Below are 144,179 nucleotides of genomic sequence, written 5' to 3' on the forward strand. Positions count from 1 at the left end.
GTATCAAAGGTTTTTATTTATACATTTGTGCACCAATAGGCCAGCTCCCTAATGGAAATGGCGGTGAGCATGGGACTCTGGAGCCCTTTTATCTCAACCGGCTGGCCCCTCCCTTCTTCCTCAGTTAGACACTGGCACCAAATGCTTTATTTATTTTTTTATTTTTATTTTTTTTCCAAATAATTGTTAATTATCATCAGTTTAAATAATTGATTAAATAATGCCAATCAGCTGAACATTCTCCAGTTCTCTTGTGCACAACAACCCTTTTCAGAGGTTTCCGAGCTAAGCTTTTGGACGGTGCTCCTCCTGTCTGGAAGCAGTTTGCCATGAGTCCTTCTCAGTTTGTTCCTATTCAGGACTGGGTAGCTGTGCTTCTGAAATTTGAATGTCAGGTGGACTTCCTTGATGTGATACAGACCCCAAAGTGCTGCCCTCTTGTACCGCTCTGAAAGAACAGAGAAACTCATAAGCGTGTACAGACAAAACATGAAATAGTAACCCATCACTCCTGGAAGGTAGGAAAGACTCCCATGGACACACGTGGGATGACAGCACAGATTTCATTTTCAACTCAGTCTGCATTGTCTCAGTAACTTGTGGTGGGGTCTATACTTACAGCTGACAGGGATTATTCACAGCTCTTCCTTCTATCAGTGTTCAAGACTAGACACATAATGTCAGGATCACTATTCGGTCACTTGTGCTCGGATAAGGAAACACAAAGCAGAAGAGGCTGCCGGGAGATCAGAGCAGATTTGCTGCCATGTTTATAGCAAATGGCCTTGTTCCTTCTTTGCTTCTTGCTAGCTGAGACCCGAGCACCAAGTTCAATGAGAGGGAAAGAGTCGATTCTCCTTTTAAACCCTCCAAGTGGATCATTTCCCTCAGTTTTCTCTCACCCAGCCCCTAGTGATAAAATTATGGGTAACAACCAGGAGCTTTTGCCCTTTAGCAAGAGGGCACAGAAGATGGCAGAGGAAAGGCAGTGAGCTCCCGAACTCATGACACGATCGCTCCAAAAAACATCCAAATAAGGTCATAGGAAAATGCCCGGAGCAGCAAAACTCACAGAAGAATGTGCTGAAATCATCTTCTAACTGAGAATGGCTTGGAAGGTCAGAAGGAGGGAGCTGCTGTGCTGATACAGGAGTCAGGCCCAACCCCACAGTCACCCTGACACAGATCCAGTCTCAGGAAGTCCTTACCAGAGAAGGAGACCCCCAGAGCCTCTGAATCAGCTGAAGCACCAGTGGAACTAAGCTCACAGTCTGGTGAGTGGGACGAGCCCTGGGCAGGGGAGAGACTACAGGGATCTATGCTGGTGCTAAGGCAGAACTTGGATTTTACACCCCTACTGAGAACCAGGAGGTAGGCTCGAGTAGAAGTGACCCAGGTGGGGGAGGGGCACAGGCTCATCAGAGCTAACAACAACACACAAAGCTGGTTTCCTCTTTCCCCCCTTTTCCGCTTCCTTTGGTGTGTTGTCTTCCCCGATTAGACTGAAAGCTCCTTGAGACCCTGGTGCTCTATCTACTGTGTCACCTAGCTACCTATTACCTAGTAAGAGCTTAATAAATGCTTTCTGGTTCATTCATTGAACTTGATGCTTACTATATGCCTGGCATATAGTAAGTGCTTAATAAATATTTTTTGCCTGATGTAATAAGGGCAATGTGCTGTACTGTAGAACATCAGTGCTGAGGGGAATTAAGTAATAATTAAGATAATTATTATATAATATATAAATAATGACATAAAATAACATAATAATTAATTAAGAAGGGAGATATTGAAGTTAAGGCTGGGAAAACCATAAGGACGGGCATTTGCTACAACAGGTAATATTGACATGCTGGTGGGGAGGGATAAAGGCCCTTCTTTCCCGTGAAGAATGGGAAGAAGCTGAATGCTTGAGCTGAATGCATTTTATTCTGTGTCTAAAAATACTGTGAAAAGGGAAGACACACACTCAAGAAAAGGGGCAACGTGACTATGGAAACAGCTGAGAAATATGAGACCAGAATTTCAGAAACTGGGATAACTCAAGTGACCTGGCTTAGGAAATTCCACACAATGACCTAGTCCTTGGAAGTAGCAGCTTCTGATAAAGACCTAGAGTACTTTCTAGAAGCTTTGGGGCAGGGTTGTGGGGGTGGTGGGAGGAGGGAAAGGCAAAAGGAGAGGGCAGGGATCCAAGACAAAGATTTGGAAGTCTGGGTGGGGAGGGGAGTGGGCAGCTTAGTCACTGAGTATGTTGGTTTGGGCCAGAAGAAAGTGGGAGGTCTGAAAGAACTGAGATCTCTGATTTTCTCTTCTCCATCCCCCAACCTAGTTTGACACAATGGAATGACTCCATGGGCCCAGAACAGGATATCTTATCCCCTGCCCCTTTGTTTCTACCACAGGAGTCTATATATGACTAATGGGCCAGATAGGTAAAAAAGAGCAGCAATCGCTTGCCTTCCCCACACCCTGAGGAAGGTATTGCTGTGAAATCTTCAAGTTTGCCAGGACTCCTCTGGGAAGGTAATTCCAGCTCGGTCTGAGGACCAGAAGATGGGTAAGAATGGGAGACCAGAATTCCAAAGAGGGGCCCATGGTAGCAGTGCTCTTTACCCCCACCCATCTTTTAAGAGGTGGTGGAAGGGAGGGGTTAGTTAGAATGGCCCTGGGAAGCCTAGGCCAGGAAAAGGCCGAGTTCTCCAGTAATTAAATAACCAGTGGTTTCCATGGCAACAGGACCTTCCAAATCCTGACCAGAGACAATGGGGAGAGGAAGCATCCATCCAAAAGAAGAGAAACCCCATTGGGCCCCAACCCAGAAACCCCAAAGCAATTGGGGGGGGGGATAGGAGGTATGTGTGTGTGTGTGTGTGTGTGTGTGTGTGTGTGTGTGTGTTTGTGTGTATGTAGGAAGAAGGATATGGGTTACTGGAAGAAGGTGGCTCAACTTTCCACCTCTCTAGTTTGGGGCAAGAGTGGCCCCTTAAGGTCTGAGGCATTCTAGGCTGGGGCAATTTTATCAGAAATCATAGGGGAGTGTAGACAACGAGCCACTGTGAAGAACCCTACTCTGCCCTGCCCCCCTCCCCCCACAACCCATTAACACATACACCTTTGTTCTCGGAAGAGAAAGCTGGGCTGGTAAGACTAGAGGGCAGACAGCTAGAGATAAAGTCCTGGGGTAGACAAGGCCTGAGTAATGGGGACAGGAGGGAGAAAGGGAGGGTGAATTCTAAAAAGTCCCTGATAAACAGGAGCGTGTTTACATGCACTGGCAACCACAGGCCCCATGATCTCCCACTCAGGCTTCCACAGAACCCCTAGGCCACAATTTTTCTGCCCTGTTTCTTTTTTCTACACTTCACCATGACTTCTCGATTACTTTCAGGAAAACAGAAATCCGGCTTCCTTTTATCTGGGGAGAATCGCTCATAAATCAGGAGCTCCCGGCCTCTATCTGACTCTGTGGGCTTTCAGGAGCTCAGCACCCTCTTTACTATCCAGAGGGTCACTGACCTTGGCCTAATCTCATTTTCCTGGGTTTTCACAAGGCTTAGTAAGAATTCATTCCAAGGCTGGTCTTTTTGAGATTGTTGAATGCATAAAGATAAGGAGATAGAAAATGAACCTTTGGCTATATGGAGGAAGCTCCTCCTGGGTCTGTGAGTCCTGTACTTTCTTTTAACTTTACCAATTCATGATCTCTTCCTATTTTAAAAACCAAACCAAACCAAACCAAATACCCAAAGCCTCCCTCCCTCAGCAAGCTTTCTGAATCAAGCCCTCTAAGTTCCTGTCAATCCTATTGTCCTTCATTCCCTAAACATTTAGCAAACAGACCCTACCTTAAAAGCAAGTTGAGGTCCTAAAAGTATATTTAGATATGGCAATTACCCTGAATTTCAAAGTACTATGTGGCTCTGTACTTCTAAAATCATATACCATGGGTGCATTTACCTTTTTTTAAAAAAAAAAAAACAATTTTTTATTGACAGTTTTTCTTTTTCTGTTCCCTAAATTGTCAGTCAACAAGCATTTATGAAGCTCCTATTACTGCCAGGCCCAGTGCTAAGCTCTGTCTGCATTCACCTTCTTCCTCTCTTCTTTCCCCCTCCCTCCCAGAGAGCCTTCCCAAAGAACAAAGAATTACACCTTTACTAGCCAATGGCTCCAATTAGCTTAAAGCAAAGGCATATACTGAGATGGTATCATGAGGCACTGCCACTCCCACCTCCATATACCTGGGAGTGTATCACTGATACAGAGGATAAGAACAGTGGGCAGGAGGTCATGCACCCCCACACCGTATACTAAAGAGGCCCACACTTGGGGAACCCATGAATTAGGCCGAGGCGATTCCAACCCTTTGGCACTGTGGGGCTTGATGTCATTTCCCTTCTTGTGGTGTCTTTAAGCTGCTCTTCCTGGGCATGAGGTCTCACTGGGCAGGACCCTCAGCTGGGCCCCCTTGGCCTGTCTAGACTCACCAAGGTCAGATTCTTTAGAGTTTAGCTTTGAACGCTGGGCATGGAATTTCCAATTGGGCAAGATGTTGTGACTTGTAAAGTTGGGGGTGAGGAGACAGAAATTCTTCTTGCTGAGAGGTGAAGAACTATTTTTTTCTCAAGTGCTGGGTTCTTTTTCAAGTTGCTTTTCTGCTTTTGGAGGGTCATGCTCCTAAAAGCTATCTCCTGCCCCTAACAGCCTCTTTAGATGGCAAATTCTCAAACTTTTTGGTCTCAGGATCTTTTTTACACTATTAAAAATTATTGAAGACCCCCAATGAACTTTGTATGTCTTAATATTATTATGAAAATAGTTTTGACTCTCTCCCTGTCTCCCTCAAACCCCATCGCCCACCACAGGGTCCTACGACATCATGTTGATGTCCTTAGAGAATGTCTTTTTTTTTTTTTTTTAGTGAGGCAATGGGGGTTAAGTGACTTGCCCAGGGTCACACAGCTAGTAAGTGTTAAGTTTCTGAGGCCGGATTTGAACTCAGGTACTCCTGACTCCAGGGCCGGTGCTTTATCCACTGTGCCACCTAGCTGCCCGAGAATGTCTTAAGGGCAACCAGAGGCTGCCCTTCTTGCCACTGAGTTAAAGTACATCAACGTTCTCAAGGGCGATCTGTCTCATAACCATCTCCTTATTTTCTGTGATTTCATCACCTGGGTTGGGGAGAAATCAATTGATCAGGGGTGTCCTGATAAACTAATCCCAAATATGTTATAATTTGGTTCTTTGGAACCCTTAACCTTTCAAGGAAACAATATTACAAATGAAGAGTTAGGCTCCCCAGCCAGGTCACAAATTTCCTTTTTTGTTATTGTTGTTCAGTCAAGTGCAACTCTTTGGGACCCTGTTTGGGGTTTTCTTGGCAGAGATACTGGAACGGTTTGCCATTTCCTTGTCTAGCTCATTTTACAGATGAGAAAACTGAGGCAAACAGGGTTAAGTGATTTGTCCAGGGTCATACAGCTAGTAAGTGTGGGAGGCAGGATTTCAACTTAGGTCTTCCTGACTCCAGGACCCTGTGTTCTGTCCAAAGTTCTATCTAGCTGTCCCAAGTGGTAAGATGGCTAATTGGCAAGAGTTGTCATAATTTTTTATCCTTCATTCTTTTTTTTTCTTTGGTGAGGCAATTGGGGTTAAGTGACTTGCCCAGGGTCACACAGCTAGTAAGTGTTAAGTTTTTGAGGCCGAATTTGAACTCAGGTCCTCCTGAATCCAGGGCCAGTGCTCTATCCACTGCGCCACCCAGCTGCCCCTATCCTTCATTCTTCTTCTTCTTCTTTTTTTGAATAGAATTTTATTTTCCAAAATATATGTAAAAACAAAATTTTAACATCAATTTTAAAAAAAACTTTGTGTTCCGACTTCTCTTCCCCCCCCCCCATTCGCACCCCCCACCCACAAGAACTCAAGCAATTCTTGAAGGGGACCAGTGACATCAGGAGGGTGATGCCTTGGCTTACAAATAAAATGGATTTAAGTGAGAAAGGACTGTGCAAGTCATCCTCCTCATTCTTTCCTCCAGAGTCATCAGAGTCCATAGGCAAGAAATAGGTCAGGATGACTAGAGATGGCCCTGGATGCAGTGGGAGGCCTTAGCCTTTTTAAGCCAAGGTCTTTTCCAGGTCCCAGTTTGTCTGAGGCAATGCCTATTCAGTAGTTAAAGACTAGGTAAGAAATAGCCTATGAATCAGGGAAGATTTGGGTTCAAGTCTTACCTTCCATTCACAATGGCTGCAGTTCCTAGGCAAGATTCTTGACATCTCAATGTTCCACCCAAGTTAAGACTTAGAAGTTACATTACAAGCATTGTTGGACTCAGATAATGGATGGCCTAGTTTTGTTGAGTGGCTTTCCCCATCCTCTTTTTTTACCCTTTTAAAAATTCTTTAACAATAGATGGTTCACTGTATGGGAAAGGAAAGGATATAAGGAATATATTCTAAGATGACAGTAAGGAAAAAACATTTTTTTTTCTCAAAAAGGGACCACAAGTTATAGGGTATTTGCTTGCTTGTATTTGTAGAGAGTTTCCTTACTAGGAATCCCTCATACCAATGAAATCTCAAATCTGGTCGAAAAAAAATCCCATAATGTTGTAGAATTATAGCCTCAATGGTACTATTTTAGCTGAACTAACAGCATTATATAGTTCAACTACATTGTGAGTTAAATAGGCTTTTTGTGGGCTTTTAGTCTGGGAACCTAACTACCATTTATAACAGTTTTTTCACATAAATCAAAATATGCATTGTGTGTCTCACAATGAGAACCCAGTGGGAAAGAGCCTGATGTAGTCTGGGGAAAAAGCTAGCTTTGGAATCAGAGAATTGGGTTTGAATCCTAGCTTTGCAACTTGTATGTAACTACTTCACTTCAATAATGACCCAGAATGTGGCCTCAGGAAACCCAGGGTTCAAATCCAACTTCAGATGCTGACTAGCTATGTGCTCCTGGGCAAATCACTTAACTTCCCTTCCACCTCCCAATTTATCATTCTATTAGAAGACTCATTTGTGTGATGTACTTGGAGCTGCTATTAAACTCTAACAGTCACTCACCAGCTTTTGTCTGTGTTTCACTTGAACCTGAGAGAGGATGAATGTCAGTCCAAATGGGGCAGATATCCCTCGAGGAGACTTGGATAGAAGACATAATGAGCCATTTAGAGGAAAAAAAGATTCTGAAATTTTAGCAATATGCATATCTTACCTTAAATTACTTTTTTTGAACTCAGAGACTTAGCAAAGAAATGAGCTAGTAAGCAGTGTGGAGGGGGCGGAGCAAATTTTCGTTCATGCATGAGCTTTGGCACTGTCACAGCTGGTCGACTATTATTGTCTAATATTTGAGAACTTTTGGCACCACTCAGATCCCACCATCCCAAACAGCTACACAAATATTTATCCAATGCCTACCATGTGCAGAGAGTACATGTGTGGGGTATTGAATTAAGGGAAAACAATACAGACTCAATATGTAATACAGAAATGATATCGAGAAACACAGGAGAAGTGCAAGCCAAGTGCTTTGTGAGGTGGGGGGGCGGGGGGAGTTGAGGGAAACTGGGTTACTTATTGATTTGAGTTTTATCAGGAAGCTTTCAAGGATGAGATGACATTTGGGCTAGGCCCTAGATGATTAGATAGGATTTCAAGAGGCAAAAGTGGGAAAAGGAGTAGAATTCTGGGAATAGGGAATGTTGAACAAAGGTATAGAAGTAGAAAAGCATGGGATGTGTATGGGGGACAGAAAGCTGTCCAGTTTGTCCAAAAGCTAATTTGAAACAGTCATGTGAAGAATGATAACTAGTGCAGTGGATAGAGTCAGGAAGAAATGAGTTCAAATCTGACCTCAGACTGTATAAACCTGAGCAAGTAACTTTCCCAACCTTAGTTTCCTAAGCTATAAAATGGGAATAATTGTAACATCTACCTCACAGGGTTGTTGAGATGATATTTTTAGAACATTTATAGCATAGTGACTGATATGGACTTAATAAATGCTTTTTTCCTTTTTTCACATTAAAAAAGGGGGGGGGCAGCTAGGTGGCACAGTGGATAAAGCACCAGCCCTGGATTCAGGAGTACCTGGGTTCAAATTCGGCCTCAGACACTTAACACTTACTAGCTGTGTGACCCTGGGCAAGTCACTTAACCCCAATTGCCTTACCAAAAAAACAAAAACAAAAACAAAGGTGGGGGGGCAGTTAGGTGGCACAGTGGATAAAACACTGGTCCTGGATTCAAGAGGACACTTGACACTTACTAGCTGTGTGGCCCTGGGCAAGTCACTTAACCCTCATTGCCCTGCAAAAAAGTGGTGTGGATCTGAACAAACTATCATAGTATCTGGAAACTTAAGGTTCAGAACGAGCTGCAGCTTTAAATAAAATGCCAAGGACTGCAAGTAGGGCATCTGAGTAGCTCATCATCTCTCTATTCAGGGAACCAGCTTGGCATAAGGATGGAGAGTTTACTTAAAAACATGGAAAGCCTGGGTTCAAGTGCTCCTTTTAAGCTAATGCCTTTATGACCCAGGCAAATCATTGAACTTTTCAGTGTCCCAGGAAAGTCTGTAAGACCTCAAGTTATACAAAATGACTAAGTGGGATTCAGGAGGACCATGCTACCCAACTTTTGACAGAGAGGCAAGATTGAGACAGAATAATTGCTGTGGTTTCCCTCAATAACTTACTCAAACTTTTTCTGGGATTGAACAGTTCTGTTCCAGTCCGACACAGACTCTGGTCTCTGGCCCCTCCCCTGTCCATTGCCACATCTTAGGATGACACACACATCTGAGCAGAGTATCATCAAACCCATCTCAGCTCAGGGCCCCTGGAGCTAGGATTGCAGTTCAAACCAAGGGTGACCTAGAAACACAGACTTCTCTTTGAGTCACCCAACTCCTCAGGGATTCATATAATCTAGAAAGGTCAAATGGGAATATGCCTGACCAATCCTCCTCCTGAATTTTTCAGGTCAGAATAAGGGAACTGTGTTCAAATCTTGGGTCTGCTCCTTATCTCTGGGCAAATCATTTAACCTCTCTGCCCTTAGTTTCCTCATCTGTAAAATGTGGATCTTAGACTACATGCCGTTCTAGCTTTAAATCTTTGAACCTCATGATAGGTCATTTGATGAAGTGAGGACCAAAAAGCAAACATATACACAATACATACAAACACACATTTACAGACATACAACACACATACACATGCATGCATAATACACACATACATACATCTAGTACCACTTGCCTAGAAAAAAATTGGTGATACTCCCCATCACATCTTGTCTAGACTATTACAAAAGCCTTCTAATTTGTCTCCTGCCTCAACTCTTCCCGACTTTAATCTATTCTCCACTCTATCCAAAGTGATATTCCTAAATCACAGATCTGATCATGTCACCTGATGCTCAAAAAATTCCAGTAATACTGTTACTTCTAGGATAGAACCCTGTATTTGATATTTAAAGCCCCTTAAAACCTGGTCCCTCCCTTACTTTTTAGTCTTTTTACACCTTACCCTCTTCCACACACTCGCTGATTTAGCCAGCTGTCTTTTTACCTACTGTTTCTCCATCTCCTTACTTTTTGCACTGACTATCTCCTGGTGCTTGAAATGTTTTCTTCTTCCTCAATTCCCCATCTTAGCTTTTCTGGCTTTCTTCAAGGCTCAGATCAAATCCTACCTTCTGGAAGAGACCTTTCTCTTTCCCCTATCCCCCCCCCTCCCCAACCTTCTTTTGTGATATTACCTTGCATTTACTCAGTATATATCTTGTATAAACCTAGTTATTTTCATATTCTTCACCTTTATTAAAATGTGAGCCCCTTGAGGGCAGGAACTATTTTCACCTTTCTTTACAATCCCAGCTTTTAGCACAGTGTCCATGTTGATTGACTGATATTCCAAAGGTGGGAGTCAGAGGAGGGAGAGTGAGAATCATACCCCTCCCCTCCTGCAGCATTTCATCCATCAACTTTTCACCTGTACAAATAGCCAATTTATATTATATTTTTATTATCTAGTAATTATATGTAATAATTGCACATCTAATAATTATCCAATTTAATTATATAAAAGTAAAAGATACTAAAAAATTAAAGTTTTTTTAAAATCCCCAGCTTACTGGTTAGTCAAACACTGAATTTGGCCTTTCACTACACTTATCTTTATAATGGTCTCAGTGGGGCCTTGAGTGGTACTGTTTGCAGCTCATAAGTAAACCATCACCCATATCAGTCCCTGGCAAAGCCCAATCTCCTTGCCCCAAAACTTCCCCTTTTGCAAACTGGAGGAGGGAGGAGGATGGCCCAGTGGATTGAGTGGGACCGGCTGCCCCCTGCTGTCTGCCCCACTAACAACCACCTCCCCAACAAGTAGGAGGAGGAACAGGTTGGGAAAGAATAGAGCTGGTGAGACGGCTTGGAGGGGGTATGGAGAAGAAGGAGGCAATCATAGCTCCAGGAGCCAGGGTAAGTAGCAGTCATCTCTGGAGGTGAGGTGACGTTGATAATCCTACTGGCTAAGAAATAGGAGAGTTTGGGAAATGTGTCAGAGCAAACCAGGGTTTGTAGCTTCTGCTTCCCTAAATTGCCCCAGAAATCCTATTTCTTTCCTTCCCGAGGACCTCATAAGCCTTGGCTTATAGAATCAGAGGATGAAGCAGGGAACTCCAGAGATGTTCAGACTGAAGCTATGTCATTTTCCTTTTCTCCCAGGAGACCTCTTTTGTCTACTCCCTCTCCCCTACTGAGCACCACTAACCCAGCTAGCACTGGAGCTTCTGATTTCTGAGCCAAATTTTTACTATCGCCTACACTTGAAGTGCAATGTACCAGGCCCTTCAGCATCACCATGGAAACAGGTGCCTCTGCATCCATCCCAGACCCAAACTGTAAGTGCTAAAGGAGAGAATCTGAATTTCTGGCTGAGGGATGGGAGATGAAGAACGAAATTACAGAAGAGAGAGGAGACAAGCGTGGGGATGGAGGTTAGTTACAAAGGGGACAAGGTACTCACATCTAACATCTAGTGTCCAGTGGAGACGGGGAAATGATGGAGGAGCAGTTCAATCTCACATTTACATATTCCTCCTACGATGGAGTATGAAGAGTGTCCAAACAGAACGACTACTGCAAAAAATGGTTTAGTCCATCTCCATCACAGGCTAATTCAGTCTAATTCAGCCAGTCGGTCAACAAGCATTTATTAAACACCTACTATATTGGGCATTGTGCTAAGTGCTATGGATACAAAGAAAAGAAAAAAAAATGTTCCTGCTCTCAAGTAGCTCATTGTCTAATTGGCCATCAGTAAACATTTACTTAGCTTTTATTTATTTATTTATTTTATTTATTTAGCTGCCTTGCAAAAACAGAAATCCAGCCTTAAAAGAATTTATATTCTAGTTGTAAAGACAGGAAACACACACATATAAAGGGGGTAATAATAATAAAATGATACATAATGAAAAAATGTGCTTAAAGTGTTTCAGGAATCCAGAGGAAGGAGAGATACCTATAGGATGGTATAATCAAAGAAGGTCACATGGTGGGCTGACTCTGAAAAGAAGGGCTAGGTCAAAGAAGCAGTAAGGGCATCCCAAGGAAGGGAAGTAATGGGCAAAAAGTGTATCCATGGGAATGTACATGGTAGGTTCCAAGGACCATGGAAAGGTCAGTTTTCCAATAGAGACAGGTGAAATCTAGAGTTACATTTGGGTCAGATGAGGGGATCAAGAAGTTTGAACTTTATTCTGCAGTCAAGGGAGAGCCACTGAAAGCTTTTTGAGAAGGGGAAGGATTACCTCCAAACCAGCAATGTTTTAGGGCCCTAAATTTAGCAGTGGATTTGGGGATACCGTTTAGGAGGATATTGTAAAATGTAATAGTCCAGGCTTAGATAATGATGCCTCAAACTATGAATGGAAAGGGAGAGATTTGGGAGAATTTGGATAAGAAGAATCAGTGAGACTTTGTGATTGATTGATTTAAATTGGGGGGGGGCGGGACAATGAGGGTTAAGTGACTTGCCCAGGGTCACATGGCTAGTAAGTGTCAAGGGTCTGAGGCCTGATTTGAACTCAGGTCCTCCTGAATCCAGGGCCAGTACTTTATCTACTGCGCCACCTAGCTGCCCCTGCTGATTGATTTATTAACTAAAAAAAGGGGAAGGGAAGAGAGGGACAAGTGCCACATCCTCTTAAATATGGAGAGCAAAACTAGGAAGCAAACATAGAACCTGGGAAGGGTTAGGAAGAAGGACCCTCCAAGAAAGTAGATAGAAAGGCCTTATTGTGTTCAGGGGACAGTACTCAAGGTCAGGCTTGAGTCAATCACTTATAGGACGTCATGGTTTGCTGGTACCAGTTTATGCATAGGAAACAAATAAGAATCAACAACTCCTTGATCAAAGGTAGCAATCAACAGGTCAGGAGGCCTGGATGAGTATATAGGTACACAACTTTGTCTTTTGTCTCCTGAAGACAATGATTTTTTAGCAAAGTGGCATCACTGTGGAATCCTAGTATATCTGTCTGGCATGCTCCTGGTCTACAGTCATCATTTTTTTCTTTTGTCAGTAAGGTACTATCCCTTTAGGGCACTTGACTTTTTCATAGGTGAATGTTTGATGCCTGGTAGGAATAGGAAAAGAACTTTGATCTATTTAATTTATTTAATAAAAACTGTTAAAATCTATATAAAACCTCTCAGTTTTTAGATGGGGCATGAGTAATTTGGGGCAGAAAATTAGCTGTGGCATAAATATAAAAGCTGAAATCACCTTTTTTTTTGGTGAGGCATTTGAGGTTAAGTGACTTACCCAGGGTCACACAGCTAGTAAGCCAAGTGTCTGAGGTTGGATTTGAAAACTCAGGTCCTCTTGAATCCAGGGCCAGTGCTCTATCCACTGCACCACCTAGCTGCCCCAAATATTTTCTAATTATATATTTTTTCTTTTTCTTTTTTTTTGGGGGGGGGCGACAGAGCAATGAGGGTTAAGTGACCCTCAAATCATCTTTTAAAAGATGTAGGTCCTGCGCAAGTCACTTAACCCTCATTGCCCCACAAAAAGAAAAAGAAAAAAGAGAGAAAAAAGTTATTAGGGACAGCTAGGTGGTACAGTGGATTAAAGTACTGGCCCTGGATTCAGGAGGACCTGAGTTCAAATCAGGTCTCAGACATTTGACACTTACTAGCTGTGTGACCCTGGGCAAGTCACTTAACCCTCATTGCTGCTCCCCCCTCCCCCCCAAAAGATGTAAGGTGATGCCTCTTTGGGATGTGACTAGTTTGATTGGTTTAGAGAGGGCAAAGAAAGAAATTATTAAAACTGATGAAAATGTAAGTATAAAGAAACATTTATAAGAGGTACAAATTACTAAATTGAAATTCTTTGACTATGACAGAATGATTCAATCTTACAACTGTTTTAAGGTTTAAAAGGGTAAAACTCACAAAACATCATGATATAACTGGTTGATTTGTTTGTTTGTTTGGGATGGGGCAATGAGGGTTAAGTGACTTGCCCAGGGTCACACAGCCAGTATGTGTCAAATGTCTGAGGCCTGATTTTAACTCAGGTCCTCCTGATTCCAGGGCCAGTGCTTTATCCACTGTGCCACCTAGCTGCCCCTGTCATCATATAACTGTTTCAAAATTATGGGATAATTAAACAAGAACAATTGATTTCATAGTGAAAATTTTGTGAGTTTTAAGTTCATAAGTAAAAGGTGAGTTATTAAAGACAGAAGACTTCAGCTATAAGATTTCTGATTGACTGAAGAGACTGGAGGTCATTGGTCTAGAACATCTTTAGTATTACCTAGAGTTTGAGCAAGAATGAAAAACCCACTCAGTAGTACCTGTTGTTCTCTACTGCCTTCTCTGGTTGAAATGGAAAGCAAAAAGAAGAAAAATGAGTTTGTGTGGGCTTGTGTTATTGTTATTGTTGTTGTTGTGTATTGTTTTTACAGGGATTTTTCTGTATAGGAAGAAATACTTAGATCTAATTGGATGAAGCAGAATCCTGGTGAGTAAAAAACTGTTGGGGGCACCTAGGTGGTGCAGTGGATAAAGCACCAGCCCTGGAGTCAGGAGGACCTGAGTTCAAATCTGGCCTCAGACACTTAACACTTACTAGCTGTGTGACCCTGAACAAGTCACTTAACCCCAATTGCCTCACTAAAAAACAAACAAACAAACAAACAAAAAACTGTCTGGATTTGTCATATATCCCATAAAGAGAGAGCCTGAAGAGCTCTGTGTTTTTCTGACTTAGAAAAAAACACTAACTAAATTAAGAGCATAATCCTTTCCTAGAGCCTTTTTTGAGGGTGATTGCAAGTGAAAATTGCTTGTAAATGTTTTAATTTGAGATTAAAAGAGAAGCAGATTTTCCCAGCTGAAGAGCAGTGAGGATCAGTAAGGGAGTAGTTAGCAGAGAAGCAAATTCTTGTGCTACAGATGTTCTTGAATGAATGGATGATCTCAGAGTCTGTAATCCAGAGGCTACTTCTTACTTATGTATTATACTGCTAGTTTTCATGCATACTCTCCCCAACAGATAATGAGTGCATGGATTGTAATATCACAATGAAATATTTTTATTATTCCTGTGTTTGCTTTAATGCATAAGGACCAGGGGCAGCTAGGTGGTGCGGTAGATAAAGCACAGGCCCTGGATTCAGGAAGACCTGAGTTCAAATTCAGCCTCAGACACTTGACACTTACTAGCTGTATGACCCTGGGCAAGTCATTTAACCCTCATTGCCCCACAAAAAAAAATACATAAGGACCTGTGATGTCACAATTATTTCTTTTGCTTTATGACTGAGTAAATGGTTATATTTATTTAATATCTAAAAATGTTATCCTTGTGAGAGATTTGGTTTGTGAAAATGGAAGTACACACAAGAGCTAAAATGGTGAGTAATGGAATTGTATTTCCCTGACAACTGGGTTAGCCTTAGGACTCTGAGAGAGCTTAAGGTAGCTATATGCCAATGCTCCTTCTTTGGGAACCTCATTTGCTAGAGGATAGATTGCCATGAGTTAGCCAGTCCAGAAAGTGAGTCATATGAGAAAGAGTGCGAGATGCTGTAGTATGGGATCGCTACTCCATCCCTTCTCTAGGTTTCTTTTCAATCAGCTCTGCAGACAGTCCAGGGGCAGTGGCTCAGGATCTGTCTGGAACCTAGGATGGGCACTGGTAGACTTTGGATTTCATACCACTCTCTAGAAATAGGGAATGACACTGGTTGAGCCTTTCATGTAAAGAACTCAGCTCTTTCATGCATAGCCCAGTTCCTATTTTTTTAAAAATAGCCATTAAGAAATGGGGATGGGGATGGTTTCAGAAAGACCTGGGAAGACTTGCATGAGCTGATGCAAAATGAAATGAGCAGAACCAAAAGAGCAAGGGACACAGTAACAGCAATATTGTAAAGGTAATCAACTGTGAAAGACAGCCACTCTAATCAACACATGATGACCCACTATAGTTCCAAAGGACTCATGCTGAAAAATTTTGTCCACCTCCAGGTGGCGTATGAATGGACTCGGAATACAGATTGAAGCATCTCGTCCCTCTTTCTTATTTTTTCCTGGAACATGGCTAATGCTGAAATGTATTTTGCTTGACTTCCTATTTGTAATGGGTTTTGTATTTCTTGACTTCTCAATGGGTGAGAGAGGGAAAGAATCTGGAACTGAAAATAAAATACAAATATTTAGTTGTTGGAGCAAGGAGGTCCAGAGCCAACAATTTTCCAGTGGGAAATAAAAGACAACCAGTGATCTCTGTATCTTCTGCTTCTGCTCTGTGGGACCAACATTACAGAAAGGATGAGAGAAAGAGGATTCTGAAGCAAGTTTCAAAATCCTGAGTGAATCCTGAGAACTACTCAGAGGCTAAGAAATATCCGTGGGTACTACTGGGGTTCATTTATACATAAGAGCTGTTAGCTTGTACTGGGCAGCATTACTTTACAGTTGTAGGCAAGATGCTATGTTTGGGTAAGCCACCAGATGGTGCTCCAAGCCCTGAGCTACCAGCTTGAGTCTATTTATACTTGGTCCTTGGTGAAAGCAAGTACAGCAGGGGGATTGATTGATCAAGGAAACCCATGATCAGATTAGTCTTCCCCATTCTATTTGATCACCTTTGTCAGAAAAGGGTACCTCCAAAGGAGAGGGAGAAGGAAGGCTGTGTGCTCTGGCTGATTGTCGAGGGATATATTTTGCTTTTCTGATTTGAGGAGGGTGGGGGTGGGGTGCACTGGAGCCAGCTCAAACCGATTGTTACATTTTCAGTATGAGAATTCATACCTTCAAAATTGGGAAACGCTACAAATCAGGGCTTGATTTATTGTTTTGTTGATTTCTAGACTTAAGAGAGTGATAGAGAAAATAGTGAAAGGCAGATTAAACGTAAAACTATATCCTGTGAGCTGGTTGTTAGGCATTTACTAACAGATAGAGGTAGGTTGGGATGGGAATCAAAGATGAAGGCGACAGTATCAGGGGACAGAATCTTGTGGAATAACAGTCCACGGTGTTTTGTGAGAGCTGTGGAAAAACCTCAGAGCTTTCTTTGGGGCTCTTTGCTTTTACTTTTTCTCCTTTAGACTTCCCAGGGGTATGGGGAGAACTCTTCTCCCTTTTCCTCTCACGTTGCAATAGTGGCTTATAGCACAAACACATAGGACCAGGAACAGGTACTTGCTTAGGTGAACCTGTCCCTAGCTGCCATCTTTTCTGTTTCACTCTCAGAAAGAAGCCAATAACTAACATTCCTGAGAAATTTGTGTTCCCGGCTTGAGAGTTTGATTGATCTTGAGTTGAGTTTTATATGCTCAGATGGGAGATTTCCATAGAAGTGTGCTTCTCAGAGGAGAAAAGCAGCACATTCTGGAGTAAGAAAGCCATGCCCAAGGTGGACCAGAGATCTGGACTTTGTGAAAAGTCCACACAGTTGTCTTTACATTCTAGGAGGAGTATAATGAATTTAAATGGATCATTAGAGATGTTTTATGTTTCTGGGGGTTTTTTTGTTTGTTTTATTGCGGGGCAATGAGGGTTAAGTGACTTGCCCAGGGTCACACAGCCAGTAAGTGTCAAGTGTCTGAGGCTGGATTTGAATTCAGGTCCTCCTGAATCCAGGGCTGATGCTTTATCCACTGCTCCACCTAGCTGCCCTTTAATCCTAATTTCAAACTGTTTTCCAAAATGGTTACACTTATTCACAGCCCCACCAATATACTATTGTGCCTATCTTTCCACAACTCCTCCAACATAAACTAATGCCCATCTTTTGTCATTTTTGTCAATAGGCTGAGTGTGAAGTAAAACCTCAGGGTTGTTGTGATTTGCATTTTTCTTGCTATTACTGATTTGGAGCATTCTTTTCTGTGGTTATTAATAGTTTGCAATTCTTTTGAGAACTGTTTGTTCATCTGTGCCCAAAGCTGTAAAACATCATACCCTTTGACCCAGCAATACTATCTCTGTATCTCAAGGAGATTAAAAGAAAAAGACCTATATTTATAAAAGTATTTATAGCAGTTCTTTTCTAGTGGTAAAGAATTGGAAAATGAGGGGATGCCCATCATTTGGTTGTGGTATATGATTGTGATGGAATACTATTGTGCTTTAAGAAATGATGAGCAGGAAGCTTTCAGGAAAACCTGGGACAACTTATGTGAACTCATGCAAAGTAAAGTGAGCAGAACTAGGAGAATATTGTATACAATAACAGCAATATTGTATGATGGTCAACTGTGAATGACTTAGCTATGCTCAGCAATCAAAGATCCAAGACAATTAATTTTAAAGGACTTATCATGAAAAAATGCTATCCATTTTCAGAGAAAGAACTGATGGAATTTGAATAAAGCATACTATTTTTTACTTTCTTTCTCTTTTGTGTGTTTTTGTTAGTGTTTTCTTTTTTTTTTTTTGTGGGGCAATGGGGGTTAAGTGACTTGCCTAGGGTCACACAGCTAGTAAGTGTCAAATGTCTGAGGCCGGATTTGAACTCCTGAATCCTGGTCTGGTGCTTTTATCCACTGCACTACCTAGCTGCCCCCCTAGTGTTTTCTTTCACAACATGACTAATATGGAAATATGTTTTACATGATTGCACATGTATAACATATAACAAATTGCTTGTCATCTCAGGAAGGGGAGAGGCGAAGGAGGGAGAGAATTTGGGGGTTTTTTGGGTTTTTTTTGGGGGGGGTTGTGAGGCAATTGGGGTTAAGTGACTCACCCAGGGTCACACAGCTAGTGAGTGTCAAGTGTCTGAGGCCAGATTTGAACTCAGGTCCTCCTGACTCCAGGGCCAGTGCTCTATCCATTGCGCCACCTAGCTGCCCCGAGGGAGAGAAATTTGGGACAAAATTTTTTTTAAAACCACAAACATTAAACATTGTTTTTACATGTAGTTGGAAAAAACAAAATATTAAAATTAAAATATTAAAATAAAATATTAAATATTAGTATAAATATATTTAAAAGACATTTATTCATATCCTTTGAGTTAACTATTAGAGAAATTTCCCTGTAATAACTCCAAGGTTGTGAATGAGAGAAGAGAAACCTAGCAGGTCTTTGGTGCCAGGTCCATACACCAGGATGTATCCAGTACTGTGTGATCCCATAGCAGAACCCTTTCCTTTGTTGGGATCCCCTGGCTTCGAGTAGACAAAACTTGGTTGGTGCCTGTGTCTTCCCGGCTTTTCCTTTTTAGGGCTCTTCTCGGTTTCTAGCTAGGTTTGTGATTAATCCAATCATAATCTATAATTAACTTGGCTAGTATTCACCCCTATCTCACAGGGCCATGATGTCATTTCCACATTAAATGTGACCCCAAGAAGACTACCCACTCACAGAGAGATTAAAGCACATCTACTGAAACAGAGTTGAAAGTAAAAAAGTATGCTATTAAAATTTGCCACACCTTGAGTATGCCACAGTGGCTTGGCTTAGCCACTAAACTTTCAAACCCCCACCCACTCAGTCTTTTGTGCCTGTTTTTCACAGATACATCTATTGAAATTTTCAAAGTAAATAAACTGAATCATTTCATTATGGGGGATTATTATCTATTAGAAATATCGATTTATTAGTAATTAAAACAACTGTGAAAGGGATCATTGATTGACTTGAAATTTCCCTCTTTACCTACCAAAAATCCCAATTACCAAGGACAATGCTGAATGCTTCTAGAGAATGGGCTTCTAGAGAATTTTCAGCTATTATCTATAACCAACAACATGTTTTGCATTAAGTTGCAACTCAATGAACAGTGTTTCTCTAACAGAAAGGGAAAAGCAAGTCCAAAGATACATTTGTGATCGACCAACATCAGTAAACATACAAGGACTCAAGGACTCCAGGATGAGATAATGGCTATGTAAAATCACAGGGACTTCAAAACAATGGAAAAAAAAAATTATTTTAAATCAGAGTCCCCTTTGTAACTGTAATATAACAATAATAATTCTAGGGCAATTATTAAAAACAACCCACAAGACAATAAAATAATTTTTAAAGTTATTTATAAACACTTTATTAACCCCCAAAAGAAACCCCCCAACATTCCAAACAGTAACCATGGTAGACAATCAGCCAATCTGTTCTCCACAAATTGTTCCCCCCCCCCCCCCCCCCCCCCCACACCCCCCCCCCCCCCCCCCCCCCCCCCCCCCCCCCCCCCCCCCCCCCCCCCCCCCCCCCCCCCCCCCCCCCCCCCCCCCCCCCCCCCCCCCCCCCCCCCCCCCCCCCCCCCCCCTAAACCCCCCCCCCCCCCCCCCCCCCCCCCCCCCCCCCCCCCCCCCCCCCCCCCCCCCCCCCCCCCCCCCCCCCCCCCCCCCCCCCCCCCCCCCCCCCCCCCCCCCCCCCCCCCCCCCCCCCCCCCCCCCCCCCCCCCCCCCCCCCCCCCCCCCCCCCCCACCCCCCCCCCCCCCCCCCCCCCCCCCCCCCCCCCCCCCCCCCCCCCCCCCCCCCCCCCCCCCCCCCCCCCCCCCCCCCCGCCCAATGAAGTATTTTACAATTAGGAAAATCCATTTATAAACACAAAACATCCACATAACCAACTCTAAAACACTAAAACAAGTTATAAGGCAACTAAATAAAATGGTTCATTATAAAGATCATTTTTTTCTTTTGTTTCTATAATTTATGTATATGTTCTAAGCCACTTGGCTTTTCACTTCCTGGACCCATGTGTCTTTACTTTCATCTGAACAAACTGTATCACTAGCAGATAGGCAATTCATCTTGATTCTGTTGCTAGTGATTTAAGTTAATAGACTAGTTATTTCAACTATGGTATTAAGGCCTAAATCCTGTAACGGAGAGAGTGGCCTGGTTCTTTGAATGCACAGATTTACCCTTCTTCGTGAGTCATGAGCACGCTCAATATTCCCTTCTTGGTTCCAATTCAATATGTGGACACTTAGTGAGCCTTACTTACTTCTGGTGATGACTAAGGGGCTAGCAACTATGATGATAAAGAGCTGAGAAACTGGAACTGAAGGGAATATAAAAAATGGTGGGTTTGGAGTAAAGATTGCTGTGAGGAACTGGATGGGGGGGAGGGTCACTGGTGAGCTGTATTTCCCACCCAGTCACTACATGTCTTGAAGCATATGACATCTCTGTTTTTACTGTGTTTCTTTTTTCCTGGTCTCTGGTAAATATTATGAGATGAGAATAGTCAGGTAACAGTTGACCCTGGGAGATCCATCAAAACCATCTGAGGTCCCACCAGCAATCAGAGTCTAGGATCTATTTATTGGTAGCAGTAGCCTCAATGGATTTCATTGAGGGGCCAGTATAACAGGAGGGTGGTCTGCTTGACCCACCCAGTAACTGATTGACTGGTCAGCAGAGACATTGCATCATGAAAGAAGCCACACCATCCAAGCAAGGGAGCATGTGTGTGTGTGAGTGTGTGTACTTGCAAAAGTGCCTGTGTCTTTATAAGTAGGTATAAGCAAGGAAAGAGTGTATTCCCCAATTCGGGGAGATTACTTTTTTTTTCTTTTTTTTTTGCGGGGCAATGGGGATTAAGTGACTTGCCCAGGGTCACACAGCTAGTAAGTGTCAAGTGTCTGAGGCTGGATTTGAACTCAGGTCCTCCTGAATCCAGGGCCGGTGCTTTACCCACTGCGCCACCTAGCTGCCTCCAACCTGTGTAATTTCTGATTGGATGTATATACCAGAAAAAACACATGTTGACTCTACTGAGTGTTTTTTGTTCTGATCTCAGAATTCCCAACATGTTTAAGAGGTGTTCAAGTGTTCAGGCTGTGGGTCCCCTTGTGGATAGCAAAGAGTAGTTCTAGACTGCTGACATTTTCTTGAGTGGCTTGTTCTCCAAGTATCTAACTTGGTTAGAATGGATCTTGGCAAGGAATGTACGTATCAAAAAATACTTCTCCTGCAACACTTAGGCAACAGTGAATGTGTTCTGATTTCTGGTTGGAGATGTATCTGCATACCTGATGAAATGGTCACTCCTTGTTAAGATATGACTTCTTTTTCAAGAGACACAAAGTCAGTCCAGACAGATCGCAGAGGCTTGCTGGTACTTATGTTCTCCAAATATGGAATGTTGGTAATGTTTTCCTTTGTACATCTCTGGCACAAGTTTCACACTTGGTGACATTTGCAGCCATTTGCGGCCAGTAAAATCATAAAATCTTTTTCTTACCAGATCTAGTGTTTTTTCTTGCTCCGTATGTCCAAATGCATCATATAAGATATTCATGGCTACAAGGCAGTATGCTCTGGGTAGCAAAATCTGCTTTCTAGTTCCATGAATGGGATCAGCCATAGTTTAATGCAACATTCCATAGTACTTCTCCAACTTCTACCATTGTCTCAGCAGTAAAATGCCTCCCCCTGACTGGAACATACATTTTTTTAGGATCATTTCCTTGCTTTTCAGCTTGCATCACTTCTCTTCGTCTTTCATCAGCCATCTTTTTTCACTGCCAATCATTTGTAGATAATGGAGGCAAGGAAGACTGGTTCAATGAAACAAGGTATTTGACATTTCTGCCTGGCAGAAGTTTGAAGTTTGCAGCTACTCTTTTAACTTGTCAGAGCTTCTTGCGTATCGCAAATAGCTCTGATACCCTTTTCTGATAGCACTATAGCTCCAGCCTCACATGGCATTCTGGACAAGGTATCTATCTCCAAGACCTATAGTGTATACAGAAGTGTTAATTGGCTGGTGCTGCTACACTTCTCCAGCAAGTAGCATCTAAAATACATCAATGAATAGTTGTCAGTACATACTATAAACATAGTCTTTGAACTTCTCAGTGTTAGACCACTTCAAGGCTAGGAACTCAAGATTACTAACAGGACAAGAGTCTCATAGTTAATCAGACCTTGCTGATTTAATACAGTTGGTCTCTGATGACCATTGATTTCTCATACAGGACAGCTTCCAGATCTTCCAGGTTGGCATCTGCATGGAGAACAAAAGATTTGCTCGGGTTTTCCTAAACCAACAGATGTGTGTAATATTGAAATAGTATTAGTGATTCCATTTTGCCTTTACCCACCATTTTGTGGACTGCTAGGTAATGCCATAGTGCACAGAATACTGGGCCTGGAATCATGGAAGACTCATCTTCTTGAGTTCAAATCTGGGCTCAGACCCTTACTAGCTGTGTGACCCTGAACAAGTCACTTAACCCTGTTTGCCTCAGTTCCTCATCTGTAAAATGAGCTGGGGAAGGAAATAGCAAACCATTCCCATACCTCTGCTAAGAAACCTCAAATGGGTTTACAAAGAGTCAGAAACAGCTGAAACGGATAAACAATAAAAACAGTTTTGTGAAATTAAGTCTCAAAGTCACCTTAATTTGGAGAAGTTACAAGATTGCTCCCTCCTGCCAAGAGTCACCCGGCAAAGATCACGAAACTACCTCTTTTCCCATTCTTCTCAGTGTTTCCTGATTATTTTCTAATCCCTTCCAGCCAACCCTTACCCTCATTTCATTGTCTCCAGATCTTTTCATCCAATAAGAAACCAGTTGTCTTAACCCTTTTGTCCTGTTTTTTATTCCTCCAAACTATATATTAGCTGGGTAATTCTGAGTTCTTGGCTACCAAGAACCCTGAACATGGTTTGTTTCTCAACTGCATGCACTGCTAAATAAATCACTTGTCTGGGTGATACTTGGTTAATAGGTAATAGGTGCATGGATAAAGGAGTTGATTAAGTCTGACGACTTTTTCATATTTGTCCCTCCCTCTATCTTCAAAAGGCTTTGTAGATTTTAAGATAGTTTTTCCTGTCTGTTCCTGAGTCTCTTCAATCAAATAAATATATGGGGATAATAATTATACCCAAATCCCAGGGTTCTTGTGAAAATTAAGTAATATGTTTGTAAAGTGACTTGCAAACCTTAAAGGGCTATATAAAATCTATTATTATTACTAATATTACTATAAGAGAGGTTATTAACTGGTAGCAGCATCATTGTTTTTTTAATTCAATTCTATTTTTCTTTTCAGTTCCAAATTCTTTTCTTCCTTCTACTATTCCCCCGCCCACTGAGAAGACAAGAATGACAATATTCATTATAAACCTGAAGTCATGCAAAACATTTTCACATTAGTCATGTTGCAAAACATATTTCTCTATTAGTCATGTTCTCCCCCCACCAAAAAAGGGGGGGGGGAGAAAATGTGGTTCAATCTGTACTCTGAGTCCATTATTTCTCCATCTGGAGGTAGGTAGTATTTTTTTCCATCATGAGTCCTTTGGAATTATGGTAGAACTGAGAAATTGAGAAAATCAAATTTGATTTCTATTGATTCTGTTTTGTAATTGATTTCATTCTGTATCTCCCAGACATTTTGTATAACTGCCTAAGTCATGTTTCTTTATCTTTAAATTAAGTTCAGAAATCCATAGGTTCAGAAGTATAGTCTTCTCTTTGAGTTAAGTTTAAAAGTTCAGGTTTTTTATAGATCACTTTATTTTTGGTGAGGCAATTGGGGTTAAGTGACTTGCCCAGGGTCACACAGCTAGTAGGTGTTAAGTGTCTGAGGCCAGATTTGAACTCAGGTCCTCCTGACTCCAGGGCCAGTGCTCTATCCACTTCGCCACCTAGCTGCCCCTTATAAATCACTTTAATTAAAAGAAACATGTTATCTCTTTGCCATTCATTGTCCTTGTACAATTAGAGGAAATTTGTTATTTATATATCATTAGTTATTCTTGCAGGTAGACCAAGTCAATCAGGATTTCCTAGTGACAAGATGGAAGAAAAGGTTGTTGCAAGCCTTGAATTCCTGAGTTTCAGCCAATCAAGTTGTCCCTCATGCCTATGATATTTCTGACTTTGTAGCAAAACATACTGTCTTCCTGATCTATATATTACCTCCTATTTTTTGGATGTTCTTCCTTTTGTCTATAAAAATTATCTGTCAGCCCTCGTTCAGGGTCTTAGCTTTCTGAGGAGACTGAGACCCTGTTTATTGGCAAATTTGCACTTTGCTAATAAATTGATCATCCCTGCAACTTGTCCCTAAGTTTACCTTAATTTCTATTGTGACAGAACATTGTATTGATCACACTTACTAAATTTTTTATAGTTGATTATCTTTATAATATTGCTGTTGCCATGTAAATTGTTTTCCTGGTTCTGCTCATTTCTCTTTGCATCAGTTGACATAGTTCTTCCTAAGTTTTCCTGAAATCATCCCCTTCATCATTTCTTATAGAAAAATAGTACATATGGGTCTTTTACTTTTTCTCTCATCTCTTTGGTGTATTGCTGGATCAAGGGTATGCACAGTTTTATAGCTTTCTGGGCATAATTTCAAATTGTTCTCCAGAATGGTTGGACTAGTTCATGACTCTACCAACAGTGCATGGATGTCCCTATCTTAAAGCATTTATCATTTTTTCTTTTCTGTCATCTTAGCTAATCTGGTGGGTGTGAGGTGGCATCACATAGTTGTTTTAAATGTGCATTTCTCTATTAGTGATGAAGATAATTTTTATATTTCTATAGATAGCTCTGATTTATTTGTCTAAAATTGCCTGTTCATATCCTTTGACCATTTATCAATTGGAGAATGAATCTTACTCTGATAAATTTGACTCAGTTCCTTATATATTGGAGAAATGAGAGCTTTATCAGAGAAACTTACTGAAAAAAAATCCTAATTACCCATTTCTCTTCCCTAATTTTAGAGCAGCATAGTTTTTTAAAAAAAAATTATAATGATAGCCATCAAATCCTAGAAAAGTTCATAAGTTTCTAAGACTTTGGGGGCTTGGCCACTTTAGAAGTGTGGAGTCACTTCTCTGGTTCTGTGTTCACATCTTGTTGGGATAGATGTGACCCATATAGTTGACAGAAGCTCTAAAATTGACAATTGTCAATTGATAGCTTCGGACCAGATACTTCCAACTGATCCAACACTTTCATCAGTCTCTCCTAATGTTCTTCCAAGTGTCCTTCCAAAGACACTGATGCCATCAACACATACAATACCTCTAAGTCATTCATATCTAGATAGGTGGTTAATAAATATCTATTATGCTGTATTGTATTTTAACATGTACACAACTTTGAGATCCACATCTGTTCTTCTGGTAATTTCTCCATGGAGTTTTTGTGTCAAAGTCTTCATGCTTTCCTTTCCTTTAGTTTTGTATGCTGTCTGTTGTCTCTCTCATCATCTTTAGGTCTCTGACTCTAGTTCTGTATTTACAGGATAATTTCCTTGCTTTGCCTCAGAGACCCATGATGACACAGTCCTTCATTGACCTTCTGTGTGCAGGAGTACCTTTCTCACCTAGGTATTATTGGCAGTGGTTGGACCAACACTGAATGCTTGAGAGCCTTTATTTTATCATTGTTGTCCCATTTTACCTGCTTTCTTAGGTTCTACTGATAACTAGCTTACCTCAGTCTCTGAAGGCATTGTTCCACCTTGAGTAGGAATTTCACCTTTACATTTGTACAATATTTATGATGAAATTAGCATATTCTTCTGTTGATCCATCCTCCTCAAACATTTCAGGTAATGTCTGTATGCATTCACAAGGGCAGCTAGGTGGTTCAGTGGATAGAGCACCAGTCTTGAAGTTGGGGGGACCTGAGTTCAAATCTCATCTCAGACACTTACTAGCTGTGTGACCCTGGACAAGTCACTTAATCCCAATTGCCTTAAACATCTGGGGCCATCTCCATTTGTTCTGATGTATATCTTGCCACTGGACTCAGATGGCTCTGGAGAAGAAAGGGAGGTTGGTGACCATGTATAGCCCTCCCTCACTTAAATCTAATTTACTGCAAGTCATGACATCACCCTGATGTCATGGTCCTCTTCAAGAACTAAGGACAAACAACAACAATACATTCATACCAGCTGACTTCTGGCTATGCACTAATGAGATTATTCATTCTACTAAGGCTGTCTTCACTTTTTCTGACTTGAATGAATTCCAGGGCTTTAGTTGCCTGTCCACCCCAAGCTTTCCAGTGCTGTTCTCCTGAGGTAGATGCTTCCTCTCCAGAGAAGATAGATGCCAAATTTGCATTTATATTATCTGCTTATCACAGGGGTTCTGGTCTCAGCTCTACATACAGGTACATTGGCACTTCCAGACTTGATTGAGACATTCAGTTTTCCTAAAAAAGGCCTCACCTTTTTAAGCAGCCTTCCATCTTCAAAGGATGGACAGTTATAAAGTTCCCTGTATGACTTCCTATTATCAATTCCCTGCATATATCTCCATGGTGAAAATCTTCAAGTAGTATGAGAAAATCTTCCTGAGTTGTCATATCTGCCTTAATGTTGGTGGCCTTGACTGTACACTCTTCTAAGCCTTTTACCTTTCTGCACAGTATTTTTTTTTTGGTGAGGCAATTGGGGTTAAGTGACTTGCCCAGGGTCACACAGCTAGTAAGTGTCAAGTGTCTGAGGCCAGATTTGAACTGAGTTCCTCCTGACTCCAGGGCTGGTGCTCTATCCATGCACCACCTAGCTGCCCCAAATGTCCTTATTCTTAAAATCTAGATCTATTCCTGATATTAGACTGCTTTGTTTTCCAATAGAGAACTTGTGATAACACATATCAACTGACTGAGTCCCCATCTTTCTGAAATAAGTGCCAATATCAATACTCAAATGTTAATGAAAACAACAAATGTGAATGATTATAGCAAATAATGGTCAATAGGATTAATACTTTGCACTTATCAAAAGTTCAAAACAACATTCATGAACTCAGATGAGGACAATAGCATCAGTGACTTTTTCATTGTCAACATATGGTAAATAATGATACATACACTAGGCATTCAAGACTTGCTCATAAAAATTGCGCATCAATAAAATTCAATAATAGACAAATCATATAACAATAGTTTAATGCTAGCAGCAGGTAGGGTATGATGCCAGCCTCTTCTGGATCAGCTATTTATTTCTCCAGAAATATTAAAGAAATATTAAAAGAATAATATTGAAAATAAACAGGGTTTCCCTGAAATATTTCCTGGGGAACAATTGCAAGAGTCAGGAAATCAAATTATTTCTGTGGGCTTTAAAATACTAGTATAGTATTTTGATAGCCTAGTATAGGCTATCAAAAATAGAAAAAGTTGAAAAGGAAACTGATGGTCAAATGCCAAAGAAAAATGTCTGCTAAGCTGGGGTGGCAGGGGAAGTTCCTTAAAAATCATCCTTGAAAAAAGTTACCTGCCACTCAGAAGAGCAAGTCAAAAGTAGGAACCAATGAAATTTAAAATGCTGGGGGGAAAAATTAAAAGTCAGCACTTAGAACAATGGGCTTTTTTAGATTGAATGCCTGCAGCCATTCAGATTGAACTTATTACTGGGCTTTCAGAAATAGACAACAACCCATGCAAGACCCTCCAGGTTTCTTGGAACTCCTCCTGCTCATCGTTTCTTACAGCACAATAGCATTCCATTGTATTCATATACCACAACTTGTCCAGCCATTCCCCAATTGACGGGTATCCCCTCATCTTCCAATTCCTCTCCACCACATAAAGAGCAGCTATAAATATTTTTGTACATGTGGGTCCCTTTCCGCTTTCCATGATTTCTTTGGGAAAAAGACCCAAAAGTGGTATTGCTGGGTCAAAGGGTATGCACAGCTTTATCGCCCTTTGGGCATAATTCCAAATTGCTCTCCAGAATGGCCGGATCAGTTCACAGCTCCACCAACAATGCATTAGCATTCCAATTTTTCCACAGCTTCTCTGACATTTATTATTTTCCTTTTTTGTAATTTTTCTGCTCTACATCTTATTTTTTTTTTCCCTTGTAGTCTTCTGGGATTCAGAATAATAGCCACTTTCTCTGGTTCCTCTGGGTGAGAAGTATTCCTGCCTCAGACTGGGAGGGTAATAATTGGCTTACTCTAAACAGCTTATATCTCTCCCACCAAATGCTTGGTCCATGAAAGATAATAATGGACAATGAGCAAACATATTTATCCGAAAAGAGCAGTAAAGTAGATATTAGGGAAAACAAATGCATTAGGACAGAGGTGAGATAAAATCTCAGCTCTGTCAAGGAGAGAGAGATTTCATCAGAGATGCTCCCTCTTAGTTTCTGAAGGTAGAGATCCTGGGAATTAAGGAACATGGAATGTTGGCTTTCCCTATGTGTGCAGCTCCAGGGAATCTCATTAGCCATTCAAAGTTCATATCCTTTCTCAACTGACATCTCTGGTCTCTTGCTTTCTTTCCTCTGTTTCACTCTCTAAAGTGTCTCTGCCAATCAGGTTCATCTTTCTCTCACATTCAGGAGACTGCCCAAACCTTTCTGGGGTTTGACTAGGGTTTCAGAAAACCAGACTATATAGTTACTAAGTGTCCAGTACGTAACAGTAATTTAAAAGTATATCTGGAATGCCCCATTCCTTTTCTCAGGGAGATTGGAGTTACCCGTTTTTGGAGGGTAGGAGGATGGTCACAACAAGATGTGTACTCCTTTTGTCTCCTACCTTCAAGGGGGGTATTGAACTATAATTATATTTGCTATATATAAAATATTTGCAGTCTAGCAGTTAAATTTTCTTTTGGGGTATTAAGAATAAAAGCTAGTTTACCTGGTTGCTCAAAGAGATGAGGGAAATAGTTCTACCCCAGACCTGAAAGATAACAGCTTAATCTACAATTGCTTGACTTCCCTACCACAAAATACTTATTACACAAAAGATAATCAGAGATATCAAAGGAAGTAATAAAATTGTAATTGACGAAGTCATACAAATGTGTTTAGACGATAGTATACACAAGTGTTAGGGACTCTCTGTTATAATGATGAAATCAACTCATCTGAGGAAAGAATGATCTCACCCACTTTTAGCAGTCTCTTGAGTGCAGGCATTAGGAATTAAGGGACATGTTGGGGTGTGGGTTCCTTCCTGTATACCTGTGGTTCCAGTGCCTCCCATCAACATCAAAAGTCCAAACCTTCTCCTCTTTTCCTCTCCTGTCTCTTCTCTGCTTCTCTCTCAGAAGTCTTTCAGCCAATCAGGATTCATATCTCTCTCCAAGTACTTAGCCCCATAGGATTATCTTTTTGAGCTCTTCATAATTCTGGCTGGGCAGGGTTGCTACATTAATAAACTTAATACAGTAACTTCAATGTTGTCCTGCTTGCTACCTGTCTTTCTCAGGATTTCTTTCTGTGCATTCCAATGCATCTTATAAATATTTCATTAGTACTTCCCCACCCCCGCCCTTTTTTGGATCATTATTACTATTCCTCCAAAAATCTGTAACTTATTTTCTCCTCACAATAAAATTAAACTCCTTTCCTTGTAACAAATGAGTATAGTCAAGAAGAACAGATGTACACTTGGCTTTGCCAGAAAATATATGTCTTATTTTGAATATCAAGGCTGCCAAATGGTGGGGAGTATGATTCATCGTGATCTTCTGGAGCTGCAGTTGCTAATTGCATTGATTAGAATTTTTAAGTCTTTCATAGCTATTTTCCTTTATAGTTGTAGTTATTGCGTACATTATTTTCCTTGTTCTACTTAGATCACTTTATATCAATTCATACAAGTACTCTTGGAGCAGCTAGGTGGTGCAGTGGATAGAACAACAGCCCTGGATTCAGGAAGACCTGAGTTCAAATCTGACCTCAGACATTTGATACTTACTAGCTATGTGACCCTGGGCAAGTCACTTAATCCTCATTGCCCCACAACGTGAAAATATACAAGTACTATCAAGTGTCTCTGAATCCAACCCTTTTATAATTTTATACTGTGCAATATTATTTCACTATATTCAGATTCTATAATTCATCTAGCCATTCCCCAATTGATGGACACCCCCTTAATTTCCAGTCCTTCACTACAACAAAAAAGTACTACTATAGATACTTTTGTACATATGAATCCTTTTCCTCTTTCTTTGGTCTTTTTAGGATATAAGCATAGTAGCACCCCTGAGTCAAAGGGCACGAAAAATTGAGTGACTTTTAGGGGACAGTTCCAAATTGCTTTCCAGAATGGTTGGACCAATTCACACCTCTCATAGTAGTGAATAGTGCACTTTCCTTCCATAAATCCCTCCAACAATTGCCATTTTCCTTTGGTATCTTTGCAAATCTTATGGATGTGAGGTTGAACCTTAGGGTTGTTTTTATTAGCATTTCTCTTATTTTAAAATGTATTCATTTATATATTACTCCTGTCCCCTTCTGCTTCTCACTCCTAGAGAGCCATCTCATATAACAAAGAATAATTTTTAAAAAAGTAAGAGAAAAAGCAATCAGCAAAACTGATCAATACATTGAAAAAAATCTGAAAATATACATAATGTTCTATACCTATAGTCCCCTCACTTCTTTTTTTTTTGTTTTGTTTTTTGTTTTTTACAGGGCAATGGGGGTTAAGTGATTTGCCCAGGTTCACACAGCCAGCAAGTGTCAAGTGTCTGAGGCCGGATTTGAACTCAGGTACTCCTGAATCCAGGGCCGGTGCTCCATCCACTGCGCCACCTAGCTGCCCCCTCCCCTCACTTCTGCAAAGGAGTGGTGGAAGGTGTCTTTTCTTCTTTGGAGCTGTGTTAATTTATTGTCATTTTGCAATATTCACTTTCAATTGTTTTATGTCTTTTCTTCCCATTTACACTGTTGTATTGCATATATTGTTTCCTTGACTATGTTTATGTTCACTTGTATCAGTTCATGTAAGTTTTTCCATGCTTCTCTTTACTCAGAATATTCATTATTTTTTATAGCACAGTAACATTTCATTATATTAATATCCTACAACTTGTTTAATTACCTCCCAAGTTTCCAGTGCTTTGCACAAAAAGTGCTGCCATGAATATTTTTGTATTTATAGATAATTTTCCTCTTTCTTCTTTTTGGGGTCTAAGCCTAGTAATGGCAGCATTAGGTCAAAGGTTATGAACAGGGGGGCAGCTAGGTGGTACACTGAATAAAGCACCAGCCCTGGATTCAGGAAGACCTGAGGTCAAATGTGACCTCAGACACTTGACACTTACTAGCTGTGTAACCCTGGGCAAGTCACTTAACCCTCATTGCCCCACAAAATAAATAAATAAAATAAAATAAGAAAAATAAACCTAATACATTTGAACGTATTTAGGAGGCAGCTAGGTGGCTCAGTGGTTAAAGCACTGGCCATGGAGTCAGGAGGACCTGAGTTCAAATCTGGCCTCAGACACTTGACACTTACTAGCTGTGTGACCCTGGGCAAGTCACTTAACCCCTATTGCCCTGCCAAAAAAAAAAAAAAGAAAGAAAGGAAGGAAGAAAGAAAGAAAGAAAGAAAAGAAAAAAGAATATGAACAGTTTAGTGACTTTGAGGAGATAGTTCCAAATTATTTTCCAGAATAGTTGAATGAATTCACACAGCTCTCCCAACAGTGTGTATTAATGTGTTTGTCCTCCAGTCCCTCCAACAATGATCATTTTCCTTCTTTGCATCTTTGTCAGTCTTATGGGTATGAGGTGGAACTCAGAGTTATTTTAATTTACATTTTTATTGATGATTTGGAGCATTTAAAAATATGATAACTTGCTTTTCTACTTTTGAGCACTGCATGTTCATGGGGAATAGCTCTTGTTCTTATATGTATTCAATTCTCTATATTTCAGATATCAGTCTTTCACTTGCAAAATTTATTGCAAATAACTTTGTCCCAGTTCACTGCTTCCTTTCTAATTCTAAATGCATTGGGGTTTTTGCATGTGCAAAAATGTTCAATTTTGTGTAATTGAAATTGTCTACTAAACATATGATGAGATTCTTTGTTTGGAAAAAGAATATGGTAACGGTAAGCCCAAGTTAAGCTAGTATCCTATTAATTCAGGTTTAATGTTGGGAGGAAATGAGGAAGTAGATCATTCCATAGTTAACAACAAGAGTTTTACTTGGTTATAGCATAGAAAAAAATATTCAACAAGGACACACCAATACTTAACTTGGGGAGATAAGACTTTTCATGTTTCCATATGAAAACAAAACTTGGTCAGTAGGGCAGGATGTGGTCACTGGAGAGGACATGGGACTTAAACTAAATCTGAAGCTGCCAGTAAGTTGTGTTGAGAGAGGTACAAGTTGATTTGGGGTCAGTAAAGTTTTAGAAGCAGCTTTGTTATCTTTCAGGGGAAAACTAACCTACAGGAGGAGGAACCCCAGTAAATAGTGGTCCTATCAAAACATATAATTGGGCAAAGCAATTTCTTTTCTTTAAAAAATTTTTTTTTTTTAAGGGCAATGAGGGTTAAGTGACTTGCCCAGGGTTACACAGCTAATACATGTCAAGTGTCTGAATCCGGACTTGAACTCAGGTCCTCCTGAATCCAGGGCTGGTGCTTTATCCACTGTGCCACCTAGCTGCCCCTGGGCAAAGTAGTTTCTAATGATTTTCCTTTTCATTTCTTAAGAGTTCTTTTTATTTTTAAGTTTCAATTTGATTTTCATCTCTTTTTTTTTTTAAGTCAGGTTAGGTAATGTTTTATCTATTTTCTTCTTCATCCCCTTCCTAAACCCACAAAAAAACCCAGCTCCTAGTATTATTTATCAATTTGATGGTTTTTGTTTCTGATTTTGTTCATCTCTTCTTTGATATACACATAACCTACAAGCACAACCTATAAATGCATTCCTGATGAAAAGATAAAAGCTGAATAGATTTTTTTTTTTGCAGGACAATGGGGGTTAAGTGACTTGCCCAGGGTCACACAGCTAGTGTTAAAGTGTCTGAGATCGGATTTGAACTCAGGTCCTCCTATTTATTTATTCATTCATTTACTTATTTATTTATTTGTTTATTCATTCATTCATTTATTTTTATATCAGGGCCAGTGCTTTATCCACTGTGCCACCTAGCTGCCCCCTAGCTGAATAGATTTTTGAAGTACAAACCTAGAAGTCAAGTGAAAGCTGGCAAATAATTAAATATGAATAAATGGAAAAGTCTAAATGATGATGAAATGATTACATTCTAATAGGGAAAGAAGAGATTAATGTGTCATTAGAATTAACACTGTCTTCAAGGATAGAAGAGGGAGTTGTTGTTCAGTCATTTCAGATTCTCCATGACCCCATTTGGGGTTTTCTTAGCAAAGATGCTGGAGAGATTTACCTTTTGCTTCTCCAGGACATTTTTTGTTTTTGTTTGTTTTCTTGTTTTTTCGTGAGGCAATTGGGGTTAAGTGACTTGCCCAGGGTCACACAGTTAGTAAGTGTCAAGTGTCTGAGGCCAGATTTGAACTCAGGTTCTCCTGAATCCAGGGCCAGTGCTCTATCCACTGTGCCACCTAGCTGCCCTCAGGTCATTTTACAAATCAAGAAACTAAGGCAAACAGGGTTAAGTGATTTGCCAGATCCACACAGCTAGTAAATGTCTGAGGCCAAATTTAAATTCAGAAAGATGATTCTTTCTGACTTCAGGCTCAGCACTCTATTCAGTGCACCACCTAGCTGCCCATACAAAGGGAATTAAGAAACATAAACATGAACTGGATGTGGTTTTATTCTGTGTTATTTTGAGGGGGGGGGGTGAAGAACAGGGTTGCTCTTGCTTTCCTGTTGCAAAGTCTTCCAGCCTCTACTGGATTCCTTATACTTTTCTTCCCTAGTGTCTTCCTTTTTCCATGCCACTGCAAGGACACTCCTACTGGAATTCACAATTCACTTGTAAAGAACAAGTAAGCTCAGTTAGAGCCTAAAGGAAACAAGATCAAAAAAGGCCCCAAACTGATAAGAAAAGCAACTCAGCACTTAGGGTTGGTTCCATGAGGTTTCTAGGCCAGGAGTCAAACTTTACCCAATGAGTTTGTGGTTCAAAACGATCTCACAATAAGGTAAGCAATCTAGATCTGTCTAAATGCAACAAAAGTATTAACATTTATAAGCTGGGCACTAAAATTTTAGTGATGCAATGTCCATAATTCTCATATTAGCCTCAATATCAATATTTATATAGGACTCAGGAAGATAGCAAGTATCAGTGTTTAAACAATCCACAAATCTAAAGTCTGCAAAAATAATTTCAAAAGGAACTGACTTTTAAGAAAAACATGCACCAGGAAAAAATGACTACAATTATAGTGTAAAACAAAGGAAAAAACTTACAATTTTTTCTTTAGCGGATCCCCCCAAATAGGCTATCCAATAATGAAAATCCACAGTGAAGAGTCTCTCTAAGGGATCCCTACTAATGAAAAGGTCTCGATCTTATCTCAGATGAGCCCCTACATGTATGATACCCTGAGCAAGGCCAAAAGGCATTTCCCCTTAGGGTTTTAGGGGTACCTTTGAGAGGTCAAGAGTGTTTTTCTATAAATGCTATTGGCTCAAGCCCTCATTTGGGGGCTCATTCTTACTGTTAACTGCCAGTAATTAGCATCCCAGTTTCAATTAACCAATTAACATCATAAAATTTCATAAAAGGTTATTAATTCAAAGATATAGCAAGGGGGCAGCTAGGTGGCGCAGTGGATAGAGCACCGGCCCTGGAGTCAGGAGTACCTGAGTTCAAATCTGACCTCAGACACTTAACACTTACTAGCTGTGTGACCCTGGGCAAGTCACTTAACCCCAATTGCCTCACTTAAAAAAAAAAAAAAAGATATAGCAAGAACCGAAGCACAGAAATTTCCTCCCAAAACCTGGATGGCACACTCTCCCATATAACCTCTCAGCTAGTGGGGAGAGTGAGCTCAAACTTAAAGTAGCATTTGCTTCACTAAGTTCACTTCCAAAGGCAGCAAGGCCAATGGATGGATGAATCTACATCTCTGTTACTGCTAGCCTAGGTCAAGCAAGTCTCTCAGGATTTCACTCCTTACCACCTGGCTTCAATCAAATCTCTTCATTGACTTCGGTTCCCAGAATTCTGGTGGTTCACTCTCCTGACCTTTCAAAGCTCCATAAGGTTATAGCCATCTCCAGTCTCCTTCACCTAAAAGCAAGAATTAATAGATACAACAGAGACAGAAGAAATAACAGGGCCATGCATTCAACTTCATGCTGGCTCCAGATGAGAAATGTCAGGAGGCTTCTCTCCCTAACTCAGATGCCCACAGCAACTCATCTGCCTTCAATGACAGCTAAGCTGGAAAGTATCAGAGCCCACAGACTAGCCCTGGCTGGCTAGTGCCTTTTGAAAGTACCTTAGTTCTGATAACCAATCTAATAGGCTCCTCTTCATTATGTGGCTTATTATGGAATGCCTACACATTCTTCAAAGTCCACACGTGGACTGACATCCCCTCTCCCATATCCTATTCTCTGCATTCACAGTAGTTATGTTTTGGAAATATAAAGTTGGGACAAATGCTGAATTGGTGAATTCAGAACCACAATGGAAATACAGGTTTAGGTTCCTGTGAGTCACAACATTTACTTTAGCACTTTCTGGAGTAGCCTCAAGTACGGATCAATGAATTTCCTCTTCCTTTTTCTGGAAATATTGTTGCGCTGATTCATCAACACTGAACTCCTGGCCAAGAGCACTGTACCTCATGCCTGACCTTAGCTTACCTAACACATGTTTTGTTTTTTTTTTCTCCATAAGACACATCACAGCCTTCTTACACTTAGAAACACCAGACAGCACTTCAGCACTATCCTTTGGGACCATTTAAAACAGCAAATCCCCAACAAAAAGCACAAAAATGCAAAAACATGGCACCAAATAGTTCATGAAAAGGACACTCCTGTTTCAGTCAAGGGCACCACAATCTTTCTAGTCACCCAAGTTTGAAACCTTGGAGCTAACTTGACGACTCATTCTTCCTCCTCACTTTATATATCTAATCAGTTGGCAAAGCTTGTCGTTTCTACCTCCATGACATCCCTCACATTCTTCCCGTTTGGTTTACTCACATAGTCACCATCATAATTCAGACCTTCATCACCTGTCTCCTGGAGGATCCCAATATGGCCTTTTTTTTTTTTTTTGCGGGGCAATGGGGGTTAAGTGACTTGCCCAGGGTCACACAGCTAGTAAGTGTCAAGTGTCTGAGGCCGGATTTGAACTCAGGTACTCCTGAATCCAGGGCCGGTGCTTTATCCACTGCGCCACCCAGCCGCCCCCTCCAATATGGCCTTCTAATTGGTCTCCCTGCCACAAAAATTTCCCCCATCCAATAATCCAATATATCCTGCACATAGCTGCTAAAGTGATTTCCTTTTTATTTTTATTTTTATGCAGAGCAATGAGGGTTAAGTAACTTGCCCAGGGTCACACAGCTAGCAAGTGCCAAGTGTCTGAAGCTGGATTTGAACTCAGGTCCTCCTGAATCCAGGGCCAGTGCTTTATCCACTGAGCCAGGTAGCTGACCCTAAAGTGATTTTCTAAAATGTAGGTCTGATAATATGACTCTCGTTCTCAAAAAACTTCAAAGTTCCCCTACTGCCTGTAGGCTCAGGTATAAATTCCTCTGTTAAAACCCTTCTCGGGGCAGCTAGGTGGCGCAGTGGATAGAGCACCTGCCTTATAGTCAGGAGGACCTGAGTCCAAATCCAGCTTCAGACACTTAACACTTACTAGCTGTGTGACCCTGGGGAAGTCACTTAACCCCAATTACCTCACTAAAAAAAAAAACAAAACCAAACCCTTCTCAACCTTGTCCCAACCTAGCTTTCTAACCTTTGTATACATTGCTTCCCTTTTCAAACTCTAAAATCCAAACTTGTTTTCTTGTTATTTCTCAAAGATGACATTCCATCTTCTGTCTGTACCTTTTCACTGACTTTCCTCATCTTTGGCCCTTTGGGTCTATTATTTCCTTTAAAGTTTTGTTCAAGTACCTTCTACATCTAGACTTTTTGGACCAGCATAGCTGCCAATGCTCTCCTCCCACAAATTTCCCTCATAACAAGATATTACCACACATAGCAGGTTTAAAGGATATTTTGTAGGTCACTCCTCAGCCTGCTACTTGACTTGTCCCCATGTTTAATCTTATTAGCCCAAGCTCTAGAGGAATCTAGGAGTATGTTTAGATATTCTCTTTTTTAATTAATATAATTTTAACCTCCTCATTAATTAATTAGCTTGATTCCATACCCCAGTTCATTAAATATTATTTATTCAATAAACTGGAAAAACCTCCTTTCCCAAGAGTAATTATTTTTATTTTCCTATATAGTAAAATTCCTTAATCTCCTTTTATATAAATATTGAAATGACTGAATGTATAATTTATTAACAAGTTAAATAAATAATAATTGTTTGTAATATTTTGGCCATGAGAAAGATCAACGTAGATGATTTCAGTTCCACAAATAAAATTTCACTATTGAGTTCACTTCAGATAGTGATTAAAGTTTCTCAAAAATTCTCTTCATATTTCTCCTTGAGATAATAGTCTCTCAAGAAATGTTAATGTTAGTCTCTTTTTTCTTCCTCTCTTCAGTCCATATAAGAAACAGTCTGAAATATATATTGTTGTCCACCAGTTTCTCACAGTTTTCACAAAATTTCCTTTATAATTTTCCCTCAAAACAGCAGTTAAGGACACTCTCACAAGAAAGAAATTTGAAACTCACTGTCTTGGATAGGTCACTAGACTTAGAGTCACAAAGACCCAGGTTCAGAATTCAGCAGTGATACTAACTTTGTGACCATAATGAATCTTTGCCTGCCTCAGCTACCTCATTTGTAAAATGAGAGCGTTGGATCAATAAAAACACCCTTTCCCTAAGGTCATAGGGAGAAGCTTCTCATAACAAGACATTGTCAACTGTAACTACAAATTACTTTTCTCACAACTATTTCCATTTGGCTCTTAAAGACACAGGAAGGTATGCATACCCTCTGTGTGAGAGAACTTTGTGAAACAGTTGATAGAGTTGATAGAGTTTATTTAGGTAGATGTTGTGTCCCCTAATAAAATATAAGCTTTGTGAGGACAGGAGTGGTTTCACTTTTGTCTTTGTATACCAAATCCCTAATACAGTACTTGGCACATAGTAAGCATTTTATCTTGATTAAGTAGCATCGGCAAACTCTTTCTTTACCTGGGAGCTGTCTGTGCAGCTCATAGGTTTAAAGTAAACAATAGCACGGCATTCAAGGTCTCGCTCTCCTCCATGCAGTCTACATTCCAACCAAAACCTGTTTTCTAAACGCTAGATTACAATCTAGCTGGGGTGGAGTTTCTATGTGTTGGGGAAGGGGATCGGAGGTAGTGTGAAGGGAAGGGACTCAGGAAGGAGGCTGGTGTTCTGAAGGAAAATTGTTGAATATCAAAGGGCAGAGAGGGGAGGAGAGTCAGACAGTGGGGGACAGATGTGTCCTCTCCTTTCCTAGAGAGGCCAGTTCTTGCCCCGCCCATCCCTCCTTAAGGCGCCATCTTGGCGAGCCTGGCCGTTGCTAGGAGACGGAGACGCTGCCTGGAATCTCAGCCTCGGTGGGCTTGGGGTAGCTAGGATCCTCGCTAAGTCCTAGACCAGCCTTTTCTGCCCCCACCCCCCCGCCCCATGCTGGACTCCCAGCTGCTCCTATTTGGAGTGGCGCACTTTGCACCCTTCTTCTAGTCCTGCCGGGCACCTGGCCCCACCGCAGGGGCAGCCATGCCGAGAAGGGGCAAAAAGGGCCCGAAGACCGAAGAGGAGAGGTTGCTGATGCTTCAGCATAAGATGATGGCCGAGGAGGAGCAGCTCAGGAGGAAGGAGAGGCTCTTGAATCAGTTCTTGAAGGTAAGAGGGCCCGCCCGCTAGCCCCTGCGACCCTGACCCGCCCCGGGAGCGCAGGGGGTTTTTGCCAGGTGTGTTGCTTTCTCTACAGGATCTGGTGCCACGCACCTGCTCCCCCATCGCTTCTAGCTGCGTTACCGTGTGTGATTAGTGCTGATGCTGGGAGGCGCTCGGATACAAGGGAGAGCGCCCTGAATTTGGAGTCCTAGAAGCCTGGCTTTTCTGTGACTGAGCAATCCAGCTATGCCCTGCTCCTTGGTGGCTTCAGTTATAAGATGGAGGTGTTGCACTGGGTAGCTAGTCTAACTCGGGGAGAAGGGAGGGTTAAGTATGGGAATAACTTACTATTTGTTAATACAGATCCCAGCCCCACTACCAAAGGAGGAGTCTGTGCTACCAGCTGATAAAAAGCCGTGGAATCCAGATTGTCTCTTACTGGAGATGGACTATTAACAATGTCTTTTGGCTTTTCCAACCGTGTACAACTCTTTGTGACCCCTTTTAAGGTGTTGTTTGTTTGTTTTTGTCAAACAGACTGGAGTGGTCTACTATTTCCTTTTCCAGCTCATTTTACAGATGAGGAAACTGAGGCAAATGGCGTTGTGACTAGCCCAGGGTCACACAGCCAGTGTCTGAGGCTGGATTTGAACTCAGGAAGATGAGTCTGATTCCAAACCCGGTGCTCTATCCACTGGCCATCTAATTGACCATAACAAGATCCTATCCTAATTCCTCTAGTCTAAGCAAAACTATTCTAACTCCTTGCTTCTCCAAAGGGAGAGGGCATTGAGTCTCTAAAGAAAACTGTGGGTCCTTAGAGGTCATTTACATCATCATCCTTACTTCATATGTAACTCAGGGCCCAGCCACGGCCAGCCTCCAAGCTGGCCCTAAAAGATCAATGTCTCTTTGGCTCCTTGCCCTCGCCCAAAGTTTACTCCCAGAAAATCTCCAAATATGTACATGTTTAGATTTCCACCCATGTGAGTGGCAGGGGTCCCCAGCTCCCAAACTCTCAGGATCACATGGACAGTCAGTATATAACAGCCTTTATTTCACCTCACAGAAACATGCAAAAGATGCAAAGGATTCCCAAACCAGCCACTGAACTCAGGGCTACCATTACTATAGTATTCCTACACAATGCTGTACAGCCCCTTAAAGATCTACAGGGCTTCCCTATGGCTTGAATTCCCTCTGAAAAGCAGCAAATTCACTTTGTCGCTGTCGAATGAGCAATACCTTTTCTTTTGGAGCTACACTGTCCAGACAATTCACTGGATAATATCAGGAATAGCAGAATACCGTCTTCTACACGAGAAGTTAGGGTTAAGAAAAAATGATCACGAACTCCCCTCTTATCAAATGAGCTATTTGTAAAGCACTTAAGACAGTGCCTGGCACATAGTAGGCACTTCATAAGTGTTTGTTCTCTTTCTTTCTTTCACTCCTTAGAATCTCTCTTTTTCTACTCAGGAGGTTAAGGTTCAAGAACATTTTCTATGAACTCTGCTTTGGTTCATATGGGCAATACGGGTCTGCTTTTGCCATGAACTGCTTCTCCCCGGGGCCCCCCCCCCCCCCCCCCCGTGATGAGGGTTAAGTGACTTGCCCAGGGTCACACAGCTAGTGTCAAGTGTCTGAGGCTAGACCCTCGCCACCCAGCTGCACCCTTGCCATGAACTTCTGCAATGATTCTATCATTGCCTTGCTGTTACCATCTCTTGGGCTGGGAAAAGTCTCTTCTCTCCTGTTGAGTGGATTAAAAAGCTATCGGTCGGGGCAGCTAGATGGCGCAGTGGTTAAAGCGCCGGCCCTGGATTCAGGAGTACCTGAGTTCAAATCCAGCCTCGGACACATGACACTAGCTGTGTGATCCTGGGCAAGTCACTTAACCCCCATTGCCCCGCCCCCCAAAAAAACCAAAAAGGTATCGGTCGGGGTAGCTAGGTGGCACAATAGATAAAAGCACCAGCCCTGGATTCAGGAGGACCTGAGTTCAAATCTGCCCTCAGACACTCGACACTTACTAGCTGTGTGACCCTGGACAAGTCACTTCACCCTCATTGCCCTGCAAAAAAAAAAGAAAGAAAACAAAAAACCTGTGGGTGAAAATTACTAATGTGGTAATATTTTACACAATTCCACATGTATAACCTTTTTCTAATTGCTTACCACCTTGGAGTGGTGAGAGGAGGGAAGGAAGGGAGAGATAGAATTTGGAACTGAAAACTTCAAATAAAAATGTATAAAAAATAAATGTCAGAGGAAAAAATAATAATAAAAGAAAGCCATAGGTGAACACATACAAAAAAGATGTAGGTCTGACATCTCACTTTTATAGGCCATCAGAGAGGGGGCAGTTCTGTGGATAAAGTACCTCTTTCTCAGAGTCCTAGATAACCAAATCATCTTAGAAATACCCCTAGTCACTGGAAACTGATTAGGATACAACCAGTGTCCTGTCAACAAGACATCATTGGACATGGCCACATTCTCCATGGGGAAATGCCCAACAGAAACTCATGCCATGATGATCAACATTGATTGGGGGGCGGCTAGGTGGCACAGTGGATAAAGCACTGGCCTTGGATTCAGGAGTACCCGAGTTCAAATCCAGCCTCAGACACTTGACACTTACTAGCTGTGTGACCCTGGGCAAGTCACTTAACCCCCATTGCCCTGCAAAAAAACCAAACTAACAAACAAACATTGATTGGGGACCTCTCCCTAATCAACCCAGCTTACAGTTAGTTCTCATTTTTTACCTGGCTGCACTACTTTGGGAATTCACTGAGTTCCCTACCTTGCCACCTTTTCATGTACCTCCCCCCTCCTAATCCCCTTTTCAGCTTCCTTTTGTGTTTTGCCTTTTCTTCAATAGATTGCAAGCATCTTGAGGGCAGGGACTTTTTTTTTTTTCTTTTGTGTCTCTACCTCTTAGTATAGTGTCTGGCACACAGTAAGTGCTTAATAAATGTTTGTTGACTCTTGACAACTAGATTAAGGAAATGGAGATCTAGAGAATTAAAATGTCTTGATCAAATGTCATGGGTAGTTTAAGGTTCAGGCTTTACCTTTGCTCTCTGGCTTAACCTGTTATCAAGCTGGCCCCAACCCACAGAAGTATCTCAGTGATGAACAAGAACCCCTGAATATATTGCCAAGTCAGAGTTTTGTGTTTTTTCTCTTTGTGACAGGTGGGACATACCTACATTAGATATTCTCTTTGTTTTCCCCTCACAGGACAAGCTGGCTAAGGAAGAGCGCAATAGTTCCTTGAACCTTAATAAAATCAACACACAGTGGAGAACCATCCTGAGGGAAGTCAAGGCCAAAGAGCTTCGGAAAGATATTGAGATCCTTAGCCAAACATTTGAAAGGGTGGTGGATTGCAAAGATAGCGTTATCAAAGTAAGCTGTTTCTGATGAAGTATCAAAATATAAGTGTGTTATAATCTCCATTTTTTTGTTTTATTAAGGAGACTGGTTTTCCTTATCTCACTCAGGCCGGAAGTACATCAGCCAATCATGGGCCTAATTCTGATATTGATTGGGGTGGAAACTTTTGAGGTGGAAGGTAGGGATGGGCCAGGTTGTAAAGGGCTTTAAAAGCCAAATAAAGGATTTTATATTTTATATAAAATATATATTATACATTACACATATATAATATACATATTACAAAATATAATTGTAAAATATATCTTTCCGGAGTTCATAGAGAGCCATTGGAATTTATTGAGTAGGGGTAGGGTTGGGGTGATATGGCCAGACTTGTAATTTAAGAAAATCACTTTGGCAGACAAGTGGAGGATAAATTAGATTGGACAAAGATGATACAGGGAGACTAACCAGAAGGGTATTGCAGTCATCCATGTTGAAGAGGTAATAAGAACTCTTGTAGAAGGGTGGTAGAGAGGATAAATGTCTTATAAGTATCTCAAATTAAACATGCCCAAAATATAAGTTATTATCTTTCCCTCCCCCCTTCCCATCTTTTCTATTATTGTCAAAGGCACTGGCAACCCCCCACTCATGGAGGCTCACAACCTCTGTATCATACCTAACTTCTTACTCACACCCACCCCGCATATTCAATCTATTGCCAATTCTTATCTTTTTAACTTTATAACATCTCTCATTAATTTCTTCTCTCCACCAAAATGGTTTTGCTCACTTCACCCAGCATCAGTTCATGTAAGTCTTTCCAGGTTTTTCTGAAATCTTCCTGCTCATCATTTCTCATAGCACAATAGTATTCCATTACATTCATAGACCACAACTTGTTCAGTCATTCCCCAAATGATGGACATCCCTTCAATCTCCAATTCTTTGCCACCACAAAAAGAGCAGCTTTAAATATTTTTTGTATATGTGGGTCCTTTTGCCTTTTTTATGATCTCTTTAGGATACTGACCTAGCAGTGTCATTGCTGAATCAATGGGTATGCACAGTTTGATTGTCCTTTGGGCATAAAGGAAAACCCCATTGGCAGCAGTGTGTAGGATGGAGTGGAATACAAAGAGATATGAAGCAGGGAGTACAGTTAAGAGACCGTAGCAACAATCTAGGCAGCAGATGATGAGAACCTAAACTAAAGACAAAGCTATAGAGTTAGGGAGAAAAGGATAAATACAAGATATGTGGAAATAGAAATGGCAGGATTTGGCAATTGGTTGTATGTAAGGGCTAAGGGAAAATAAGAAGTCAGAGTTCCTAATGAGGTTATAAACCTGGGAGACTAGAAGGGTTCCTTTGACAGAAATAAGTAAGCCTGAAAGAGGAGTGAGCATGAGGAATATGGAATATGTTTTGAACATTTTGAGGTTTGAGATGTCTCTGGCACATGCAGTCAGAAATGTCTAATTGGTGATATGGGACTGAAGCCTAGGGGAGAGATATATGTTACATATTGTCATCTCTCTGTCATTCATATATGTATGTGTGTATATGTATATCTATCTATCTATCTATCTATCTATCTATCTATCTATCTATCTATCTATCTATCTATCTATCTATCCCAGGGGATATAGTATGATCATCAAGAGAGGGTATGGAGAAAAAAGAGGGTCTAGTGCCTTGGAGAATATGCACAGGGTGTATGGGTATAATATAGATAATATAGATGAGGCAGCAAAGGAAACTGAGAATAAGTGGATAGACAGGTATGAAAATCCAGAAGGATAGGGAGGTCAATATTGTCAGATGCAAAAACCCCAGAAAAGTCAAGAAGATTGTGGACTAGAAAATGACAATTAGATTGTTGGTAACTATGAAGAAAGGAATTCCAGTTGAGTGATGATGGGATCCAGAGGCAGATTACAAAAAACTGAGTGATTAAAAATAGGGCAGAGGGCAGCTAGGTGGCTCAGTAGATAAAGCACTGGCCCTGGATTCAGGAGGACCTGAGTTCAAACTTGACCTCAATTAGCTGTGTGACCCTGGGTAAGTCACTTAACCCCCATTGCCCCGCCAAAAAAAAAAAAAGGCCAGCTAGGTGGTTTAGTGGATAGAGCACAGGGCCTAGAGTCAGGAAGACCTGAGTTCAAATCTGGCCTCAGACACTTACTAGCTGTGTAACCCTGGGCTTAACCTTGTTTGCCTCAGTTTCTTCATCTGTAAAATGAGCTAGAGAAGGAAATGGTTAACCATTCCAGTATCTTTGCCAAGAAACCCTGAGATGAAGAGTCAGATACAACTGAGCAACAACAAAATGAAAAGATAGGAAATGGAAGTAATGAACATAGATAGCCTTTTTTTTTTTTTTTTGAGGTTTGGCTGAGAAAGGGAGGTGAGATATAGAACAACAGATTGAGGTAGGGTCTAGTAATTTTTTTTTGTAAGGATTGGTGAGACAAGAATGTTTGAAAGAATTAGGGAATGGAAAAAAAGAAAAAAGAATTAAGGAATGATTGATAGGGAAAAGTTGAAGATTTGAGAGTGAAGGGGATGACTGTGGTAGAAATTTGCTGGTGAAGTTTGAAAGGGATGAAATCAAGGGCACCTGTAAAAGGGCTGTTCTTGGCAAGGAGATGGACTCCCGCATTGTCAGAGACTAAAGAATGGGGGATGATGTCAAGGTGTTTTGGATGAAGAAAAGGGGGAAGAGGAAGCTGGCCCCATTTTTCTACAGTAAAAAGGTGAACTCTTCAGTAGAGAGATAGTGGTAAGTAGAGAGGGTGTGGGAGACTTGAGGAGAGAAGAGAAAGTTTGGGAATAGAAAGTTGCTTATTAAAGTCAGAGGGGGCAGCTAGGTGGTGCAGTGGATAAAGCACCAGCCCTGGATTCAGGAGAACCTGAGTTCAAACTCAGCCTCAGACACTTAACTAGTTGTGTAACCTTGGGCAAGTCACTTAACCCTCACTGCCCCACACAAAAAATTTTTTTTAAAAATTAAAGTAAAAGAGAGATCTGGTATGTAGTATAATTTTTTTTAATCATGTTGCTCAGGGAGTGAACAACATACCCTTTGGTTGACTCCTTGATACTCCTTGATTTCATTCTTGTTTTTCATTCAATTATGGAAGACCCAGAACTTCCAAAGCTCATATGAGGTGACAGAAGAAAACCCATTGCTATCATGGTACTTCCTGAATGAGCCTGTGGAGAACAAGCAGTCTGTCTATAGCTTCATTTTTATTCTTTCTCTCTTCTTTCTTCCCTCTTCCTCCTCCTCTCCTCTTCCCTTCCTCTCTCCCTTTTCCCCTTCCCTCTCCTCCTCCCTCCTTCCTCCGTCCACCTCTGTTTCTCTGTCTCTGTCTGTCTTCTATCTGTCTCTATCTCTGTCTGTCTGTCTCTCTATCTCTGTCTCTCTCTCTCTCTGTGTCTCTCTCTCTCTCTCCCTCCCTCCCTCTGTCTCTGTCTCTGTCTCTCTCTCTGTCTCTGTGTCTGTCTCTATCATGCACAGCAGGGAAGAGGTGCCAGGATGTTAACTGGTTATTTGTCTCCCAGTCTTTAGCTAAGGACCTGACAGAAGCTGAAGACCAATACGCACACGCCCTCCAGGGTCACTTGCACAACGTAGATGAGCTCCTAGCGCTCCAGAGAAGCCGCCTTGCCTACCTGGAGGAGTGCTACAATGAAGAACTAGAGGCCCTCACCAAGGAATTTGAGACAGAAAGGTAGAGGCCCCGGAGAGGGGGCTGGGTGGATGGGGAGGATGAAGTTGGGGGCTGGAGGGAAGCAGGCAGAGAGAGAGGATGTGGAGTAGAAATATAGAGGAGCAGTGGCCTGTGAACAGGTGCTGGGGGTCCTGGGGTGCTCCAGCACAGTTACAAGAAGTTTCTGGGCCAGGCTGAACAGGAGGCTCTGATGAACTAATTAAAGATGCTGCTGGCATCCCTGCTGGCCAACATAAGATTGTCTCTGTGCCGTGCCAGGCACTGGGGATGCAAAGAAAAAATGGTATAGTCCCTGTCTTCCAGAAGTTTACAGTCTAAATAGGAGGGTCAGACATGATGCTCTGATGCTGAAACAAAGCACACAAATGCTATAGTGTGAGTTAGAGCAGGAGTCAAACCCAAGAGTCAAGGAGGAAAGTGCCCCTTCTAGATGTGGGGATTAGGAAGACTTCAGGGAAGAGAGAACAAGGAAGGAAAGAAACAAGCATTTATGAAGCACTATGTGTTGGGCTCACCACTAAGGGCTTTACAAATATTCTCTCCTTTGATCCTTACAGCAGCCCTGGAAGGTAGGTGCTGTTATTACCCCCAGGCCCATGCAGCTAAGTATGTGTCTGAAGCTGCATTCGAACTTAGGTCTTTCCCATTCCAGGCCCAGCTCTCGCTGCCAGGGGACAGAACCTAAGGTATTTCTTACACTGAGGAAAAAGAGAAACCAGTGAAGGAGAATAAAGAGTAATCAGAACTATAGGAGGCATAGTAGAGAGCAGGGTCACAGAAATCAGGGTTTCCAAACTTTACTTGGCTGTGGCCCCCCATTTTTGGACAAAAGAATTGTGGGCCCCTCACTTTTCATAAAACCATTTGCATGAATGAGTTTCTTAGCTAATATTTTATTCAAATAAAATTAAGAACTCACAAGTTTTATGGCAGCTATCTCAAACACACAGTAAACATAATGTAACACAATTTCTTTATTGATAAATTCACTTATATTTTCCTATTTCTAATTTATAAAAATAAGAATACGATGATTAATGTGACAAGTAGACTTGTTTTTTAGCACAAAGTTTCTCAAAACAAGGCACCACAAAACTGAAAACACAAATTAGGTTTGAAGAATGATTCAGAGCACATTCCAGCTGAATGTGGATGCTCGGGGTGTGGAGCGGCACAGATCATAGAAGACTTCCCTGATGTGTTGGGTCAGTTCTGCTGAACTGTGGTTTTTACTCTCTGGAACGGGAGCTCCTTTCTACCCATAAGCAAAACATCAAATGCTTGTTTTAATGTCCTTTCCACAAGTCTGTTAACTAGTTTTGTCCCAATAGATGAGACCAAAATGTATCATATTGGTTCATAGAAAGGACAGGCATAAGGGCTATCTCTATGACTTCACTGATATAGGGAATTCTTAGGTGAGGAGACCCCCTCTACCTCTGCAATTTATGCTTTAGAGATTTGCTTAGAGTACTGAAAGGCTGTCACTTGTCCAGGGTAACTTAGCCAATAGATGTCAAAAGCAAGACTTGAATCCAGGTCATCTGGGATTCAAGGTTTGCTTTCTATTTAAATGACTCTGGAGGAAAGAGAGAGAGACTGATGAATTTGCACAGCCCTGTCTCACTTAAATCCAATTCACTTGTAAGTCACATCACCCTGCTCATGTCATTGGTCTTCTAGAACCAAAGGGCAAACAACAATCTATCTACCATGTTGTGCCGCCATGTAAATTAGACTACAATAATAGAAAACACTAAAAGGCAGATGAACTCTGATCAGTGGCAATGGCTGATGTCAGTCCTAGAAAACAGGTGATGAAACAGACATTCCTGTTCTTAGTAGAGGTGAGACAGCACAAGAGCAGGATGCTAATATACCTTTTCTCCCCTCCACAAATTAACAAGCACCCACCCAACCCCTCACCCCTCCCACCCCTTCCTCATTTGTATAGACGTATATTTGCATACCCAGTTATGTGAAATAAGTGCCACCCCCACCCCAATCTCTCCTGTTTTCTTCCCTAGTGTGTCCTTTTTCCATTTTCTCTCCTTTATTCTCATAAGATCAGTACAATATAAGAAAAACCACTCTCAGGCCCCCCATCTTGGACATTTACAGGAGATGTTTGTATTATCTCCCTTGTTCTATTAGAATGCAAACAATTCATCCTTATAAAATCTTTTCCAATTTACCGATTTTAATGTTTCTTGTATGCATTTCAAAGCTCAGCTCTAGACTTTTCATGAGGAATATAGTACTTGAAAGTCTTCTATTTCATTAAAGATCCACCCCCCCCCCTTACCCTGACTTCCCTGGATTTCACTCAGTTTTGCTGGATGGTTATTCTTGCTTGTTAAGTTGGTTGTAATCTTTTGCCTTCTTTATATGCCAATAATTCTTAAATCCACTTATTCAGTCCTAACCTCTCTCCTAACCTTCAGACTCCTCTCCAACTGCCTATTGGACATCTTGAACTAGATATCCTGTAGACACCTTACATGTAACATGTCCAAACCTAGTATTTTTCTTTATCATTATCCTTCTTTCACCATTTCCCCCTCCCAAACCCTCCTCTTCTTCCTAATATCCCTGTTGATGTCATGGGCGCCATTATCCTCCCAGTCACATAGGCTCACAATAGAGTTGTCATTCTCAACTCCTCACTCACTCTCAATCCCCCCCACATCCAATCTTTCCAAGCCCTGTCAATTTTACCTTCATAAAAACTCTCATATAACCCCCCTTCTCTCTTCTGACACCACCTCAATTCTGCAGGCCCTCGTTACTTTCCATGTAGATTATTGCAATCGCAATAGGTTGCAATAGGTTGGTCTCTCCATTCCAGCCCATCCACTTAGCTGTCAAATCATTCTTCCTAAAGCTCATGTTTAACCACATCAATCTCCTGTTCAATAAATTTCAATAGCTCTCTGTCATCTCAAGGAACAAATATAAAATCCTCTTCCTGGCATTCAAAGCCCTTACCCCCCTCCTACCTTTCCAGTCTTTTTACAGCTTACTTTGCAATGCTATTCCTTATACAAGATACTCACCTCCTGATTCCAGGCATTTTCACTGGCTAGTTCTCATGCCTGGAATTCTCTCCCTCTTTATATCTGTTAGTGGCCCTGCATTTCTCAAGTCCCAGCTAAAATCCTATTTTCCTAGTCTTCCTAAATCTTACCGCCTTCCCTCTGCTGATTGATATTGTACATAGTTGTTGACTATGAGCTCCTAGAGCGCAGGGACTGGTTTTTGCCTCTCTTTGTATCTTCAGTGCTTAGCTGGGTGCCTGTCACAGAGAGGGTACTTAAATGCTTATTGACAAAAGGTTTGTTGAATAGCTGCTAAATCTTGCACAACGATGACTGTGGTTCCTGAGTACTTGAGTTTTTTCTTTCTAGCTGTTAGTAGTATATATTTTTTCTTTGACCTAGGCCTGGATTTTGGCTGTGATGTTTCTGGGAGTTTTCATCTTGGGGTTTCTTTGAGGAGGTGATGGGCAGATTCTTTTTTCATTTTGTCTTTTTAAAAATACAATGTCTAGGTTCTTTTTTGGCCATGGCTTTTAGGTATTCCAGTGATTTGAAAATTATCTTTCATTGACCTGTTTTCCAAGTCAGTTGTTTTTGATAGGAGATACCTACATTTTTTTCTATTTATTTTCAATCTTTTGGTTTTTAAGATATTTCTTATTGTCTCATGGAGTCATTTTGGTCCATCCTAATATTGCTTGGGTAAAGTTTTTGTAACTCTTGTGCTAAGATGTTAATATTCTGAAAATTGATGAGCTCTGAATACAAATTAAAGCATATATATATATATATATTTTTTTAATTTTTTGTGGGGCAATAAAGGTTAAGTGACTTGCTTAGGGTCACACAGCTAGTAAGTGTCAAGCGTCTGATGCTGGATTTGAACTCAGGTCCTCCTGAATCCAGGGCCAGTGCTTTATCCACTGAACCACCTAGCTGCCCCTAAGGCATATTTTTTTAAAACTTTCTTTTTTTTGACTGTGTTTTCATTTGCAACATGGCTAATATGGGCAGCTAGTGACACAGTAGATAGAACACTGGCCCTGAAGTTGGGAGGACCTGAATTCAAATCTCACCCTCAGATACTTACTAGCTGTGTGACCCTGGGCAAGTCACTTAATCCCAATTGCCTTAAACATTCAGGGCCATCTCCAGTCATCCTGATCTATATCTTGGCACTGGACTCAGATGGCTCTGGAGCAGAGAGTGAGGTTGGTGACCTTGCATAGCCCTGTCTCACTTAAATCCAATTCACTGCAAGTCATGACATCACCCCAGTGTCATAGTCCTCTTTGTGAAGGAAGGACAAACAACAATATGGAAATATGTTTTGCATGACTTCCCATGTATGGTTGATATAAAATTGCTTGCCTTCCAAAGAAGGGCAGGAAAGAGGGAGAGTATGTGGAACTCAAAATTTTAAAAAATGAATGTTAAAAAATTTTTACATGCAAAAATTTTTTAAATGTTAATATACTAAGTCTCTCCTCCATAGCTCTCATTTCTTATCCAGTGCTTTCCTCTATGGGCTCTCATTTCATTTATTTATTTATTTTTTTTTTTTGCGGGGCAATGGGGGTTAAGTGACTTGCCCAGGGTCACATAGCTAGTAAGTGTCAAGTGTCTGAGGCCGGATTTGAACTCAGGTACTCCTGAATCCAGGGCCAGTGCTTTATCCACCATGCCACCTAGCCGCCCCCTCTCATTTTATTTATAATATCATTTTAAACTCTTGTATCATTTCTTTTGGTAATTCTAGTTGAGCTTATAGGCAAACTGTGTTTTTCTTTAAGACTTTTCTCATAGGTATTTTGGAGTCATTCTCCATTTCTGGGTTTATGTCTTGGGCATCACTGGCTTCATAATAGCTCTTCATAGTTTTTGTTTAATCATTTCTTCTAGCAATCTGCTCTGGGCAACCCAGTATTGCTGGCCCAGTCAGGAGCTCTGGGGGGGTGGGCGTTGAGTCTGTGGTCTCAGATCATCTGGCAGACCCTGAGCTGCTGTCTGGGGTTGGAAGCTATGTCTACAGTCTTGTTCTGGGAGATCCCTTGTTTGGGGTTCTGGATTCTGAGTCCATAATTCTGACTCTGGGCTGGAGGTTGAGTCTGATATGGGATTTGGGCCTAACTCAGGGATCTGGGTGCTGAGTCTGAGTTCTGGGGAGACTTTGAACTGCTTGCCTTGGGACTGGGAGGCTAAGTTCAAGATCAGCTCTGGATTCTGAATGCTGAGTTCATGATCCCAGCTCACCTCTGTTCCACAGCTCCTGCTCTAGTCACTTGTCTGTATTTTAAGATCTTGGGCTGAAATGATAACCCACTGTAGTTTCTTCTTTAATCTTTCTGATCACTACTTAGTGTAATAGTCTTTGATCACTGTTGGAGTAGTTGTGGGGGAGATGAGCTATACTGCTTTCTCCTACTCTACCATCTTGGCTGGTTCTCTGTGGCATACATTTTTTGACTGGCAAATATTACTCTGTCAGTTGGTTTGGATGGACTGTTTTTCTTTTTTTACAAAGAAAGATTCAATGTGATGATATTTTAGGTGAGCGATATTTTAGGAAATAGATATGGCACAGTAAAATGGAGCACATTTATGCACCACAATTTGTTTAGCTGTTCCCCCAGTCTATAATATTTTGCTTTTTTATTTTCTGGTCTTTGCTAGAACCATGTTCCATGAAGCTTTTTAAAAGGACCACAGGAGGGCTTTGAACCCTCTGTCCCAAAATAACTTTTGCTCCTGATTTCCCATTTTCCCTGTGGGGTTTAAAATCTCAGTCATCCTTGACTCCTTCAGTAAAACCCACATTTAATAAGTCACCAAGTTGTATGAATTCTTCCTTTGCAATGGCTCTTCACTCTATCCCTCCCTTTTCAGGAATATTATCCCAGCTCTAGTTCATGTTTCATCATCCCGTGCCTAGACTATTGCAGTAGCTTCTTGGTCTTCCTGCCTCCAACCTTTCCTAAGCTATTCTGCTTGTATTCACTAAACTAATCTTCCCAAAGCAACACTGGGATTGTATCACTTCCCTCCTCAAAGCCCTGCAACAGTTCCTCGATGCTTACAGAGCAAAGTCCACACTAAGCCAGTTATTCAAGGTCATTTGCAATCTGGCTCATTTACATTTCCAACCTTATCTCCCAGCACTCCCTTACAAGAACCTTATGTTCTAGGGAGTCTTGATTATTTACCACTTTGTTCTTGTTTCTCCCTCTGCCTGGAATGACTCTCCTCTCCCCATCTCTGGGTCTAAATCCAGACCCATCTCTCAAGGCCCAGCTAAAATAACAGCTCTTCCACAATCTGGCCCATGTGCCAGCCAGAATTATTACTCCTGCCTCTGCACTACAGAGCTGAGTCTAACCCCCTCTAGAGCACCCACTCATACTGTCTCATATTTTAAATGTCTCCTATTAGACTGTTAACTCTTTGAGGTCAGAGACCATCTTGGGTATCTTTCTCTTCCCTTGTAGCATCTAGCACAGTCGTGGTTTTCTTAATTTAAATGAATAACCCAGTGTACGGAAGGGCCGGGAGGTGGATTAAAAGGCCCCTTGGAGAATTGGTCTGGACTCCTTTTCTGTCTAAAGTTACTCAGCAGCTTTGGCCATGAATCTCCCTTTTCAGACTCCCCACATCATCGATTCTTCCTTTTCTCCATAAACCCCACAGGAAGATGATCGTTGACCAACATGAGAAAGAGATGCACTACCTCCAGGATGTTTACCTCGCCATGGAGCAGAACTTCACAGACACTGAATATGAAGCTAAGCTGGAGTTCCAAAGCATGTGGGATGACCTCAAAAATAAGGTATAGTGGGCAGGCAAGTGGGAAGGAAATAGGAGAGCAGCTTACCCAAGATAGCTGAAGATGGAAGAAATCCCTTCTTTCATCCCAGACTGTTTCTTTTTTTTTTCTTTTTCTTTTTTTTGGGGGGCAGTGGGGGTTAAGTGACTTGCCCAGGGTCACACAGCTAGTAAGTGTTAAGTGTCTGAGGCCGGATTTGAACTCAGGTCCTCCTGAATCCAGGGCTGGTACTCTATCCACTGCACCACCTAGCTGCCCCAGGACAGTCTTCTTGCAGAGGGTAGGATTTTAGCTGGAACTTGAAGGAAATCAGGGAAACAGGAAGTGGAGATGAGGAGGACAGCAAAGAAAAGAGGTAAATCACATTAGCAGAATTTTAGAACTAGAAGGGATAGATAATTAGAAGTCATTTTCTCGGGGCAGCTAGGTGGTGCTGTGGATTGAGCACCGGCCCTGGAGTCAGGAGTACCTGAGTTCAAATCCAGCCACACTTAACACTTACTAGCTGTGTGACCCTGGGCAAGTCACTTAACCCCAATTGCCTCACTAAAAAAACAAACAAAAAAAAGAAGTCATTTTCTCAACACTCTATTTTACAGATGAAGAAACCAAGGCCCAGGACAATTAAGTTATTTAGCCAGGGTCACATAGCTGATGATAGTCAGAAGTAGAGCCCAGGCCTCCTTGATTGCCAGTTGAGCACACTTTGTTTTATACCATTGCAATGAACGCTTAGAGGAGGGATGGCAGAGTTGCTAGATAAAATGCTAGATTTGGATCAAGGAAGATCCGGGTTTCAATCCCGCCTCAGACTAGCTTTGTGGCTTAATCTCCCAGGCCTCCGTCTTCTCATCTGCAAGATGGGACAACTTCCAATGAGGCTCAGATGGGACAATGACATGTGGTTCAATATTCCAGCGTCATACTATGTGATAAGTATTTGGGAAGAGAGGGGGCATTAACATTTTGACTTATTTCTGGGGTCATTTCCTAGAACCTGGAGGAGAAGCACTTTCTAAGAATGCAGCTAGAAAGCACGGTGGAAGATCTGTGGAGAAGGTTCCAGGAAGCACTCAAGAACTATACTGATGCCACAGAGGATCGGAAGCTTGCCTTTGAGACCCTGAAGGCAAAGGATGAGAAGAGTTCCAAAGAGATAGAGATGCAGATGAAAAAACTGCAGAAAATCCAGGTGGGCACCATTAGCCAGAAATACCCAGACCGTAGGTATGACGCCTCTTGTTCCTTTCACAGAATCACAGAGTTTGAAAGTTGGAAGGGACTTCAGTGGTTGTCCAGTCCATGCCCTTCACAAAGGACTCTCCACTAAAACATAACCAACAAGTGGCTGCCCATTCCCTGCTTGGAGACCTCCAAGGAGCGGGGGGACCTCTGAAGTCCACCTATTCTATTTTGGGGTTAGGAGAATTTTCCTGATTTCAGGCCTTAATTGACATCTTTGCAACTTCCATCCAGAAATGAATACAGATAGTATAAAAACCTCAAGTCTTCTTTTCTCCAAGTTGAACATGCCCAGTTCTTCATATGACATAAGTTCAAGGCTCTCAGCATCCTGGTTACCCTCTTCTGGATACTCTCCAGTTGATCAGTGTCCTTAAATCCAGGTGCTCAGAACTGAACCCATTATTTTAAAGGAGGTCTGAGAGTGGCAGAGCTGAGAGGGATTACCACCTCTCTTCCTGGAAGCTATACCCCTTCTCCTGCAGCTCAAGATTACATTAGCTTTTTCCATAGCCACATCATGCTCTTGTCTCCTTTTGAGCTCACAGTCAGATCCTTTTTCTGTATAACTGCTAGATAGCCTCATCTTAGATGTAGGGGGTTGATTTTTTGTACTCAAAGTGTAAAACTTTATGTTTATCCCTACTGAATTCCAACTTAATAGATTCAGCCCAGAATTTCGAGCTGAGAGTTTACTAATTTTGTGTCATGGGCCCCTCCCCAGCAGTCCAGTAAAGCCTGTGGACCCCTCCTCAGAATAACATTTTGTTTCCTACATTTATAAGGAAGGAAATACTGAATTTCAGTTAGTGGTTAGTGAAAATAAACATGTTATTTTCCCCCATCCAAGTTTACAGATGCCTTGAAATCTATCTTCACTTTGGGGAAGACAGTATGGATCAAATTTCTCCCATCCATTCTATTAACTGTTCCCACTTTGTGGCATCTGGAAATTTGGTAAGCATATCATGTAATGCTTTTATCTAAATCATTGACAAGAAAATATTAAAAAGCACCAGGGGGGCAGCTAGGTGGCGCAGTGAATAGAGCACCGGCCCTGGAGTCAGGAGGACCTGAGTTCAAATCCGGCCTCAGACACTTGACACTTACTAGCTGTGTGACCCAGGGCAAGTCACTTAACCCCAATTGCCTCACTAAAAAAAAAAAAAAGGCACCAGGCCAAGTACAGATCCCTGGGGCATACCCATTGGACTATTAACACTCCTCTTAGTCTGGCCATTCAACTAGTTGAGTCCATCTGATTGTGTGATCTTCCAATCCACATGCCTCTATCTTCCCAACAAGAGCAGAATGAAATTTTTTTTATCAAAAGCTTTAGTGAAATCTAGGTAAACTATATCCACATCATTCTCCTCCTCTATTACCGTAGTAATATTGTCCAAAAAAAAAAAAGGAAAATGAGACTAATCTGGTGTGACTCATTCCTGATGAACACCGTGTCCCTTTTGGGATAGTCACCAATTCACACCGTGTCCCTTTTGGGATAGTCACCAACTATCTCTTTGAATGATCTTTTCAAGAAGTTTGAGTCAAGTTCACTGACTTATAGTTTGCAGACTTGGGCTGTTTGCCTTTGGCATCCTGTGGTTCCTCTCCCATTTTCTGTGATCTTTCAAGTATCAATCGATTGATCTCAACTGTTGGGTCTTTTGGGACTGAGGGTATAGTTCATCTGAGTCAGGTGACTTAAAATCACTGAGGGCAAGTAAATATTCTTTTTTTTTTTTTTCGGGGCAATGAGGGTTAAGTGACTTGCCCAGGGTCACACAGCTAGTGTCTCAGGTCGGATTTGAACTCAGGTCCTCCTGAATCCAGGGCCAGTGCTTTATTCACTGTGCCACCTAGCTGCCCCTGCAAGTAAGTATTCTTTTAATGTTTTCTGCTTGGTTGTCAGTTTGATGTTAGTCTTTCTTGATGTATCATTTCCAGTATCAATCTCCTTCACAGAGAAAATAGAAACAAAATAATGATTGAGCAGCTCTGCCTTCTCTCTTTTGTCAATTATCATTGTTCTTTCCACCCCAAGAAAAAGTCCTATCCCTTCTTCAATCGTTTTTTTTTTTTTTTTTTGCTCCTTGGATTCCCTGACAGCCACAGTATATCCTGAGCTTTAACATTTTTTATACTATTTATACTATTTTTTTGGACCATGCCACATTCATCTCCTATTATCTGGCCTTGCTTTCTTCTTCCATTTCTTTTTTATATCTAAGTTGGTTGGTGAATTCCCAGTGCATCTGTATCACTCTTCAGAAAAACTCCATTCCTGCTCATTGAAATCTGTGTCTTCAGAATGTAATTCTTGAGCATCTCCCATCCCTCCTGACTTCACGCTGACTTCCCCTGAAGCATTTTGGGCCATGGGATCCCATGTATCTTTCCTCTACTTTAAAATCTGCTTGCTCAAATCTAGGATACATGTAACACTGTACCCAGTTTTCCTCTCCTTTATCACAAACTCTGAGATGGAATAGTCACTTCCTCACCTCAGCAACTAGCTCCTCTGTCAGTGAGAATCAGATTCAAAATAATTTTCCAACTCTTGGTGGCTTCTTCATTTTTTGAAGGGTGAAATTATCACTGAGGCGACTCACTCAAGAAGTTATGAGATGCTCTGCTTTTGATGGAGAGAGAGCTCTCACAGATGTCTGGGTCACTGATGTTCCCTATCACAACTGCATCATACCCCATGCCAGGTTTGTGATCTGTTTCCCAAACCTGCCGCTACTTCTCCTTTCTGTCCAGGTAGACTATGGTATACTGCAATGATAAAGTCACTTGTATTTCTCCTGCCTTTGACTTTCAAATATTCTGACATACTTCCTCCTCGGGTGTGTTTCATCACAAGGATACCTTCTTAAAAAACACTGCTACCCCACCACCCTTTTTAACCCATTCTGTTTCTTTTGAATAAGTCACATCAGTCATGGTTATGAGGCAGCTAGATGCTCAGTGGGTAAAGCACTGGAGCTAGAGTCAGGAAGACCTGAGTTCAAATATGGTCCCAGACACATACTAGCTATATAACCCTAAACCACTCCAGTATTTTTGTCAGTAGACAGTATGGTCCACAGGCTCAAGAACAGTCAGACATGACTGAATGGGTTTCATCACACTCCCACTATTGCTTCTCATTTCAGTCACCAGACCTGTGACTGGGTATGCTCCCTGGCCTGCATGATGGGATATGTCTGTCCTCTAGCCTGTTTTTCCTGAGCTACAAAACAAAGGATGAAATAGTTTTTCTAGCTCTGAGATTTTGACCCACTCTTTTTTAACCAGGACTCCATTGCTATCCTGCGGGGTAAAATCATGGTGCACACCCGTGAGAATGAGGAACAGAACCGACATATCCGTGAAGATAAAGATCTGGTCCACAGGCAACTGCAAAAGCTCAAACAACAAATGAATCGAGCCCGGGCAGAGGCTCGCCGTAATCTGACCAAACTGACCTGGGAAAGTCACGTCGCCCTCAAAGCCCTGAAAAAAACTGTTGAGAAGGTAGGGGCAGAATGGGACTGCCTAACCACCCTGCCCCTCCCCCTCTTCCCAAAGGCTGGCCCTCTACCCTGTGTGATGGTCAGGAAGATTGCTGTTGCCCCCTTTCTTAATTCATAGCCTCCTCCTTCCTTTCTGCAGGGAGATCTCATCCTCAGACTTGCTGAAATATGTAGGAAGTTTGAGACAGAGGAAGAGAAAGTCCTACCCTTCTATTCCTCAATGTTGACACCAGAGGAACTGCAAGAAGTGGAGCAAAATGACCATGAGGAGCCGTCGATAGAACTTGCTAAGGTGAGGGATCAGGAGAGAGGGCCAGGAGGGGAGAAAAGGGAAAAGGGATTCTGGTAAATGGTTCCAGCATTTACTTTGCCTTTTATTTTTGCCCCCACCTCAAACACTTCCCCTCCAAAAAAAAAAAAAAACCCCAACTACCTCCCAGTTGATGGAGAACTATACAGGCTTGGAGAATTTCTGGAAAAGGTATAACAAGGTAAAGCTGGAACAACTAAGTCTACAGCAAAGACGAGCCCAATTGCTGGAAACCAACGAGAAGCTGAGGCACATGCTCAAGCAGTACCTGGACAGTATTTCAGTGAGTGATGAAGTGCTGAGCCAGCTCAACCCTCTCTTCATCATCAACCAGCGCAGCAACATCCCCTTGCCCCAGATAGCCAGCTCCCCAAAGCAGCCTCCCTACAACATCATTGAGGCTGCCCATGTGGTATCGCACACATTGTGAAACCCTCATCAATGATGTCCTCAGGGAGCCAGCCTCTCCCCAACCCCCAAATACTTTCCCTCCATCTATAGAAACTTGATATTAAAGGCTTCCATTAAGTTCTTGGGCATGTCATAGCTTTGGGTTTCTTGTGAAGACACTCGTTAAGAGTTACACTACAATGCTATCACTCTGGAGGAAAGAGGGTCATATACCAGGGATAAGAAACCCAAATAGATTGAGAGAAGCTAGGTGGTCACTGAGAAGTCCACTTGGAAGGCCTTAGAGAAGAATCTTGACCTCAGTCCTCCAAGCAATGTGGGGTCACAGGTAGTCAGGAGGCAGTCTCTACCTTTTGGATCTAGGTTTTTAATGGGAAAAGCCAAGGTTGAGTTTGGGATGGAAGATGGGAAAATAAGACTAGGTCATAGGGGCAGCTAGATGGCGCAGTGGATAGAGCACCAGCCCTGGAGTCAGGAGTTCAAATCTGGCCTCAGACACTTAACACTTACTAGCTGTGTGACCCTGGGCAAGTCACTTAACCCCAAATGCCTCACTAAAAAAAAAAAAAAAAGACTAGGTCATAGGGGGAGAAGGTCCCACTCCTCTCCACACTGCCCCAGGTCTAACTCTGAATCACTCTACCCCCCTCTCAGCCCGCTTACAAAAGCAGCCCAGAAGGAACAGGTGAATAAAAGGGATGAAGTTTTATTTTTTTTTGCTTTTGTTTTTCTTCTCCTCTCTGAGCTTCTTCTTAGAGATCTTGGGGCTGGTGGCTTTGCTGTACAGGTAGTAGCCAATGAGACCCAGAAGGGCTGGTACCAGGCACATGCCCAAAAGAGGAAAGAGAGTTTTCACCAGCTTTTGCCAGTAGCTGGCTCGTACCAAGGCGATCAATTCCACCTCAAACTGCAGCACTGCATCCCCTAGGGAGGCAGACAGGATTTTAGTGTCAGTCACTAGACATATTACCACTGAATCAGAACCTGAAATGAAGATTGGGCCATGGAGAAACCAAACGATGTTAGGAAACTTTAAAAACTTGTGTGGAGCTGAAGGAATGACAGGCTATAAGCAGAAACTGGTGATGACGTGTTCTGAAGCACCTCTAAGGCTAGCTTAGGGGTAGGAATAATTTGGGAGAGAGGAACAAGAGAGCAGGTTTGGGAGAAGGGCAACAGGGATAGATAGGAGTGAGCTGTGGATAAAGGAGTTTCACCCCCAGGCCCATAACTCCTTTTTCCTTGTCCTTACTCCAGCTTGGAAAGAGGACAAGAACAGCGGCCCCAAGACACTCCAGAATATTGTGGCTATAAAGCAGATGTTATAGGCAGAAGCTGCACAAAATGATGCATGCTGGACACTGGCAATTATTTGCTGAGTTTTTTTAATGGCAGAAGTAGCTCCTCACAGTTAGCTTTTTTTTTTTTTTAAACCTGCTTGGGTGTGATCATTTTTAACAGCCCTTTTCCTGAGGCTGTTTGGCAAGGAAAAGTCACAGATGGGAAAAATGACACGGGGATAGGATACATAAGAAGAAAACATGGGCAAGCATGCCCTTGTGGCTCCTAGAGGCCAAGACTGGCCCCAGCAATCTTGACAGGTTATACTACTTTTTGTCCTGAACAGACAAGCCAGTGAAGAAGAGCAGGTGAAAACTAGAGACCCTGAGTATTACCCCGAACCAGTCCTTTTCAAGATGTAGCCTAAGGGGCAGCTAGGTGGTGCAGTGGATAGAGCACCGGCCCTGGAGTCAGGAGTACCTGAGTTCAAATCTGGCCTCAGACACTTAACACTTACTAGCTGTGTGACCCTGGGCAAGTCACTTAACCCCAATTGCCTCACTAAAAAAAAAAAAAAATGTAGCCTAACCCAGCACTCAGGAACTCAGAATTTGAAGGAATCTTGGTGTGTTTACCTGGGATAGATGGGGGGAATCCACGTTTTCCATAGGCCAAGTGAGGGGGAATGATTGCCCTTCGCTTCTCTCTAAGGGAGGGAACACAAGTCAAAGCCAGTGGGCAGGAAGGCCTCAAGTTTCACAGCATTCCCTAAGCCATCCTGATAAGTTCTATATCCACAGATGCACATCCAAAATGAGCTCCATTTCTTCCACCCAGGCACCAAACAGTGAACAGTCAAAGAGCCTGAACTCTCCAAAATTTCTCTAACTGCCAGGGAGAAGGGAAGAAATATGGGCAATGGGCCCCCTGTAGTGTACGGTGTCTCGATCTTGGCCCCTGGCCAGGGTCCATCCAATGTCTTTTATCCTCACCTCCCTACTTGCTTTGTTTCCCATCTCACCCCCTTAATGACTGAAATGGCTTTTCTGCACTTGAGGTTTCAGTGATAGAAAAAAGAGCAATGTTTCCATGACCACCCCAACCAAACAATACTCACCCCACACACATGTCGAGCAGGCTCTGTTCCAGGCCTTAGTAATGGCAGGAAAACAACCAGGGAAAAGACACAACTGAATGGATAGGGAAGTGGAGTCAAAGATTCTCCCACTCCTCTTCCCTCAAAACAGAAAAACCGTGGTTCTCCTCCCTGCCCTTTCAGTTCTTTAATTTGGGATTTGGGGATAGGGGACAAGGGATGAGCATAAATGAGTGAGGTCTGCATTAAAGTCCCTTAGCTTGAAGCATATACTTTGGAATCACAGTGTTTTTGCATTCTCATGTCATCCTCACAACAAATCTGTTGGAGAGGTCTCACACAAGTAGGCACAAGAACCAGATTTCAAAAGCAGTTCTTCAAAGTGCGGTGAAGACCACAAGACTTGTGTGCTTTGTTCCTCTGGAGGGCCAATGCCAGATGTCAATCTGGGGCATTTTACCAGAATTAGACAACCTTTGGGCAAAAACCCTAGATCAGGGATACCTGGGATGACCTGCTTTTGGCCAAGCTCTATAACCAAGGGGTCCCTGGTCAGGGAGGTGTCAACTATTCGTCCATCTTCAAGGCTGCCCTGAGGAAGAAGACATCATCAGCAGCTACCTGACTATTTTCCCCTGGAAGTGCCGCCCCCGCCCCTGCTCCTTTCCTCCCCCAAGTCTCAGTGGCTTCACACCTGACCCCCCAGGAAGGCAGCCTCGGGCTTATTGGGCTCTGGTCTCCCTTAGGCCTACAGGAGAGAACCCAAACAAGGACAGACCCTACCCACAATAGTCCCTGGTGCCACACGGAACCCGGAGGGTCCCTGGGTGGAGAGAGTAGGCCTCCCCCGCCACGTGCTCCAGGATCCAGGGGAGGGGGCGGGGCAGCTTCCCCTCCCGTACCCCCTCGCCACGTGTCCCAGCCAAAGCTGACGTGTTTCTGTGGGGCCCCACCCCCAAATCCAGACAAGCTCCTCACCGTATAGTGAATGTGCAGCGTATCTCCGAAAGCAGCGGGCTCGCTGCAGGCCTCCGGGGGCTCTACCTACAACAGAGCACAGGAGGCAAGGCTTGGTGGGAGGGAGGGAGGGAGGGAGGGAGGGAGGGAGGGAAGGAAGGACGGAGGGGGAGGAGGAGGAAGAGGCTCTCCCCGAGTCCCAGCCCGCCCTCCCTCCCGGAGATCCGGGGTTCCCCAACCCCCAACTTAGTGCCGAGCCTTCCCCACCCCAGGAGGAGGGGTCCGGAGGTGCAAGGGCGGGGGTGCGGGTGCCCCTCTCTCACCAGGGTCTCTAGCTGGAGGGTCCGGATGGAACTTTCGGTTTCATCCCCGGGCTCAGCGAGGCTCCCCGTGCCTCCCAGCAGCAGAAGAAGCAGCAGCAGTAGCAGCAGCCGTGGCGGAGGCTGGAGCGGGAGTAGTTTGAGGGCCATGGCAGGACGTGGGGCGTAGGCACGCGTGGGCAATGGGTCGCGCGGCCAGGGGGCGGCAGCGAAGAAGAGCCGAGAGCCCTGGGAGCCCCAGCCAGGCAGGACAGGATGGGGCGGAGAGGGCTCCTCCTCCGCCACCCCTCCCCGGGTCCGGGCCCCGCCTCTCTCCCAGTTAGGAGAAGGCAACTGGGAGGTCCTTCCCCTCCTGGGGGGTGGGGGAAGAACAAGGAAAGAAAAAACAAGGCAGTAGATCTCGGTGGCCTCTGCACCAGCATCCCCCCAGTTTCTGGACCATTTCTACCGCCCACATTTCCAGCTCCGTGGAGAGCACCTCGGGAAGCGTGGAGGTCAGTTTCCACTTAGGACGGGGTTGAGTGGAAGCCTGACTCCTCCCACCCGGTTGGTACCCTGATGCTGGCAGGCTATTCTGGGGACAAAAGGCAGGAGGAAATGACCCCCGGGGCAGCTCCGAGTCATCCTCCAGAGCCCTAGTATCTTTTCCTCCTTTCCTGCCATAACCGTAGAATCACAGAATTTGAGAGGTGGCCAGGACCTTCGGTGGCTATTTGGTCCAAGTCAGAAGTGAAAGGAATGCTCAGTACCCAACAAGTGGCCATCCCGCTGATGAGTGAAGGACTTGAGGAGAAGCCCATTGCGTACGAGGCAGGCCATTCCCTTTTTGTACATGTACCCTAAATTTGTCTCTTTTGCGTGGCTTCTGGCTGTGTGCCCTAGGCCTTCCACGTGACAATCCTTCAAGTACTTGAAGACAGTTGTCATGTTCTGAGTCTTTTCATCTCCAAGGCTAAACATCTCCACTTCCTTCAGCTGGCCTTCACCGTGGTTCCCCTCCTCTAAATACTCTAAAACTTGTCTTTAATTGTGATGCCAAGAACCGAATATAATCCAGATGTGGTCTGACCAGGACACAATACTGTCACCTCCCTAATCTTGGATGCTAGGCTTCTCTTTAAAGCAGCCAAGGATTACATTAGTTCTTTGTTTGTTTGGCTACCACATGACACTGCTGACAGATCGAGCTTGTTGTCCAATAAAACATTCAGATTTTTTTCAAACTGTCATATAACTATGCATTCTCCATCCTATACTTGTAAAGTTGAGGGTTTTTTTTAACCCAAAATGTAAGACTTCACATTTATCTCTATGAAATTAATATTACTTTATTTAGTCAAATAGTGTCCAAAGTGGAGTGCTCCTAACTCCTGGGGTGTGAGGTTGTGTATTGGGGAGCCAGACAACCAGTGGGAGGGAAGGTGAGTCAAATTTGATCTCTCTGGTGATTAGCCAACTGAAAGGCATTGCTTCAAATACAACTTTCCTTCACCCCACTATCATCCAGCCTTCCCCAACTGTGCTTCTTTCCACCCCTGGTAGCATGAAAGTGAAGGGGGAGGTTTGAAAGGGGAGGAAAGAGAGGGAAGGAGAATCAGGGATAGAGAGGAGGTAGGAGAAGAGAGACAGACAACAGGCAAGGCTGCTTAAGACAATGGAGGAAACAAGGCAGTTTAGCTCAGCAGCCCCATCTCTGGCATGTGGAGCAGCTCAAGAGATGGTCCCTGTTAAGGTTCTACTTTGTTAATCATTCTCAACTTTGCTTTTTGAAAGTTGTGGTATCATAATACTGGTACTTTTTTTCTTTTAACATATTTTCACTTTTGTTTTATGGATTTGGTTCAATTTAAACATTTCCATGTCTAATGGACCACCTGCTAGTCTAGAGAATACAGAGATGACAAGACAAACTAAGTGATTGGGGAGGCAGTCATCCCTAGAAAATTCCACTCTGCATTGCAACTAGGTATTTATTTTTGTAATAAGCAGAATGCAGACTGTAAGCTTCTTGAGGATAGGGACTGTTTTGCTTTAATCTTTACAAAATGGTTGTTGAACTAAATTGAATGTCTCAACAGAGGGGAGGATTTTTTTCCCAGCGGGGGTGAAGGCTTCATGAAAGAAGCAGAAAATCATAGATTTCAAACTGAAAGGAACTTTAGAAGGCATTTAGTGTAATCCTTTCATTTTTACAGAGAGATACCGAGGTCAAGAGAGGTCATAAAACCATACTTGAGCTAGACTTCAAAGGACAGTCACAGACAGAGATTGGAGCTTGGGCAGAAGATATTAATGCTATCTATTCACCCTCAACTTCCATCATTCTAGCCTAAATCAAATTCTGTCTTAGCCCATTTGTTTTTGTTTTTTTGTTTTCTTTTTTTAAGTGTATTGACATAAATTTTTCAGTTTTTTCCCAGCTCAAGAAATTGCTTGAAAATTCTGTTTTGTGCATTTGGGGAAAGAGGTGTGGGTAGTGTATATTATGAAGCTTTATTATGTTATTATTAATATTAAGTTTATATTATGAAGCTTTGCTTTGGGGGGGGGAGAATTCAGAATCAACATCAAGTGTTCTCTCAGCTCTCTAAAAATGATATGTTCTAGAATTTTTCCAAGAATTGAACCTAGAGGTCTTTCTTTTCTGAAAATTAAGAACCAACATTTGCTGTGTGTCTGCTATGTAGAGAGCATTGTACTAGGTAATTGTGGTAGGTAGGCATGGGGATACAGAAAGGTATAAAACATGGTCACTTTTTTAATGTATTGTCTCCACCCCACCCCCATTAGAAGGTGAGATCTTTGAGAGTAGGGACTATTTCTGTTTTTTTCTTTTTGTATCCCCAGCATTTAGCACAGTGCTTGACATAGTATATAGAGACTTTATAAATGCATTCATTCATTTATTCTTTCACTCATTCATTCATTCATAGCACTCTAAAATCTGACTCCCCCAAAACCTTAATTTCTTTAACCTATTTTATATCACAAGCAAACTGGACTACTTGTTGTTTCTTGGACTTTTGTCCTGCTCTTTCCTAATTTGTATTTTTGCTCATGAAGTATGTGTCCCATATCTGAAAAGAACATGCCCAATTATTAAAATCCTTTCCATCCTTCAAGGAAAAGGGAAGGTGAATGTGGCAAGTCTATATAGGAAAAACATAGAAAGAAGGTAGGTATTAAGCCTCAGGAGGGATTCCTGTAATTAAAATCCTTGATGGTTACAAATCTGTTCATTCTTTTTGAGATGGCTCAACAGTTGATTACCTCAATTCCTGTGCGGGGATTTCAACAGCCACCAGCAGGGGGCATCAGGAGCCCAGAGATAAAACCAAAATGGATGCAACATGGTATGGGAATACTAAAAGACTGGGAAATGGTGGGTGGGGTTGCTGCCAGATAAAAGTCTTCATTGCACACTGAAATGTGGGAAAATGGGTGCATTCAGGTTGTTCAGGGTCTGAATCTGCCCATTCTGGGCTGGAGTGCAATTCTTCCAATATCCTCCTTTCCACTTTTTCCCCTTTCCCCCTAGGATATCACTCCCTCCTAGAGAGTATCTCTAGGAACAGTATTCCTTCTCCTGTGAAGGAAAGAAATCCTGTCCTTTCTCTGTAACTTCCTGCTCTCTTCCCATGGAACTGTGGTATTTTGTCAGTTTGGTCAAGCAGTTTTCTATGGTTGGAAGGGACTTTAGAGATCATTTTCAAGCCCTCACTTTACAACTGAGCAATCTTGGCCCAGAGGGGTTAACCTGTCAAAGATCACACAGTAAACTCTAGTAAGGTTGGATAAGATGACCTCTAAGATCTCTTTCATCTTTAGAATTCTGATTTTCCTAGGCCCTCAGCTACTGCAGGTAGAGACTGTACTATAATTATCCCTGTCTTCTCCATCAAGAACTCAGGAAGGAGCTGGAATCTAGGACTCTGGGAGTTTGGGAATCCAGGACCCTGGGAGTTCAGATTCTCCAAAATGAGCCTTCTATCCCTTAACTAAAGGACCCTAGACCTTAGCTCTAACACCAGAGTGGGTAATTATCCATTTAAGGGATGCCAAGTAGCTATGGCCATCATTAGACCTTGCTTAACCAAGAATCACAACATCCAAAGAATAGTTATCTTAATTGGGGGTAAATTGTGGGGGTGATAGAGATCATACCGGGTCATTCTGAGGACAAGATCATATCGGTCATTCTGAGGACAAGATCTCTATACCCTCATACATCTCAACTCCTCCAGCTGTCTTCTCTCCTCCTCCACTTCAATCAATCAACTGATCAATCAATCAACATATATTTATTCAGCTCTCACTATGTGCCAGACACTGAGCTAGGTGTTGGGGATACAAGTACAAAGAATGAAACAATCCCTACTCAAAAGGAGCTTACATTCTAATGGAGAAGACAAGTACATAGAAAAATATATACAGCATGAATATAAAGTTAATAAATACAAATATATACAAAGTAGGTAAACACAAGATAATTTAGAAGAGAGGGCACTAACAATCGTGGGGCATCAGAAAAGATTTCATGCAGAAGATGGTGCTTGAGCTGAACATTAAAGGAAGAGAGAGACTGTACGACTTGTGGATAAGGAGGGAGTGCATTCTAGGCATAAGGGGTGGCTAATGCACAGGCCCAGAAGGAAGAATCAAATGTCCTATGTGAGAAAACAGAGAGAAGGACAATTTGGCTTCGTCAGTGAGGGAGTAATGCCCAAGAAGGCTGGAAAGATAGCTAGGGAACACATCGTGTAGGGCTTTACCAGCCAAACAGAGGATTTTATATTTTATCCTAGAGGCAATAGGAAGCCACTGGAGTTGGCCGAGTGGGAGGGTCACATGGTCGGATCTGTGCTTAAGGAAAATGGGCAACAGTGTATAGGATGGATTAGAGCAGGGAAAAATGTGAGGTAAGGAGCTCAATCAGGTTGGCCCTGTCCAAGATTTTTACCCTGGCTCCCTTTCTTCTAAGCACATTTGAAAAAATCCCCCTCTAGATCCAAATACCTCCCTCCCCTCACTCATGATACACAAAAGCATTCTTCAAGGCTTGGTTCTAGAGTGCAAGGATTAGCAGCAAACATCTCCCAGCTCCATTTCACACCTGAACTAGCCAGTGGTTCAAGCACTAAATCAATTTCCACTTTTCTTCCTTGCCTGAACACATTTGTCTCTTTTATTCCCTTAACCCTGGTCCTTCCCTCTCTTCCCATGCCAGGATAGGGAAAGAACCAGAGCCATTCAAAGACACCTTTGTAGGTTACCTCTCCAATATAATCCACTTGGGACTAGTGGAACACTTGGGGTTATATTAGACCTCAGAAACTCATCCATCCCCCTTGGTAGCAGAGTGGAAAAAAATGGACTCTGCCTTCACCTTCTGTTCCCTTCACAATTGAGCAAATGTTATTTTATGTTATATATCTCTTTATTAATAATAGCACCTACCATTGTTGTTAAGATAGGAGATATTTGTAAAGCACTTAGTGCAGTGCTTGGCACATAGTAGGCATTATATAAATGCTAGCTATTTTGGTTGTTGTGATTCTATGTGACATCTACTTCATTCAAGGTTAAAAAGACTCCACCACCATTGAGGGACTTGAGAAGAAACATGCTCTTAAATAATTGCTTCCTACTAGTATTCACAAGACCTCCAGCCCATTCTGGTTACCCTGAGTAACTCAAAGGCTAGAGAACACACAAGGTCCTCAGCTCCTTCCCTGAGCATAGGTGTCTGTTAAATATTTGGCACAGTGCCTGGGCATAGGTAGTATACTCTGCCCTTTTCTTAAGAGTGTAACTTAGTGGTTATAGTAGAGTGCAACCTGAACATTTCACTCATCATTCCAGCCCTGAGCAACCCACACTTGACATACACCTCTCTGCCCTCATTTCCCAGGAAGAAGGGGTGGGACTGCTTTGTTGGGAGGGCTTCTACCCAAGGGAGGTGGAAGACTGAGAACAATCCTTTACCCCTAGACTGATACCAGGGCCCTTCCCTTTCACATGACAAGGCGTTTATTACCATCTGGAGTATTACAATGGTATACTAACAAGTTTTCCGGCCTCCAGTCTCTTCCCACTCCAGTTCATCTTTCATTACCTCTGTCAGACTCATCTTCCTTATGTATAGATTTGTTATTTCTCTGTTCAAAACCCTCAGTGGTTCCCTGCTGCCCACCAAATAATATTCAAACTCTCTTGCTTAGAATTTAAAGGCCCTCTACAATCTGGCATCACTATATCACAGTCCCAACCATATCTAATATTCTCTACTATGCATTCAGCCAAACTAGACCACTTTCTGTCTAACGTACCCCATACTTCCCTCTTCTGGACCCTTAAGCATACTATCCTTTATGCCTGGAACATCCTCCCATCATTGCCTGTCAGCACTATATCCATCCTCCAAAGCCCAATTAAAACGCCGAGTTTCCTCTATGAAACTCCCCCAACTCCTCAAATTAGTACTGACCTCCTGTGAACTTTCACATAGCTTTTTGTTTTGCACCTGATCACAAGGCACTTATGTGCACATGGTGTATTATTACTGTTTGTCTTATGCAGATAACCCTACTGGACTCTAGGTTCCATGAATGTGGCATCTATGATTATCTAACCCTTTTATCTCTACTCCCGTGCTTAATAAGTGTTTAAACGAAAAATGAAATAACAAAAGGCTAGAGGGTTCACCTAGCTGACTAGGGCCAGGGACCCCTTTGTCACACTCCCAATCCCACCAACCTGTACGAAATGAAGGCAAAGTAGTGCCTTTTCTATGTCATTTCCTCAACAGCCTTGCTCCACAATAAGAATGCTATTTAGATAGCATTACACACCTTTTATCACATATGATATTAGCAGAGGAGGACCCTAAGAAAAATGGAGGAAGGATACAGACAAATTTTCTTTGTGGGGGAAAGGAAGGGAAGAGGTAGTAAGTACTCCAAGCTTGGCTTGCTGTCAAGGAAGGTTGGCCAGGTTGGGTTCTAAGACACAGAGAACTGCCCAGGGGAGGTAAGTGGGAGCTACTTGGTTACATAAGAGAATGAGGCATTAGAGTGCCTGAATGAGGAGGGACCAGGAAACATAAGGGATGGGAGAAGGGGGATGGAATTGGCACTGAAGACAAGTATTTCTAACTTCACAATTCTGCTTAGAATAAAATCAAACCCTTCTCCCAATTCCACCCATCTATTCCTTTCCCAGTGGAGGAAGGTGAAACTTGACTATTCAGGCACAGGTCATAAAGACCTCAGAAGTCAAGGTTGACTGAAGGATACTTGCTACCTTACGTGAAAAAAGAGTCATAATTCAACCAGCTTCTCCCCTCTTTTTTGGTCAGAGCTAGAGGATAGTCCATGTCCTGAGACTAGCTCCACAAGAACACAGGAATATGCAGGGAAGGACTCTTTCCCGGGAACCAGTGGAGGAGTTTCTGAAGAGGAAACTACTTTCTGCAACTGAGGTAAGAAGAACTGGGCTTGGAGAAGACTTAGTCCATCACCCAGATAAAGAGGGCCAAAGCTCATTGGCATAACTCAAAAACATTTCTTTCAATACTCAGTAGAACAGGGTTCAGAATGGCTAAATTAGGCCTCTTCAGGCCTAGGTGGTATGACATAAAAAGTGGATTCCTATTCCATTTCCTAGGATTCCTTACTTTGTGTGTACATGCTCACACATTTGGAGAGGTTAGGATGTTGTTGATACACCAGTTAAGAGGGTGGAAAGATCAAAACACATTTTCCTTTCAATATGAGCCACCCCAGAACTGTTAACTGGATGTCAGTGAAGCTAATGGTTAGGATAGAAAAGGGGCACTGGACCTGTGGTTATCACTGATATAGGGAACTCTGGGGTGAGGAAACTCCCTCTACCAATGCAAGTGTTGGGCACCTTCTCTGCAGCTTACTAGTGTTAGAGTTGCTAGAGCACTTCGAGGTGAGGTGATGTGACTTGCCAGGGTCCCAGTGTCAGTCTGTCAGAAACAGGCCTTGAAACCTAGGCTTGGGTTCTTGGCTTGAGGCCAGCTCTCTCTCCATACCACACTGCCTCTAAATTAAGGTAGTAAGTTCTTCCAGGAACAAGGAGGCCAAAATCCATCCAAATATGTAAAAATTTGCACTGATTTGTTCCTTGACCCCTCTTACTCCAGACTGTGGTGGAGTGAGACAGAAGCTATTCCCTACACCATTTTCCTTAAAAACTTTCCCACCACTCCCCTTACCCCACCACTCCCTTTACAAGGCTACCTTATATTCTTCAGTTCATGGAAGACTAAAGAAACAGATGTGGGTGGGAGTTGAAACCTTCCTCACCCCAAAGTCATGTCTCATTTGCCGCAGTATGAAAGAGAGGATGGTCCAGTCCAAAGCTACATAAAACATGTTTAATATCCAACCAGGGTCACAGTCATTGCGTATCCCACATTTTGAGCAATAAGAGAGATGGTGAGTTTGATTAAACATGTACAATCTATATTCCAGAGGAGGAGAAAGAGAAAAACCAGTTCAGAACTGCAGTAAACACTGTATCACCACACATAGACTTGGGGGCTGGGGAATGTCCCCAGGGAAGGGAGGGTCTGGAGCCAGAGAATACCAAAAATTCAATCCACCATGGGGGTGGGGGGGATAGGGAAGAAGCACTCATCTGAATGAAATGCCCAATCCTGGGAGAGAGGATCCAGGACAACAGGAATGCCGAGATGATGCCCCACCCTGGGGACAGGGAAGAAGGCTCCCCAGAGGCTAAAAGCAGCCAAGGCAATCAGCAGTGTCTTTTCACAGCCCTTCCAAAGTAGTAGAGGGGAGAGGGTCTTCAGAACAGAAAGGTATAGGGTGTGAAGCAATGTCCTTGGGAGTTTAAATAGGGAGGCCCTGCCTCCAAAGGGTTCTCCTTTTCTGTCCCGTCACCTGCCATTACTTATAAAGAACCCTTTCAGGAAGAGGCTTTGGGATTCAGCTGAGAAAGCTGTTTTCCTATTCTCCCACAAACATTTCTTCAAAGAAGGAAGGGGAATGGGATGAGTTCTTCAATTTGGCCTATTTGGCCTGACCCAAAGCTAGCTAGGACAGGTCAGGAAACAGATAAGGGAAATTTTAGAAAGACAAAGTCACCATAAAGTGCAAAGAAACCAAAGAAATCAGGAGTGCAAAGAGCAAAGAGATAGAGATGAAGGAAAGGAGGAAAGAGAAACAGAAGAGACAGAGAAGAGACAAAAGAGAGGCAATGACAAATAAGTAAAGCAAAAGACAGAAGTCTTAATGCTTTCCCAGGGACAGGGCACAGTTGTTAAAACGAGAAAAACAAACCAGAAATCCCCATCCCTCCCCACCAACAAACACACAAAGGCCCAGAGAGCAGGACAACTTGCAAACACCCAACACATCCAGAATAAATTACGTCACTAAGTAACTGGCAAAAGAAGGAGCTACCCCCGAGGAAACTTCACAGTTCAATCTGGGGAAGATGAGGAGACAGAAGACATGCTGACTTGTCTGCTGCACTGAGGATTAAGGTGGGAGTGGAAGGACATTCCTGGCAGACAGATATAGGTAAGGATCTCCTTTCCAGGGCATGACAAAAAAACCCCAAAAACCCAAAAAACAAACACCCTACCCAGAGAGGGGCCCTATACTGGGAAGGCTGTAGAAAGATTCCCATGGATCCCCCAACTTTCTACAGGGAGGGTGTGTTACAGGGGCTGTCTTGGAGCTCCAGGGCCGCAGCCAGCACACACAGGAGCTCAAAAAGCAGCCTTAGGCTTCACAGAAACCTTGGAGAGACAGGGCCAGGGCTTGCTAGTTCACAACACAGGTAGGTGTTTAATACCTCCTATAGTCTTGGAAGAGAGTGTAGCAGTAGGGCTTAAAATAGACCCCCAATGTAATAAGGTGGGTGGGTGGGTGGGTGGAACAGATTGACTCCCAGTAGTTCCCACTTACATTCCATAATCTTAGATATTAAGCTACACTCCAACATCCAGACCAACTTAAGAGTATAGGGTGTGGAGTTGAGGAGACAAAGGTGTCTGGGAATGGATAAAAGATGGGAAGGTTGTCTGAGTGCCCAGAAATAAGAAGAATGTCTTCCCATCTTTCAGTTGTCTCTGGGTTGGAGAAGCCACGAAGAAGAGGGAAGAGATAGAGAAGAAGAGGATGGAGGTAGAGGCAACCCATTTCACACTCTCTCTCCACTAGGCAAATCAGCTGGACTTGGAGAGACCAGCAGCAGGACTGATGGAGATGGGGAGGGATTATATGGAAATAGGGGGTCAAGGCAGGAGTATGGCATCTTAGAAGTCACTTATCCAATATGCATCTTCACCTGCCAACAGTCAGAAAGATGAAAATGGAAAGCAAGGCTTTCTCTACCTCCCTCATTCCCCAACTCAGTCCTTATCCTTAGCCACCCCTAATCTTAGTGGGAGAGTCTAGAATTGAAAGGTGAGACATCCTCTCCAAGGCTAACAGTAGAAGAAAGCCACACATTCAGGGAAACCAGTGAGAGACTCACCAGCCAGAAGACTGGAAGAAAGAGGTCCAGAACTGACTGACAACAGAGACTCCCTGGGGTAACCGAGCCCAACCCAGAGCAAAACCTTTTCCCTTCTTCCTCCTTGGTGAGGTGAGAGGGACAGGTGAGGGAGTCTTATGCCCTGAACTGTGCCTGCCCCAACTCTGTCCATCTTCCTAGCCCCCCTCTTATATATTTCTCTATACATGTATATACACGCACACACACATACACACACACACCACACACATACACACACATTACACACAGAAGCCCGTTGCAAATTCCATGTAGAAGCAGAAGGGAGGGACAAAGGAGTAAGGGAGTGGCTTGTGGAGACAGGGAAGGGACTCAGTTGCAAGAGCACAACAATCAGAGCCAAATCAAGCAAAGCAGAGAAGCCTCTCCCCATAAGAACTCTGGGGGAGTGGTGAAAATATGGGGGCACTCCATGAAACCATAACACTCTATTTTGTTTTGGTTTTAGATCCAATAATTCAGAGCAAATCATCATCAAGACAGCAATTGAGAAACAAGGACTGATCATGTCAGCTGTCAGGGGGAGTGGGCAAGGCTCTTGCTAGACATGTGGACATGGTACTGGGGTCCTCACCACACTTACAATGGGGTGGAGAGTGGGTGCATGTTGGGAGGGAGGTGGGGGGTGGGCATTGGCTGGCGCTCACTTCTTGTTCTTGAGCTGGTTGGCCAACCAGTCCAGGCCTTCATACAGCCCATCCCCACTGGTGGCACAGGTGGCCTGGATGTACCAATTACGGTGACGCAGAGAGTGCAGGCCCAGTTTATCCGTTATCTCGGCTGCATTCATGGCATTAGGCAGATCCTGGTGGACAGAGAAAGATAGGAAAAAAGGGATCAGGAACTCTAGGGGCATTTTGTTGAGTTCTTGGCCACAAAAGGCACCTTGGATACCATTTCTCCCTCTAATATTCTGGAGATGCCCATAAAAGGAACATATTTTAAAAATTGTCTTGGACAGAGACAACCTAAAGGCAGAAGTCAAGGCAATTCAGACTCACATCATTGAGACATTCTTAGTAATAAGAAAAGACATTGGTCAAAGTAGGCATCCAGGCCTGGGTAGAGTTATTTGGAAGATCATACAAACCCTACAGAATAGGTGAAAAAGCATGAGAGGACTGAGGTATCAAGGACCTCCCTGACTCTAGGAGGATAAGTCTGATAAAGTAAACAATGAAAAGAGAAATTTGAAGTAATTCATCTATACCATGAAAATCCCTAGAGCCTCAGCTACTTGGAGCCTCAAAATCTGTTAAATAAGATTGAGGTAGGGAACAGGGAGGCCAAAGAATGTGGCTGCTCCCATCTCCCATACTCTGGAAGTAGGAACACTTCACAAGGGTTGCTAAGAATGGGTTGTCTCTAGGCTCTATACCACTTATGCTGGGGTGGGTGGTGGCAAATGGTAGCATATATCCCCACCTGTTTGTTTGCAAAGACAAGTAGCACAGCATCTCGGAGCTCATCTTCAGCTAGCATCCTCATCAGCTCCTCTCTTGCCTCATTTACTCTTTCCCGATCATTGCTGTCGACCACAAATATCATACCTAGGAGGTGGAGAAATGGCCATCTTTTCTTTTCGATCCCTCATTTTCTTCCCTCTGAAAAATGTCATTCCTCCCCCTTATATGAAGCTAGTTGCCATTACTCTCGGAAGCCTTTGTCCACAGATGGGTAGTTTTTGTATGTATGAGCCCAAACACTTCAGTCTCACTCTCAATCCAGTCCCCCATACCTTGGGTGTTCTGGAAGTAGTGTCTCCAGAGGGGCCGAATCTTGTCCTGGCCACCCTACGTCCCAAACTGTGAAGCTGATGTTCTTGTATTCAACAGTTTCCACATTGAAACCTGTGGAGAACCAGACAGGTATAACTAGGAATGGTGCTCCAATGGGCTTAATCCTCCCCCATGCTTTGGTCATGACCCCAGTGAGAATTGGTGTTTCCTGGGTTCCTGATACCCAGGGGGTCCTAGGAGAAAAAAAAGCCAAGGAAGGGTCCAGAAGAGTGAGGGGACAGGGAGGGCAATCAATCATTCTACTCACAACTATCTGATGTGACTCAAGCTAACTGTCCAGCCTCTAGCTCAAGACCTTTATTTATTCTTAACATAGGGAAAAGATGAACTAGAATCAGACCCTACAAGTTAGCTGCCTTGGCTAAGAGATGGAATTGGCTCGGAAGCAAGTGGGGAAAGAGGCATGCCTTGAATGTAGGATGAAATTTAGGAATCTCAAAACCCAAAGCAGCTGATGAATGGTTCCTTCTCTACCACCATCCAGTTTAACAACAGTTTCCCTCCCACTGCTAGCTTTATAACCAGGGCTGGGGCCACAAAGATTCTACTTCTAAGCTACGCCAAGCCCCTGGCAGGAACATCAAAGTCCTTCACCTGATTTCCAAACAAGACAAAGAGCAAACCAACCCCAGTGCCTGAGGGTGGCTACTCTGTGCCAGCCAGAGGAAGTTCTTACATGGGGGAGCATGAAAAGTAGGGAATGAACAGAATGGCACCTAACACCTGCTGGGAAACTGCCTTGCACCCCATGCTTTACAGACTTGTTGGGCATGTGTATGGAAAAAGGGACACCCTTCCTGCCCCTTAAGCCAAAAGAGTGAAAAGCCAGTGTGCAGAAGCCTAGTCCATGGCTCATACCTATGGTAGGAATGGTGGTAACAATCTCCCCCAACTTCAGCTGTATAAGATGGTAGTCTTCCCAGCAGCATCCAACCCCACCATCAGATGCGCATCTCCTTTTTCCACATCAGGCTTTTCAGCAGGTTTCCAAAGATGTTCCCCATGGTCACAGATGCTGTTCTGAACAGGTGAAGGGGAGCTAAGTGAAGGAAGGTAGCAACTTGTGTATGGGCTTGGGCCCTGCTGTTACGAAGGGGCCCCAATTCCTAGGCCAAAAAAAAATTGTGAATCATACCTAAAGCAGCCGATCAGTACATTATACAGAATTACAGTTCAATGACAAGTCTGGATCTCTTACCACTCCTAATTTGTGTAAGCTCTTCATGTGTTACTCTGCTGTAAGATTCTGTCCCTCTTTTCAAAGGCATTGTGCTGGCCCTCTATCAGCTTGTTTCAAAGTGAGAGCGTTGTCTAGGAAGAAACATTCCTTAAAAGGTTGGGAATGGCAGTGAAAACCACCAGGAAGAGTACAGAGAGGGTCCTTTTTCTCCCTCCTTACTTTATGTCACAGGGTGGCCCCAGGAGTTCCTCTTTAGAAGAGTAATGAAAAGAGGGTTTGGAGCTGTCTGAGCCAGCCAGTCCTCTATGCCTAGGGGAGGCATGTATCATCCAGCAGCTTATTCAGCAATTAACATATGCCACATGCTGGCATTCTTTTGGAGTCTGGGAATGAGAGACACACACCCCAAACCCAGCAGGCGAAAGAACAGGTCAAGACAAAGTGCATCCAAACGCAAAAATCTGAAAGGTGGGAAGGAAAGAATCCTATTTACAAATTAAAGAACAGGGGTTTGATGAATTTGGGGAGTGGTTTTTTCTCAAAAACATCTTCAGTTTTGTATTTTCTTATTCTTTTTAGTTCTCAGCAAAATCCTTGAGGGTGGTAAATGAGAAAGATGGACAACCTCCAGAGATTTAAGTTCTAATTTATACAAAAGAACAGAAACAATGAGCATTTATGGAGTGTTTCATCTTCAAAGGCATCCCCAGACATTCACTAATGAGCCAGGCGTGGTATTCTTGGCAGATTCCCCTTCAGCCCAGCCCCTGACCCAGAGGGCCCACACCCAGGTTTGGCTCAACCATAGGGATACAGCCAAGTTGCCCACGAGCCACCCAGCCCTATCCAGTCAACAGGATTGAAACCCATGGGTCCCAATCAGTGAGAACCATAAACTCATAGCACTCAGGGCCACATCTCATCTGTTGTTTTTACTAGGTTGTATTCTTGTGATATGTATAGGGGAAGGAATAGAGAGGTCAGAGATTAGGAAAAAGGAAAGAAAATATCTTTAGATTCTCCGAAGCACCTAAGGAATATGACTTGCTTCTCCCTACAGTCTAACCAATACTGCCTTACTATCTAAAATCTACCATACTCCTTCCTTCTTCTTATCTCAGATCAGACATTTTCCCCATTTCCTTTTTCATTCTGTTCCCTGATGAAGAGGTGGCACTTTTTCTTCCCAAGGACACTCCCTCTATATGCATGTCTGATCCCATTTCTCCTAGTCTTCTCCAGCAGACTATACCTGCTATCATTTCCACTTTTTCTCTAATCCTATTTATCTACTGGTTCCTTCTCTTCTGCCTACAAATACAGCCATGGATCTTTTCCCATCCTTAAAAAAATCCTCAGTTGATCTGACAACCCTGCTAGCTTTCATCATCTATTTCCCTTTCCCTTCATAGCTAAACTTCTGGAGAAAGCTGTCTGTACTAAGTGCCTCCACTTCCTCCCCTCAATAATTTGGCTTCTGATCTCATCATTCAACTTAAACTGCCCTCTCCAAAATTGCCAAGAATCTCTTAATTGCTGAATCTAACAGGTTTTTTTTTTTTCACTAATCCTTATCCTTCTTGACCTTCCTGCTGCATTTGACACTGTCAGTCATCTCCTGAAAATATTCTCTCCTCTAGGTTTTGTAATACTGCTCTTTCCTGAGTTGCCTTCTATATAGCCTTTTCTCCTATGCTTTCTCACTCTCCTTTGCTAGATCTTCATTCACATCATGCCCACTATATTCTGTCCTGGGCCTTCCTTACTTTTCCCTCTCTATCACCGCATTTGGTGATATCAGGTCTTATGGGTTCAATTATCATCCCTGCAAATGATTCCCATAGCTATATATCCAGTTCTAGCCTATCTCCTGAATTAGTCACGAATAAACAAATGCCTTTTAAAAACAGCTTGAAATGGATGTTTTGTCAGCTTCTCAAACTCAATGTAGCCAAAATAGAACTTATCTTTCCCTTCAAACTCTCCCACCCTTCCAACTTTGCTATTAGAAGAAAACACCATTCTCCCAGTCACCCAGGTTCAAAAGCTAGGTGTCTTCCTCAATTTCTAATTCTCATTCATCCCACATTCCAGAGCCCTTGCCAAATCATGTTGCTTTTTATCATAACATTTCTTAACATCTCCTCTCCCTTCCCAGAGCCACCATCTTAGTTCAGGCCCTCATCACCTTTTATCTGGACTACTGCATTAGCCTTTCAACTGCTCTCCCTGTTTTTTATTTCTCTCCCCACTCTAATCCACCTTCCCATTAGCTGCCACAATGATTTTCCTAAAGCACAAATTTGACCAGTGGTTCCCTATTACCTCCAGGATCAAATATATACTCCTCTGTTTGGCATTTAAAGCTTTTCACAATCTGGCCCTTCATACCTTTGCCATCTTACACTTTACTCCCTACAATCTAGCAGTATTGGCCTATTTGCTGCTCTTTGAATCCATTTCTATGTATTCAAGTTCTCACTCCATCTATGCACCTATGCATTGGATGTCCTTATGCCTGGAATGCTGTTCCTTTTCACTCCTCCCCTTAGTTTCACTGACTTCCTTCAAGACTCAGCTCAATTTTCACCTTCTCCAGGTCTTTCTTGACCTCCCAGTCACTCAACTGCAAGTGTCTTCCTCTCTGAGTCCCGAAGGAGTTCACATTTATGTTATATGTGTACCCAGTTGTTTTCATGTTTGTATTCTGTATTAAAATGTGAACTCCTTTGGGATAATCAGGGACTGTTGTTGCTTTCCTTTGTATCCTAGCTCTTAGAAGAATGTTTGGCACACAGTAAAAACTTTATAAATGTTTGCTTATTGACTACTCAAGAGTGTCAGTATTTTGCACTGGAAAGGGTCCTGGACTTGCAGTCAAAAGCCTGGATTTGAATCTTGATAGTGTTACTATCTTTGTGACCTTGAGCAAGTAACTTCAGTACTCTAGGTCTTTGTTTCTTCTTTTGTAAGATTACTAGATGACCCTTTGGTAACTTCCCATCTCTAAATACTATGGTCCTGTGACCTGTTTATGATCATGGTTCTTGTAGAATCCTGCTTTCTCCCTCTCTCCAAGTTGCAGATTCAGGTAAGAGTCTCATTAAATCTTAAAGTTCTCCAGAAAAAGGAGATAATGAAACTTTATTCATTCATCTGTCCCTAAACAGTAAGTCATTTCTGCCTAATTTCAAGCCTTTCTTTTGTTTTGCCTTTTTTGTTTAAGTGAGGCAAATTGGAGTTAAGTGACTTGCCCAGGGTCACACAGCTAGTAAGTGTCTATCCACTGCACCACCTAGCTGCCCCCTCAAGCCTTTCTAATACAATTCAAGTCTATTTTCAATTGCTGTGCCTCAATGCAGAGAAAGTGACTCACCATGTCCCATAACTCTTCTTCTGAACATATCATATCCTTTATTCCTTCTGGTTGGATACTTTGCAAATGGCTAAAATTAATAAAGCTCTGTCAAGATCACATAACCTACATTTATCTTGTCATCCATGTTTGAAGATAACGTAGCTAACAAGGATTGCTATGTAGCAGCAGTAACTGGAAATAACTTGTGTAAGACCAACATGCTTTCTACACTGAGCACATAAAGACTTGGTTATGACTGTCTCCTGAAATAATGTCTCAAAGCTTTAAAACAAAAACACTATTTCTCACTGGTAAATGACAAATGGTATGTCTAATATGGTTATCCACCATTCTAAAGTCATATGTCACTTTGCACTTATCTATAACTTATTGAGCAGCTATGTGTTGCTGCAAATAGTACTGGGCCTGAAGTCAGGAAGACTCATCTTGTGTTCAAATCAGGCCTCAAACACTTACTTGCTGCATGACCCTGGGCAAGTCACTTAACACTCTTTGCCTCAGTTCTTCATCTGTAAAATGAGCTGGAGACACCACTCCAGTATCTCTGCCAAGAAAACCCCAAATGGGGTGATGAGGGGTCTGAAATGACTGAACAACAACAAATATCTCATTTGGCACCATTTATTGCATTGTTACCTGTTTCACATATTTTATCTCTTCCACACAAAAATTTAATAACAGATTTTGATTTTAAATAAGTGGTATTCTAGCAAAGCAGATACAACTAGACTGGAAAAACTTTGCATAGAGGCTCAGGACTATTATGTGTGACCCAAAAATGGCCTTCAGGTTATGAATATGAATTTTTTTATTCCCAGAAACTCAATAAACTATCTATTATGCACAAGGGCATTGCAATCTCCCTTGCTGGTAGGAGTGATAAAATTATAGGTCTTTTGAAATGCTAAAGTATCATTAGTTATATTTCCACATGTTTATTTCTTGTCCCTACAAATCATTAGCATCTTGGAAGTGGTGCTATGTCTTATACTTTTGTTTTTTCTCCCTTAATGGACACTCAGGATTTGTTGATTTACCAAATGAAACTAGTCTTGAGTCTGCCCTTTACATTTCTTATGCTCTAGCAATTTACAGTTGTCTCATTTTTGCATCAGCATTTACCCTGCCCTAGTATACTCTTCTCAGGGAAACTGTGTTGACATGAACACTACACTGGTTTATTGGCCATGTCCTAATAGGTGATTCATATTTGATGACATTTCTCAACTAGTCAGTTGTGCCATCTAGGGTAGATCCAGGTGTTAGCTTCATAATAATTCTCATCTATGTAGTGCCTTATAAAGGGTTTTCTTGTAATAACCCTATGGGAATGTATTATCTTTATTTTGTAGATGATCACACTGAGACTTAGACATTAAAGGACTTGCTTATGACAAAATTGGAATTAAGATCCAGGCTTTTTGACTACTAATCCAATACTTCTACTGTATCTCATTGTTATAGAAGACAGACCATACCAAATCTCATAGACCTTCCAGTGTAAGAGCTAGAGTTGGATTGCTTTTGTATTTGCATTTCAGTGCATGACACAGCACCTGACACTTAATAAACGTCTGTTGATTGATGTTCAATTGGTCTTATCGCACATGAACTTTCCTAAAATACATCCTGGCCTTCTTGCTATGGTTTTCTATTGTGGGTTGCCCTGGAATCAGAATTCGCTAAAATTACTGCTTTTCACCAAGCATGCCTAGAAACTATCAGAAATCAAAGGAGCAAGGATCTATTCCTATACACTGAATAGCCTGCTGTTACTCTCTTTTGCCACATATGAGCTGTAGCGTTGAAAAGAAAGTTTACATGATGACTCAGTAACTAAAACAGATGTATGAATAAAGACAACAAAAAGCAAGTGCAATATGTCTATTAATGAAGAGGATGTATTCTAATATTACAATTTATTTTCAGACTTTTCCTTTACTAGAAGTAAAAATCACAATAGAAGAAATAAGAATATGTTACTGGATATAGATGTCCTCTTCAATGCATTGCAGTGGTATGTAATTCATCCATTCCTCCTCTCTAAGTGAGGTACATTCTGCTTGGTTGCATTCATCTGCTCCAGACTGTTCCCGTCCAGTGATAGATGCATTTGACTGAGGTACAAGTGGTAGATCCGTAATTCAAAGTGACAAAGATAGAACCACTGCTTCATTCTCCTTAGGAGCACTGATGCAAGCAATGAAGCAACTAGAACTTCCTCATAATCGCCTGTGACCAGGTTAACACTGTTGAAAAAAACTTAAATTTCAGAGAATTTGTTTATGTTGGAGTCACTGTGTACATTGCTTTCTTAGGCACCAGGAAATGAATAAATTAGTAACATTCAAGGGTAATGTTAGATTCCCTGTATTTAGTTTCCTTGTACTAGCTGTTATGCAAGGTTTCTTCAACTGACAGTTTGCACCAATTCTGAAAGGCAATTCAATCCACAATCTTCAAATGTCTTATTTGATATTGCCATCAGAGTGTGTGTGTGTGTGTGTTGCTCCTAGATCAGTGCTTCAAGGCTTCCAAATGTTGTTTTATAGGAAGTTTCCCAGTGTATAAGAGATATTTTCTGAAAGTACCTTTTAGGCTTATGGCCTGAATAATGTTCAACCCTACTTGATTCACACAGAATCATCAATTTTGACATGACCCAATTACTATGGAGTTTTCTAAAGAACTCTGGCTAGCCAAACTTATAAAATAGCTACACACCACCCCCATTCTACTGATAGTATCAAAATGCTTTAGTGAAGCTAAGATCATACCATAGAAAGCTTGATTTTTTTTTTTACCATTTTTCTGAACTTGACATGCAGTAAAAATTATTTCTGCTACATTGAGTTATAGATGAAAATTATACTAAAGTTCTAGAAGCATAAGGCTAATAATAAACGCAATGGCTAATACAGAAATATTTGGGCTAGACTCCTGCTAGTAATAGAGTCTAAGTACAACAAAAGCTGCCTCACATCTTTTTCTAATTTGATCATGATATGGCAGTTCTGAAAATCTAAGGAATTTTTCATAGTATTTCTATATGTTAAGTAAAGACTCTACAGATATCTATAACAAACCTTCATAGATTAACAAAAATGTTATTGCTTCCCAAAGCCAGGTCTTTCTGCAAACCATTTATGTCATATGTTCTTTGAATGTTGATAGAATTTACTTTTAAATACATTTAAACCTGGACATTTTTTCTCTGTATTTGTAATTTGTTCAGTTATTTTCTAACTGGATTATTTAAATTCTGCATTTTTTTGTTCTGTTAATCCAATATTTTACCTTTTATATATAGTGATTTCACTTATGTTTTGATGGAATATAATTGGTGCAAAATAGTTTCTAACAATTTCCTCTACGTTTATAAATTTTTTTTCATTGTTTACTTTGGTAATTTGTTTTTCCTCAATTCTAAAAAACTGAATTAGCTAATGATTTGTAGATTCACTTGTCTTTTTCAAAAAACTCCTATTTTTATTAATCAATTCCATTTTTTGGTTTATTTCTTCTTTGATTTCTGTTATTATATCTATTTTTGTGTTTATTTGGTTTTTAATTTATCTTCTAGTTATTATTTTTTAGTTACATACCCAATTCACTGCTCTTCTTTCTTTCATTATTGCAAGTATTGGCACATACATCCCATTCACACACATATATATACATACCTATGCTTTGCCCCCTAATTACTGTTTTAGATGCATCCCAAAAGTTATTAGAAGCTTTTGTTATTTTTCCTTGGCAAAAAGGGAAACTAAATGGTAGCTTACTTTTTGGTAGACACACACATATGTTTTAAATATAAATATATTCACATATAGTAATGTCTGTCTCTCTATATATGTATTTAGTATTGTTTCAAGACATATGTCTATAAGCACAATGTAGCTTTCCCGATTTTATCCATTTTGACTATATCTATTTTTATTGTTCCCTTGTCTGAAATCAAAATTGTTGCCTCTTTTTTCCTGGATTCATCTGAAGTATAAGTGTATACAGCATACTTTAGCCCCTCGTTTTAACCGTACGTGTATCTTTATTTTTCAAGTGTCTTTCTTGTAAAAACAACATTTTGGATCCTACTTCCTAATCTATTCATTACCCTCCTTTGTTTTATAGATGAGTTCATTCCATTTACAAGTACAATTATTAGGTGTATTTTTCCTCCACTACATTCTATTATTCTTTCCTCTCTTCCCAAAAATCTTCCTCAAAAGTGAAAAAAAATGAAGATAACATGATAAAAATTAGTAACTTACAATTGGAGACTCTGATCGTAGTCCAGATCCAGATCACTGGTTCTTATCCTCTCTATCCTTTTAATCCTGTTATATACTCAGTCTATGTAGCTGAAATTTGTACCTAGAAAGACTTACATGAACTGATGCAGGGTAAAGTGAGTAGAACCAGAACACTGTACACAGTAACAGCAACACTGTGTGATGATCAACTATGGTATACTGAAGTCTTCACAATAAGACAATTCCAAAAGACTCATGACAGAAAATAATATCCACATCCAGAGAAAGAACTATGGAGTCTGAATGAAGATCAAAGCGTACTACTTTCACTTTTTTGTGTTTTTTTTCTTTCTTGTGTTTTTTCCCATTTGTTTTGATTCTTCTTTCACAAAATGACTAATGTAGAAATATGTTTAATGTGATTGTACATATATAACCCAAATCAGATTGCTTGCTGTCTTGGGGAGTGGAAAGAGGAGGAAAAGGGGGAGAAAAAATTGGAACTCAATCTTATAAAAATGAATGTTGAAAACTATCTCTATATATAATTGAAAAAAATATTAAGTTAAAAAAAGAAATTTGCTTTGTCTGTGACTATTCCCTCCCAAGTGTTTCCATTCCCTGTTCCTATCTATTTCTCTGTTCATTTTAATGGACTTCCACAGTAAACTGTGTATGCACAAAAACGTGCACATACCATCTACCTTCCTTTACTTGGTTAATATAAGAGATCCATGAGATGTCTATTCTTTCTATCCTCATGTTTACATATACTTTTTTTTTTTTTGCAGGGCCATGGGGGTTAAGTGACTTGCCCAGGGTCACACAGCTAGTAAGTGTCAAATGTCTGAGGCCGGATTTGAACTCAGGTACTCCTGAATCCAGGGCCAGTGCTTTATCCACTGTGCCACCTAGCCGTCCCCTACATATACTTTTGATGCATCCCAGTTATGAGAAATAATTTCTCCCCTTCTTCATATCTTAACTAGTATATTCGCCCTTTTAAAAACAAGCAATAGCACAAAACCATTCCCATTTCTTGAGTTCTTTCTCTCTCTCTTTTTTTTTTTTTTGCTTATCCTTTAACTTCTGAAAATAGAGATTCTGAAGGGACAAAGGCTTCCTCTCCCACTATTGAGGAAAAAAGCAATAGATCATCCTTTAAACTCATTTAATTTTTCAAATATATTTACCTTGCCAAATTTCTTCTGTCTTCAAATTTAATAATTCTACCCAGTTCTAGGTTTCCTATCAGGCAAAGTCTTCTATCAAAGGTCCATTTTTCCCCCTCTAGGACTATACTTAGTTTTTGAGAATAAATTATTCTTGGTTATATGCCTTCTCCTTCTGCCTTTTGGTATACTAGATTCCAAGCTTTCCTTTTCTTTAAGTAACTGGTCCATAATCTTGTATGACACCAACTATAGTTCTTTGGTATTCGATTCTTTTCTTTTTAGCTACTTGTATTATTTTTCTGTTGCCCTGAAAGCTCTGGACTTGGATTATGATATTTCTATGCATGTTGAATTTGGGGATTCTTTCTATTTTCACTTTGCCCTCTAATTCTAATAATCCTGGGCAAATTTTAAAAAATGAAAACCAGAGATTGCACTGGTTTCAGGTTCTTTTATCTAGCAGGCCCTCTGACTAGGCTGTCTGCAGGTTCCTGGCAGTCTCCTGTCTGAATCCCAGAAGGATGGAGAAATTCGCTGCTACTTTTCTTTGGTGTTGTTGAATCCACTGTTTTATCTGGTGCTCATTATCACTTCTGGAGTGTTTTTCAGGGGGAGGGGATGGGCTTGTTTAGAATCTTTTATATCATCACCTTTGATGGAAATCCTCCTCTAACTCCCCAGCCATTTCTTTCCCATGCTACATACCCAGTCCTTTATGTTTTTCCTTTTTTTGAGGACTCTCTTCAGATTTCTTATAGTCCTCAGAAAAGCCTTTATGAATCCATTTGAAATGAATACTATGTTGGAATCATATAAAGAGAATTACATAAATACAATCATTTACATCCCCATGAAGTTTATAATCTAAAGGTTACATAAATATGCACATTTATAGAACAACTGGATAAAAACAATGGCCCAATACATCAATAACCTGTACATACTGAAACCTAAAAAAAAAAAATGAGACAAGGAACTGAGCGATAACAAATAATATGGGAAGGTAATTTGATAGTTCTTTTGTGTTAAGCACAGCATTACATTAGCTCTTCACAGGATTTCAGAGATCATCTAGTCTAACCTCTGCCTCAACAGGAATCCTCTCTGTAGTGGAAAGGCAGTCTGGGGGTAGTAGAAAGAGCAACAGATCTAAAATCAGAAGAACTGGGTTAGAAGCCTGTTTCTGCTCTTAATACGTTGTGTGACAAGTCATTCTTTGTGTTTCAGTTTCCTTATCTTAAAAAATGTTAGGTTAGATGATGTTTAAGTTCCCTTCCAGTTTAAAATTCTGTGATCTAGGACCTCTACTGGTAGAGAATTATCTTCAAAAGCAGTTCATTCTACTTTTAGAGAACTCTTATTGTTGGAAAGTTTCACATGATATGATACTGAAATCTGCCTCTCCAACTTCCACTATCTAGTTCTATCCTTTGGGTCCATATTTACTCATAGTTTACTCTTCCTCTTCCACATGAAAGTTCTTCAAATAACTGAAAACAGCTAACATGTTCCCTAGCTAATATGCTCTACAAGCTAAAAAAAATATTTTGATTGGCTTCAACTGGCCCTGGTAGAACATGATTTCTAGTCTTCTATCTTTGGCAACCGTATCCATGTTTTAAGACATGGTTTAGTTTGTCAGTCTTCTTGCTCAAAAGTAGCATCCAAAACTAGATACAAATCTCTAGAGGTGTTCTGGCTAGAGCAGAATATTATGGGGCTGAAATCTCTCTCAATTCCAGAATATGCTTCTATTAAAACAGCCATGGGGCAGCTAGGTGGCGCAGTGGATAGAGCACCGGCCCTGGATTCAGGCGTACCTGAGTTCAAATCCGGCCTCAGACACTTGACACTTACTAGCTGTGTGACCCTGGGCAAGTCACTTAACCCCAACTGCCTCACCAAAAAAAATTAAAAAACAAAACAAAACGGCCTAAGATCACTGTTTCCCATCCCTATCATGCTCTCTAAACCTCTGCCTCTAAAAATCCCTAGTTTCCTTCAAATCACAACTCGGGTTCAATCTGACAAAGGAGGCCTTTACTGTTTTTCAAACAATGCTGTTTCTCCCTCCTAGGACATAAGCTTTTTGAGGGAATGAGTTTTCATTTCTATCTTTGTATCCTATAGCATATACAATGCCTTGCAATCAAATCTTTTTTTCTTGACTACCACACTATAATGCTAATTTGTACTTAGCTTGAAGGCTGAATCCCCACCCCCATATTAACATAGATTATTATCTAACCATGCCTCCTCCACCAGGAAGTTTACAGTTAGTTTTTAAAATCCAACAGGGGACATTAGTTTTATCTCTATTAAATTTCATTTACTAGATTTAGTCCATTGTTCTTAGCTTACTGAGATCTTCTGAAATCCTGATTCTGTTAGATGTACATCTCAGCTTTGTGTGATCTCTAAATTTGATAAGCATACCATCTATCCCTTCATCTGATTCACTGATAAAAATATTGATCATAAAAGATGTCCCTTGGGGGTCAGCTGGGTGGCCCAGTGGATAAAGCACCAGCCCTGGATTCAGGAAGACCTGAGTTCAAATCTGGCCTCAGACACCTACTAGCTGTGTGACCCTGAGCAAGTCACTTAACCCCTGTTGCTGAAGGAGGGAGGAGGAGGAGAAGGAGGAGGAGAAGGAGGAGGAGGAGGAGGAGGAGGAGAAGAAAGGTCCCTAAGACACCATATACCTGTACCTATAAAGACACTGATTTATTAATCACTATTGTTTAGGTCTGGTCTTTCAATTTGTTTGAATCCACTTATCATCTAGCCCCATTTCTAAAACTAGCCCTTTCTCTGAATGAGCCATTCCATTATTTCAGAGTACCAAGTCCATTTCCATGAGCTCCACATTTTGTTCTTTCCTTTCCTATTGCAGCTACCTCACGAAATGACAGGAAATGGATTTGTGAATTTATTGGTATAGGGATTCCCTGGTGAGGAAAGACCCTTTAACAATATGGGTTGACACCTTCTCTGCAATGTATGGCCTTAGGCCTTAGGCTAGAGCAAACATCTGTCTAATGGACTACATTAGGATAGACTATAAGCTCAGAGTTCCAAATGTCAGGATGTTAGAGGCAAGACTTGAACTCAGGTCTTCCTAGCTTGAAAGCAGTTAGATGGTGCATTGGACAGGCTCCAGCAGTATCTGCAATGAAGAAGACCTAGATTAAAATCTAGCCTCATGCACTAGCTTTGTGACCATGGGCAAGTCATTTAACCTGTCTGCCTCAGTTTCTGTAAATGTAAAATGGGGATAATAATAGCACCTACCTCTCAGGGTTGTTGTGAGGATCAAATGAAATTTTAAAGCACTTAGCACAGTGCCTGGAACATAGTAGGCACTATGTAAATGCAAGCTATCACCATCATCATCATCATTGAGGACAACATCAAAATATAGTGCTAAAACATTAAATTTAATAAATATAAGGTCCTGAAAATAAACACTCTTTTCTTTTTTTTTTTCCTTTTTTTTTTTTTTTTGTGAGGCAATTGGGGTTAAGTGACTTGCCCAGAGTCACACAGCTAGTAAGTGTTAAGTGTCTGAGGCCGGATTTGAACTCAGGTACTCCTGACTCCAGGGCCGAGCTGCCCCCTAAACACTCTTTTCTTCATTTTTTCACATACATTTCAGGCTGTATATTGTCCTTTTTAACATTTTCATTTCAAGGCTACCATGTATTTTCATTTTAATAAAATTTCACATGGATAAAAATACCAGGAATAAGGAGTAAAAAAGGCGATTTTCGTCTGGTTAAATCACCATAGATCTAATCAAATACACCTCAATTCTGTTTTTGTTGTTGTGGGTTTTTTTTCGGGGCAATGGGGGTTAAGTGACTTGCCCAGGGTCTCACAGCTAGTAAGTGTCAAGTGTCTGAGGCTGGATTTGAACTCAGGTACTCCTGAATCCAGGGCCGGTGCTTTATTCACTGCGCCACCTAGCCACCCCCTCAATTCTAACTAAAAATCATCAGGAAAAGCAATTTTATATTTTCTGATCACTTCATTATTGAGTTTCTCCTAACTTTAATCCATCTCAATTTAAATCCCCTCTCATAACTTAAATTCCTACATTGAAACCACTTCTTCTTGTGATCCTTTCACTAAGAAAAGAATATCTGAGGCACATACTCCATAGACGACACTTTAAAAATAATTTCCATCCTTTTTTCTTTTCACCATGATTGTTGCAACTTGTTCATTAGAGTCATGTTAAGCTGCTGATGCACTATTACCCCAGATTTTGGGCAATGGCTCTCCCAGACTCTGCAAGAACCCAGTGATACCATCTTAAGATCGAAAGAGCAATATAGGAAACAATGGATTTGTAGTCAATAGATCTGAGTTTGAGTCCCAATTCTGCCACATATAAACGGTGACACTTGGCAAATTATTTAACATCTTTGAGCCTTAGTTTCCTCATTTGTGAAATGGCGATAATACTTAAACTAGTTTCCTCATGGAGTGGCTGTGAAGAATATGCTTTGTAAATTCTTAAATATCATAGAAACATCAGCTATTATTACTAATATAATTGTAAGAGTGGTTGAATCCAAAGGAAAAGAAAACTGCAAATTATGACAAAATCCCAAGAGAGAAATATTTGGTCCTGGCTACTATGCCTCAGTTTTCTCACTCATAAACAAATGATCCCTGAAAGATTTAGAGCTAGAAGGGACCCCCAAAGACCTAAACCTCTATAAAACACACACACAAACCACAATGCATAAAGCATGCCTAATGGCCAAATTCAAAGATTTTAGATCGAGGTCCTGGTACCACTACTCGGCTACCTCCCAGAAACTCAGAAGAGTTAGGTAAATTAGACAAATCACTTCTTTATCAAGCATCAAGACATCTTTGACTGTAGATGTCAAAGCTCTGATTATTTACTCATTATTCAATTAATATAAACGGAATTCCTACTTTGTGCCCATAAGATTTTGCTGGTCACTGTAGGATGGGGGTGGGGAAGAAAAAAAGAGATAAAACTGTAAAGTCTTTAAGGGCAAAGATTGATCTTATAATCTCATGGTGACAGGACACATACACACAAGAATAAGTAAACAATAGCAGGCAATGAGTGTACTTCAGAGAGGGGGTGGGGAAATGTGTTAAGTGATCCTTCTCTGGTGGAGACTCTCTGGTGGAGACCCAGATGGCATGGGATTCGATTTAGCTCTTGGAAAGATCTAAATGGTCCACCTTTGTATCCAACTGTTTTTACTCTCAATGACCAGGCTAGTCCAAGAAATAGACATAAGACAAGATGGATACAAAGCACCTGTCCCGAACCCCTTGGTGAGGACGAGAGGGAACTTTACAAGGTGGCCAGTGTCCTGTCTTGTTGCACTGTCCCCGAGCAATCAGACCCAGTAGCAGATTACCTCCCAATAAAACTTTCATGCCACACAGACCTGGGGGAATCAAATCCAACAGAAGCCAGGGACAGGTTTTCGGTTACACTTCGCCCTCACTGGGATTACCTCACGGTTTCTTTCCATTCAACCACATACCACCCCTTCATCTCGAACCCTCTACCCTGTCCAGTGGAAAGGAGAAAGGCAGGTGCGTGAAGCAACATCGCCCAGGATACTTGGGGAGTGAGGCTCATTCCCAACCCAGAGCTGCATACTTTCCTAATCAAATGGCCCATTTTAAAAGGGAACTTCCTCCCCTCCCCCTCCCCGAAAAGGTTGGCTTATTAAGCGAAGGCACCATTTTCTGTTTCAGGAATACTGGTCCTTCCAAAGGAAAGGAATGGGATTGGAAGATGCCAGCCCGGGGCCAGCTCTAAGATGCTCCCCCCTTCCGGCTCCAGCGAAGGCCGCCCCCGCTTAGCCTGGGGGAGGGAGTCCCTCCCTCCCTCCGGCGAGCAGGAGAACCTCCTCCCTTCTCCTCTTCCTCCTCCTCCCCCAACACACACCTCCAGCTGCCCTCTCCCCCACAAGTGTTCCCAAGGAGCCCAAGAGAACCTACTCGCTGGCCCCGATCCCCGCCCCCCACCTGCCCCAGCCTCAGCAGGGTGGGGTGACACCCAGCCCAGGGGGGAGGGCAGAGGCACTCCCCCCACCACCCTGCAGCCCCCTTCCCAGGACAGAGCTTCCTTTCTGGTCCCCCCCCTCCACCCCTCCCCCCGCTCCCCAAGCCCATGGGGGGGGAGGGAGAAGGGGGGGGGAGCGAGCACTGCCGGATCCCAGCCTCCGCGAAATGACAGGAGGGGAGCAAGCCTGTGTCCGTGTCCGTCCCCACCAACAGCTCCCCGTCCTTCAAACGAGAGAGCCGGGGCCTGACACCCCCATTCCAAGCCCCCCCTCCGGTCTTCTCTCTCCGGGGGTGGGTACCGGCCTCGTGCCCCTCTGGCTTTGGAGGAGGGGGAGCTCCCCCCCCCCATCTCTCCTTCCCCTCCCCCCATCCCAGCCATCTCTCTGAGGGGAACTCCGGCCCCAGCCCTGTCACCTGCTCCGGGGGCCAGCTCCGCCGCCGCCTCCGCTCGGCCTTGCTCCCCCGGCTGACTCCACAGAGGTTGCTCCCCCGTCCCCACCACCCGACAGCCCGACCGCCTGCCTGCACCTCGCACCGGAAGCAGCAGCGGTGGCAGCGAGCGCTGAGCGACGGCCCCCGCCTTCCCCGGTCCTCCCTCCCTCCCCGGCCCTACGTCCCTCCGCCCTTCCCCCCACCCCCCACAGATCTTGCGAGAACTGCGAGGCGGCGCGGGGCAGTTCTCGCGACATTCATCACCATGGCAGCAGCTGCAGCAGCAGCAGCTGCGGCACCTAGGAGGCGAGGGCGGGGGCGGGGGCGGGGAGGGAGCGGAGGGGGTGCGTTGGAAATGGAGCTAGGGGCTGGGAATTCTCATGGAATTTTATATGCGCACACACATGCAGACATACATGACGTATACATGTGTGGATATGATCGTTCCACATATTGTGGACATCTACATGTAGACACATGCTCAGAGAATGTATATGCTATGTATAGATACCATCTATAGTAGTAGTAGTACTACTAGCTAAAAATTGATTTAGCCTTACGATGTAGCAGGCACTGTGTTAAACCTTTTACAATCATTATCTCATTTGATCCTCACAACAACCCTTAAAGAAACGTGTGAATATTATCTCCATTTTACAGATCAGGAAACTGAGGCAAACAACTACTTGCTCAGGGTCATTCTAGTAAAATGTTAGTCTTAGCAAGTCACACTAGGTAGTAAGTGCTTGGGTCAGGTATTTCTGACTTTAGGCCTAGCACTCTACTGTGTCACCTAGCTCTGTGTGTGTGTATGTGTGTATGTGTGTATGTATGTAGTATATATGTATACAATGTGTATACACATTCTCAAAGCATATTTGCTATGTGCACATGCATATACGTATTGTATACGTATGTGCATATAGACAAATATATTCTGAGAATCCTTATTTTAACTCCCACTCTCATGGATGAGTGCCTGCACAATGAATCTCCATCTCCCCTCTCAGGATTCTGGAAGTACTCCATCAGGAACTGGAGAATGATTCTCTAATGTGATAGTCAGTTGCTTCCCCCCAAAATTATCAGTCTAGAGTAATTTTGCTCAAGCCGACTTAAGTATCTTTTTAAAAAATGTTTTTTTCCAATTACATGTAAAATTTTTAAACATTTACTTTTTAAAATGTTGAGTTCCAAATTCTCTTCCTCCCTCTCTCCCCTCCTTCCTCATTGAGAAAGCAAGCAATTTGATAAAGGTTATACAGTGTAGTCATGCAAAACATATTTCCATATTAGTTATGTTATAAAAGAAAATACAATAAAAATTAAGTTCTAAAAATTATGCTTTGATTTACATTCAGATTCCACTGGTTCTTTCTCTGGAGATGGATAGCATTCTTCATCATGAGTCCTTTGGAATTATCTTAGATCATTGTATTGCTGAGAATAGCTAAGTGACATCGTACAACTGTGGACAATGTTCTGGTTCTTCTGACTTCACTTTGCATCAGTTTGTGTAAGTTTAAGTAACTTATTTGACAGGTATTTACTAAGGTAGAACAGTTGTTTTAACATATTTTTGCCACAAGCAAATACAGAGTCCAGGGAAGGGTAGATTCAAGTTTAGAGAAGACATATGACATAGAAAGTTGTTTGCTGGAAGTTTCTTTTTTCCCTTCCCATTCATGGGATGCTCAAAACGTTTGCTTGAGTTATTGTAGAGGTTCTTTGCTAGGCTCCTTGGGGGCCTATGAATCTATGTCCATTTTGTCCTTGTTTCTCAATATAAACACTGACACCAGCTGATCTAGGGATGCCACTAGGACATAGATGTATTGGACATACAACATCCTCCAGACTAGCTTGCAAGATTCTCCTTGAGTCAAAGAGAAGGAGTATAGGAGGAGGGGGACCCAAACCTAGGCTAAAACCCATGTGTTCCTCCTCAGGGATTTGCTGGAAATCTTTCTCTACTGACTTGCCATTCACTGAGACGCCTGAATTGGGCACAAGGAAATGCACCAGACAATTGGAATATACTTTCTGTATAGTGTACTTTTACTTTATTCATAGGCTTTCAAAGACCTTTCACATTTAGTCTAGAGGTTTATTCATTGGTTCCATCTTATCACTTATTTTATTTTATTTTATTTATTTATTTTTTTGCAGGCAATTGGGGTTAAGTGACTTGCCCAGAGTCACACAGCTAGTAAATGTCAAGTGTCTGAGGCCGGATTTGAACTCAGGTACTCCTGAATCCAGGGCCGGTGCTTTAACCACTGCACCATCTAGCTGCCCCTTATCACTTATTTTAAATAGGGTGGAGTGGCTTAATTCAATAAATCTAAGCCATATATGTATATTTATATATGTATAATAATTCTAACCTCAACTAGATCCAGTCTCAGGGAAGAAGAGGAGTGAACTTCCCTGTGACTGTGAGCCTTCTATCTCCTATGGAACCTGTCCCCTGATTGAAAAGGAAGAGGAAAGTAAGTGGGAAACAGGACTTCCGTTTCCTGTTATGCAGGTTTGACTTCCACTGGTCCTTGATGGATTTCCAGCCCTCAGAGAAAAGTGAAAAAAAGAGCTTCCAATCTCACTGTGAGCCTTCCATCTCATGTTATCTGTCTCCTGCCTGATCTCCAGCCTTCTCTGGTAAGAGGAGTGGGGCCATCCAACTCAACGATTGGCATATTCACACATGGTCTTACTCTAACTGTCCCAGTGATTCTTAATTTGTTTTGGCCCTCTGTACCCCCATTCCCCATCCCCCTCGACCCTCCTGCCTTAAAGTCTCGACTGAACACTACCCACCCCTTCTACTCTGCCCTCGGGAATGCTTGTTCCATAGACAACATCTTGCCATCTTTTACTTGACTTTTAACTCCCTCTTATAGTAGGGCCCTGCTTCCAAGCTTCACTGTCCCAAACTTCACAGGAGGGTCCCAGGTGTTTTGGTTTGACAGAGGGCAGGTTTTTCTCTCACCTGGCCTGTTCTCTGGTCCGAAGATAACCTCAAGCCAACTTGCTAATTAACCAGCCAGCAAAACTTTGTGTGCTGTGGTTCTTAGCTCCAATGAGCCTGTGCCCCTCCCCAACCTGGGCCCCAAGATTTCTTCCTGGTTCCCTGCTGGGGTGGGAAAGCTGAATTCTTCCTTAGGTCCTGCAGACACCCCAGTATTTTCCACTCCCCTCCGCCCCCCCCCCCAGCCATTCAGCCCTCTCACCTGACCATAAGCTTAGTTCCAGAAGACACAGGTGCTGCAGCTGATTTGGAGGCTCAGGGGTAAGTTTCTCTGGTGCAGCCTGCCTGGGGACTGCATTGGTTTGATTGTGGGGTTGAACTCTTCTTCCAGTCCAGCATAACCCCTTCTAAGCTGTCTTTGGCTGGAAAATAATCTCAGCCCGTCTTTTTTGTGGGTTTTGCTGCTCCAGGAGTTGTTTTATTGCTGTTTGGGGAGTAATTGTGTCAGGAGCTCTGTGCATTTAATATCTTTCTTCCATCATCTTGGCTCCGCCCCCCTGTTCCATAGCCAACAAACATGTCTTTATCATACATCTTTCTCCTTCCTACTCCTTCCATCTTCTAGCAATCACCAACACCTTCCCTCACCCTGTGCTCTCATTCCCAATGACACAGCCTCACTGGCCACTCTCTCCAGTACTGACTGCACCTTTACTCATCCCCTCAGTTCACTGGTTGAGACAGGAGAATTGGAATACTCTTTGCTCCCCATTGCTACATCCAAATTCTCTCCCTACCTTCATCACTCAGTTATCTTTCCTCCTTTGAGATCTATGCAATCCATATCTTCTACCCTTATCAAAATCCTGATAACTGTTTCCTACTGACCTTCAGGTCACTCTACTACCTTCCTCGAATTCAGTACCTGACTCACAATTTTTTTCTCCTCCCCAATTTCTGCCTTCATACTAAGAGACTGCAACATACACATTGACTCTCCCTCAAATGCCCTAACCATTCAGTGCCTAAACCTATTCATTTCTCATGACATACTTCTCCACCCTACCTTAGTCACATACAAAGATGGTCATACCCTTGATCTTGCCATCACCCCCAACTGCACCACCTCTGTGTTGAAGAATTCTGAAATCTCCTTGTCTGACCATAATCTATTGGCTTTTCACTTCTCCTGCATTTTCTTACCAAAATCTGCTGTTCCTTCACACCATGACCTCCAATTTCTTAACCTTTCAGTTCTCTCCCAGGCCATGACCCCTGCACTAACTGTTCTCTCCTCTCCCCATCTTGACCCCTTGGTGAAACAGTTCAACTTAACCCTGTCTTTTTCTCCTGAGTTCCTGGCCCCCTTATCATGTTGCTTATTGTGGCCTACCAAGCCTCAGCCTTGAATGGCTCCCATCATCTGCTGCCTTCAATCCTACACATATGCTGATGAATAAAGATGGAGAAAATCAAGCAGCTTTTCTGATTGGGTCCATTACAAATTTGTCATTATCCTTCCAAACCTTTTTATCCCTCTTTAAATGTCCTATGACTGGGGCAGCTAGGTGGTACAGTGGATAAAGCACTGGCCCTGGATTCAGGAGGACCTGAGTTCAAATCCGGCCTCAGACACTTGACACTTACTAGCTGTGTGACCCTGGGCAAGTCACTTAACCCTCATTGCCCCACAAAACCAAAAACAAAAACAAACAAACAAAAAAATGTCCTATGACCCTCCCCCACCCCACCCCAATCCCAAAGAATCCTCATATTTTACAGAAAAAAATAAGACCATTTTCTGTGGTCTCTTCTCTCCTTTTCCTCATTTCCTATCACTCAAATGCTTTCTGTCTCTATCTACTCCTGCACCCTTGTTTGTTTATTTATTCATTTATTCATCCATTTATTTATTTATTTATTTAATCATTTATTTATTTATTTGTTTGTTTATTTTAGTGAGGCAATTGGGGTTAAGTGACTTGCCCAGGGTCACACAGCTAGTAAGTGTTAAGCGTCTAAGGCCGGATTGAACTCAGGTACTCCTGAATCCAGAGCCAGTGCTTTAACCACTGTGCCATCTAGCTGCCCCGACTACACCCTTGTTTTTTTTTTTTTTAATTTTTTTTTTTTGCAGGGCAGTGGGGGTTAAGTGACTTGCCCAAGGTCATACAGCTAGTAAGTGTCAAGTGTCTGAGGCTGGATTTGAACTCAGGAACTCCTGAATCCAGAGCCGGTGCTTTATCCACCGTGCCACCTAGCCGCCCCCTGCACCCTTGTTTTTTACAAAAAAGTGGCCTTATTCCTTAACAAGGCAACTTCTCTACCTGCAGAAACTATGCCATTTCATCCTGTCTCTTCCAACAAAATGACCCCTCTGTCATTCCCACTTTATCACTTACCTTCTGTGTATAAGCTCCTTCCCTACTGCCTACACACATACTCATGTCTCCCCCATCCTCAAAAAACCCTCACCAGATCCTTCTATCCCTGATAATTAACATCCTATTATCTCTTCTTTCCTTTGTAGCTAAACTTGAGAAGACCATCCATAACAGTTGCCTCCATTTTCTTCCCTTTGCTTTCTTCTTACCACCTTGCAATACTCAATGACTTCCAACCTCATCATTCCACCAAAACTATTCTCTCCAAACATACCAATGATCGTTTTTTGTTTGTTTTTTTGTAGGAAAATGAGGGTGAAGTGACTTGCCCAGGGTCACACAGATAGTAAGTGTAAAGTGTCTGAAGCAGATTTGAACTCAGGTCCTCCTGAATCCAGGGCCAGTGTTTTAACCACTGCACCCCAATGATCTTTTGGTTGTTTCTTTGTTTTGTTTTGTTTTGTTTTGAGTGAGGCAATTGGGGTTAAGTGATTTGCCCAGGGTCACACAGCTAGTAAGTGTTAAGTTTCTGAGGCCGTATTTGAACTCAGGTCCTCCTGAATCCAGGGCCGGTGCTCTATCCACTGCGCCACCTAGCTGCCCCCCCCAATGATCTTTTAATTGTCAAATCAAATGATCTCTCTGACTTTTCTGTAGGCTTTGACACTGTTAAGCAACTTTCCTCTTCACCTTGATACCCTCTTCTTTCTAGGTCCTCCTGGTTCTCTTTCCACTTACTTACTTACTCTTTCTCAGTCTCCTTTGCTAGATCTCCAGACAAATAAAACCCAATAACTATTGGTCCTGGGCCCTCTTCTCCCTCTGTACAACTTTACTTGTTGGTCTCATAAACTCCCATGGATTTAATTGTCATCTCTATGCTGATGACTCTCAGATCCATCTATCATTCTCTAACCTCTGTTGTCTTTTAGGCTTTCATTTCCAACTGTCTTTTAGACATCTTGAATTGTATGTCTAGTAGATATCTTAAACTCAACATGTCTAAAAATGAATTCATCATCTTTTTTCCCCTAAACTCTTCCTCACTCCTAACTTTCCTATTGCTCTCAAAGGCAACACTATCCTCCCAGGTACGTAGGCTCAAAACCTAGGAGTCTTCCTCAACTCCTCCCTATCTTTCATTCCCCATAACCAATTTGTTGCCAAGACTTGCCAATTTCATTTTTGCAACATCTCTTGAATATGCCACCTTACTTTTTCCAATACCACATGGTATTGTAGGCCCTTGTCACCTCAAGCTTGGACTGTTACAATAGCCTATTGCAAGTCTCTCCCCACTCCAATCCATCCTCTTTTCAATGGCCAAAAAGATTTTTCTAAAGTGCAATTCTTAACCATGTCATCCCTTCCCCCACTCAATAAACCTCATTGGCTCCTTATCACTTCCTGGATCAAATACAAAATCTTTTGTTTGGAATTGAAAGCCCTTAATAGCCTAATGCAACCTTTCCTAGTCTTCTTATATATATATATATATATATATATATATATATATATATATATATATATATATATATTTTTTTTTTTTTTGGTGAGGCAATTGGGGTTGAGTTACTTGCCCAGGATCACACAGCTACTGTTAAGTGTCTGAGGCCGGATTTGAACTCAGGTCCTCCTGAATCCAGGGCTGGTGCTCTATCCACCGCGCCACCTAGCTGCCCCTTCTTACATCATTTTTGTCAGTCTAGTGACACTAGCTTCTTTTCTGTCCCACAATGAAGATACTCCATCTCTAAGTTCTGGGCATTTTCTCTAGCTGTATCCTGTGCTTGGAATACTCTCCCACCTTATCTTCACTGCCCAGCTTCTCTGGCTTCCTTCAAGTCCCAACTCAAATTCCAATTTCTGTAGAAAGCCTTTCTTAATCCCTCTTCATTCTAGTACCTTCCCTCTTTTATTTCCTATTTATATTGTATATAGTTTGTTTGTATACATTTATTTGCTTGCTGTCTCCCCCATTAGACTGCAAGCTATTTGAGGGCACAGTGACTGACACACAGGAGGCACTTAATAAATGCTTATTGACTGATTGAGTACATCCAAAGGGCTGGACTTCTATGCCTTCTCCCTCTGTACAAAGTGTCTGCTCTGCTCTGGACCCATCTACTGGGGTAACCAGGTTTAGTCTATTAAAGTCCACCCATTTGTTCTCTTTGGCTCTTCACACCTCTACTGGGGCATAGGGGAATATTACTTGAAGCTTGGATTCAAGTCGTGTATAGGAACTGTCCAAGGGGGGAAATAGAAAGGTATTCAATATACAATATGAAATGGGTATGGGACAGCTACTCAAAAGAATTGCTAAAAATCACAAAGATACACAAGAATACAAATATTCAGAACAGGATGGAATAACTTATAACTATTCATGTTCTCCTGTGAAGTGGAGATTTAAACACCAGAGTATGAAACAATTTGTGAGACTCTTGAATAAGTATTTTACATTTCACCCTGGCTCTGCACCGTGGAAATCATTATTTCCAGTCTAAGTCTTTTGGTGAACCACGCCATGGATTCTCACACCCCACCCCCTTTCCGCGCGGTCCCCCGCCCCCACCCCCCCACCAGTTGTCATCTTCTCCAATGCAGAAATTCCCCTGGTGGTCAGTCAGCCCAACCAACCAAGAATCCAGGTTCTCTGCTCTTCTCAAATCCACAGGGTTCCCTCTAAGGCAGGCCATGCTTGTCTGGGAATAAAGGTTCAGTCTAATTGGTAGAAAAAGGACCTCCAGGCTCAACTCATGTAGCCAAGTCCTTTTCTTAGCTGCTACATACTGGCAGATGACATGCTACAGAAGGGAGGAAGGATCAGTGCTTTAGCCCATCCCTTGATAGGAAGCCACATATGAGAGAACTATTTGCCGTACATTTCAGAGATGGAAAGTTAGTGAACTGGTAGCTGATCCTTTTTAAATTGGTGGAATGCTTTCACCAGTGCTGTCATGGGACTAAGGAACTAATAAGAGTATTCCTTAATGATCTCAAAGCCCATACTGAAGTATGGGGACCAAGTTTTAATTGGGGAGTGCTAGCTAAGCAGCTCGCTTCAATATTGGGGCAAGGAAGGAGATCGGCAGCCTCCCTCAAAACAGAACAAGATTTATTTTAACAAGAATGAACTTAAAAAAACCACACAAACAGGATCAGTAGGATCAGGGAAAGGAAGTAAAATGAGGAAAGGGAAATTATAATACCTGAAAAAATGCCACCACCCAGGAATCAGCTGAAAATACACAGCAGAACACCTGTGGCTTTCTAGCTCCCACCTAGAATGCCCAATTCTCCTCCCCCAAACCTAGAAAACACCCCACACAGCCCCAGCCATTGGGATGGCCACTCTGACAGTCACATGACTGCCCTCACTAGGCTTCCAATCATTATAATTTTGCCAGGCCCATGTAGGCGTTAGTGAGTGGTGATGATGTGAGGTGCCAGAGCCCTCGCAAGGGCTACAACCAGTGGGTGGAGCACCGTGCAGTTTGCAGAGCCCCAGGCCAGTGTGTGCCAAGGCATAAAAACCTCAAATAACAATTAATTCTTTACATTCCCCACTTTGTTTCATCAAGAAACACAAGGTGTTTCCTTGATGGAACAATAAACAATAAATAAAATTTTAAAAATAACAGAATATCATAATGAATACTAACAAACAATATACTAATAACAATATAGGAAAGGGAAAATGCATATTACAGATGATGTATATAGTAACAGAAGGAAAAACAAAAATGTCCATTTAAAGTCCTTAAAATCTTGTCTTCAAAGGAGAGTTGAGATGTCATCAGGGGAACTGGACTCTGGTCTGGATTCTGGCTGTCTCTGGATTCTGGTTGTCTCTGGAACTGCTGGATTTTCATTAATCTTTAGCATAGCATTGTCCAAAAATGTTCAAATTAAACAATGAAAGTTCTTCAAAATATACAAAACAAGTTTAAACTTGATATATATATACAGCATATTGGAGTCCCCCCTTTGGAGGATACTCATGTCCATACGCAATACAAAATTGAGACAGTTATGACATTACTAATACTTTTTACCACTATATGTCTGGATCAAGGCCAAATTTAGTTATGTGTCCATGATGACACCTGAAAATGTTATGGAAAGGTTACCATATCACATCTCGTGGTGCATAGACGTCTAATAATTGTGCTAGGCCTCAGGTGTATTGATTCTGATCATGCCACCAGATTGAGTGAAGAAGCCAAGTTAAGTTAAACCAGGTGCATGCATTAAGGCTAACATGACACCAGAACATTTTTGGAGTGAGAGAGGAAGAAACTGGACTATGTTCAGCAATTGTGCTCTACATAGCTGCTCTCATAAGTAAATTATGGACTTCCTGAATGTATTTGGCTATTCTCTCAGCCTCTATCAGGGTATCTTATATGTACCTGTCTCTCCTCCTATTGTACATATATTCTCTCCAGGGCCTGCAATGTGGAGTTGAACCATCTCCATTAAGCTCATTGTAAGAGCAATTAGTCTCTGAAATGGTAAGTTTTCATAAATCATAAATCTCACATTAATTTCACCAAAGATAATTTGATGGTAAAAATGTATGCTACACTGCATAATATACTTGAAATATATACATATATATATGTAATCCCAAACCATACCCAGAGTATACATAGTCACAATGACATACAAATGATAAATGAATGTAAATGACTGATATTATTAAACATTATTACAGAATCTTCATTAAGCAAGTAAACCACATCATCTTGTCCATGAATTCTCTATCTAGTACAATGACAATAACAGATACTTGAAATGATAAACAATTTATCAAAAGAAAATAAAACATCAGCGAGACTCAATATGTTCATTAATTGCCTTATAAATCAAGCAATAAGGTTCAATAACCCTTTCTAGAAGACAGAGCCATATGCTCTTGGTGGAGAAGTTTTTCAGCTGTAGGAGGAAAAGCTTGTTTAAGGTAAAAGCTTATAATGCTAGAATTTGGGGTACACCACATTTTTAAACTGGTTCCCCAATTCTCTGCATGCCAAAGTGGCAGGGGTTTCTGAATCATCATTGATTCTTCTAATGCTGTCATAATGACTGTTATGGTAGAAAATACAGAGTTCCTTAGCATCGACTTTGTCTGTGCCACAAATTTGCCATAGAGGTTCATTCAACTGGTGAATGATTACATTCAATTGGTTATGTTTGGCAAAGGCTACAATGGCATTGTTCCCAGCACAAGTACCAGCTTTTTTCAAATCAGCAACATATTCTTCAAAGGGAATATCTGTTTTTATAAAAGACCTAAAGTCTTCTTTATGACTGAGCATATAATTAGCAGTTTCTTGTCTGTGTTTGAGATAGTTTTTGGAATGACCTTCTAATTGGTCTCCGAGGGCTCTGAAAAGACAATTTCCATCTCCTGATACCTTACGGAGTTTGAGTGCCAGGGTTTGCAATTGAGTAATAATGCTTGCAAATTGGAACTGTCTATTACCCCTGTGCTCTGTTCGGTTTCTTTGCTCTTTAGCAGTTGGTTGAATTTTATCTGAAATTACTTTACCCACAAATGGTGCGGGCTTCACATGGGAACAATGAATCCAAGATTCTTTTTCTCCAATTTTAATAGCAGTAGGAGTTGTCAATAATACCTGAAAAGGTCCCTCCCAAGTGGGCTGGGTCCCACTGGTCCACTGAAAATTCTTAATATATACATTGTCTCCAGGACTTAAATCATGCAAGGAAAAGTCTAAAGGACCAGCTTGTACAGCAACTCCTGCTTCATGGAGTTCATGTAGCCTAGTTTGTAGTTCCCGTATATAGGAAGCAACAGAAGTATCACCTCCCACCAGTGATGTATAGACTGGGGAAAAAGTTTTAACTTGGATAGGAGGGTGACCAAAAAGCATCTCATAAGGATATATGTGGAGTTCACCTCTTGGTCTACTGCACAGATAGAATAATGCCAACGGTAGAACATCAGGCCATTTTAAATGGGTTTCAGTATATAATTTGCCAATCATGCTCTTAAGCTCTTTATTCATATGTTCAACTTGGCCTGAGCTTTGAGGGTGGTAAGGAGTATGAAATCTAGGAGTTACTCCCAAGAAAGAATAAATCTGAGAGAGAATTGAATCTGTAAAATGTGTACCTCTATCAGAGTCAATGTATGCTGGTGGCCCAAAGTGAGGAACAATTTCTTTAAGGAGAGCTTTGGCCACAAAGCCAGCAGTTGCTTGTGGGGCAGGAAAAGCCTCCACCCATCGAGTGAGCTGGTCAATAATAACAAGGCAAAATTTATATTGTCCTGCTTTGGGCATAGAAATAAAGTCAATTTGTAGATGTTCAAAAGGTGTATATGCCAAAGGGCACCCTCCATATGCTTTAGCATGGAAAACATGTTGATTATAAGACTGACATGTGGAGCATCCCGAGCAGATTCGAGATGCTATGTTATTTATACCTGGTGCTAACCAGGTCCTTCTAACTGAGTCCACAATGCCTTGTGTGACAAAATGGCCTTTCTTGTGAATAGAGAGGCATACCTGGTGATAGAATTTCCGGGGGAGAAGTGGTTTTCCCTCCGAAGACATCCAGACTCCATTGATCTGTTTAGCCTTGAATCTCTTTTTCCACCTTTCTACTTCAGAATCATCATAAGTTAGGTGGAGAGAAATATCCTCAGAAGGTGAGAGGTTAAATACATGTTCAGGGGTTTCTAAAGCAGCGAGCTTAGCTGCTGAATCAGCTCGTGCATTCCCCGTTGAAACAGGATCACTATTCCCAATATGGTCAGGGAAATGTACAATTGCTAGAGCAGAGGGAAGTTTCAGGGCAGATAGGAGGTCCTTGATAAGGTCTCCGTTAGCAATAGCTTTACCAGAGGATGTTAGAAAGCCCCTCTGTAACCAAAGCATGCCTACAGCATGGCATACACCAAAGGCATATCTGGAGTTGGTATAAATGGTAGCACTCTTCCCTTTGGCTATGTTACAGGCTTGTGTAAGAGCCACAAATTCAGCAGCTTGTGCACGAAAATGTGAAGGCAGAGAAGCTGCCCAGATAATATCATAATCAGAAACTACAGCAGCCCCAGTGAAACAGGTGCCATCTTTCATAAACAAAGAACTGTCCATATAGAGGACAATATCAGGGTTCTCTAAAAGTGTATCCAAAAGGTCATCACAGGGTTTCTCAGCCATATCAACTAAAGAGGCACAGTCATGCAATGGCTCCCCCAAGAGTGGTAAGTTAGGGAGCAATGTTGCTGGGTTAAGGACTGTACAATGTTTTAAAGTGATATTTTCATGACCTAGTAGGGTTACTTCATACTTAGCCAGCCTTTGATCTGAAAAGGCTTGTGTTCTATGATGTAGTAAGAGGGCCTCTACTTCATGGGGACATTGTATTGTAAGAGGATTACCTAGGACCAAATCAGAGGCTTTTTCTACCAAAAGGGCTGTAGGTGCCCCTGCTTTGAGGCAGGGTGGCACCCCAGAGGCCACAGAATCTAGTTGGACATTGGACAGGTCCTAATGATTGAGTCAGGACCCCAGAAGCTACTCCCTTCTGTTCATGTACAAAAAGAGTAAAAGGCTTACTGTAATCTGGGAGTCCTAGTGCAGGTGCTGATAACAACGCCTGCTTCAATTCTGTTATCGCTAGGAATCCAGCTGTAAAGGTTCTCAGACAGAATTTTTGGTTAGAGCTATAAGAGGCTTAGTCATTTCACCAAAAGAGGGTATCCATTGTCTGCAATACCCAGCTGCTCCCAGAATGGCCCTTAAGTGCTTCTTAGTAGAGGGAGCAGTGAGTTGTTGAATAGCCTGGACTCACTTAGGAGAGACAGAGCGAGTTCCAGCAGCCAGAATGAAGTCCAAATATTCTACCTGAGGTAAAGACCATTGCACCTTTGACTTAGAGACCTAGTGGCCTCTCTTGTATAGTTCTAATAATAAATGGCGACTGTCTTCCTGACAGGTGTCAGCATCAGGTGAGGCTAAAAGTAAATCATCAACATACTTCACTAAAGTAACTGCCTTTAAAAGTAATAGAGGCCAGGTCCTGTTGTAAAATTTGAGAAAATAATGTAGGACTGTCCACAAATCCCTGTGGGAGTGTAGTCCAGGTCCACTGTCTATTTTTTCCAGGTAAAGGCAAATAAATACTGGAAGTCCTCATGCACTGGTATAGAGAAAAAGGCAGAGCAGAGGTCTACCACTGTGAAGCATGTAGACTCACATGGAATTGAAAAAACTATGGTGGCAGGATTAGGGACTATAGCATGTCTAGGAATAACATAATTATTAATAGCTCTAAGAGCTTGTACAAAATGATAAACAGGTTTGCCATCTGGACCAGGCTTAGGTTTTTTAACTGGCAAAATGGGAGTATTACATGGAGAATGATGGCATGGGACAATAATACCCTGACTTTTCAGAGCCTCAATTATAGGGGTGATCCCTTCTATAGCTTCTTTAGACAATGGATACTGCGGAATGGATGGAGGTGGTCCCCCTTTAACTTTAATAGTAATAGGCATAGAAGATTTAAGGAGTCCCACTTCAGTAGAGGATGAGGCCTATAGGGACTCAGGAATGTCAGAGGGGATTTTGGATGTATCCGTACTGCTCCTTGAGCATCTGCAATCAAAAGTGGTAATAAATGAACAGTATCCTCTGGCAACCGCAGAGAGACAGCCCCATCTGGAGCACAAGATATAGTTGCTCTAAGTTTACAAAGGAGATCACAACCTAATAAATTTACAGGGGCATTGGGCATAAGTAAAAATGAATGTTCTGCAGTTAAAGGCCCCATAGATACCATGCAAGGGGTTAATTCTGCCACTCTTTGGGCCTTACCTGAGACTCCTACCACATTTAAAGATCCAATAGCATTGCGTCCAGGGTCTGGTTTACACAGTAAGACTGATTTAGAGGCTCCTGTATCTAACAGACAATCATAATACGTGTCCGCAACTTTGAAGGTCACATGGGGTTCGTTACTCTGGGGAGGTGAATGGATTGGTACAAGAGGGTTCAAAAATTCAGGATCTGGAAAAGTAAAGCTTTCTGTATTTATTTTCCACTCCTCCCCTGGACACTGTCAGTCCTGTGTCTCCCTCTGAGGGATCCTAGAGTTACCCCGATTCTGATTCTGTCCTTCTGTACCTCCCTGATAGAGTCTACGAGTATACTGATTCTGGTTGTAATAAGGTCTTTAATTATCTTGGTTGTTTCCTTTCTGGTAAAAATTTCCATAATTATTCTGGTTTCTCCTGAAAAAATATTCCAGACCCTCAGTTACTACCCACCTGAGTTCTTGCTTTCTAATTCTACATTCTCTCAATGAGTGTCCTTGTTTTTCACAGTACTGACACACCTTAGGGGTTTTGTCCTGACCTTTAAATGCCTGACTTGAAAGTGCTGGTGCCAGAATGCTTTGCTTAGCCATATTGTCTTCATTTGCCTCAAAGATATAGGTGGTAATTTCTTTAAGCCTTTCTATAGCCATATCTTTCCAGCCTGGACACTGTGTCATAAAACATTTACAGGGGCAGCTAGGTGGTGCAGTGGATAAAGCACCGGCCTTGGATTCAGGAGTACCCGAGTTCAAATCCGGCCTCAGACACTTGACACTTACTAGCTGTGTGACCCTGGGCAAGTCACTTAACCCCCATTGCCCAGCAAAAAACCAACAAAAACAAACAAACAAAAAATTTACAGATTTCTGGCAACGATTGATATACAAATGTATTACGTACAATATAGGAATCTTTTGAGTCCAATGGGTCCAGTCTTGTAAATTGCCTAGCAGCTTCACAAAGTCTATCATAAAATCTATTAGGTTGTTCATTAGGCTCCTGAGCGAGTTTTTAAAACTTTTGCCAGTTGTCAGATTTCTTAGAACAGGATTCCATTCCTTTCAGTAGCATTTCCCTAGCATTTTTTAATTCTTGGAATTGCTGTGGATCATTATAATCCCAATTTGGCTCCTGGAGAGGCCACTCTGTTAACACTTCCCCAGAGGCCACCAAGGAATTTCCTGCTGTGACAATATCTGCAATATCTGGGGATAGTATAATTTCCATAAGACAAGTGACATTGGTCCAGCTGGGTTGATATGTATTAAATATAGACCTTAACTTCGAAATTACTGACTTCGGATTCTGATCAAACCTAGATATAAGTTTTTTCCATGTACACAGATCTTTTGGACTGAATGGGCTATATATTTTATGCTGTGCTCCTCTGCGGGCTGTAACATTCTGTAGGTGGAGCAGTTTCTGTTGATCTGATTCTAAAGACTGGTCTAAATCTGTTTCTGAACTCAGGTCATCTCCAATTGAGGGACCTGTACTGGTATCCCTCTGAACATGTGGTCTACTATGGTCATATCCCTTCCTCTCTTTACAGCTTTTTTGGAAAAAATACCACATTGCAGTAATGACAATAACAAGAATAAAATTTATAACCATTTGAGTTATAATGATAGTGGTATAGTAAAGTTAATTTAGTTGTAATGCTTCCAGTAATATTGTATATGTGCTCAGTGGGAAAGATAAACTCTACCATACCATTGTTCCAAAGATTTTTTACTGGGTTTGTGAGGAAACCAGAAATGCCATGAATAAGTATTGAGGGGGCCAACAGTTTAAATCGGGACAATATGCTGTCCCAAAATATGCCAATTAGAATATACAAGGGGGGAGCCAAATATTCAATCATGGTGCAGTTCAAAATGAACCAGCTTTTCTCTGACCAGCAAGATAAATGCTAAGGTTTTTTTAAGAGCAAGGGAGATTGCCTAAGGGGACAGTGGGGGAGGGGCAAGAAGGTCCCTCAGGTTAGTTGGCCAAATAAGGGGGGGGGGCAGGTTAAAGAAATTCACTAGGTTAATCAACTCCTGGTTGGAAATAAAATGGGGAAAGGGAAATTATAATACCTGAAAAAATACCACCACACAGGAATCAGCTGAAAATACACAGCAGAACACCTGTGGCTTTCCAGCTTCCACCTAGAATGCCCAATTCTCCTCCCCCAAACCTAGAAAACACCCCACACAGCCCCAGCCAATGGGATGGCCACTCTGACAGTCACATGACTGCCCTCACTAGGCTTCCAATCATTATAATTTTGCCAGGCCCATGTAGGCGTTGGTGAGTGGTGATGACATGAGGTGCCAGAGCCCTCGCAAGGGCTACAACCAGTGGGTGGAGCACCATGCAGTTTGCAGAGCCCCAGGCCAGTGTGTGCCGAGGCATAAAAACCTCAAATAACAATTAATTCTTTACAGAGGTAATGAAGGAATATGTTACTATCAGATATTTCTTTAATTACTAAAATTGTAACTTATTAAGTGAGTAATTATCTATAAGGCCCCACTCGTCTTTTTCCATATATATGTATATACGTATATATATGTATATAGATACACATACATATGTAAACATATGGGCTATATAAATGATTAACCTTGTAACTGATAATAACTTAAAGAATTAAATAGTTATTTAAAACATTTTAGCTGTCTGTAGAGCCAGGAAGACATGAGTACAAGTCCTACCTCTGACACATTTAAAAAAAAAGTGTGACTTTGGGCAGTTCACTTAACCAATCAGTGTTTTAGGCAATTCCCTAAGAGTCTAAGTTATAGATAGGTGCTGATCTGAATTGGTCAAATATGTTTCCTAATCTGGAAGTTCTCTATATCAATAAAATCACAGTTAAATTCCTAGTCCTATCTGAAAATCTCAGTTTAGAATTATGCCAAGAACATGACTATATTGTCCATATCCTTTGATGCATAGATTCTACAGCTAGGCATATATTCTAAGGAAGCCCCAAATAAACCAAAATATTTATAGCAGCACTTTTTATAGTAGTAAAGAATTGGAAGCAAAATAGATGCCCAAAAGAGTGGGGATGACTAAAGAAATTGTGGTACATGAACGTATGGGATATTACTGTGCTATTCTTCTTTTTTTTTTTTAAAGGTGAACACAGAGAAGTATAGAAAGACATATGACCTGATGCAAAATGAAGGCACTTCATCATTTATTTTAGGGGGGGTGAGGGGCAATTAGGGTTAAGTGACTTGCCCAGGGTCACATAGCTAGTAAGTATCAAATGTCTGAGGCTGGATTTGAGCTCAGGTCCTTTTGAACCCAGGGCTAGTGCTTTATCCAGGGTGCCACCTAGTTGCCCCCTTCATCTTTTTTATGGCACAATAATACACACACACACACATATATACACACACACACACACACATATATATATATATATATATATATATATGACTTCAACAAATTTTATTGACTTAGAAGTATTGAAAATCCTTTTGGTTGAATAAGTGGGAATGCACATCTGTCGAAGAATTTTTCTTAGTGTTGTAACATCTTTCTTAGTGAATTTCAAAGGGGACCCCAAAGAATTACTCTAATAAATCCTCTTACTTTATTTTTTTAATTTAATTTTTTTTCTCTTAATTACATTTAAAGATATTTTTTGAGTTCCAAATTTTTCTCCCACCCTCCCTTCCCTACCCCCTCCTGAGGTCAGAAAGCAATTTGATGTAGGTTATACATTATAATCATATTAAACATATTTCCACATTAATCAGAACAAAAGGAAAAAATATAGGAACAAACAAGAACAACAACAACAACAAAAGTGAAAATAGTATGCTTTGGTCTGCATTCAAACTCCATAGTTCTTTTTCTGAATGTGGAGAGCATTTTCCACCATGAGTCTTTTGGTATTGTCTTGGGTCATTATGTTGCTGAGAAGAGTTAAGTCTATCACAGTTGATCATCACAAAATGTTGTTGATATGGCACAGTAATAATCCATTATATTATAATTACAACTTAAATGGGTGTCAAGGAGGACTAGCACCTCTGGTGGGAGAGCTGCCAAGCTCTTTTCAGAGCTACTTTCCACCTTTGGTGTCCACCTGTCCCCTCTCACCTGTGGCTCCAAGAAGTTGTAGCATGTACAGAAGCCACACCACAGTAAACCATTTCAGCAAACAGACTAAATCAGGGGCCTCAAATTCCTTGGTGGGTTAGGGGGATGTCTACCCTAAGCATGTGAAGACTTCCCCTGGCAGAATGAGCAGATGTGGACAATTTGTTCTAATGGGTTATGAAGGCAGGGGAAGCAGGCATTGTGCAGGCACTTAGAGCTTGGTTATACATGGAAAATGCCAAGGTGATCCACTGCAGCTTGGGCCACTGTTAGTTGTTTTGACTTTTGTCTTGTCACTAGACTTGGACGACTATGGAAGAGAGAAGGCGGCTGATGAATTTGAGCAATGCTGCCTCAGTTTAATCTAATTTGTGCATGAAAAGACATCACTCATACCATTTTATCATTTTTTATCTACCTTTGGTGATGGGAAAGTGACAAAGCAGCAGGCGCGGGTATACTTGGAGCTGTAGTCACAACCCTGCACATAGGCAGCCCAGGCCAAAGGGTCATCATCTCAATGAAATTTGGCAGCTGTCTGGGTGTCTGCGTAGCCTTTTTTGTTTGTTTGTTTGTTTGTTTTGTTTTGTTTTGGGGTTTTTTTCTGAGTAGCCTTTTAAAGGACTGCACTGCTCACCTTCTGGAGTGAGGAGAGGGCTAGAAAAGGTGCCCTAAAAATTGTCTGCTTCACCAGGCCTGACCCTGGCCTGCTTACCATAGCAGGCAGAGATCCTACTCAGTAGTTAAAACACACACACACAAAATGTACAAAAACTTTTGCAAAGATGATTCCATTCACTATCGGTACATGGAATTTGCACATGCTTATGGACAATAAGAAATACAATAGACCTGAATGATGCAAGAGAACTCAACAGGTATCTCATCCAAATGACAACTCTGAATGAAACAAGGTTGGCAAATGAAGGCCAGTTTACCAAAGTTGGAGCTGGATACACATTTTTCTGGAGTGGCAACAGTGATGGGGAGTGATGAAGCTTCTAGGCAACAAGGTTGTATGCCTCCAAAAGGAGTGAATGACAGGTCCATGACAATGCAATTGCCACTTGCAGGAAAATGCCACACCACCATCATCAGTCTGTGCTTCCACCATGACAAATCCTGATGAGGTCAAAGAAAAAATGCATGAAGACCTGGATACCTTCATCATCAATGTAATTCTGGGTGTCTTCTAATGCCAGAATAATCACAGACTATAAGACATGGTGAGTTATTGGGAGGACTGGAGTCAGAAAAAACAACAGCAACAATCATTTTCTGCTGAAGACTTGTGAGTCTTATGACTTTCAAATCACCAAAACTGTCTCATGTTTACATAAATGCAATAAAACGTCAATAAAACTTCATGATGCACCCTCCCAGCAAACACTGGCATTTTAAAAAAGTATTTTATTATTTTCTAGTTACATATAAGGATAGTTTTCAACATTTGTTTTCACAGGATTTTTAGTTCCAAATTTTTCTCCCACCCTCCCTCCTCCTCAAGACAAAGCAGTCTGATTTGGTTGTATATGTACAATCACACTAAACATATTTCTACATTAGTCATCTTGTGAAAGAAGAATCAGAGCACAAGGGGAAAACCTCAAAAAAGAAGGAAAAAAACAGTCCCAAAGTAGAAACAGTATGGTTCAATTTGCATTCATTATTCACAGTTCTTTTTTCTGAATGTTGAGAACATTTTCTATCATTAGTTCTTTGAAACTGTTTTGGATCGTTACACTGCTAAGAAGAGCCGAGTCTATCACTATTGTTCATCACACAATGTTGCTGTTACTGTGTACAATATTCTCCTGGTTTCTCTCCTCTCAGTAAGCATCAGTTCACGTAAGTCCTTCCAGGTTTCTCGGAACTCCTCCTGCTTATTGTTTCTTACTGCACAATAGTATTCCATTACATTCATATACCACAACTTGTTTAGCCATTCCCCTATTGATGGGCATTCCCTCAATTTCCAATTCTTTGCCAAAACATTGGCATTTTTAAAAGACTACTGTATTGTGAGAAGAGACAGAATGTGAAAGTAACAAAGACTTGACCAAGAGTGCTGGACCAATCATAGACTTATCCTCTCCAAGCTAAACATTCCCATTCAACAAAAGCCTTGGCCCCAAGGCAAGATGACTTCCAGAAAACTTAATGTCAACAGATTAGAGCTTTGCAACAAGGGTAAACAGTTTGTTGTTAACTTGGAGGGAAAACTGAGTTAACATACTGTTGGTAACAGTAAAGCAAAAAAGGAGTGGGCAGCTTTCAGAAATTTAGTATACAGCACCATATTTACTCATCTGGTGCAGAAAGCTTGCAAACATCAAGCCTGGTTTGATAAAGATGATGGGGAAATGGGGCAGCTAGGTGGCGCAGTGGATAGAGCACTGGCTCTGGGTTCAAATCTGACCTTAGACATTTAACACTTACTAGTTGTGTGACCCTAAGCAAGTCACTTAACCCCAATTGCCTCACAATTGATGAGGAAATTCAGAAGCTGCTAAATGAAAATGAGAACTCCACGGGATTTACCAGATAGTTCATCTGTCATTTAACTACATAAAAATAAGGTGCAAGAGAAGGTAAGAAAGATGTTGGATTCTTGACTCAGTAAGAAGGCAGATGAAATTCAGTTTTATTTCGATAGTAACAATCCAAAGCACTTTTATGATGCCCTGAAGGTTATTAATGGGTTGAAGACCTATGGTGAATCTCAACTACTCATTGCTGATAGAGCAATTATTAGTGATAATAAGGGCATGATCCTGGAGAGATGGGCTGAACACTTCCATAATGTTCTCAACCGACCATTGTCAACCAATGCTGAAACTATTGACTGTTTACCTCGGGAAAAACCAACCCCTCTTTAAATAAACTTCACACTGAATAAGAGAGGTTTTTTGGTTTTCTTTTTTGCCAGGCAATGAGGGTTGAGTGACTTGCCCAGGGTCACACAGCTAGTAAGTATCAAGTGTCTGAGGCCAGATTTGAACTCAGGTCCTCCTGAATCCAGGCCCCATGCTTTATCCTCTGCGCCAACTAGCTGCCCCTGAATTAAATGATATTTGGTTCCTTTCATGTGGTAAAGTGCCAAGTGCTGATTCTATTCCAGCTGAAATATACAAGGCAGTAGTCCATTGCTCATATAAAAGCTCACCGAAATCCTTTAAGTTATATGGCAAAAGATGATTATTCTCCAGTAATTCAAGTATGCTTTCATTGTCTATCTCCATAAAGGTAAAGGAGATAGGTTGTCCTGTGACAATCACAGTGGTTTCTTTCTCTTAGTCATTGCTGGAAAGATTCTTGCCAGATGCCTTTTTTTTTTTTTTTGTTAGGCAATTGGGGTTAAGTGACTTGCCCAGGGTCACACAGCTAGTAAGTGTTAAGTGTCTGAGGCCGGATTTGAACTCAGGTACTCCTGACTCCAGGGCCGGTGCTGTTCCAAATTCTATCCCTCTCTCATTCCCTCCCTCCATCTCCACCCCCCTCCCCAAGGTTGCAAACAATCGGTATAGGTTATACATGTGCAATTATGTAAAACATTATCATATTAGTCATTTTACCTAAAAAGACTCAAGTAAAAAAAGAGAAAGCACAAAATAGCATGCTTCAATCTGTGTTCAATCAATATCAGTTCTTTCTCTGGAGGTGGATAGTATGCTTCATCATTAGTCCTTTAGGATTGTCTTGGATCATTGTATTGCTGAGAGTAGTTTAAGTCATTCACAATTGTACACAGAGTTATAATGCTGTCACTATGCACAATGCTATCCTCTTCTTAGGGTGCACCTTGATCTTCCTTGTCACTAAAGAAACTTTCCATGGCCCTCACCTTTCTCTGTCTGCTCATCTTGCATATATATTATTTGACTTATAACTCCTTAAAGTGAGGCACTGTTTCCAGGCTGCACTGTCCCAAGCTTCAGGGGGTCCCCAGGTGGTATGATTTAAGGAGGGGCAGGGTCTTCACTTGCCTGGCCTGATCCCTGGTCTGTAGATAACCCCAGGCCAACTTGCTAATTAACCAGACAGCAAAACTTTGTGTGCTGTGGTTGTTATCTCTGACAAGCCTGCACCCCTCCCCTACCTGGGCCACCACCACTCAAGCCTACTTCCTGGTTCCCAGCAGGGATGAAAAACCCAAGTTCTGCCTTAGCACCAGGCCATGAGCTTAGTTCCAGATGACACCAGTACTGTAGCTGATTCAGAGGCTCCAAGGGTCTCTTTCCCTGTCTTGGCCTGCCTGGGACTGGATCTGTGTCAGTGTGACCATGGGGTCGGGCTCCACTCCTGCCTCGGCACAGTAGCCCCCTCCTGCTGACCTTCTAAGCCTTCTTTGGCTGGAAAATGATCTCAGCCTGTTCTTTTGTGGGTTTTGCTGCTCCAGGAATTTTCCTATATGGCGGGTTTTTTTGGAGTGATCATGTTGTGAGTTCCTGATGGTAAATTATTTAACTTGAAAAGGCTACAAGCCAGGACAAATGTGGAGGAAGTGTTGATGCGTGATCTTTTGTTTGCAGATGATTGTGCCCTCAGTGCATCCTCTGAGGCTGAGATGCAACAAATTATGGATTGATTCTCTGCTGCTTGTGCTAATTTTGGCCTAACAATTAATACCAAGAAAATAAAGGTTCTCTACCAGTCAACACTGCACCGTCCATACATGGAACCATCGGTTATAACAAATGGAGAAATTTTGAATGTTATAGATAAGTTCATTTACCTTGGCAGTACACATTCCAGGGATGTACACATGAATGATGAGGTTGATGAATGTATTGCCAGAACTAGCTCAGTGTTTGGGAGACTGAAGGAAAGTGTGGGAAAGAAGAGGTATTAGACTGCCTACCAAACTGAAGGTCTACTGAACCATTGTGCAGACCTCATTGTTGCATGCCTGTGAAACCAGGACAGTATACCAGTGTCATGCCAGAACACTGAATTGCTTCCATTTGAATTGTTTTAGGAAGATTATGAAGATCACTTGGCAAGATAAGGTACCAGATACAGAGGTCCTTTCACAGATGAACTGTCAAGCATTCAAACTCTACCACAGGGAGTGAGACTCCAATGGGCTGGCTGAGTTGTTTGAATGCCAAAAGTACACTTACCTAAAAGACTGTTTTACAGAGAACTCACACAATGCAAGTGCTCACATGGAGGTCAGAAGAAGTAATACAAGGATACTCCCAAGATCCCTCTGAAGAACTTTGGAATTGATTTTGAGACATGGGAGACACTGGCACAGGCAATCCAGGCCATCCAGCAAGGCATGCCCTTCTTCTATGAGCAAAGCAGAATTGTGGTAGCTCAAAAGTAACAGGAGATGTGCAAATTTAGAGACATCTACACTCCAAATGTTCACACGCACTATTTCTGTCTGACCTGTGGTAGAGTTTTCCCAACTCATTTTGGTCTGACTGCACCTTGACCCCAATATCATTATGTCATTTTAGTCTTCTACCAGCATGAAGGACAACCAAAAACTTAAATGGAAAGAACAATAGCAACAAAATAATCAAAACTGAATGCTGTAAGATTATAATGACTAAGTTTGACCCTACAGAAGAAATGAGAAGACACCTAAGACACCTCTTTCAACTTCTTTGTAGAAGTGTGGGATCCTTGGATGTGGAATACTATATATGAAGTCATACTTTTTTGATGTTGTTTATGTTGATGTTTTCTAGAAGGAAATAGAAGAGATATGGTAGGAAATATTAAAAGATTATTAATAAAATTAATTTTAAAAGCTATCCTGTCTGTAAGAAAGATCACACCCAGAGTCACCTCTATCACTTTTCTCATGGCTTCTCTTCACTTCTGAAATATAATCCTACCCATACCAATTAAAATCTTTTCTCAAGAATCCACTTCTTTTTTTTTTTTTTAGTGAGGCAATTAGGGTTAAATGACTTTCCCAGGGTCACACAGCTAGTAAGTGTTAAGTGTCCGAGGCCTGATTTGAACTCAGGTACTCCTGACTCCAGGGCCGGTGCTCTATCCACTGCGCCACCTAGCTGCCCCAAGAATCCACTTCTTTATAAGGGTTATAACAGTTCTAACAAAAAGATGTTTTCTTCATCCTATTTCTTTTTTCTCACAGTTTTGCTCAAAACATCATCAACAGTCTCCCCATATTTTAATTTAAACTACCAATACCTAAACACTCTTTTCTTTCTTTTTTCCCCCAGGGCAATGAGAGTTAAGTGACTTGCCCAGGGTCATACAGCTAGTGAGTATCAAGTGTCTGAGGTCAGATTTGAACTCAGGTCCTCCTGAATCCAGGGCCAGTGCTTTATCCACTGTGCCACCTAGCTGCCCTTTCAACACTCTTAAAGATAAAATGTTTTTAAAAATAGTTGATGGAAAAGGATAATGAAACAAGTGTTACTATCTACCCTTGTTATAGCCAAACTAACCTACTTTCAGACCCTGAAATGTATCATTCACCTTCCTAACTGCTTTTGCTGTTCCTTATTCTTGAAATGCTCTCCCTCTTCCAATTTGACTTCTGAGTTCTTACCTGTTCTTTAAAGATCAACTAAAATTATCTCCTTCAAAAGACAACTCCATTCTCTTTGTTGGAGAATATAGAGAACGCCAATTTATTTTGACCACCATAGCTAATTCAGGATTTTAATTTGTAAGTGTTAATGTATTTGTATATGTAAACTTACTTATATGTAAGAATGTAGGTCACTAAAATCAGTCAGAAGTATGAACTAGGTGGGAACAAAGCCTAGGAACCTCCATTGAGTCAATCAATGGAAGACATTAGATTAGGTGTGAGAAGTCCTTGAAAGCCATTGGATGACATGGAGTAATATTCCATAGAGGTGTGTGTCTGGTGGCTGAGGAGATTCCATCATATTCTATGGGTCTTCCATAAAATAGTAAGCAAATTCTGCACCCCAAATTCTAGCATCTGGCAGCAATGATGAAATAATAGTATAGCCAAGCCCCTGAGAGAAAATTATTTGGAGTAATTACTTGGAGTGGGGAGGGAAGGAGAAAGCCTCTGTCTCCTTCCAGCCTTTTTGACTTTAGGAGGACATTGTAAATTTTTGATAGTTGGAATATTGAGAGTTATCACTTGAATCCTAACAGTGGCCCCAGAAACGTCAGCATTGTTTGCTTTGAGAGCTGAAGACAAATTAGTCACACTGAGGAAAAGCAGTTTCAGAATTCTACAAAGAGCTGTGCAGAGAACTATACCACTCCCAAGGGGAACTTCTTGAGGACTTCTGCAAAAATTTCCAGGGACAGTGAGCTATCCCTTTTGTTACATATGCTATAACAATGAACTCACTTTCTCTTTGGTCGCTGTATCTACTAATACAAGAATGTGTCAAAGACTTTTGGGGTGATGTTTATACCAACCACCTCAGTAAATACTTGCAACCAAAAGCTAATTAAATCTGACTGGCTAATTGATATTAACTAATAATCAGACTCCCATCCCAGTAGTAAGCATACTAGTAGGGGCTCATAAGTTATCCTATTAAAAAGACCCTCTATCCTCTAGGTTAGCTTTAGAACTTAGAGGGAAATATAATACCAATGTGAGTGGGAGTTGGTAGAAATGAGCCCAGAGCTTGTGCTCATTATATACTTGTATCTTAACACCTTACTAAATCTAGTAGGCAAACACCATTAAGGCATGGACTGTGTATTATCTAATACCCCAGAGCTTAGCATAGTTCTCCTTTACACAATATAGATACTTAATGAAATGTTTGCTAAATTAATTCTTGAGAAGCACTGAGAAAGTTTATTTTGTGTTTATATAGACTGCAGGTCTGTTCCAGTTCTCTCTGTACCCTCTTTAGTATAGACCCAAGCCATCTAACTCTACTTTCTTACCTAGGTCCTTAGAATAGTTTTGATACAACTTGGTTTTGGCTGTAGGAAGTGTTAAAGAGAAGTAGGGGTCTCTTCCCAGGGGTTCTCTCTCTCTGTCTCTCTGTCTCTCTCTGTCTCTGTCTGTCTCTCTGTCTCCCACTCCCTCTCCTTTTCCTTCCTTCCTTCCTTTTCCCTCTCCCCCCTCCCCCCTTGTCTTTGTCTTTCTGTTTCTGTCTCTCCATGTCTCTGCCTGTCTCTATCTCTATATCTCTCTGTGTCTCTGTCTGTCTCTGTGTCTGTCTCTCTTCTCCCACCTCTCTTGGTTAAGACTTATAGTTTCACCACTGGCAAGGAACTCCCATTTGGTACATATCAGTAACTCCTCTGTAACTTATTAGACCTAGCCTAGGTACTCAGAGGTTAAGTGAAGTACCCATGGTGACACAGTTTGTATGTGTTGGAGAAAGAACTTGTATCCAGATTTTTCTGACTTCAAAGACTGCCCTCTAGCTGCTATGCTAAACTGACTGCTTCTTTATATTCTTTCCAATATGAAGGACGATTCAGCTGTTGCCTAGACCTAGAGCCAGAGATGCAGTAATACTGAAATCCTCTTGGTCTCTTATTCCTGGTGTGTGTGTGTGTGTGTGTGTGTGTGTGCGTGCGCACGTGTGGTCCAAAGCTTTATAAAAAGGTTCTTTCGAGGGAATACAAGGTTGGGAAGTGGTCCCAGTCTACTTGGCTTTCTTCCCTACTTTCAATTCTAGATAAATGCATAATCATCTTTCCTCCTGTTCTTCAGGTTCTAGTCTCTTTCTCCTGCTCATTTCTACCATTAGAATAAGTGATGTCTGGGCAGCTAGGTGGCACAGTGGATAAAGCACTGGCCCTGGAGTCAGGAGTACCTGAGTTCAAATCTGGCCTCAGACACTTAACACTTACTAGCTGTGTGACCCTGGGCAAGTCACTTAACCCCAATTGCCTCACTAAAAAAAAAAAATTTAAAAAAAGAATAAGTGATGTCTACTAGCAAAATGGCTGTCTGATGAGTCTTTACAAATAGATGAGGAAAGAAGGAAAGCAAAAAAGGAAAGGAGAAAGGTAAAGTTATGCTCAATTGAATGCACAATTCTAGAGAATAGTAAGGAGAGATAAGATTTTCTTAAATGAGCAATGCAAAGAAACAGAAGAAAACAATAGATTGGGAAAGACAAGAAATCTTTTCAAGAAAATTAGAGATATCAAGGGAAAGGTTCACGTAAAAATGAACATAACAAAAGACAAAATGGTAGGGATTTAACAGAAGCAAAAGAGATTAAAAATAGGTGGCAAGAATACACAAAAGAACTATACAAGAAAGATCTTAACAACATGGATAACTATGATGGTGTGGATATTGATCTAGAGCCAAACTTCCTTGGAAAATGAAGTCAAGTGGGCCTTAGGAAGCATTGCTAACAATAAGGCTAATGGAGGTGACAGAATTCCAGCTGAGCTACTTAAAACTCTAAAAGATGATGTTATTAAAGTGTTGCACTCAGTATGCCAACAAATTTCGAAAACACAACAGTGGCCATTGGATTGGAAAAGATCAGTTTACATCCTAATCCTAAAGAAGGGAAATGCCAAGGAATGTTCAAATTACCAAACAATTGCATTCATTTCACACACCAGCAAGGTGTGTAAAACTAGGCTTCAGCAATATGTGAACCAAGAATTACCAGAAGAGCAGACTGGTTTTTGAAGAGGCAGAGAAATCAGAAACCAAATTGCCAACATTCACTGGATTATGGAAAAAGCAACAAGTTCCCCCCCCCACACACCCCTCTAAAAAATCTACTTCTATGTCATTGACTACACTAAAGCCTTTGACTGTGTGGCTCACAACAAAACATGGCAAGTCCTCAAAGAGATGGGAGCACCAGGTCATCTTGTCTCCTGAGGAACCTTATACATGGGCCAAGAAACAATGGTTAGAGCTGAACATGGAAAAACTGATTAGTTCAAGATTGGAAAAGGCATATGATAAGGCTGTATAGTGTTACCTTATTTATTTAACTTATATTCACAATACATCATGTGGAATGCAAGGCAGGATGAATCAAAAGCTGGAATTAAGATTGCTAGGAGAAATATCAACAATAATGTCAGATATTCAGATGATACCACTCTTATGTAAGACATGAAGGGGAATTTAAAAGCCTCTTGATGAGTATGTAAGATCAGAGTGTAAAAGCTGACTTGAAGCTTAGTATTAATTTATAAAACCCAAGGTCTTGACAACTGGTCCCATCACTTCTTGGCAAATAGAAGGAGAAGAAATGGAAACTGTGTCAGATTTTATATTTTTGGGCTCAAAGATCACTATGGATGGTGACTGCAGTCATGACATTAAAAGATTCTTGCTCACTGGAAAGAAAGTTATGGCAAATCTGGATATCATACTAAAAAGCAGAGACATCACCTTGCTGACAAATGTCTATATAGTAAAAGTTATGGTTTTTCCAGTAGCAAAGTGTGGCTATGAGAGTTGGACTATAAGGAAAGCTGAACATCACAGAATCAATGCTTTCAATTTGTGCTGCTGGAAAAGACTTTTCAGAGTCCCTTGGACAGCAAGGAGATCAACTCAGTTAATATTTAAATAAATTAATCCAAACTATTAATTTGAAAGTCAAATACTGAAGCTTAAATACTTTGGCCACATAATGAGAAGACAAGACTCATTGCAAAAGACCCTAATGTGGGGAAAGATTGAAGGGGAATAGCAGAGGATGAGATGGATAGATAAAAACAAACTTGGACAGACTTCTAAAGATAGTGGAGAATGGAAGGGACTGCCATTCTATCATCCATAGGGTCACTAAGAGTCAGAGAAGACTGAATGACTGAACAATTAGCTAAAATCAGTTCTAAGCTCCAATTTCAACTTGCAGAGACTTCGATGTCATTTGGCATAGGGGCAGCTAGGTGGTGCAGTGGATAGAGCACCAGCCCTGGAGTCAGGAGGACCTGAGTTCAAATTCGGACTCAGACACTTAACGATTACTAGCTGTGTGATCCTAGGCAAGTCACTTAACCCCAATTGCCTCACAAAAAAAAAAAAGAGAGAGAGAGAGAGAGAGAGGTATCTGACTGGTCCCACCTACATCTGCCCTCAAAGGTAGACATCTCCCCCAGGCCTGTCCCAAATCTCAAGGGTGGCCTTTGTGTTTACTACACACACAATTGCTTCATCTTTTTATCCCTTTTCCTGAATCTTTATAGGGATATAGCTGATGAGGCCCCATTTTCATATCAACCTCACTTTTAATCAAGGTATCGTTTAACCCTCTTTTCTAACCCTCCCACTGAGCCAAAGTGCCTTTTATGGAGGTCTTTCAAGGAAGTGGAACTCTCCACGGTGGTGAGCTGGCTTTTATCCAGACCTTCCACTTTAAGCCAGGGATACTATTGAACCAAAATTCCAGCCACCAAGAGGAGGATGGAGATAAGGACTCTAATGTGGTCCAGAACAGGACCATGGTACTGGAGGTAGGGCAGTCCTGTGGGAACAGGATAATTTCTGGGGGAAAGCTCTCAGCTCTTTTGTCTTCATGCTTTTGAGGTCTTGGGCAAAAAGCAATGTCTACTCCAAGATCTGTGGGGATTTCCCACTCAGGGTAAAAAGGAGTGGAGTTAAGAACAGTTCTGCCGAAGGGCAGCTTCCTTCTTTTGAAGTTCCATCTGACAATCACTCAGCTTGCCCTTTCTCCTTCCCCAAGATTCCCTCCCATTAACCAGAAGGTGGGGTGTGTTCGAGGAGGGAGGCCTTACTTGCAGTTCTTCCCTTCCTCCCTCCCATTTTGTGCCACTGGAGTTGAGCAAAGGCTGAAATTGCAGGACCCGCCCTGTGGGCTGCATCCTCTCAGCCACTGTCACTGACCCCAGTCCTGGGCCTGAGCCCAATGCATGTGCCGGAGGAGCTGGGGTGAGGGTGGGGAGTGTTGGCCTTGCTGACAAAATCCACTTGGAATTTCTCAAGGTTGTGGTTTGGGATTTCAGTCTGCCAGGGAGTGTGTCTGAGAAAAGCAGAGAGAGCTAGAAAGAAAGGGAGAGGAATCTGAAAGGGGAAGATAAGAAAGAGGCTGTGACATGCTTCCTGTGATTGGCTGAGGAGAGGTAAAGAAGAACAAGTCTCCCCAGTATCAATCACTCTGCTGAGTATCAGAAATACCCAAGAAAGAACTCCATTCATAGCCACAGACCCCTTCCCAGCACACATCTTCAACCTCTCCAGCTAATGATTGAGCTAAGAATGGAATGGGACTCAGACTGGACCCACACAATGGACTGTGTGACCTTAGACAATTTCCTCTTAACTTTTCTAGGTCTCATTATCCTCTTCTAGAAACTGTCCATCCCACTATACTCTAGGAAAACCCCTGATTTCCAAGGAACTCTTAGCACTTCAGAGACTCTCTGGATGGTATTTACAGATAGGGTGTAGGGGAGAAGAAGAGAGAGATATTTCTATCTTCAGTGTCTAAGGAAATAATCTAAAAAGCCTAGGACCTTCATCCCTATGAATGTGCAACTCATTTACATACATCTGCATACATTTTACACACCCCTTTTCTTCATTGAGATTTGCTCTGATAATTATTTATTTTAGTGAAATTAGGACAAGGATATAAGAAGTTTAGGATAAAAGAAGGGCTGCTCTTTCTATCCACATCTGATCATTTTGTAAAAGAGAATTGATTGATGCAGGACCTATGAATATTTGCAAATAAATCCATGGGAATCATTTCTGGTTTTCAGAATAAAGAATTCCCTTTTTAAGCCTAGGGTATTCACCTTTTCTACTCCCTATAATTCTAATTGCCTCCCAAATTCTCTGATCTGGAAAAATAGAAAAGCTCCCTTTCTTTTAGGTCTAGGCTAGACTGAGACTTGGGTGACAGCCTGAAGCAGATTCTAAGGTCAATGCCACAGCCTCTGGTTATGGCCAAGGAGAACTCAGTCAATAGTCCTTTTCCCAGGTAATGATATGGGTCCCCATAAGTTAGGAACCAGGCCACTGAAGTTGGAAGATGAATCATCTTGAAAAAAATGTAAGGACAGGAATTACAGATATATGGATATTTCCATATCTGTAGTCACCAGCTTAGTAATTTGATTTTTAATTTATTTTAGTTACAAACAGGAACCAAGAACAAGTCTCAGCAAAATAAATTATCTGTTCCCTCCCCTTCTGCTGGAGAAGACAGAAGAGATCAGAAAGTCCTAGACCCACCCTTTCCAGAGAAGACCTCATTTAGGATCCAGGAGAAAAGGAGGGAGACTTAAGAAATTAAGGACTCTGAACAGGAACTTTCTTAGGAGCTGTAACTGTTCCCAGTTATTTAGACCCTTTCCAGAAATAGATCCCCTTCTGTTTTACTTTCTCCTATTACTTCGTAAAAGGGGACCAAGACTACTGGATGGAATGGTGAGAAGACTGGACACATGTGAATGGTCCTTTTTAGAATACAGACATTAATAGTTCTGCACAACTCCTGGGCACATTATTTTGGGAGAAAAATGACTATAATCCCCACCCACCCAAGGGTCAGGAATCATGGGATTTTCCATGGGGAGCAAGACGGGGTACAATCAAGTAGTTGGGGGAACAACACAGTGCATTTCATCCTGGTCTATCCCAATGTGCGAAGGACATAGAGTAGGGCATGAAAAGGGTAGGAATTTGAGGTCTCTCTTCTCAATCCTCTAATCATAGAGGGAAAATCAGAAAGGACACATTGCTGACCCATCAAGCTTTCACTCCCGGAAACTGTTCCTGGGGAGATACTGATGAATGAACTAAGTTGCAAAGGACTAAAGAGAGCCCTTCCCTCCCCCCAAGTTCCACAGTATGAATTAGGGCGGGAGATGGGGGTGAGCATCCCTCTCACTTGCAGACATTTACCCACTCAGTGACCCGGCACTCATCACACAGAACGTAACAGCACCAATGGAAACGGCAGTGGCATCGCTCCACACGGGTCTGTCGGAGAACATTATGGCCTCGCCCACAGCACAGACTCCCACAACCATCCAGGAGGCGGCTGGTCTTGTTGCAGACACGTCCCTGGGTGCCTGGTGATCCCAGGGCTGGCTCCCAATCACAAAAGTCAGGAGATTTCTCAAAGTAGACGAGTTCACCCGAGAGACGTCGAGGGCGAAGTCGGGGTTGAAAGGCACCTGAGTTGCGGTTGTGGCGTTGATGAAGACTGCCCGGTTTAATCGTTCCCTTAGTGCTGCCCCAACCACCCGGAACTCTGGCGCTGCTCTCCAACAGGTCCTTGAATTGCAGCTGCCTGATGTGCCATGGCACTTACATTTCTGTTTCAGATTCTCAGTCACCACCTGGAGCATGGGGGTGAGGGGTGGATAGTGTAGGGGGAGGGTGTTTTCAGGTGTTAGCAGGAAAGGGTGATGAATAAGAAGGAAAGGAGAATTATCATGGAATTATGAAACTGTAAGGTAACTTAGAGATCAGCTAGTCCACCCCCCCTCATTTATAGATGGATAAACTGAGATAAACAAGCAGAATGACTTGTCCAAAGTAACAACAGCTAATCAGATGAAGACAGGAATAGGACTTACTACTCCCAAATCTTACCCTTTAAAACAATACCTTGAATAATGAATATCTGATTGAGTGGAGTCCAGATAAGAGTATCAGTAAAGCCCTCTATACCCTCCACCCCACAAAAGTGTAACCCATCTTCCACACATTCCTTCAAATACCACATACTCTAAAACAAACCTTGCAGATTGGGGAAGCAGCTATCCTGTAACTTCACCATGGGTTGGAGATATAGGGTCAATCTTACCTGGAAATACCCTCCACGGTGGTATGACCCCCTAAGACCTCCTGCCCCCATACACATATGAACAAACACACAACACTATCACACAAGCATCGTGGTACCTGTCTCCCCACCCGGTTGTTGTGGATCCTCATTCGTGCTTGGATGTCTCTTGGAGCCTCCCTCAAATCCAGGAAATCCCGAGAGAATTTTTCCCCAAAGTCCAGGTCGTGGTTGCAGCCACCCCATTCCCATGTATCCTGGGGACCAGGGATGGTGCCTGAATTGGGTCCAAGGCCAACTGGGGAGTTAGGAAAGCTTTTGCCACGAGAGAGTGTCTGTAGCTGTAACAGTTTGGCTCTCAGCCGGTCTTGTTCTCCACTGCCTTTCCAACCACAACCACAACTCACCAGTTTACCAAGGCTGCAAGCAGTGGCCACTGAGTGCATGACCCCAGCAGCTAGCATGGAGAAAGAGAAGGCAGTCTCTCGGAAACCTGGAGAGAAGGGACAAGGGCAGTGGGAATGAGTAGACAAGTAGGAAGGGTGGAGGGAATGAAGAACTACTCACTAGCACAAGTTAGAACCTTGCTCAGATCATGCAACCTTGACAGGGGCCAAACCTTGAGGAATAGAGCGAAGGCAGAGAAGAGCAAATGAACTTTGGAAATGTGAGCAAGACTCAACTGAAAGAATTATTTGCAAAGCAATTAGTAGAACAATTTACACCTTAAATGCCACTAATACCATCAGTCCCTCTTCTACCATGTACATACTCCCCAGGGAGATGAAAGGATAGAAATAGAGCACCCCCCCCCCATTTTGCAGAAAACAAAAACAAAATAAACAAAAAACCAAATCAAAAGCCTGCTACTCATACATACATTTGACCCATATAATCTCCCCCCCACAAAGACAAAGACTATCACTCACAACTGATAGGAATTGTGTATATGTAATTTTTATCCCCTTTCAAGACTGCCCTTGAGGTTCTTTTTTACTTAATTACATGTATATGTATTAATTCTCGTATAGGCATTTTACTTTCTATCAATAAGTACAAGTCTGAGGTTCAGCTTAACCTGATTTCAACTGTATAAAAGACATCAAGAGGGAAGGACCACAGAATGATCTAGCCAGGACCCCATTCTGTCAGGGATGGTGTGATCTATGTCCCCCAGGGGACAGGGAATACCTGCAAGGAGGCTGGGTTACAGCCCTCTAACATGCTTAGGAAAACCTCCTCTCGAATCTGATTCCAAGGCTCTGGGTCTCTTTTAGTGGGGAAGAACTATTGGTTCCACACAATTTGGAGGAAGGGATTCCAGTAACCTCTTTACAAAGTCCTGGTTCAGCACCTGACTCCACATCATTCCTTCCCCACCCCCTGGGAAGATGGGCTGCTGGTCCCAGCTCTCAATCCCCCACCCCACAAAGGGTGAATGCTGTTCACACTTGTCTCGGGAATTCCCCGCAGAAGGCAGCTGTCTATTAACCCTTTCTTCCCCAAAGCATAGCCTCCATCTAACCTAAACCCGATTTTCTCTTATTCAGTGACAACTCAGGGTCGGAGAAGATGATGCCCTCTTAGACCTGGCCACAAGTGACACTGTTCTTACCCCTCCCACTGTTCCTCACCTGCTCAGTGTGAGTGCCACCTGGGGCTCTCACAACAGGGCGAGGAGGGGGATACTCCTTGGCTTCAAAGCCATCGGGGTCTTTGTTCCCAGCGACAGCTCCTGGGAACCCCAGCAATTAGGGGAGCTGGTTTAACCCTTAAACGGCTGGGGGCGTCCTCCCCGCCTCCGCTGCGGCTTCGGAGGGCATGGCCCAGGCTTGTCAAAGAGTGGGAGGTGGAGAGAGGAATGGGGAGGTAGGTGGGGGGGGGGCGTTTGAAGCTCTCTGAGCTGGGGGGAAATCTCCCAACTCACAGGTGCAACCCGGGTCGGGTTGTGCAGAGCCTAGGGAAGGGGGGGGGGAGCGGGAGCCGGAAAGCAGCTGCTTCGCCCGCAGCACACGCAGGTGGAAAGTTGGGAGCATGTCGGGAGCACAGCGAGTCTTGAAGCGGTGTAGGACTAGCGGCCCAGCCGGGGCAAGAAGACCTGGGGAAGGGGGAGGAGAGGGGGAAGGGGATTCCCAGGTGAGGCCCCTCCCCTAACTTTAAACTTTTCCTCCCGGTCTCCACATGCCCTAATCCAGGAGAGCAGGCCCTTGCCTCACCCCGCTTGAGGATGGCGCTGTGGTGGGGCAGCCGGCCGCTGGCCTCCAGGGACGAACAGTTCCAGCGCTGATCCCGTAGCTGGTGCTGGCACTCGTGGACCGCGATGTGCAGGCCCTGTAGAGCAGACGCCGTCACGTCGGGGCTTCGCAGGCACAGGCCGAACTGACGCTTACTGAGACCCGGCAGCGTTAGGCACACGGTGTTGGGAGTGAGCGGAGGCCTCCCCGGGGAAGTTTTCATAGCCCCAAAGATTTCATTGCTCAATGCTCTGGGGACATAGAAAAGACTCGTTGGAGACTGGAGACCAAGGCTCACGTTGGTGGTCCCATGTGGTGACTTGGACACATTAGGTTTTACGAGCATCCATCCACATTCCTCCCCTCTTTCTTAGGTAGGATTCTGGCCTGGGCTGGACAGGCGCTAGGATCAATCACTTACCTACTGCAAAGGAAGAGGAGCAGGAGCCCGGCGAGGCCTGAGGGCAGAGGCCATAACCGTGGCTCCTCCGTCATGTCCTGGCCAGGGCCTGGTGGCTCCAGCGGCAACTTCTTCAGGATCTGTGGGAATAAGTAGCAATACTGCGTGTCAGCCAACTACCTGGCAGTCTAGAGAGGGAGGAGTTCTGGTCCCTGAGTCTTTCCCTTCTCGACGGAGACGCAACTCTGAACTCCTAACCCAAGTCAGCTTCAGGATAGCCCCATAGATCCAAATCCCTTGGAGCTCAGGGTCCAAACTTGGAAGCCCAGAGGGGCAGCAGCCCAATTCCTGGGGGAAATGGAAGAGCTCCTGACCCCAACACTACAGGAACCCAGACAACTCAACTTTTCCCAGAGAAGTAGATCGGGGGCACATGACAGCCACGCACAGAGGCCAAAGGGCCCCAAATACATACATATTTACACTTGAACACAAAGTTAGGTTATTCGCACGCGGCACACACACACACACACACACACACACACACACACACACACACACACACACACACACCAACCCCCAGTGACTTCTGATTGTAGCTGCCTCTTCTAGCACAGTGCAGCTTCGAGCCTCAGCTGACCCCGCCACCGAGTTTTCAGCGACGCCCCCCTCCCCTTATTCTGTGGCAGTGGGCGGCCCGCCCTGAGTGGGTTCCACTGGACCAAGGGGATGGGGTTGTGGTCCTCCACCGCCAACAGTCCTTGGGGCAACCCTAAGGACAGGCTTGCTACCTCTGCTTCCCTTCAGCGAGTAGAAGTTTAAGGGTAATGAGCCCAGAGGCACCCTCCCCTACAGACTTAGGGAATCCCCAGGCCCCCACGCCTACACTCCACCTCGACCCACTTAGGGAGAAATGGGGGCAGGAGGGAGGGGGAGCGTACAGGTTGCTATGAAGGGATAGGCTCTCTCCCATCTCAAAGGGAGCTTGAATTGAAGCACTTTGCTACGCTCACGCCCCCAGCCTCCTACAGTCATAGTCTTCAGCCTGGTCCCTAGGAATCCCAGTCTTGGACCCATTTCTCTACTCTTGTTTAATACCCTCCCAGCACAGAAAGAAACTCAGAGGTTTCTTTCTTTCGATGTGTCTCCAGCTGTCTCTTAATTTCTATCTCTCTACTTCATTCTGTCTGTCTGCCTTATGCCATTATCCCAGAGTTCCCTGTTACCTCCAATGATTGCGTTCCGAGTTCTCGGACTTGGTGTGGTTCTGTCCCCTGGCTCCCCTCCCCTCCACTCGAGTTGCTCAAGCCGTGGGGAGGCTGGGTCATGCTTCTTGCCCCCTCCGCGGGGCCGCATTCTTCCAGGGCCGGGCCACTCCTCTTCCTCGCTTCTCCAGCGCCGCCGCCGCCGGGAGGGAGGGAGGGAGCTAGGGGCTCTGGCTGCGTTCGCGTTGCAGTCGGAGGCTGCTTTGCCCGGGCTGAGTGAACTACGGCTCCTCCCAGAGCCTCCGGCATCTCCACCCCTTGGTCCCCCCCCCAACACCCCCCCCACACACACACACACAACTCCACCTGACCCGGTGAGGCACAGCAGCTCCCAGCTACCCAGTTCAGCTCCCCGTCGTCAATACACCCCACCCCCCCCTTCAAACACACAGACACACATGCTCGCACACACAGCCACTCCTTCAATGCCTTAGTCTTGACTGACTCTGCCCAGACTCAGGAATGAAAGGAGTTAAGTCCAGCTGTCCCTTCACCTACCAGTCCCATGCTTGGGTTGCTGGAAGGGCGATAGGGTGGCTACCAGTAGCTAGGACTTGTGCCACTTTGCCTCTGTTTCCCTCCCCTGGAAATAGGATGAACTGGGACGCCCCTACACGAAGCCCCTCAGCGAGGTGGGGGCGGAGCTGGGAACTGAGGTCTGGAGTTTGCATTTCAGTCCACCCACCGACTGAGTACCATGACACTGTCTGATTCCTTGTGGTTTCACCCCAGCGCACCTGAGAGCAGGGGACTTCTCGAGCCCAGGACAGGTTGCCTCAGAACAGGAGAGAACTGCACAGCCGGGATCTGTGCAGAATTCGGAGCCCCATGAACCCAACTTTCTTAGTGTCCTACTTCCTTTCTATAGTTCAGCTATTTCTCCCTGTGACTCTCAGTCTTTTTGGTCTCCGTGGCCCGCTAGTCCTGGACTTCCAAGAGTCCCCCCACCCCTGTCATGCGTCCCCCCTCCCACCCTGTGCAGACCTCACCTACGATCTGGGTGGTTCTGGAGGAGTCTCTGAATTTCAGATTTGATATAGGTTGCTACGGGGAGGTCTCGGAATCCGGACCTACCCAGACCCCAGGGGCGGGATCCTAGAGTTTGCTGTGGCCGGGGTGGCGGAGGCGGAATCAGAGTCAGATACGACTGCCTTGGGGCCGCCTAGTCTTGAGAGCCAACGCAGCAGTGAAGGGGTTAGGCTCCCGCCTGACTCACCCTCCAAGCTTTAACCACCGCCGGCTATTTTTGCTTCAGAAGAGGGGCCCCGGCTTCCCAGCCGCCCCCGGCCCCTGCCAGACCGCAGCCCAGGGCCCCAACGGGCCCCGAGCTACAGTCTCTAGTTGACTCAGCTGCCAGGCAGCCAGGGGTGTTGGGTCTTGAAGCTGATACCCGCCACCACCATCATCACTTCCGTGGCCACCTGCCCACTGTCTTCGCGCCCCCCCCCCCCAGTCGAACTCAACTGTGTTTTTTTCGAGCTGTCCTTCTAGTGTATGAGGGGACGAGGAAATGAGAAAGTACTTTTGTGAGAGGCAGAGAGGAAAGTAGCTCTGGCTTAGGCTCAGGAACCTAGAAATTGCACGTTACAAAAACCTTTTCCATTAAGCCCAGGAGAATTCATTTCTATCCTACAACCCTCTCTGCCACCAAAGGGTCTTCCTCGATGTTTCAAACCCTCCCCTCGATGTTTCTAGATAACACTATTTCTCTATGACTCCTTAGGGAGTCCTGTATTTGTGAGTCTATACTGCGGAGGCTTTCAGACATCCCTGGTGACCAGCAACTGTTTTCATCGACCTTGGGGTTTCCCTTTATCCCAGTCCCTGTTGCGACAGGATCCTTGTCTTTAAAGGAGACCACTGTGTTTGAGGAAGTTGCACGTGGAACCTAGGAAAACTTTATCAACCATCTTTGATGCTCTAGAGTCATGGAGAAAATAAAAACCAAGCATTTATAAACACCTATTATGACACTGTGTTCAGCAATTTACAAATATCTCATTTGATCCTCAGAACAATCCTGGGAAGTAGGTGCTATTCTTATCCCCACTTTACAGGTTAAGTGACTTGCTCAAGGTTACACATTTAATAAGCATGTATTCTGTGCCAACCACTTTGCTTAGCTCTGGAGATACAAAGAGAGTAATGAAATAGTCCCTGCCCTCAAGGAGCTTACATTCTGACAGCAGAGGCAATAGATAGATGAATAAAAAAATAGTTTTGGAAGAGAAGGCACTAGTTGCTGGAAGGATAAGTAAAGGATTTTGGTAGAAAGTGATAATTGAGCTTAGTCCTAGAGGAAATGGGAGGTCACAAAGTTAGAGGTGTGGAGGGAGTGCATTCCGGGCTTGGGGAAAGCCAATGCAAAGGTGGGGGGGGTGGAACATCATGTGTAATGAACAGCAATAGGCCAATATGGATGGTAGAGTTTGTGGAAGGAAATAATATGTAATAAGACTGGAAAGGTAAGCTGAGTGAAGTACAGGTGAGTGAATATTTCCTTCTATAAATCATAAGGAACAATTGGAATTTTTAAAGGAGGAAAGGGTGACCTGCTCAGAGCTTGCCTTAGGGAATTCACTGCTGACTGTTGGTGGTTAATTAGATTGGGAAGGCTTGAGACTATTGCAATGGTGCAGGCAGAGATAATAAGGATGGCTGTTATATGAGTGAAGAGAAAGGGATGTATTGAGAAATATTGTAGAAATAGCAACGACAAGACTTGGCAACTGTTTGGGTATATGGGATAAGTGAAAATGAGGAGTCAGAGGGATGGGGAGGGTTTGAAACTGGGGGTGATTTTAATAGTAATAGGGAAGTCCAGAAGAGTGGTCAGTTGGGGGCCTAAGGGGAGTAATGAGCTTTGCTTTGGAAGTGTTGAATTTGAGATGCCTAGGGGACAGCCACTTTGAAATGTCAAAATGGGCATTTGGTGAGGGAAGTCTGGAGCTCAGGAGAGAGACTACGGCTGGATATTATCAACTTTGGAGTCATCTGCTTAAAAATAATAATGGAACTCTTTAAAGCTGTTGAGTTCATTAAGTGAGAGGATGCCGAGAAAAGACCAGAAAATAGAGAAGCTTGACAGCACACTCAGAGTTAGGGGGCATCACATGGATGATGAACCAACAAAGGACAGATTGAAGAAGAACCAAAAGGAAGCAGTGTCTATTTTTTCTTCTTCTCTCCTAATCACTATAAGTCTCTCTGTCTAGCTAGTTTAGTGTCACTTTCTTAAAATTAAAAAATTAGTATAGGGAAGTCTAAGATGAAGAAACTCCCTCTACCAATGCAATTCAACACATTTTCTGACTCTGTGAATGAGTCTCAGAGGGATTTAGTTCACTGACAAGTTAAGTATGTCTCAAAGAGGCAGTACTTGAATCCAAATCTTTTAGCTAGAAGGCCGGTTTTCCATCCACCACACCACACTGCCTTCCCATTTTGTTTTTAAAAAGTGTATGTGTATAGGCATATCTCAAACACATATATAATATTTGGATAGCGGTTATCTTTCCCTTACGTTATCTTACTTGATTCTCACGCCGTCTCTCTGAAGAAGTTGCGGGGGTATTAATCTTTTACAGATGAATAAATTGAAGGATTTGTCAAACGTCACACATCAAGTAAATATGGGAACTAGGACAAGATTCCAAGTCCTGTCTCCCAAAATGCATCCGGAGCCAAACATTGTCTTTATCCTTTCCTCCCCTCCTTTCTCTCTCCAGTCACCTATCAATTTCAGGATTTTCTGCTGCTAATGGTCCGAGTTCTAGTGCTCAGTTCGGCTGGAGATTGAACTCCAGGCCGTAGACAGTGGCATAGGCTGCGTGGCCTGACGACGACCCACAGTGCCCTCACCGTGACCAGTTGGCCAGAGCCAGCAGGGCGGAGTTGGAGCGGGGTTGAGGACCCACACCCATTGTCTAATACCCCAAACACGCAGTCCCGCTCTACTGGAACTTGGGAAGTGGAAGAAGAGGGAGAGATTCAGGGATACCCTGACCTCAGGCTATGTACGGGTAAAGGGCGGGGTGAAGGAGAGGTGGCTAAAGATGTCTCCAAACCTCCCCCTTCCAGGATATCGAAGGTGCTGTCCTTCCCAGCAGAGGGAATGAAAAGAGAGCAGAGAGAGGAATGAAATTCCTGTGAGGGAGGAGCGGAGGGAAACAGAAGCTGGGTACTAGAGAATGGGGGAGCATGCAGTTAAGGCTGTGGCCAAGGCCCGGCCATTCCCCAGGGGCGGTCTCCGCCCCCCCCCCCTCCTCCAAGCTTGTATTTGCCTTGGCTGGGGTTCCGGGTGACTCATCTGCTGTTGAGCTGCTGATAGGGACAGCCAAGGCCGGGAAACCCAAATTATAGGCTCTCTGTGCACTCAGCTCTCGGTCCTCCTCGACTCTGTGCTCAACTTTGACGGCTTTGTTACAGGCTGCCACCAGAGGGCAGTAAAGAGTGCACGCTGCAAAAGCTTTGCCACTGGTCTCACCTCAAGGCCACTAGGGCCGACTCCATAGGGTAAATTCCCTCTAGGTGGTCACCTGGGCTGAGAGTTTGGGGTGCCCGTTGGGACTGCTGATTGGAGGGGGAAAGGGGCATCTCCATCAGCTGGCAGTGAAGAGGACCTCAGGCATCTAGACTTATATTTAACCTTTAAACAGTCTACCTTCACCACCACCATCAAAGAAGCAAAGCAATGTTATCACATCCTTCACACAACCCTCTCAGCCCCTTCTGTTTCTTCTTGCTCCTTGATAACCTGCCAATAATGCTAATTTTAACCCGATTTCATCAGTATAAAGACGTTCAAGGTAGGGGGCAACACAGGTTATGCTTTACTCACTAACCCCTCCCTGCCCCCAATTATTTTCCTACCCAAGGTGTATCCTTCCTCAAAAGCTATCATCTGCCTTTGATACTTGACACCAAAAGTCAAACATTTTTAGGGGAAAATATACTTTGGAGTGCTCAAGTCCTGGTTACCTCACTGTCTCTGGCCTTTACTTTCTCTCCATACCCATACAGCTTTCCACTTAGCCCCATTTTCTTACCTGAATTTGGGAAGCAAAAGACAAAAAGGGAGGGAATTCTTTATATCCAATATCAGTGGTTACTACCTTCAGGCCTTATAGAACAGATCCAAGACACTCAAGGCTGAGAAGTTAATGGAACTTTAGATCTAAAGCTCCTGGACACACCCCTAAACACATCCAATTCTGCTTCCACTTCTAGGAAAGCTGTTTCTTGTCACAGAACCAGCATAATTATGCCCCTGGCAAAGGGTCTCTTGCTCAGAACTGGGTTACAATAGCTTAATTGGCATTTCTGAGCCAGAATAAGGAATTCGTCAATGTTTGTATCATGTTTTAGACTAAAAAGGAGAGGCAGCTAAGAGATTAGGATTGATTTTGCCTCTACTTCCCTAATCTACTATTAGTTACTAGCCCCTAAACTCCAATAGCTTCCACTGATTCTCCTCTTTCTCCTAAAGGATACTCAAATACAACTGTGATCTCATCAATTTGAAGGTTCTCTCTAATGACACAGATGAAAATGCATAAATGCTTGACCATCCTGTCTGATTCTTGTCCATTTCCTCCTACAAATTCACCTCCTCTTTTTCTGTTTTCCATTCTATGTTGAAATGCTCAAATTTGCTGAAGTTTGTGAAATTTTGCATAATAACAAAAATTCTAGCCTCTACTTGAAGACCTACAGTGAAAAGAACTCACCACTTCTAGAAGTAGTCATTTGGGGGTTGTTGCAAGTGTTAGGAAGCTGTTCCTGACATCAAGTGTAAATTTGCCTCATCAGAACTCTAAGGGATTTGATCTTTGACCTAATCACAGAAAAGGGAACAGAGAAGTTAAGATCAACCACAAAACACAGTCACATAGCTGATACCTTTTTGAGGTATGAATGACTTCTTTGACTCAATCAAAAAGGGAACAACTACATAGGGTAAAGAATGATAGACTGCCATTCCCCAATTGATTAATGGTCAAAGGAAGTTATCAATAGCCATATGAAAAGTGCTGAAAGCCACTAATAATTGGATAAGTACAAATGAAAATGACTCTGAGGTTTAACCTCACACCCATCAGATTGGCAAAAATGACAAATTCTGGAAGGACTATGGGAAAATAAGTGCATTAATACACTGTTGGTCGAATCATATTCAGCCATTCTGAAAGCAATTTGGAAAAAATGTCCCTACACTATTAAACTGTGTATACACTTGGACTCAGTGTCACCACTACTAGCTCTTTACACCAAAGAGAACAAAGAATATGGAAAAAGACCAATATGTACAAAAATATTTCTAATGTTTCTTTTTGTGGTGGCAAAGAATTAGAAATTGAGGGTTCCCCATCAATTGAGAAATGGTTAAACAAGTTATGGCATATGAATGTGATGGAATATTATTGTGTAATAAGAAACGATAATGGAATGGTTTTAGAAAACCTGGGAGAACTTGTATGAACTAATGAAGAGTGAAATAAGCAGAACCAGGAGAATACTTTATTCAATAACAACAATATTGTAAAGTCAAATACCTTTGAAAGACTTAGGAACTCTGATCAACCAGAATTCCAGAGGATTCATAATGAAACAAATTACTCACCTCCTAATAGAGAGGTGATAGACTCAAATGCAGATTGGATTTTACATGATTTTTTGTCATGGTCAAGGAAGGAATTTGTTTTGCTTGATTATACATATTTGTAACAGGAGTTTTGGGAGTTTTTTGCTTTCTCAATGGAGAGAAGGAATATGGGAAGGAGGAAAAAAGGATCTTTGTGAAAATAAAATGAAATTGAATTTAAAGGGGAAAAATGATAGGCCACAATTTAGGATGATTTTTAAAAGTTAGTTTACTGAGTTTAGGAGACAGACTGAAAGAAGAACTTGACTCCTAATTGCAGGAGCAAAAGAAGCATGGAACTGGAAAAAAGGAAACTATATGGAACTGAGAGAGCAGAAGGGCAGGCAGCAGCAACCACTCCAAATAAAAGGCTAGGATTCTGGGACTGAGGGTACTTGGACCAATGGGGAACAAGGTATTGCAACAGAAATTGTTTTTCTGAAACCATTTGTTTACAAGGCCCAAGTCAAGAGTCCTATATGTTCTTTCTCCTTTTGAGTTCCTTCATGAAAGCCTGAAAAGGGGGACAAAATAATTAACCTTTCTTTGTTTTAAACATTTATTTGTTTTTAGACACACTGGTAACTATCCACAATTACAATTGCTAATTGGAAGCACAGTTGGAAAGAAATAACTGGGGGTAGGGAGCAAGAGGACCAACCCTAGAGAAGAAAAATATGGATATATGGAAATATGGAAATATGTTTTTCCAGGAGTCTGTTTCTGGCTGGGGGCTCAAAGCTAATACAAACATAAATAGATACTACTTCAATACTACTTTGATACTATTTCTCAGGAGTGGGGTTTTGGGGTTTTTTTGGTTGTTGTTGTTGTTTAGTCATTTTTCAGTCATGTTCAATTCTATGTGATCCCCTTTTGGGTTTTACTGGCAAAGATACTGGAGTGGTTTGCCATTTTCTTCTTCAGATCATTTTAAAGATGAGGAACTGAGGCAAACAGGGTTGAGTGATTTGCCCAGGATCACACAGTTAGCACATGTCTGAGGCTAGATTTGAACTCAGGTTTTCCTGATGACTCCAGGCCCAGCACTATATCCACTGCACCATCTAGCTGCCCCAGAAGGAGTATTTACACTGGGAAAAAGTATGAGGACAACCAGCAGTAGGATGAAGGGTAAATAGGAGTGCTTGAACACCCCTGATCACTACAACATCCTTTCAACATTGTTACACAGCTTCCACTCATTGTTCCTGATTCTCTCCTCTAAGGCTAAAAAGAAAAAGTCCAGTTCCTTTTCCACATGACAGACCTTCATGTACAGCAATCATATTCACTCCAAGCCTTCTCTTTCCCAGGCTAAATATGCCCTGTTCCTTTCACAGATCCTTATATGACATAAACTCAAGGCCCTTCATCATCTTGGTTGTCCTCCTCTAAACACTCTTCAGATCATGATTGTCCTTTCCAGAACTGAACACAATACTCCTGATGACATCAGACAAGGGCACAGTGAAGTGGGACTATTTCATCTCCATATTCCTGGAAGTTATTACTCTCTTAATGCAGCCCAAGATTGAATTAGCATGTCTTTAGCTGCCACATCACACTGCTGACTCATTTTGAGCTTGCATTCCACTAAAACCCTCAGATTTTTTCAAAAAAAAAACAAAACAAAACACTATCTTTTGCCCATAAAGGCAATTGTTTTGACCCAGGTATAAAACTTTATATTTTTCCCTACTGAATTTCATCTTATTAATATAAGCCTAATGCTCTAGCCTGTCAAGATATTTCTGTATCCTTGACTCTCTCATCTAGTGTTATGCCACCTATGACTTTATCTAAATCATTAAATTATAAAAATGACAAAAGGCACAGGGCCAAGCAGTTGGTGACTTAGTGGATAGAGAACTGGACCTCATGTCTAGAAAACCTGATTTCAAACCCAGCCTCAGATACTTACAAAGCTGTGAGACCCTGAGGAAGTCAATTAGCCTCAGTTTTCTCAACTGTAAGATGGAGATAATAATAGCACCTACCTCTCCTGATTGTTCTGAGGATCAAATGAGATAATATTTGTAAAAAACACTTAGCACAGTGCCTAGCATCTAGGAAGTGCTGTATAAATGCTTATTCCCTTCCCTTTCAAGTGTAGATCCTAGGGATGTTCCACTAAAAACCTCCTACCAACTTGACAATGCACTACTAATGAATATGCTTAAATCTTGGCCATCCAATTGTGAGTCCATCTAATAGGATTATCATCTAGTCCAGCAGCATCAAATGGATTCCTGCTGACTTCATATCGACTTAGAAAACCACAGATTAACATTAGCTATGTTCTTTTACATTTTACCTGTATAACATTTCCCAATTACATTTTAATTTGGTTCAGGCTGTATTAGGGGGATTTGTGGCCACTTACAGCCCAGGGCCATGTATTTGACAGCTCTATGGAACTTAGTCCACCTATTTCCACAGTCTCTATAAGAATAGCATGACATACTTTGTCAAAAAACCATGCTGAACCAAAGGGCTATAGGACTGTACATATCCTTTGACCCAGTAAAATCACTACTAGGTCTGTATCCGAAAGAGATCAGAAAAAAAAGAGAAAAGGGCCCATGTGTACAAAAATATGTATAGCAGCTCTCTTTGTGGTGGCAAAGAATTGGAAATTGAGGGAATGTCCATCAACTGGGGAATAGCTAAACAAGTTGTGGTATAGAAATGTAATGGAATACTATTGTGCTGTAAGAAATGATGAGCAGGCAAATTTCAGAAAAACCTGGAAAGACGTAAGTGGACTGAGGTTGAGTGAAGTGAGCAGAACCAGGAGAACATTGTACACAGTAACAGCAACACTGTGTGATGATCAACTGTGATAGACTTAGCTCCTTTTAGCAATGCAATGATCCAAGACAATTCCAAAGAACTCATGATAGAAAATGTTCTCCACATCCAGAAAAAAGAACTGTGGATTCCGAATGCAGATTGAACCATACTGTTTCTACTTTATTTTTTTTTCCTCTTTTTTGAGGTTTTGCCCTTTTGTTCTGATTCTTCTTTCACAACATGGCTAATGCAGAAATGTTTAATGTGATTGTACATATATAACCTATATCAGATTGTTTTCTGTCTTGGGGAGAGGGGAGGGAAGGGAAGGAAGGAGAAAAATTTGGAACTCAAAATCTTATAGAAACAAATGTTGAAAACTACCTTTACCTGTAATTGGAAAATAATAAAATACTTTTATGATTTATTTATTTTGCAGGCAATGGGGGTTAAGTGACTTGCCCAAGGTCACACAGCTAGTAAGTGTCAAGTGTCTGAGGCTGGATTTGAACTCAGGTCCTCCTGAATCCAGGGCCACTGCTTTAACCACTGTGCCATCTAGCTGCCTCATACTTTTATGATTTAAAAAACCCATGCTAAAATTAAACTAAACCATGTTTACAGCATTTTCTCCACCAATTGAATAATCTTGTAAAAAAAGAAAGAAAATAAGGTTGGTCCAGAATCAATAATGTATTTTTTTTTTAGTGAGGCAATTGGGGTTAAGTGACTTGCCCAGGGTCATACAGCTAGTAAGTGCTAAGTGTCTGAGGCCAGATTTGAACTCAGGTATTCCTGACTCCAGGGCTGGTGCTCTATCCACTGTGCCACCTAACTGCCCAATAATGTATTCTTGATGAAGCTGATTTACTTTCTAGATCTTCACTAATTAGCTCTTTAATGAGCTGTTCTAAAATTTCCCAAGGAATTAAGTCAAGCTAACCAGCCTGTAGGTTGTAGACTCTTCTCTCTCTCTTTTTTTTTTTAGTAAGGCAATGGGGTTAAGTGACTTGCCCAGGGTCACACAGCTAGTAAGTGTTAAGTGTCTGAGGTCGGATTTGAACTCAGGTACTCCTGATTCCAGGGCTGGTGCTCTATCCACTTCGCCATCTAGCTGCTCCCACTCTTCTCTTTTATGAAAATCATAGTCCTTCTTCTTAGCTGTGTACTAGCTCTCCCATTTTCCATCATCTTTCAAATACTATTGATAGTCTCAGAAATCACATCTCTTAGTTCTCCTCCTCCCTCCTATTCAACCTCCTACTCCTCAGTCACCTTTGTTTGATCTTCCTCCAGGTGGCATTCAATTACTGTGGCCACCTCCCAAGGCTCTTTCCTCTTCCCTCTTCTCTTTTCCTTCTATCATATTTCACTTGGTGAGCTCACCAGCTTCCATGGACTTAATAATAATCTCTATGCAGTTGATTCTCAGAGCTATTTGTCCAGCTCTGATCTTTTCACAATCCTCCAGTCTCGGATCTTCTACTGCCCATCGGACTTCTCAAACTGTATATCCCATAGCACCTACCTCATAGTGTTGTTATAAGGATCAAAGGAGGTAATATTTATAAAAAGTGCTTAGCATAGTGCCTAGTAAATTGTGGCCACTATATAAATGATTATTCCCTCCTTATAGATATCTTAAACTCTCAACATGTTTAAAACTGAAATCATTATCCTTCTTGACTCTTCCTAAAATCTCTATTATAGTTAATGGGAGGACCATCCTCTCAATCACACAGGCTCAACTTCATTCTCTTTACCCCAGTCTCCATAACTAATCTGTTACCAAGGTCTGTTTATTTTTATTTAGAAAAATCTCTCTTATGCCCCCCTTTTCTCCTCCGACATCATCACCTTACACCTTATCTATTGGAATGGCTTATTTTTTGGTTTTCCTATCTGAAATCTTTCCCCAACCCAATCTAATTTATCCTCCACTAAGCTATCAAAGTGATCTTCATAAAGTATAAGTCTGACCATGTCACCCCCTATTCAATAAATTTCGGTGGCTACCCATTACCTTCAGGAACAAATATAAACTCCTCTTTTTGACTTTCAAAGCCCTTTATAACCTGGCTCCTTCCTATCATTCTAGACTTCTTATATCTCATTACCCTCTGCATACTCTGTGATCAGTCCAGTAACACTGGCCTCCTTGCTGTTCCTTAAACTCTGTTTCCCAACCCTTGGCATTTTCATTGACTGTTCCCAATGCCTGGAACTCTCTCCCCCCTCATCTCTACTTTATGGCTTCCCTGACTTCCTTCAGTTCTCAGCTAAAATTCCACTTTCTGCAAGAAGCCTTTTGGAAGCCTTCTTAATCTTAGTGCTTTCCTTTTCAGATTATACCAAATTTATCTTGTATATAGCTTGTTTGTACTGAGGTGCTTGAATGTTGTCTCTTCTTTAGACTGTAAGCTTCTTGGGAACTCCCCCACCCCTTTTTTGTATTCTCAGAGCTTGGCATAGTGTCTGAAACATTTGTTGTTATTGTTCAGTCCTGTCTGACCCTTCACGACTCCATTTGGGGTTTTCTTGGTGAAGATACTAGAGTGTTTTGCCATTTCCTTCTCCAGCTCATTTTACAGATGAGGAAACTGAGGCAAACGGGTGAAATGACTTACCCACAGTCACATAGCTAGTGTCTGAGGCCAGATTTGAATTCAAGGAAGATGAGTCTTCCTGACTCTAGGCCCTGTGCTCTATCCATTGTACCACCTAGCTGTCCAGGCTGAAACATAGTAGATACTGAATAAATTGTTGTTGATTGACTGTTGATTGACTGGAAGATTCCAGTTATTTCAGTACCTAACAATGTAGTTCATCTAGACCAGATTATTTGAACCCTTCAAAAGCAAGTAGGTACTCTTTAAAACAAAATTATTATTATTTTTTGGTGGGGCAATGGGGGTTAAGTGACTTGCCCAGGGTCACACAGCTAGTAAGTGTCAAGTGTCTGAGGCCGGATTTGAACTCAGGAACTCCTGAATCCAGGGCCGGTGCTTTATCCACTGCACCACCTAGCTGCCCCAGTACTCCTTTATTATTTCTTTACTTGGGTATCAACCCCCTCCTATGTTAGCCATTTTTGTTCTTTTATTTAAATGAAGAGATAATTTTCCCTAGCAGAGAAAACAGAAGCAAAATGAGAAATATCATTCTTATTCATTATCATTACCCCAAACATCTCATGCAAAAGTTCTGACCTTTCTTTGATTATCCTTTTTTTCCCCAATAGAGCCAGATTATAAAATGGACTAATGAGCTAAATCCAGGTTACCTAAATTGAAAAATCCCCAATAATTATGTGCATTTTCTATTGTGCTTTCATTTTGTGTTTACTTTCAGTTATTGTTATTCTTTCTACTGATGTTGTGGTCATTGAGTATATTAGTTTCTTAGTTCTACTTACTTCACTCAGATTCAGCTCACTTAAAGTTGTCCCTTGTTTTTCTGCATTCTTCATATCCCTCCTCTCTTATGGCACTGTATTATGTCATTCATATATCACAATTTGTTTATCTATTTCCCACTGGATAGCCATCTGCTTTATTTCTAATTCTTTGGTACCACAAAAAATGAGGCTATGAATATTTTGGTCTAATACAATGATTAGCTGAGATCACTGGGACAGGACACTTGTGCCAATACTTACCCTTACATAGCCATCAAAGTTTATCCTGGGTTCATTTTATCCTGAGGTTGCCTGACTTCTCAAGAGAGTAGACTCCCCAATTTTAGATGCGTGAATATACTGAGGATCCTTTTTATTTCCTCTTTAGACAACATATGGCAAAATAGTATTTTTAAAATTGTTCCTTAATCCACAGTCCTTGGTCCAATCTGAATGAGAAATACTTGTCAGTCTTTTTTTAACTATTTATTCCAAATCTGTGTTCTAGTCTGAAATCCTTTGTAGCCTGGCCCATTTCTAAAACTAATTAAAAGTTCAGGGAGGAATTCTATTCTCTCCAAGATAAAATTAGCATGTTGACAGGACAAGAAGGAGGGGGGAGGAGGAGAGTTGATAGCAGTACCCTCTTTTCCTCATGCTTTGGCTGGATTAGGATAATGATCAGACTGAGAGAAGGAAGAAGTCTTTCATTAATTCAAAGTAATTGAAGTATCTCAAGTCCACTTTTGACCAGATGGAAAGGAGAATCCTTAGAGGGAATGGTTAAAGAGGGATTGAATGGTTTTAATAAAATTATTCTCCAGGGTGTGCCAAAAGTTAAGTGAGTATTGTTCTGCCTGATAAATCAAAATAACTGAACTTTGACCTGAGTTCTATAACTATATTTTATTTTATTTTGGAATTCTGTCTTTGTTTGGTAATACTACAATAAATAAATACTATAAATTGTAACTCCAAAATAGATTGTGAGAAATTTTCAAAGGCAGGATAAATTTCTCTCTTTGGATTTTCTCTCTCTTTAGGCAGAGATGCTTAGAATGAGAATAATTCAATACATAAATTTGTCTCTTGCAGGCTTGTTCCCAAAACACAGTATAATATTTTCTTCCTGATAGTGTTGCTAATTATAGAAATGGTTATGGCTCTACTGGTTTTTTTACTGTTTTTATCTACTGTTTTCCCCAACAAGGGTAGGGGGAAAGGGAAGGAGAAACAAAACAAGTATCCAGTGTATAAACTTAAATCTGGTATGGAAGGGGTAGTTTGTTCACATACATACATACATACACACACACACACATACACACACACAAATAGAATGCTAAACAATAAAGGATCGCAGAATGACTAGAACAGAATCCTCTAACATAACTATTTGTACAATCAATTGGGAGGCTAATATTCAATTCTCAATGGGACATAAACAAGTTGTTTTTTTTTTTTTAACACAAGACTGCTAATTGGACAATTTGCATTTCATTCTCATTTACATAGTCTGATTACATGCCAATCAATTGTACCATCTTTCCGGGCCTCCTTCTCTGATGCTGATCTTTTCCATGTTGCAAACTCAATCCTGCCAAAGCTTCTACAAGGACATTCATTCCAATAGAGGATGACCTTGCTGCCAGTATTACTATAAGGCCTTCCAGGGCCTTTACAAGACTGCTGCTAAAGGGAAGGAAATGTGAAAGGTGAAGTAATAAAGCTGGGAGCCTCTAGTCAAACTTTAGTTAGTTGACCCATGTTCCATATGGGACTACTATATGCTAGCATAGGTAGCTCAATGGATAGAGTATTGGACTTGGAATCAGGAAGACCTGAGTCCAAGTCCAACCTCAGACATTGACTATCTGTGTGACCCTGAACAAGTCACTTAATCTTTGTCTGCCTCAGTTTTCTCAAGTATGAAATGGAAATCATAATAGCACCTACCTCATAGCATTATTATGAGCAACAACTGGGACAATATAGCATTTAGCACAGCGCCTGGCACATATGAGATACTTACTAAATCCTTATTCTTACCCTTATATAAGGAGCAGAAACCCAGATGGTCCTTGCCCTGCCATTATGCTGGACTAGGAAAAGACTTTTCATTCTTCTTTTCCCAGCATTGGAGCCATATCTTAGTTTCTCAAAAGATGAATTCCAGATTCCTGCCAATTTGAAGCCACCTATTTTTCTATCTTAGTGTAGCATGAAGAGTCATGAGCAACCAATTAGAGGAACTCAACCCACCAATGAGTCAGACAAAACTGGAGGTAAGCAGAGAATATCTTCACATGCTCCTAAGGGGGACCAGGGTACTCCATGAATTTGACTGAAATGCCCTTAGGTGGTTGACACTTGGAAGAATAACAGTCCCAAATATATACCTTTCCTTTCTGGTCTTTGACTTCCTAGGGATATGCCTATTTGTGAGATCTCTGGGTTAAAGCATATAGAAATTGTGTTAGTCTCATAATAAAAACACTTGCTTTTTAAAAGAGATTCTTAGTCACATAAATGAAGCTCCAATTAGTAGACTTTGCATATGGATAGTATTTCTAAGCACTTGTTAGTAAATGTTGGAAAGAACACTGGACTTGAAATCAGAAAATCTGAGTTCAAGTATCAGTATCATCCCTTACTAACAGTGAAATGTGAGGGCAAAGTAGTGTGGAGAATACTCCATATTTAAAAAACAACAACCTGAGTTTAAGTTTTGCCTCAGACACTTGTTAGCCATGTGAATGTAACTAGATTATTTGAATTCTCTGAGCCTTAGATTCCTCACTTAAAAAATTCCAACACTGTTTCAACTACTTACCCCATAGGGTTGTTTTGAAAATCAAGTCAAATGATGTATTTAAAAGGCTTCAAACTGCTATGTAAATGACAGTAGCTGCTACTACTTACTACTCAAAGAAGAAGCAGAAAGGCTTCCTGCTATCCTTTGCCTATACCCAAGGTTGCCAACTCTGACTCTACCATGGATTTCATATCTCACAAATCTTAGGAGGGGATGGGCTGAAGTAGATGAGTAGAGTGCTGTGTTAAGCTGGAAAGAAGAAGGAATGCATTGGACTATGAGTAAGGACCAAAGAATAGGTCACGGGATCAAAGGATTCTATATTTAGAGATGAAAGGGACCTCAGACATCATAGTCTAGTCCAAAACTT

At 42.2% G+C, this 144,179-nt stretch overlaps 4 protein-coding genes and 1 long non-coding RNA gene across 8 annotated transcripts; 1 reads left to right on the forward strand and 4 right to left on the reverse strand.

The window, feature by feature from the left end:
- Positions 1-227: 227 nt before the first annotated feature.
- LOC122728089 lies at positions 228-11,167 on the reverse strand. The gene is made up of 4 exons (XR_006353234.1): positions 11,054-11,167; positions 7,083-7,160; positions 6,240-6,428; positions 228-448 (listed from the first exon to the last, which is right to left on the reverse strand). It is a non-coding gene; the product is annotated as an uncharacterized LOC122728089 (long non-coding RNA).
- Positions 10,756-59,279, forward strand: CCDC65 (coiled-coil domain containing 65). 2 transcript variants are annotated; one of them, XM_043966200.1, is made up of 8 exons: positions 10,756-11,024; positions 42,503-42,670; positions 46,214-46,383; positions 53,106-53,244; positions 54,236-54,433; positions 57,787-58,005; positions 58,144-58,296; positions 58,445-59,279. In XM_043966200.1, exons 1-8 carry the CDS (start codon positions 11,019-11,021, stop codon positions 58,742-58,744), a joined length of 1,353 nt encoding a protein of 450 aa, XP_043822135.1. In that variant the 5' UTR covers positions 10,756-11,018; the 3' UTR covers positions 58,745-59,279. The 2 variants fall into 2 exon arrangements, with proteins under 2 accessions (XP_043822135.1, XP_043822134.1); XM_043966199.1 differs by lacking the exon at positions 10,756-11,024 and adding an exon at positions 38,646-39,259.
- Positions 59,280-59,411: 132 nt separating this feature from the next.
- FKBP11 (FKBP prolyl isomerase 11) lies at positions 59,412-62,659 on the reverse strand. Of its 3 annotated transcripts, XM_043966201.1 has the most exons (6): positions 62,383-62,659; positions 62,081-62,146; positions 61,607-61,694; positions 61,124-61,157; positions 60,642-60,712; positions 59,412-59,649 (listed from the first exon to the last, which is right to left on the reverse strand). In XM_043966201.1, the coding sequence occupies exons 1-6, from the start codon at positions 62,527-62,529 to the stop codon at positions 59,432-59,434; spliced, it is 624 nt and encodes a 207-aa protein (XP_043822136.1). In that variant the 5' UTR covers positions 62,530-62,659; the 3' UTR covers positions 59,412-59,431. The 3 variants fall into 3 exon arrangements, with proteins under 3 accessions (XP_043822136.1, XP_043822137.1, XP_043822138.1); XM_043966202.1 differs by lacking the exon at positions 61,607-61,694 and having other exon boundaries at positions 62,383-62,414; XM_043966203.1 differs by lacking the exon at positions 62,383-62,659 and having other exon boundaries at positions 61,124-61,196; positions 62,081-62,096.
- Positions 62,660-70,769: 8,110 nt separating this feature from the next.
- On the reverse strand, positions 70,770-91,411 carry ARF3 (ADP ribosylation factor 3). The gene is given in 8 exon segments (XM_043966204.1): positions 70,770-73,756; positions 74,377-74,501; positions 74,690-74,744; positions 74,746-74,801; positions 75,609-75,650; positions 75,653-75,697; positions 75,700-75,856; positions 91,227-91,411. Coding segments are annotated over 7 exon segments (540 nt in total). The 5' UTR covers positions 75,755-75,856; positions 91,227-91,411; the 3' UTR covers positions 70,770-73,594.
- A 31,288-nt stretch (positions 91,412-122,699) lies between these two features.
- Positions 122,700-128,407, reverse strand: WNT10B (Wnt family member 10B). The gene is given in 6 exon segments (XM_043967641.1): positions 122,700-123,663; positions 123,666-123,810; positions 124,379-124,752; positions 126,476-126,744; positions 126,915-127,033; positions 128,120-128,407. Coding segments are annotated over 6 exon segments (1,506 nt in total). The 3' UTR covers positions 122,700-123,352.
- Between the last annotated feature and the right edge of the window lie 15,772 nt (positions 128,408-144,179).

Source organism: Dromiciops gliroides, chromosome 5, assembly GCF_019393635.1.
Source record: "Dromiciops gliroides isolate mDroGli1 chromosome 5, mDroGli1.pri, whole genome shotgun sequence".
Classification (NCBI taxonomy): Eukaryota; Metazoa; Chordata; class Mammalia; order Microbiotheria; family Microbiotheriidae; genus Dromiciops; species Dromiciops gliroides.

Excerpts from the sequence above, each read along its gene's own strand:
- FKBP11 (XM_043966201.1), bottom strand. The coding sequence starts at position 62,529 with ATGGCCCTCAAACTACTCCCGCTCCAGCCTCCGCCACGGCTGCTGCTA. Across the intron at positions 61,695-62,080 it reads CGCTGCACATTCACTATACG|GGCAGCCTTGAAGATGGACG; the intron begins GTGAGGAGCTTG and ends CTTCTTCCTCAG. Across the intron at positions 59,650-60,641 it reads ATTCCCCCCATCTATCCCAG|GGGATGCAGTGCTGCAGTTT; the intron begins GTAAACACACCA and ends CTGCCTCCCTAG.
- CCDC65 (XM_043966199.1), top strand. The coding sequence starts at position 39,134 with ATGCCGAGAAGGGGCAAAAAGGGCCCGAAGACCGAAGAGGAGAGGTTG. Across the intron at positions 39,260-42,502 it reads TCTTGAATCAGTTCTTGAAG|GACAAGCTGGCTAAGGAAGA; the intron begins GTAAGAGGGCCC and ends TTCCCCTCACAG. Across the intron at positions 46,384-53,105 it reads AAGGAATTTGAGACAGAAAG|GAAGATGATCGTTGACCAAC; the intron begins GTAGAGGCCCCG and ends TAAACCCCACAG.